At 40.1% G+C, this 144,179-nt stretch overlaps 4 protein-coding genes and 1 pseudogene across 5 annotated transcripts in view; 2 read left to right on the plus strand and 3 right to left on the minus strand.

Annotated features, from left to right (window-relative positions):
- Positions 1-45,533: 45,533 nt before the first annotated feature.
- Positions 45,534-55,878, plus strand: rspo3 (R-spondin 3). Its single transcript, XM_030782417.1, has 6 exons — positions 45,534-45,627; positions 50,333-50,524; positions 50,702-50,845; positions 51,034-51,177; positions 51,269-51,454; positions 55,669-55,878. Exons 1-6 carry the CDS (start codon positions 45,534-45,536, stop codon positions 55,866-55,868), a joined length of 960 nt encoding a protein of 319 aa, XP_030638277.1. The 3' UTR covers positions 55,869-55,878.
- Positions 55,879-58,382: 2,504 nt separating this feature from the next.
- pik3r4 (phosphoinositide-3-kinase, regulatory subunit 4) lies at positions 58,383-69,997 on the plus strand. Of its 2 annotated transcripts, none has more exons than XM_030782281.1 (20): positions 58,383-58,482; positions 58,910-59,706; positions 59,824-59,957; positions 60,195-60,804; positions 61,395-61,529; positions 61,803-62,024; positions 62,538-62,711; positions 62,950-63,095; positions 63,783-63,986; positions 64,212-64,413; positions 65,360-65,583; positions 65,994-66,216; positions 66,497-66,662; positions 67,083-67,247; positions 67,416-67,627; positions 68,218-68,349; positions 68,491-68,591; positions 68,741-68,829; positions 68,969-69,089; positions 69,506-69,997. In XM_030782281.1, exons 2-20 carry the CDS (start codon positions 58,989-58,991, stop codon positions 69,674-69,676), a joined length of 4,149 nt encoding a protein of 1,382 aa, XP_030638141.1. In that variant the 5' UTR covers positions 58,383-58,482; positions 58,910-58,988; the 3' UTR covers positions 69,677-69,997. The 2 variants fall into 2 exon arrangements, with proteins under 2 accessions (XP_030638141.1, XP_030638142.1); XM_030782282.1 differs by having other exon boundaries at positions 65,360-65,457.
- A 3,314-nt stretch (positions 69,998-73,311) lies between these two features.
- On the minus strand, positions 73,312-94,802 carry LOC115819634 (collagen alpha-6(VI) chain-like). The gene is made up of 40 exons (XM_030783137.1): positions 94,727-94,802; positions 93,913-94,521; positions 93,143-93,730; positions 92,201-92,770; positions 91,392-91,997; positions 90,725-91,285; positions 89,951-90,508; positions 89,098-89,673; positions 88,284-88,868; positions 86,899-87,242; positions 86,669-86,747; positions 85,371-85,516; positions 84,837-84,929; positions 84,684-84,737; positions 84,437-84,508; positions 84,276-84,302; positions 84,001-84,045; positions 83,786-83,839; positions 83,535-83,597; positions 83,326-83,391; positions 82,459-82,512; positions 82,316-82,351; positions 82,026-82,088; positions 81,314-81,376; positions 81,125-81,187; positions 80,930-80,992; positions 80,551-80,601; positions 80,348-80,383; positions 80,151-80,213; positions 79,991-80,053; positions 79,851-79,886; positions 79,722-79,758; positions 79,467-79,478; positions 78,769-79,262; positions 78,533-78,635; positions 77,673-78,341; positions 77,394-77,478; positions 77,003-77,117; positions 74,772-74,898; positions 73,312-73,475 (listed from the first exon to the last, which is right to left on the minus strand). Exons 1-40 carry the CDS (start codon positions 94,800-94,802, stop codon positions 73,312-73,314), a joined length of 8,169 nt encoding a protein of 2,722 aa, XP_030638997.1.
- A 1,550-nt stretch (positions 94,803-96,352) lies between these two features.
- Positions 96,353-107,297, minus strand: LOC115819635 (uncharacterized; annotated as a pseudogene).
- A 27,928-nt stretch (positions 107,298-135,225) lies between these two features.
- Positions 135,226-144,179, minus strand: part of LOC115819636 (collagen alpha-6(VI) chain-like) — a 20,566-nt gene continuing 11,612 nt past the window's right edge. The window contains exons 21-40 of the mRNA XM_030783138.1: positions 143,038-143,091; positions 142,895-142,930; positions 142,608-142,670; positions 141,828-141,890; positions 141,639-141,701; positions 141,435-141,497; positions 141,064-141,114; positions 140,862-140,897; positions 140,665-140,727; positions 140,505-140,567; positions 140,364-140,399; positions 140,235-140,271; positions 139,980-139,991; positions 139,282-139,775; positions 139,046-139,148; positions 138,186-138,854; positions 137,907-137,991; positions 137,516-137,655; positions 136,644-136,814; positions 135,226-135,389 (exon numbers count right to left, since the gene is read on the minus strand). Coding sequence (XP_030638998.1) covers positions 135,226-135,389; positions 136,644-136,814; positions 137,516-137,655; positions 137,907-137,991; positions 138,186-138,854; positions 139,046-139,148; positions 139,282-139,775; positions 139,980-139,991; positions 140,235-140,271; positions 140,364-140,399; positions 140,505-140,567; positions 140,665-140,727; positions 140,862-140,897; positions 141,064-141,114; positions 141,435-141,497; positions 141,639-141,701; positions 141,828-141,890; positions 142,608-142,670; positions 142,895-142,930; positions 143,038-143,091 — 2,466 coding nt within the window. The remainder of the gene's footprint in view (positions 135,390-136,643; positions 136,815-137,515; positions 137,656-137,906; positions 137,992-138,185; positions 138,855-139,045; positions 139,149-139,281; positions 139,776-139,979; positions 139,992-140,234; positions 140,272-140,363; positions 140,400-140,504; positions 140,568-140,664; positions 140,728-140,861; positions 140,898-141,063; positions 141,115-141,434; positions 141,498-141,638; positions 141,702-141,827; positions 141,891-142,607; positions 142,671-142,894; positions 142,931-143,037; positions 143,092-144,179) is intronic.

Consider the following 144,179-nt stretch of genomic DNA (forward strand, 5'->3'; position numbering starts at 1 on the left):
TTGACTGTATCCAACATGTTTCAACAGACCAGGGTAAAAAAAAAAAAAAACAGACACAGCTGCTTGAAATGCACTGAAATATTTTACTTTTATATAAAACACTCAATCCAAATACATAAGAATGATCAGTTTGCCCTTTTAACCAGACTCTAATGTATCTTTAACACCTACCCCAAGAGGAGAGGAACAACAGCCTGAAGCACGACATGGAGATGATATGAGTTCTGACACAGCTGTCGGGCCATTGCATTTTAATGTTTTCATGACTGGTGTAGGGCAGAGTGGAAAAGGAGAGAAAAGGCTTTCTTTGTAGGACAGATGGGAAACTGACTTGGGAACATTTATCTATCGCTTCAACCCTAGAGGCAGGCTGGTCCTGTACAACAACACCAGCACTTTTGACCCTTCTTGACCTGACCACCACCCCCTTCCTCTGAGGTCCTTGAACCTTGGGCCACTTCAGGAGGCCTGCAGGTCGCTTGGCTCTTTCCACTGGGCATAAGAGGGTGAGTGCGAAAGGAAGACCCTAGGCTTGCTGTCTGAGAATGAAAAGCAGCCACAGACTCCCTCCTCTGGCTCCCATCTGGAGGCTCTGAGGCAACCACTCCAGTGACACTAAGCATGGAGTGAGCTTTACTAATCTCCTCCACCACTCATAGCCTTGTGCCCCACACACACTATCTGTTCTGTTGTTTTCTCTGGTGTGTTTGTGTGTGTGTGTGTATATGTATGTGTGTAAGTGTGTCTTTATATGTTTCTCCATTATAACGGAGATTTCTTGTATTACAGGACTCAGCAGGGTTACTGAGCTTGTGGCCACACTGGCAGACACATTTCAGCAAACTTGCCTGTTGAGGAAAACGTTTCATTGTAGCAACAAGATGCAATAGCCTAAATTATCCACATGCCGATAATATCTGGACAATGGTGAAATTCATCTACGGTGGATACCACGGGCGTGTGAAATATGAGGTTTATGGATCGCATTTTAAAATGTGAAACAGTTTTTAAACCTGTGTCATAAATCAGTGGATGCAAAGACATCATAGACGTCTTTCATAGAGTAGGCAAAATTTTCTATTGTTATTCATTTCAGAAAAATATATTTCAGAAAAAGACTGCAAAAATGAACTGAGTATTTTGAAGTTCTATCCTATCTGCTTTATTAGAGGTCGAGTTTGCATTTTTTAGAAAAATCCCAAAATGTCGCATCTTTTCACCGGTCTCATCTACCGAGCCACTGGCCGACCCTGACGTGAAATATGAAAACACATTACAGACATTAATTAAGTATAGCAGAAAACTCAGTTCATGAGACACGTTTTTTTCTCAGTTGTAGTACTTGCAAAAGGAAGCACTCTTTATGTTATTCAGCACCGGACTGTACCGGTTTTATGTGATCAAACCGAATCCTGTGCTTGTGACTGTGCTGTGTAAGCTCAAAGTTCTCCTGCCAAAAGTGTATTTATTTTACAAGAGCTATTCTTGTGGTGATCTGGGACTCTGTTTCACATTTTTTCTGGTCTAGGAGAGGGTCATGTTTTTGGCTCCTTAATGTGAGTCTGACTATGCTGAGCTCTTCAAGTTGAATTTGTTGCATTTTCTGCGAAGGAGAAAGCAAGAGAGAGAGAGAGAGAGAGAGAGAAGAAAAAGACCATGCCATCTCTTGATTTACGTTCTGGATATAAATTATGTCCGTAAATCAGTTTTCCATTTTTGTCACCCATGATTTACGAGCAGTTAACACACACCCTAAACAGTCAGTGGTTCACCCCCTCAATTCCAGTCCTCCTGCTCTGCCCTCTCCCCGGCAGGGTGAGCTCACATCAGCATCTCTAAAACACATCAGGAGGCCAAAGGTCATATCAGCGATGTGAAGAGTGGCGAGGGAAATGCCTCATTGTTGAAGAATCCTTGTGATAACGATGTTATTGGGAAGAAGCTGAACGGACAGCCTGGGTGTCCGCTTACCAGCTGCTGACAGTGAGGCACAAGGGGCAGGCATTGATAAATGGTATTAGTGCTTGGAATTAGCGCTCCTCTCCACCTCCACATACCAGCTGCTGATTGCCAGAAGAAAGGCTTGACTGAATGCATTGATAGTATCTTCATACACAAATAACAAAGCTAAGAACTCAGATTTCAGATTAAATTTATTTCACATCATTGGTATTATTAAATAAAATACAGTGTGTAGAGCTGAAACTGAACTCTCTATGAGTCTCAATATGTTAATACACAAAGGTAAACTGCATTTTAAAATAATCATAAAGCGACCTTGTTAATTGCATCGTTTTTTGGAAGTTGGAGTAATTTTTATGTTTATCTGGTGCTGGATCCAGAGGGCAGGCTTGTGACCTCATTCAGAACTTACATAACACTCTGACATTTCCTCAACATCTGCAGGGGAGTCACTCTGTAAAATGCAGAGAAAAATAGTGAGTGATTGGGGATCTGAGCCAGAGTGAGAAAATTCCCACACTCCATGCATTTTCGGCATAAAAGTGCATTTACAGTTTGCATGTAACATGTGGCTGCCATTATCACTGCTATCCCCCGTGGTCACTGCTAAGGACCAAGCATGTGTGTGGGCCCCATGGAGTCCAATGCCCCAACATGCCTGCAGTGAATACTACTGCAACCTCCTGGTCAACATTCTGGAGAAGTTCACGTTCGCCTTCCGGATGGCAGTGGCTCACTCGGTTAGGACTCAACACCAGGGGCATGAGGGTTATGGGTCCAAATTCTTGGTGAAATGCCCAGGGATGTTGATTTAGCGCTGGAGCGGTGCTGGTTCTAATGTTTCTACCCTGCCTTTGACTGCTGTTATGGTGCCCTTGAGCAAGGCAAAGTTGCTTGTACCCTGTCTCCCTTACCCTTTAGTCTTGAAAAAGAGCAAGTCTCCTCAGCGGCCCTGCTGTGCTTAAATGAAGGGTTTAAAGGACAAGAAGAATGATTAGTCATGCTAGTGAAACATTTTTTTTTTCCTCTAGACTTTGGTCTTTGCAGACATTACTCTGTTATGTGATGTGGTACCAAGGGAATGACTACCATTCCTAGTATCATGAACTAATATTAAGTGATGCCCATGACAAATTGAGATGTATTGAGGGATTTCTTTCTTTAAAAAAATATATATATATATCAGAAATTTTCATCTACAGATGACATCACCTGACACAGTGCCCCAGTTATGTGTTGAAACTGGAGGAGAGACATGAAACAGATATCAGCTCTCTTCCCACATTCTTGTACATGATTTACTCTTGAGATCAGTCAAAATATGAGACTACACTGGACATAGGTATACTGAACACGCCGTTATACCAAAACTTTGATTCAGGCTTGGTAGATGGAACAAACAGATATACTACCTTATGAAGGATAAAGCTAAAAAGCCTCTTTTCTCCATTATTTATTCTCTGCTTTATTTGTTCAGGGAATAAAGTGCTAAATTTACAGCTCTATTTGGCTCCATAATGCTTGGAGGAATTTTGCAAGGCTGTAAAAATGTTTCAGTGCTCCAGTTATTTCTCCTTCTTCTCATCCTCCCACAAATGGAAGCACAGTTTTTTTGAGAGCGCAATGGAAGGAGGTTGTCATGGTTACAGTGACAACTTAATTTGGTCAATTGTACAACAAGGAGCAGGAGAACCTACAGGCTGCAACAGGCCTGACGTGTTTACGAGAGAGGGAGAGATGGGAGATTCAGGGTAGCGCTGCTATACTTCACCCTCCTCGCTACAGGGAGGAGAATAAAATGACTCAAGGCAAGTCAGACCTTTTAATTGGCAGATAATTCAAACTATAAACCATGACTGTTCATGACAAAAAAGAAGAAAAAAAAAACAGTTGGAGGTGACCTTATTCGACTGGCAGTGGTAATTTCTCACAGAGAACAGCACAGTAAATAGTAGAATCCAAAGGCTGGAGAGCATTATGCTGTGCGCTTTAGAGCAGCATGGAAATCCCACCCCACTAACCTGTATTCCTGGCATATTGATGAACATCTGTCTCTGTGTATATTGTGTTTCTACTTTATTTACCCTTTGACTAATTGTTCCCATATCCAACACCAGATTGACTGTCTTCATGCGGACTATGTGTGATTTAGCTGTTACGTGCGGCTCTTGTTTCTTGTTAAGATACAGTGACAGGAGAACGGCTGCCCCGGAATAAGATCGATGAGTGTCTGATTGTGACATCTTAAACCTGTTACCTCCGAGTGCTTGTTTATTTGAATTCTTCTTGTGTCGTTATATCATGTTCGGGGGAATTCTCTCAGGCTGCAGCAGGAGAAGCATTTGTGGAAAGAGCTACTGAGACATGAAATGCAGTTTTAATTATACCATTGATATATTGTGGTTGAACTTGTGCATGTGCATGTAACATGACACTCTTCCTGTTCTTTTTTTTTTTTCTTGATAACCCTTTGTTTGGATTGATGTCTTTCGACACGTGTATGGACTTGGTGCAGTGTTTGAGTGTAAGAACTATGTTAAATGTCCACATTTTGGAAGACGTGTGCTTCCTATTGCTCTTACCTCTCAAGACCTAACAGGGTGTATGACATCCTCTACCTTTATGAGGAAAGACATAAGTTTCTCTGTGACACTCACATAACTGTCAGTAAGCCATTTTGCTGAATATTTGTCTCAGGTATAGACAGTCACCACTCATAGTGTTTTGACTTTTTGCACTGAGTACTTTTAGATGACAGTTCTTTATATTCACAACTACCTCACTTGAAGAACTACTTAAAAGCTTGTTCTATTTTGTATTTACACATAACCCCAGATAGTTTCTTTCCATATATTTTAGTCAAACAAATTTCAAAGCAATGAGAAGAACTTGAGAACAATAATAATAAAAGAAAGGTTTCTTTTTTTTCTTTCTTTCTTTTTTTTTCCCTTTTTTTTTGTCCTCAGGGAAAATAACACATGAATGCTACACTTAGTGAAAACTATTCCACCCATGTATTTCAGATGAAAACAATATAAATTTGAGTTGGGTGTATGTGATTGGGGGCGTGGGGGTGGGTGTGGGGGGTGTGGGGGGGTATGTCTGACATACCTGTTATTACTCCGCCTGGTCCATAATTTAATAAGACATAAACCAAATGGATGAGCTGCAATAAAGCGGGTATTTACTTTCCCCACTACGAGGCCGTAATCCAATACTGCTGAGCACTGGAATTTAAGAGTTGGTCTGAGCCAGTCTCAGGATATACTACCCTGTGGCTCAGTCTAATGACTTACAACACACACACACACGCACACAGAGTTTTCCGTTATGCTCAAGCTTGGGGCCACAGTTTGATCTTTTTACACTGGAAGATGTATGAACGTCTCAAAAATCTGCACTTGATTGCGTATTCATATTAGGAATGGCTGCCCCCCCACCCCACCCCCCAGGGTACATGTGAGTGTATTTGTTAGAAATCCACCTCTCACATGCAATGATTCAGTGAACTCTCCATAAGTCTGATGCTATTAATAAACAAACAAAGATTGAAGTTGTCTGAGGAGGATATTACCACCCGGAGAACAACAAATACAAGGAATTAACCCATATATAATAACGTTGTTGTCTCAAACAGCAAATCCTGAGAAAATGCGGTGACATCATCATTCGTACCATAGACCAGGCCGGTGTATGCAGGGCTTTTCTTTACCACAAGGGAACGCATTGAATCAAACTTACACAAGGCAGAAACATGTCTGAGTTACTCCCTTTGACCTTTGCAACAAAGCATGAGGTCTTTTGGTGAAATGTTTATGATAAAGAACTAGGCTTGATTAAAACTCATTGGGTACGTGAAATATCTTTAAATAGCCCTCAACCACAGTTTGTATAACCAGCTTGAAGAGAACATGCAACATGTGTGGTAAAGCTGTGATGTGGCATATATTCTCTTAAGTGGACCATTCCTACACATATTAATTAAACAAATTGTTCTATGCTGTAAATGAAAAATATCCTCAGCTATGATTTTCCAGAACTGAAGGCGACCATGTCTTGCAGTCCCAGTGATTTTTTCTGTTCTACCCTCATAGCATTTCTGAGAGAGAGAAAGAGAGTGAGTGAGAGAGAGAGAGAGAGAGAGAGAGAGAGAGGTGTTGTTTCCATGCACGGTCTGGCTGGGAGAGAAGACAGCACGGCAAAAGATCAATCGTACCCCATGGTGTATTCAGACTTGCATGGTCACTGCACACGTAAAGACTCTCACAGGTAAGCTTGGCCTTTCTGATAGGTAGTTCTTTGCAGAACCGGTGAACAGACAGCCATGCAGATTTGGTTACAGTCACCAGGACACTTCAAGGGCAGCACCATGTCAGAAAACTGAACCCCCTTTAACCCCACCCTCACCTCTCATAACATCCAAGGCAAGAGGACATGAGTAAGCATGCCTACGGTTCTGTCCTCATTTCCTCCAGAATAGATGATATCTGCTTGCAATTAACAGAGCTTGTCATCACCACCAAAATCAAAGTGGACAAGTTGGATATTCAGTTGGATATTTCACTTCTTGTATTTCTTTTCTTGGTCTGTTGTTTTGCAATTGCTGACATATGATGTGAAAGTGTATTTTCCACTGAGTTTTGTGTTGTACAATAACTGTGGCAGTGCTATAAACTTCAATGACGTCAGAAAAAAAAAAAGGACAGAATAGTTTTGGTTACTGTCATTGAGACATGTTAGAAGCTCCAAGTGAAATACCACTACTGTTCAACAAACAAACTAAAGAAGAAAGACGTGAGCACTCTGTATTTTTCCTCTTTCGGTGGCCTGGCTATTTTGCACATTTGACATTTAAACGTTTCTAATTGCACAGTCATGACGTTGTGCAAGCAGCTTGAATCATATTTACAACTCAGTACACAATACAAATGGCATAGATCCGTAAATAAATCAATAAACAGGACCAAAATATAAATTTACATCAAAATGATCTCAACAATGGGCAGCCTAAAAATTGTAGATATGTATATACACATGAATGACTTCCTTATGTTTGCTACAATATCAAAATGAAATGGATGCTACAGAAGAAAAAAAAATGATTAAAAAAAAACACACACATGGCAGCATTTTTCCAAAACTTCAATGTGACCTAAAGATTTTAAAATAAAATATCTCCCACTGGCAGGAGTTCTTTAACAGTAATACTGTGTCTTTGCATTAAAGTTGGTGTTCGTCAAGGACAAGCCGTGCGAATCAAGATCAAACATCAAGCACTATAAATCATATTGTGTTCGTGTTTGTATTTGCATGGGTGTGTGTATGTGTGTGTGTGTGATCATTAAGTGCACGATCATTAATACTGGGACATGGTCCATATCTGTTAGAAAAGTTGTTTTTGAGTCATCATCAAGTATTGGACCTCGTTTAGCTTGATTTTCATTTTAAGTTATATTTTTAATATGCTGCTTTTAGAAAAATTGCACTATAGCCAGACATGCACTTGATTAATTATTTGGCTGACATCCACAAACTTTTAAGCAACAACTTTGCTCCTTACTGCTATTATCAACTCTTTGATTTGCTTATATTAAAAAAAAGAAAAGAAAAAAAAAGAAAGAAAAAGAAAAAAAGAAAAGGTTTATAGAAGTCTATTGCATTTTCAAAGGTAGGTTCCAAGACCTTTAATACTTTCATCACATATCAATCCCAAAAATAATCCAACTCAACTCAAGATCACTGCACCACGAACGTTGTTTCAAGGTACATTTTCTGACAGATAGCTATTGTTTACTACCATCTTTCTTTTTTTCTTTTTCATGCTGCCACTGTTTTTTTTTTCTCCTTCTTAGCTCCAGGAAACTCAATCTGGGTGAATCAGTGGGTGATAAATGACAATTTTTACTCCCAAGAGCCAAGGTGGCTTTTGAGACCTTGCTTCATGACCCTGCTCAGACAGAACAACAAACCACCAGTGTATTTTATACCCCCATTCTCCTGCAGTCCCCCCCCCCCCCCCCCCAACACCAGAAAACTGCCGACTGATCCATGACTCCTGGGATTCCCAGAGCTCTCACTTGCAGAGACTCTCATATTTTAGAAATAAGTTACAACTAAATTTGCTCATGGGACGGATCATTGGAATGTGTTTGGTGCATGCTTAAAGACAGGAATTTGTTCACCATTATTTTACAACCATTGCCCTTGGAGAGGGAGGTGGAATGGATTGGTCTGTTTCAGGGTAATTGTACTTCTTTGAGCTTTTTCTTTTTTTTTTTCTTTTAATTTTTTTTTTTCATTTTTCTCATGCTTCTTTACCTTATATGGACTATACATGTCTTTGATCATAGTCCTTCTGTGCTGTAAATGTTTCTCATCACCAGTCGTTCTATGTTTGTGTGACCCCACGTAGCACAGAGAGTTGCAGAACAATAAATGCTGGCACACACTGACCTAAGCAAATTACATTCATCAAAGTCATTTGTGAGAACCTGAGTACATGTCTGTTATTGATTTGAATCTTCGTTCCTTTCTTTATCTTCCTTCCCATGTACCACAGCACATGAAGCAAGTCGTACAAGGAATCAAGATAATTCCATCAGACACACATTCTGACCTCTCCAGTGACATCTGTGCAATGCAATATCAGAGCCAATATCTGCAGAGTGTTTAAAACTTAGGAGCAAAGAGGGGAGTACTGAGCCACTTAGAACTGAAAGTTTTCATAAATGAAATTTTGCCCACAATCAGTCTAAATGCTTACAAAGTACTTGGTCTGCAGATGTTTTAAGACATTTTGTGAGGAGGTTCACTGAAAATAACTAAAATATGTAACAGTTGTAGTATTCATTACCACATTAGTGTTTCTTTCTTAAAATTAAGAAGAGGTTGTGCATTCTCCTATGTACCCTTTCTTTCTGTACAAAGAAGGTCTCTTTTAGGTCTCTGACAAAGAAGTTTATCTTCATTGTATCAGGGTGTGTATCTGAAGCATTGAGAAAAGCATCCACTATACACTTAGTGCCTGTGTGAAGTGATGAACAATTTTGTATAGTTTAGGAGAGTAGACAGTGGTATTAGCAGGTCCTGTAAGACTGATAAAATCCAACGTTATTGCTGAACTGTATGGGCGTGGGAAGCAATGGTACTTGCTTCATCACACATTCCTCCCCCCGCCCACCTGGATTAGATGACCTCCTAAATGGCTCCAATTACCTAGCCACTGACAGACAGACAGATGACTTGCTGCTTTGGAGGTCTGCAGACTAGACGAATAGAGAGAGCTGCACAAGGAACAGCTTTAATGGGAAGAAAAAAGGGGAATGATGGAGAAAGCAAGGCTGATGGAGGGCAAGGAATAAGCTAGTGAAGGAAAGCACTGATTGAAGTGAGATAAATCTCTCAGCAGCAAAGGTGGAGCTGAACCTTTGTTAAGCCATTAGTGTGGGTGTCATCAGGTGTTTTCTCCACCCTGTCACTACACATGCCTTCAGCAAACTCAAGGTCGCTCTCACACGGTTGCACTTAATGTTACTCCATGACGGAGAGTTCCACTGTATATATGTTATTGTTATCACCTCGTTACTCACCTCTCCTCCCTAACAATTAGGTGAGGGGCGATTAGCCGAGTGCAGCCTTCACACACGGCAATGGTACTGCTTTAGGTTTGTTCCAAATCACACTCTTGAGAGGAATACGGTGCATGTGCCGTCAAAGCCTGAGTCATAATCAAGAGTCACGGTGCAGAACTTTTAACTCTCTCCCACTGTGCTCTCACTGACACTCACTACAGTTGAGCTGTGGGAAATCTGGCTTCATCACAACAAGCCAGCCAGACAGACAGAGTTTCAGAACAATAAAATGCTCTTATTTATGCAAGAGAAGCCTCAGAAAACAGATAGAGGGGGAACAACAAATTCATGCGGTTTTCCTCAGAGGCCTCAGGGCACTGTTACAGAATTTGTAGATTTTAAGTCAAGAGCGACTAGCGAATTGAGTCTTGACCGCAACACCGCAAAAGAGAAGTGTAGCCCTGTAACACGATTTATCATTCTCAAATTTATGACTTTTTTCTTGTTTTCTGGCAAAATACTCAGACTGTTTCCAGAAAAAGTAAGCTTCTGCTGGAATTTATTTCAATTAAGGCAGTGTTTCAGTGGTCCGTGGATAAGGTGATGACAGATGGGACCATGTGTTGCGACGTGAGGGAAAAAAGTGAGGTATCGTAAGTCTGTGAGAAGATTAAAACAGTAACCCTATTGTCCAGCGTCTATATGTGATTCTTCAAGCACACCCCCGACCTCTCTTAGATCCCATATAGAATGTCCGTTGCAAGCCATCCGGTGGATTCTGATCTTCTGAGGATCAATCCTAAAGAAACTAGCACAGCCAATCACAATCAGCAAGCTTCACCACTGGTGAGCCAGAATGACCAAACATAAGTTTGTTGAGTACAAAATGATTTACGTATGCGTTTATACATCAGTTACCTTGCAAGTGTGTTTTCAGAAGTATTTTTTTTTCATAGGAGACACACTTCTATAAATTTTGCTATCTGGATTACTCTGTATTCCTTAACTGCGTGTTTTTGACTTCAGTCATTTGAGCCTTACGATCCCTAATTAATCAAAGACAGCCATGGTGAAGGACAAGCAATAGTCACCTTCTCAAGTTCATTACACGTTCTACCATCTTCAGCCCCCTTTTTACTACGGCCAGAGCAACTTCATTCCAGCTGTATTGGAGGAAGTGATGGAGCAGTGGAGTGAGAAGTGTGCTCAAAGCCCTGCCACCACAACTCAGCTCTGTTAAGCGTCTGGTTACAAGGCTAGCTTTCCTGTTTATTTAGTCAGGGAGAGAATGAAAGAGAGAGAAAAAGAGAGAGCTCTGCTGGACTACTCTTCAACAAGTTCAACAATCAGAGAGCCTCCTCATTGGAAACAGATGACAGTTTCACTACACAGCACCACAACTTGGAAAAGAGAGTCACAGCATGTGGAACCAAGCAGCCTGGGGGTACATCAACTTCATTTAAACTCGTTTTTGTATTTAATTTTATTTTTGTCTGATTCAGTGCTGTGGTTGGTTAAAAATGTCCTAATGTTTGACCAAAAAAATATCACTGGAAGCTTCTTGAGTTTTGAGTTTTGATAAACAGTGTTTGTGTACTGAGTGTGGTTATTTGAAGTCTGTGGGACACACTAATTCATTTTTGTAAACATTTTACACTCTCAAACCAGTGACATTAGTTTATAGAAAGAAGTTCAGACAACGTGATCCAGAATGTGATGCAATTAGCTATTAACTGTCATTGTAATTTCTGTAAGTCAGCAAACCCAGGCAATCTGCATGCCTTTTGTTTCAAACATAAAATCGTTGCCCAGCTATTTTAATATATTTTCTTTTTAATCCTTTTGTTGTTTGTTGAGAAAATACCACATCCACATTCCTTACTTCTCTTTCCTTAGGCCTATAGTTTTTTATTTTTTAAAATTGCAAATATCTGTGGTTAGACACATCTCCTTCTCTTCAAATGACCATTATAAAGTCAGCTCTACAGTTCTGTTGTTCTATAGTCACTTAACTACAGTTTTAGGCGTGGAATTGGAAGATATATGTTTGGACGATCATTTTTATCACTTAAATATCACCACTCTACTGAAAATAAAATGTGATGTACAGAATTGCTCTGTGTACTTAAATAAGTCCATATGTAATTGAACTCATCTGGTTTTCTGGGAATAGCACTGACAATGTTTTTGCACATGCTGAACGGATGAATAGGCCTGTATTCAGAGACTGGTATTAACCGTCAGGGAGATCCGTTCCCGAACCACTGTAACTGTATGCGTCTGTACCTGATGACTGCGCTGACAAGCTTGTAAACCCTTCTGGTGGTCTCCTTTCAAGAGCAGGATGCCTGCCCATGCCCACAAACTCAATGGCTCAGTTTCAGCTTGGCATCCATTACCGGCCTAAATTACATTAAAGCCCTCAGCTGGTACATTTTTTTTCCTGGTGCAAAACCAGTAATATGACCAGTGTTTACTCAAGGTTTTTAAAATGTATCAAGCACTGCTTGTAAAATACATTTTTCATAGGTTAGATCTATTAATATATACAAATGTTGTTCCTAAATCTGTCCTCTAAACCTTAAAGGCCAATTCAAAATGAAGCTACAGAGACCTGTGTCTCCTTCTCTTCCACTGCGTGAAAAGTGGTGTATTCGGAAATATCCGGACGAAGTAAACTTCCGCTAAACCTGCTGTTTTCCGGAGGTATTCGGATGCCCGCAGAACTTTGTCATGCGGACCTGAAAACTCCCGCAAATGTCCGAATACAGCTGTCAGACGGCAGTTTTCAGGCAACCGCGTGACCACAGTCGTTAGCTGACGGCTTGGCCTTTCAAATGCTAATAACAGTCAGTGGTCTAGGTGGGACTGGGTATAGAAGCCTGCCCCCCTTCCTCACTGTAACTTTCTATCAGTTAGCCTATATGTAATATTTAGCCGATATTTTGATAACCACACAAACTTCTTAGGTGTTGCATGGTGTATAATACAGCAGTGGTAGGCCCATGTAGCCTTTAATATCATTGCTCTGTCGTGCAGCTAAATTACAATGGACACTTCAAATGGAGCATACAAAAACACACTGAAAACATAATTTAAAAAAAGTCTAAATGAGAGGTTCATTAATTACATATTTGATGGTTATGCAACTGTCCTTTACTTGGGGTCAAAGGTACAGGGTGACCAGATACAAACAGACCAAATGGGGGACAAGTAGTAAGTTTGTGTGGGACAATGTGGGACATGTTACTAATGCTGAGAGATGATGTAAAACTTAGATGTAATGTCAGTCTAACTGTATAAGAAACACTTGTATACACTTGTATTGATAGACATCCAACATGCATTGGCCATTACAGGCCCATCAAAGGCAACTGTACTTAAGCAAAGCAGCAGGCATCATACAGCTCAAGTCTTTCAAGTTAAACCCCTGACCAAATTCAACTATAAGAATAAATAAGGCTCAAAATAAAATATTACATAAAATAAAACAATTTCAATGCAAATCTTTATATCAAGCCAAAATCTCTATTGGATGAGAAGCATGGTCAGAAGGGATAAAAGAACTTTTTGACCATGACGTCGGCTGACAGCGTTTATCTTCATATCTGTAAAGTTTCACTAAGTTTGGTTTCTGTGACGTAGCAAAGAAATTCGTCGGCCCCACAGCTGCACAGTTTGATTGACGGTCGCCACAGACTCTTGATGACCGCCCTCAACGCTCTCCTCTCAGCCATTTGGTGAAAGCAAGGCTTTTAAAAAAACTCGCCTATGTTGCATTTTCACTGCTTTTGACATAGCGCTATTAAATAGATTAGAAACTATGCTCATGTGCGGGCGGGTAAAATAATGGATCCCTATATTTTTTATTTCTGACAGTTAAAAAACCAAACGACCAGCGAAAATGCGGGACATTATCTCAGTATGAGGGATGCGGGACAAAGGATACAGGACTTTAAAAAAAAAAAAAAGTTTACAGGGCATAGGAGTTTTTGTTGTTGATTCTCGCTTGTTTGTTCGGAATGTTTCTCCTCAGTACGAGGACGCGCCCCGTTTTCAAACCACCCACTTAGAATCTAAGGTTGAGTCCTGTCCAATCAGTTTTCTGTGCGTGCATGGCGTAGGGTGACAGGAACCAATAGCATTGTGTGCAACTGCAGCGCGAAATTTGCTTTGGAGAAGGGGTTACCTGTAGTAAGGTAAGGAGAAGCGAGTCACTGAAGGATTACAGAAGTTTTACTCCGTATTCTGTCGATAGTGTGCATTTTGGAGATGGCTTGCAAAAGAACACTTAAGTTTTCGAACGAACAGCGGAGTGGAGAGGCTACTCGTGCGCCGGGAATATCCAATTTTTCCAACGGCGAGTCCGAACGAAAACAAACAACTGGTGTCCCCGTTAAATGCATTTTTAAGAAGATGTCTGAACAGCAGTAAACGTTCATGGAGAATGTTATTCGGCGGTTGGACAGGATGGAGTCCCATCAAAGAGGCGCAAGAGGAGTCTGCCCGAGAAAAGAAGACGAGCGGGAAATAACTCTGTTTCCGTAAGTTTATTTCTGTAGCCTTCTTGCTTTCGTCTTTGACTGCCGCGCATTCTGATACGTTCACATTTCTTTATCTGCTTTATCCCTTAATGTGGTTGAATTTAACTCTTGTATTAATTTTGCTTCTACAGGAAGCTGTGCGGATCATGCATAATGCTGAAAACAACACGCACAGATATGATCCACGGACAAGGTAGGACAGCGTGTTTTGTTGGTAGACTATATCGTCGCGATTGTTTCATAGCAGTGCTTGGAATTCTAAACGAACTTTTAATCAATCTTCCTTTCTCCTCCGCTTTTTTTTCTCTCTAGCATCCTGAAAGACCGATTGAGACTATTCGAAAGAGTTACCGGGTGAATCCAGAGAACAAAGAGGGGGGCAGGATCGCCACTCGAACGAGGCAAAGGAGGAGAAGAGTAAGTCAAAAGATCATTTCCCTAGTAGTTCTTAGACTTTTTCTCCATTTGCTATTTTCAGTGATCTAATTTCTCTTTTCACTGTGTTTTGCATCTGCTCAAGGCCAGAGCTAGTGTTCTTTAAACTGAGGAAGAGGCTGCCATATGGAGGACCGCATCAGTAGATATAATTTCTGAAGGGGACGCCGCCATCTTGGATGGAAGGCCAGCGTGGGTCCTCCCGCCTAGCACAGAGTTGTCTGCACTGTGTGGGGTGCTACAGAATAGAGACCACGGAAGCTGGGTTGTTCTTGGGAATGCTCAACATTTAGAGTTTCATTTATGCTCCCAAAAGCATTTGTATTATATACTATGATATTACAGTATATTCTGTTCTAATGTATTCTATTCTGTTATATATTGTACATTGAGATATATATATATATAGATAGATAGATAGATATATATATATATATATATATATATATATATATATATATAGATATATAAAATTGTCAATTTATATGCCTTATATTATACTGTATTTGCTTTATTTATAATAAAATTTGTGTAATTCATTTTTGTTTGCCAGACTATCTATACAATCTACCTATGAACATAAAACAACACCACCACCAATAATAATAATATTAATAATAATTATTATTATTATTATATAAACCATATGAATTCATGTTTGGGGACCCACAATGGACCAATGGGGAAGGGTTTTAGAGGAGGGGCAAGACATTGCTCCACCAATCCAAAGAAAGACTTTTGACCAATTGCAGGATACCTGGTGGCCCAAGGTGTGAAGTGCAAATGTTCCCTTCCAAGCACCCCAAGGGATTATTCACCATGGCAACTAAGGGCTCTAGGCAGACCCCAAAACACGGTACATATTCAGGAGTATTCCATGCCGCGTAACAGAGCTGCAAACTGCCGGATACAGCCGATAATCTGCGGAGTATCCGGGAATATACAGATGTATTCCAGGCCGAATACACCTCTTTTCACGCAGTGTTCTGCAAGGAAAAAGCCACTCTGAACAGTAAAAATGTACATGAGAGACTCATAGATGGAGTTTTGGCGTCAACGTGATTCCAACACATTGGCCATATGAACTGACTGGCTGCTCTTTGTTGTATTGTAAGATGGAAGGTGAGTGCCGGCATCCCAGACCAGCCGGAGGAATGCTGAGATCTCAGGACAAAGGAATCATCACAACCACAGTGTCTATAGTTTATCCAGCTGTTTTGCATATTTAAAATAAAGCGAGCATCTGCTTTTAATTTATGTTTTACTCTCGATAAAGAAAAAAGAAAAGAAATGAAATGAAAAGAAAATATCAAGAGAAAATAATTACACTGGTCTCTCCTAAATCGCATGGGCAGTTTCTGAGGCTTTAGTTTAAGCAGAGAGGAGAGGAAGACACCGGGATTGGGTTTCTCCCTGACTGGAAACATCCTCGCCTCTGTGCCTTGTCCTCCGCCACTGGAGTGCACTGAGGTTGAAAGCTCTGGAAGACAAAGAAAAAATGCAGAATCTTTTTTCTTTTTTTTTTTGCCTCTCTCTATTCTTTCATCTTGTAAGTCATACCTAATGACAATTGCCTTCTCCAAAATGAAACTCCCCCCCGCAATGCTGACCTTTCTTTTGACCAAACCCACTGACAAATTACCGCTGTGTTTTACAGGTTGCCAGGAAAAGATGAATGAGTTGTTTTTTTACCATCCTCCTCAGGCCTACTCCCCACTAATTAGTCACTCATCTCTCAAGACTCTACATTTGTTCACAGGTCCGTTAGCAGTCTCTTAACACTTTTTTTTTCCTCCAGCCATTCTTTTGTTTTATCCTCTTTCAGGAGAAGCTGACGGTTCACGTTGCTGAACTTTCCACCTTTCTCAAATTCAGCAAGGACTGTGGGTTCCTTGCCCCAGCTGTTGCTGTTTGCATGGTGCAGTAGACTTTAATTACGTGAATGGCACTCTGACAGGCCCTAAAAATAGGAATAATAATATTTGCAGCGATGAGGTGTTGATGCTCAGCCTGACACAAAATGAAGAAATGCCCCACTGTTTATGGGTTGTGCAGCAACTGTAGCTATGGTAACGGCGTGACCTGCTCCCCGCTGGAGTAATGCCCTGTGTGCTCAAGACACAGGTGTGGAGAGAAGGTGTTTGTTTTGAAAGGGTTCGAATAGTACCTCAGACTCCCTCCCTCACTAACTCTCTCTCATTTCACCTCCTCTGTATCTCACTCAGCTTCTCAGGAATGTCTGGCATCCACTGGTCCTTGCGGCATCATGTTTTCCTTCTGCACTTATGACTGCAATCACAGAATCTGTGTGATGAAAAGCTGCAGCACTTGCAGGGGATGGCAAAGTGTGAGGAGAAGGGGGAGGCGGAGGGGGAGGTGATTGTGCGGGATTCTAAACAAAATGCCCATTGTTGTGCAATTAGACAAATTCCAAATCCAGACACGCAGATGTAATATGGATGACTGCTACTGATGGAGATAACCTCCATAATCTGGCTCTGGCCTACTGAGGATGGACCTGTACTTAGAGCAGATACATACACACACACACACACACACACACACATACACACACACACACACACACACACACACACACACACACACACACACAAACAAACATATTCAAGTTCTGGCGCTGACTGTCATAATGTAAAGCATGGTTGCTTTCTCACTCAAGCGGTGCTGAGTAGTGAGAGGGAGCTGATGCTTCCAACAGACAGATTCACATTTTTACTCCAGCTCCTGTAAATAGGTGCAGATTGTTTAAGTCTTGTTAGACATTACTTACTGTTTACCACTGGTGTGAGCACAAGGGTGCACGTTCAGCACGTACTTCAGTTTTGGCGGGGGGGGGGGGTCACGGTTCGGCATGTTTTCAGGTACGATGGAAAAAAGAAAAAGAAATGCCAGATGTAATGTGCTGGCAGACAGACGAGCACTGCCTGCACTTTGCCAAAATGAAAATTTCTAATGGGATAAATAATGCTTGGCACATGTATTGCATTCGCCTATTTAATAAGCAAGAACGCATAACTGTTTTCAACCCCAGGATTGGAATAATACAAGATTCTTTGTCATAATAAACAAATACTTTGCCCTATACAATTATCAATAGAGGAATTATTTCATAATCAGAACATAGTTTTATATGTCGCATTAACCTTCTCCCAGTGAAAAATTGTTCAGTTCATATTGCATACCAAAATCCTTTCAAATTTGATATGAATACATCTGCCATTATTCTCCTTTTATTTCATCAGCCTTTAGGTTAAAGGATTATCATGGTCACAGATAGTTCAGAGTTCACACAGTGAGTGCCTTTGTATGTCAGAACGAGAGAGAGACTAAAGAGAAATGCAAAACAATGAGCTCCTGTTCGTCTCATTTCATACAACTGGATGACCTGCCTGAGACCTGAAACTGAATTATGGATGTGTGTGCTAATGATTATTTATCTGCTGACTTATTATGTAACTACTTTATGGATCCCAAGGGGGTCATTGGTTTGTTTCTAAATGTGTGCCTTCTGTCTCTTCTCTCTCATCAGCACTGTATTATGAATAAGAACTTGACAGAGGTTTTCCACCATGCTTACATCACTGCATCTACTGCATTGATATAATTAACTCGCCTCTGCCTCTCCAGTTTTCAAATTTAAATCATATGTCTTTTAGTGATACATCTACTTCCTGATGATGTAATTAATGTGCTTGTGGTTCAAAATACTTACAGACTCTCCGAAATACTCAAACTGTTATGCGCTTGTCGCTGTTGTGTGTATGTGTGTGTTTGTGATAGCACACCGGTGTGTGTTACATGCTTGCATGTGCGTACCTGTTTGTTTGTGTGTGTGCATGTGCATGTGTGTGTGTGTCTTGACCCGGCCTCTTTTGTTGTATGGCCTTTCAATAATACAGTGAGCAGGCGTTAATCAGTACATTTAAATCACCTCGCTCTACATTCAGACCAGGACAGAGTTGGTTTTGAGAAATCTAAAACAGTGAACAAAAATGAAATACATTGCAAATGCATCCCAACTGTGCGAGTCATTGTTGTTTATTTATGTTGAGAGTGACTTCTACTGACAAGCTGAAACCAACAAGTCAATTAAATAAGGCCACACAAATCAAAGAAATTAAAGGGCAGGAAGAGATCTAAAGGTTTTTATTTATTTATTTTTGGATCTGCATCTGCAATCTGTTTGTGATTTTGGCAAATGAAATGAATGAAAATAAACTTTTATACCTGGATATTAAGTAAAAATCAAAGAGTAATACCTGGTGATATACGTGTCATGCAGGTCTCTAAGACAACAACAAAAGCAGGGGTCCTTTCTGTTGATTAAGGACAAAGACAACATCCTCACTGATACATGCAGCTGCACCTCTTTCATAAGGACAATAATGAACTGCTTGAGGATAAGACATTAAACATAAATGTTAAATCACTCACTCAAAAGAGTATTTTAGCTGAAGTGCAGATGGTTGGAAATGCTGAATCCAGTCATCAAGTTCAATATATAACCCATACCCTTACACCACAGAGGCAGTCCTATAGAGAACCTCTTTTTAAAGGACAAGCTCATCAGAAAATGAGGTAGCACGACATTAGACAAAACAGTCTTTTCAGGCTCTTGTTCAAGTCCTCTTGACTGGAGTTTGATTTCTGACAAATATTCACCTTCTGACCAGAGTGCCTCAGATAGTAATGCTTAAACAATGCTTTGTATGAGGCTGTGTGTATGAGCATGGTATTATGTGCTATTATCTGTCTGTCGTGGGTTGGTCTCTTGGATTTTCTCATCATGCCTTGCATTTACACTTTTACCTGATCTTTGCATCACATTTTGTGCTCGAATGAAGTTAAGCACATATAATAATATGTTGCTAATTTTGCAAATGAAAGTGTGTGCATTATTAGCAATGTACGTAACGAAAAGCTGAAGACTCCTCTTCTCTCCTGTGGATTTTGTGACCATGGCTGTAACAACTATTAGTAAATTTCCTTTTAATTAACCTCATTTTACAACACACAGTGGCAAGACTTCATACATTACTAAATGTGCAATCGAACCATTGTCCTTTTTCTACATAACTTATGTATTAATAGGACATTGATAAATGTACACTTCTCAGTCAGCATGGAGTTAAGTGATTTTTGTACATTTTTGCTACAAACAATTTTTGACCTTATCTATCTCATTTTGCTTTATTGAAGAAATAAATTCACATGCTAAGAGTTGCTTTTGCTTGGTGATTATATTTTAATAAATGGATGATGGCGATTATTTCTTACCTGATTATATGCATTGTAATGTATTGATTGTAAGTTTTTATATGGTCTCTGCTCCATATGGATCTGTGAACAACACTTCTGTTCTGCAGTGTCTCAGCAAAGGAAAGCATCATTCAACATATTTGGCCCTATGCAAGACAGAAATAGTTCTTATAAAAACAATCTGCCAAGTTGAATTTCTTTAATGGCACGGATACATAAATATTGAAAGAAAACAAAGTGGTAAGACTTTCAAGAAAAAAAATCCAAAAAACAGTCACTTTGCTCTAGGGTTATGAAAACCAGGGAAAGCCTCAGGAATTTCAAAACAGGGGACTGATTATGCCCCCTTGTTACCGTTGCCTTCTGGCCAACATGAAGCGTAATACTACCTGATCCCTAAGAATGAATTAGCCATCAATGTGATGAAAAGTTATGTTTACCTGTTCTCCACTATGTCTGCGTTCGAACAATTAGCTTAGGCAATTGAGGCAGCTACAGGTTGTAAACCGCTCTTAACATTATCGGAGTATTATCAGAACTATTTTGAATTTCTTTGTACAAAAAATAAAGAACTGACCCACCCACTGAAACCTTAAAACCGAAGTGTCTTTTCTGAGCTATGGCACAGAGAGGAAGAATGCAGTGTTTGCGACTAAGCTAACTAGAGACTTTAGCAACCATTTATTACTCACCTTGCCCTTTTGCATGCTCTTGCTCCTGGCTGAAGTTCTGATTTCTGCTGATCTGAGACCAGCTCCACCTACACAAATCCTCGCTTTAACCACAATGCGGGAAATGCCAGGATGTACTGTCACAGGCAGCATCACTCACCAAACAAGTGTGATGACTGATGAGTCATCTACATCGCTATTAACCCATTAAGAGTGCTTTCTCCCCACAGTCTCTCAGAATGAGAAGAACATGAACATACTGATAAATCATGTATATGTGTAAGATAAAGGTTTATTAGTTCAAATGGGTAAACATTTACAGATAGCTAGCTAACTATGATAGCGAAAAAAAAACCCCACTAATGAGCCAGCTTTCGCTAGGCTAAACAATTGCAGCATACCAACATTTTCAAGAGACAGAGTGTTTTTACCTACATAGCAGGTCTGTATGCCATGCAGTTATGTGGAGTGAGCCAAGACTCATGTTCACAGAATACTTCACAAAATACAACTGATGGCTTTTATTGTTGTGGGTGTGTTTAGTCTTCACAAATTAGAGTTTATCAAGCTTTCATTAGAGATTAATCAAGTAACAGGACAGTCAAAGCACTTAGATTTAATAGATAATCTTGAAGATTGTTTTTGACTCTGAGAAGGAAAGTATGTGCTGAAATGCACATACATCAGTCTACAACTTTGTCTATTAAATGTGTTTTAAACCTGACAGCTCTGGCTCTCCTGTACTTGAGTTAGTCTCCAGAGTTTAAAAGTTTCGTGAGCTAGAAACAGTTTTGTGCACAACTGATCCTTTCATACACCTTTCTGCCTGTTTGAGATCATAGACTTAAATGCACTCTGAGCACCCATTTTTCACGAGTTCGTCAAGACTCGTGACCCAAACCCCCGTATATTTTGTAGATTCATGTGGAAAGGACATGGAAATTTATGGAGTAAATTATCTAAATAAGATATACTTTCTGAGGAAGTGTAGAGAGATAAAAGTGTAAAAAATGTTTATCATTAATCGTTATTCATTTTCTCTAACCAAAGTTTCCTCTTGATTTCCAGTTTGGATTTGTTTCAATAAAACTAAAATACTTAATGGTTTCTCCTATTGTTAAGATCCACTTTGTTCACCTAAAGCGGCTCCAACACATCAATTTTAACAGGGTATTGACCACATTATCTACTGTGCAACTTTAGAGAATTCTCTTTTTATCCAAGTTGTCACAAAAATATATGAAGGATAAACACATGTTTATGATTCAGCAAAGAATGATTTCATATGTACTGGCTCCAAAACCTCAATAACAGTTAGTACAGAGACAATAATTTGTCTGAATATCTTGTGGCAAACAAACATTTTAGAGAAATGTTTGTATAACAAATGTCATCTTATACTGAATTCCTCTTGTATTTTTTTTTTGGTTAATTAAAAGTAAAATACAATTTACAATGAAAAAGAAATGTTTAAACATGAGCTTATTGATTTAGTTGCATTCATTTGTTTAATTTTCATTTCTTCATGAAAGATTTAAACAGCTACAAAGCCATTTCCCAAAATTCAGTTATTGTGGTTTCTTCATTAGAGCCAACGGGGTGTCAAGAAACAGGACATGAAGCCTCTGCGGTGGTCACACTGTTTGCCCAAAGGTTCAAACTATGATCTCTATAATCAGTTACAGCCCACTGGGTCTTCCAGATATCCCTCAGTCAGAAAGCGTGCAATGAGTAGAGGGCGTTTTTGTGGAAGTGGTTTCCAGTGTTGCTTTCTGAGGTTAATGCCTTTAAAGCAATACATATGTCACTGATTGTGGTTTGCCTGAGAAAGGATTGTTAGAAAGGTGCAGTGCTACTGCTTTTTTTTTAACTAAGACCAGTGGAAATGTACAGGCTCTTGAAAGCATGATAGGTAATTCGGTTTGATTTATACATGTAAACAATCAGTTAATATTTGTGTGTCGGGTTATTTGTGTTTACTGTTTCCTGTTGCCAAATGTCAGTTAAAAGGCTCAAAAAGCAATAGGTATTGTTAAGCTTTGGACCACTATCCTGTAGTGTGCAGTGGCATTAAGGAATTTAGGTTGCTTAAATATAATCCCTTGTTTTAGATTAAAGCTGTTTGGCCTGTTTCTCATTTACTTTATTGTTCCTCTTTTTAAAAGGGATTATCAGATTACTGTCCTAAGGTGTAGCTTCTACAGTGGACAAAAGTCAGGATACTCCAAGTCCATGAAACCAGTGGGTTGAATTGTCTTTTAGGGTCCAAAAAAACATCCCATGAAAAATAAAAATCAAGAAAAGATAAATATAGTTTGAATGGCAGGAAATGTAAAACAAGCACAAAATTTATAATGAGCGAACAAGGACATAACTTCAAAAGTTAAGATTAAAGGACTCTACAGTACAATGACATTAATAATGGAATAATCACTAGCATATGCCCCAAATGGAACAGGCAAAGGTATCATGTTAGATGAATGAATAAAAAATGAATTTAACACTATAGAATGAACAAATGCTCTTTACTGGCACCATACGTGATTACAATGATTATTAAAAAGGGTAAAACATTCTCACATTGCCAGAAACAGCTACAAACACTGAGAAAGGTTGGTGGCCAAGGAGGACAGCGTAGACTTAGCTGCTTATAGTACTTATGGTCAGCAGCCATTTTGTCTAAAAGTAATTTTTGATTTACTGAGGGAGTGCATCTAGATTGATAGTAGATAGTAACTTGGAATTGTGAGAAAGGCGGGGAAAATCCACTGGGTGAGTAAGTACTTCTATTCTGATGATTTTTAACGACTCGAGTATTAGGCAATCATTTTGTATCCTTACCCAGTGAATCCTTCTTCCAGTACTTGTACTTACTGGCCTCTACTACCCAGACAGCTCATTGACTCTAAGCATTGACTGCTGCACCTGCCATCGTTGGGTTGTTCTCTCTGGGCAGAAATGCTTTGTGTGTCAGAGTGACGTCAGTGAGTGGATCAAAGTTACTCTGTCTGTGTTATCATTGAGGAGGTGAGCAGGAGGGCCACCTGTGTATCACAGAGTTCAAAGGCTTTATGTAATGGTCTGCTGAAAACTACAGTCTTCCTGCTGAACATATAAACAGCTGTCAACGACAAAAGCTCCCCCAGGACATGGGTCTACATTCACATTACACCATATAACCAAAAATTCACAGACTGGACTCTAGCCCAAATGTGAGTGAGCCAGAGTTGATATTCTTCTATCAGAGTTGATAGTCCACTCACATCTAAACCAAGTCAAATTTTGTAGATATCCAGTATTTCCTCCACAGTTTGTGTACATTCTGAAATAAGAGCCACTCTTCATTTGAGTCAAAAAGTAATGTGCAGGCATCTTTTGCAGTATGTGAGTAGTGTAGAAACATACTAAATGTGTGTCGTGAGACAGAGGACTTGGCTGATCAGCAAACTAAAGGCTCTTCAGAAGAAAATCAAAAATAAATTCCATCAATTAAAATCATATTAGAGTTCATGGATCTCACACATAACATTCATAACCGCAGTCTTTATCTCTGTCCTTACATGACACTGTCGCGTATGAAAACAGATGGCAAGGACAATTAACTGAGATATCCAAAACGAGTAAATGAGAGAAGCCACCACCATTGCAAGAGTGATTAAACCTTCAATGTTCCAGGTTTTCTGTATGAAAGAGACAGAGAGTCAGCAGACAAACCTCAGGGGCCGTTATCTCTAGTTTTTCCAAGCTCTCTCCTTCTGTCATGAGGCTTGTATGTCTGCCTAGCGTGTCCCTCCTCCTGTATCACTGATGCCTTTATGAGCTTGAACAGGACTGAAGGACAAACAAAGCTCCTCTGCTGTCAAAGTACTTGGGAAAGAGAGACAGTGAGAGAGCAAAAGAGTAAGTTATGGTTGTGGAGAATTTTACTTCAATTACTGTTTCAAGAAGACTCTTGGAGAGGCAGCCCAGTTAGAGTTCAAGAGAAACTGTTAAAACATGTGGTAATCAAAAACAAGACAAATCTGGTATATTTTCCAAAGTATGAAAAGCAGACATTCCTGCTGGCAGTAGTTGGAAGGGTCACGTCCGGCTGAATTTCCTGATTGGAACATGGAGGCAGTAGATATCATTACCCAATGTGTTGCTGAGGGCCCACACATCAATTAGACTGGTGCTGCTGGCTACACCATCCATGAATAAGAGGGACAGATGGAACTAATACCTCTCTCTCACTCCATGTGTGTGTGTGTGTGTGTGTGCACGCGTGAACAAACTTGATCTGGGACATTTGCCACAGTGCACAGTTTCTCAACAGTGCCAAGGGCATACATCTTGAGAGATTTAATAAAATCCATAAACTGTGCTACAGGAATGCTGGGGAATGTATAGCAAAGCGGCAGTGGATAGAAAATGAAAACCACTCACTCATTCTGCAATCGCTAAATAGCAGCATAAGGGTCAGAGGTCACTTATTAATATCACACTCCAATCTGAAGTCATGTTTCTTCCTTCCAGGCTTACTCTCGTGCAAAAAGACAAGGAGATTTCCCTCATCAGAATGATAGGAAGCTTAGCTGCCTAACACCTGAGTAATCCAATGACTCCACAATCCAATGATTCACAAAAAGCTACAAATATTTATAACAACTTCCCTTAAACGCAGCGCAGTTTATTCAGTTTTGATATATCGTTACAGTTTTGTTTATTTAATTTCTCAGACTAAAATTGCAACTGACGGAAACGCTTCTGTCGTAATAATTCAAGAATAATCAGGCTGACTGTAATCATTGCTTAATCTCATTCAGCCTGCCACTGAAAAGCTCTCTTCTCAGAGATCTTTATTACAGTTTGGGTGCCGCACAACAAAATGATGTAACAGCAGCAAATTTGGACTGTGTTAAAACACACAAACAGTCTGATTGGCCTTCCCTGAAGAATGTAAATAATGAGAGGTCGGGACCACGGGCAAATGAAGGAGACGCTTGCCCCTCTTAAATGCTATGTAATCACACAAAAACAGCAGCTCCAGCACTTAAGCTCCCCCTTTTTTCCCCCCTATCTCTTCGTAATAATTGAGAGGCTTGTGATGAATGTGTTTAATAAGTTCAGGAAACGAGAGCACTTATGCGGGCCATCCATCTCACCAGAGGTGAAAAAAGAAGCGAGGTTTCTGAATCCAGGGGATTTGGCTGTGGTTTTTCAAGAACCTTTTCCCTGATATGTAGAGACAAATTGAGGAGCGGATGGGTGGGAGGTATCTGTAGCACAGAGGAGACTTGCTTATCTCAGAGCAAAGGGTCATTTCAGTCCTTCAAGGGCATTGTAGGATAACAGGCAGAAGAGGAAGATGAGGAAAACTGATGGCTGTCTTCTCACCTCCTCCCTTTTTTTCTTTTTTTTTTTTTGCTGATTATTTCTCGGAGAGAGAGGAATAATGAAGACATACTTGTAATAATAGTGCACGTACACATACATGGCTACTTTTTCTAATATTTGAGGCAAAATATGTCCTTCTGCACAGAGAGTTATTTTAAAATATCTATTTAACAGCATGCCATGGCTGCAAGACCACATATAATCAATTTGAAATCAGTTTTATAACATACTTGCATCGGCCATATGACTCAAACAGAGTTGCAATGGTTTCTTTTTTCAATACCGGTATATACACTTTTTCTCCATTTTGTCGCCCTGGAAAAAAGACATTGTTTTTTTTTTTTTTTTTTTACAATATCGATACAGGCAGGTTTAGGGTTTGTAACAGGAGACTCAAAATAAATACCTGAATACAAGCTTGAAAAAACATTTAATCTACTTTAGATTTTACTTCTGTTGCCAGTGGCTACACATTTACGGGTAATTTTTTTCATGTGGCCTTTCACACATTCGGCCATAAACTCTGTCTTTTCTTGACTAAGCTGGAGATGTATGTCAGCTAAAGTGCAGTGTTCAAGCTTGTATCCTCAGCATGACGATGAAATAGTATACCATGTTTTCAGATAGCTCAGCCAAGAGGGAACATGTACAGAGAAAAATGCAAAGCACTGAGAATCAAGCTTTGCTGGACCCCACATGTGATGTTTTCCCTCTAAGATTCATAGTTACCAAAGACAGCAAGGAATCTTGTATCTGATGAATGAGCCTGAAATCACTTCAATACTGTGCCATAGAGAACAACCTGGTTTTGAACTCAAATCTAATTTAATGATCCAATGGATCAAAGCTGTATTTTCAGCGTTAGCGTCAGTGCTAAAAGTGTAGGACAGCATTTTAGAGTGTATTTATGGCAGAAATCATGCAGTTGTTTTTTTTTTTTTTATCTTAGTATAGTTTGTCATTTAGGAAGTTGTTTTGCTGTTTTGTTTAAAAAAATCACCATTTCACCCATCTTTTAAGAAAGAAAAGTTTGAAAACACAGATTCAAATTAGTTTTCTTTGCATGAGGATTAGTGATGAACACAATGTGCATGTTGAGACAGTCATTCAAGAACAGTTTGCAGTGGCAAGGACTTTGTTAGAGAACAATTTAAATTAAACAACAAAAATAGTCATCTCCTCTGTTCTGTCTTTTTCTCATGATGATGTAATATGAACTGAGGGTGGGAAGTTGTAGACATTTGATGGTTTTCTAAGCCAATGCTGACTACCAGAGATGAAGTGCATGTCATTTGGCTTCGTCTTACTGTGTACACATTTGTGCTTGCTTTGATCCCCAGTGTTTTCAGTGTAACGCCCACACATAGCACTGTAACCCATCAGCCCCAGGGTTAGTAGCTGGGAACTCTCAGAGATGGACAAACCCTAATACCAGCTGCAGCTGTACAAAGTTCTGGTGTGAAAAGGTGCACCTCATATAAATCTCCCCAGGGGTGCCCAACCCTTTCTGCGAACCTTGCTATTCTGTCTTTAACATGATACAGTCTTCTGGCCTCTCAGCATGCCATGCCCTCCCTTACAATTGTATATTAGCCTTTCCAAAATAGAGAATACTACTATGATGGTTATCTGGCAAAGGTGGGCACTTTACAGGGACCAACTCCAGATCTGGTCTAGTGCCTTGGTCCGAGGCAAAGATAGGAGGATCTGTTGCCTAAAGCCTAGCTCATACTCGCTTTTGCCCTTACACGCGGCAGCGCGCACCAAAAGTGACGTCAAGGCGGTGCGCTTTGGTGTCGCCTCGGCTGGTCGTGCACCTCTCAATTTTTGTAACCTGGTGCGCGCAGCGCATATCCAAAATGGACGAGCTGGAGGCAAGAGTCTGTGAGCAGGTCCGGCCTTACAGACATCTCTACGATCAGTGGCATAGCCAGAAATTTATTTTCAGACGGACCTCGGTAAAAGTGAGTGGGCACGACTTTCATGGTCCATCACTAGCCGACATATAAACTACTTCTGAACTGAATGACAGGTCAGACCCCTTATATCGCAACTGTAGCGTGCTCAAAAACAAGCCTGTCCAATTTTCCGTTCTTTGTTTGCAGTGAAACGGAATATGAAGTAAATCACAAAATACAGTCGCATTTTTATTCATCAAGCACACTCTAACCAGAAGTAGCGTAAAACAAATGCACTGTCGAAACAAACGCACAATATAATGCTTTCGACACCAGCTAGGTTACCATGCAGCTATTTAAAAGCAAATTAACGCTTATATGTACATCAAATCTTTTAAGTCGCATAAGAGGTTTATTTGCTGGAAACAGGTGATTAGCATAGGGTAAAATGATACAACTAAAACCTGTTTCCATCAATCAGTATCAACAAGGGGTTTGTTGCGATTTTATCACAAACTACCCTCTTTTGCGTTCTTTTACCTCTTATTGCTATTGCAGCGGTGCAGATTGTATTTTTCTCAGCAGCGACACCTATCGTTTAGGAGAAGTCTGCAGCGAGTTAAGCGCGCCTCAAGTGCGAGTTTAAACGGTTATGGCACTGTGTTGATGTCACAGCTCGCGTGCGCAAAGACCAGTATGTCAAGTGTAACAGAGCCTGAATGGGTTAATGTCTTTGGCTATAGGAGGAGACTAGACTACCTAAAGGAAACCCACACAAACACAGAGAAAACATACAAACTTCACGCATAGAACATCTCAAACCCAGAAAATCTTTCTCGTGAGGCAACAGTGGTAACCACAACACTACTGTGTCAACACTTTGTAATGCTGTGAAGCTTGAGTTGTCAGTTAATGTTTGATTGTTGATATTTCTGTGTTAAGGTGTCTTTGATAAACACATGACAACATGAAAATAAACATGAAGTGATTACATCTGCCAGCCTGCTAATTGTCTCTAACTGTCCTCCCCCATCTCTCTTTCTCTGTGTCTCTTCCCTTTATTAGTCTTTACAGCCAGTTTAAATGGAGGATAAAGTTGCTCTAAGCTCAGAATGCTCTAAGCCCCCACCTTCTCTTGCCTCCACTTCGATGTTCCTTCTATGACTGGCTTGGTCTATGAGACCCTCCATCCAGCTGCTTACAACAATCACAGTACGGGCAAGATTAGCACCACTCGGATACAGACTCCAAAGCCATAAACTCCCCCATCCACTGCTCTGCCCTGCTTACAATAACAATAGAGCTGTGGATGTCTTGTGTGTGTATGAGAAAAAGAGAAAGTGAATGATTATGCATGGAGAATTGTTCGCTGTGCACAGACAAAAAAACCCCCCAAAAAACATTGGAATGCTCGGCTCATGTGATGGACGTGTTTGGGTTAGGTCACCCCTTGAAATTTGTTCTGGCATTTTCTTGAGCTGAAATTAGAGATTCTGACATGGGAAAAATGAAGAAAAAATATATTGATTCAATATATTTTTTTGTGTTAGTTTCAAGTGGATGGCAGCCTGAATACTTTTTGTTTAAGATCAGCAATGCTGAATGAAAACTAGTCTCATCTGGTACAGACTGAACCTCTGCTCTGCAATTATGGGGTGGGGGGGGTGGGGGGGGCACACACAGCAAAGGAGAGGGGAAAGATGGATGAACACCTGCTTGCAATTTCAGAAACAGAAACTCAAGAGTCTCTGCCTGACTGGCACACTAACTCAGCATTTTTTTTTTTTAGATAAATCCCATATAAACCCAAAATTGAAATGCAGGCCCAGTCAATGCTGGCAGCACAAGAACATTCTTGACACAATGCCTGTGGATCAGAGGCTGGCTACAGTAAAGAAAATGCGACCAATTATCGTTCAATCTTTTCCCTACTTGAGTGTGACCCATATGGACCCTGTATTGAAGTGGTTAAGCAGAGTGTACTTTCATAGGATATATTTACAGGATCTAGTTGACAGACCATGTGTACTTTGTGAAGATTTTGTACCTTTTATTCGTTCATACTTTGTGATAGCTGCAACCTGTTTGGAAGGAAATATTAGAGGAAAGATTTGTTTTGAATTTCAGTTATTGTTAATAATGATGGGTGTTGAAAGTGGTAGATGTGGTCAAAATCAAATGTTGGTCCTGCCATGAACACCGTTAGAGATATTACAATAAAGAAAAGAGAGGAAGAAGCAATGAAAGTGAGTGAGTCATGCATTCTCAGACCATCCCTTGTCTTACGGTTACGTGTAAATGAAAGCCACCTGATTTGAAGACAAGGACTCGTATGTACTCTAAGCCTCAGACTGAATGTTTTGCTCTTTCTGTCTTGATCTAAATATGTTACATTTTAGGGATCCACTCTGATTTCCTGAATGTTCATGCTGATTCACTCACATTTTACAGATGCTTATTAGTTTGGTATGTATGACTGTCGCTCTCATTCTGCTGTACCTGCTTTGGATTTAATGCAGATATCCGCTTACCAAACCGTACAGGCATCAGTCGTGGCTGTCTTTAGCTCTAAGCTGACCCTGTGATCAATTCAAAGGAATATCAGAGGACATCAGCCTGTTTACTTCTCACCCCCCCCCCCCCCCCAACACACACACACACACACACACACACTTATGCTAGAGATCATACTGTATCTATAGGATGAGTCTTATGTTTATTCCTATGGAGATGCTCTCCTCTGTGACATAAGGTGTTTTCCGTATCAAGTTCTCATTTTCAGTCTAACACACCTGATTCAGCTTAACAGTGGTTTAGTTCAAGCTGAATCAAGCTGGATTGCATTCACCAAAAAATATCCAAGCAGGTTGCCAGAACTGGAATATGGAGCTGTTTGGGTTGAGGTAATGTTCAACAGCATGTTGCAAGACAATAAAATATCAAATAGCTAATTAGTAAAATCAAAGTCCTTGAACTAACATAAATGGTGAAGTCATAGATAATGATGCTGGTAATATTTCTGACAATGCAAAAAGTAAAAAAAAATAATGTCAGAAGCGATGCCCCATAATGTGGCGTAATGTATTGTGCCACCTGAGTGAGAGTTGGTGACAACTCTTTTAGGAGGTTGGTGCAGGCGGAGGCCCCGGGTGTGGTGGCTGCCTGCGCTGGCATGGCCGACATGCTGGGTGAACATAGTGTACATTTACTGCTGGTGGAGAGGAGCTGAGACAGGGCCACTGCTCTCCACAGGCTCTGTGCCGCATCCTTCCCAGATAAGAATGATGGAACAGTGAATCTGATTGTGTACTTAAAGCTGCACGGCTGAGTGACAAGCCGTGCAGGAATGCACACAGCCGTCAAAACTATGAAAACAAAACACTTTTTTTTTTGGATGTGGTTTCTTCAGGGTCTCTTTCACATTCTGAGTGCTTTCCTAAAGATTCTGCAGGTCTTCTTTTAACCTCGTTGACTCCTTGTCCTTCTCCTTTTTTCACACGACTGTCTCGCTATTTGCACTTTTCTAATTCATGTCAGGTCACCGCAGGACGGATGGTATTGACAAAGCGTAAAACCATACTTGTGAGAACGGTCCCTCAGAGAATGTGTACGGTATGTTCAAGAAAAAGAAAGAAAGACACGTAATGTTCAAGAAAAAGAAAGAAAGACATGGCTCACCATTTCCTGGCATCTTTTTAGCCTGGTGGGAAAGTGCAGGTTTTGATCTGTTCAGAGCATAAGGCATCCCACTGTCTCTGTGGAAGTGAGGCTTACATGTACCAGAGAAAGAGAGAGATATCAGTCTTCTTATCAGTCTTACCACTTAGCACAGAGGGCTGGTGTGTAAGTCTCTGAATGTCTCTTTGTAAATCTTTGACAGATCATGCTCAGCTTCCCCTATTGGGCAGTGCCCAAAAGAGATGAAAGATTTCCCTTTCAACACAAAAGTGGAAACAAAAACATCTTCAAGCTCCATATTGTACGTGCTTTCTCCACTGTACTCTAATGGAGATCTCCGTAGACTTGGTCAACTGTATGAAACTTTGTGAAAGACATTTGTACCTGAAATCATAGAAGACTGTGCCTACATGTGTGTGTGTGTGTGTGTGTGTGTATCTGTGTGTGTGTGTGTGTGTGTGTGAGTGCGAAAAACTTACAAAGTGATATATTTGCCAGTTAGTTTCAGAAATATTTGGTCCAAATACATCAACGCGATGTACTGTATGTAATAGAAGAAGAGTACATGCACTGTGGTTCTTTAGGAGATTGTTATTTACCGACTGAAGAAGGAAGTAAAATGGAGTGAGAGAGGAAGATAAGATGAGAGAAGAACTACTGAGATACTGGGGCTATCAGGTCAGCCAATCAGAGGCCTTTATCTGACCTGAAGTAAGTGTGGGAAATGTGGGAATATGGGCAAACAGTCAGCATCTTATCTCTCTGCTAAAGTAACGCATTGATTTTACACATACTACATAAACTAACCCTAACCCAGTATACGTTGATGTTTAGCTCTCATACTTAAAGCTCACAACTATACCTAGTTTGTGAGTTCCACATACCAGTGAAGGAAAAAAAAAAAAAAACCATCGGTCTATACAGGCCAAAGTCTGACACGGCTTAGAGCGCTGGCTTAGAGTGTTTCACAGAGTTCCTCTGATAACAGTGAGTGGTGAGACTCAGCCCTCAGACACTTACACTATAACTACTTAGGTTCAAAGCAGCTATGGCAGTGGGCCTCTTCATACCTGTAGATACATCCAGTCCATGCCAAGGCAAAACAGGATAGCACGGTTCATAACAGGCACAAAAGAATTCTGGATCTGTTGCAACTTTACGAGAGATGTTTGGAGGAGGGAATGCAAAAGAGCGTGTCAGGATAAAGACAGTCAGAGGTTTGATGAGGGTGTCATAATCCGCTTTTTTATCTATATGGGTGCTAGAGAGGTCCCCCTGTTCCCCTTTAATCCCTCCCCACAGCTGCACCAGCTCTTGTCCAGTGTACTGTACTTTCCCTGTACTTGTGAATAAAACTATGCTGTGTGTCAAATTCATGTCTGTTATGCTGAGCATCAAGTCAATGTCTGTTATATAAATGTAAATATAAAAATATCATTGTTGTTCTATACTAAAGTTCTATGTAATTTTACTAATTATTAAATAGTATTTAAGTATTTCAAACTCTTTCTTCAGTGATAAGGAAAAGCGTTCATGTGAAAAAAGGATTATGTTGTTGTTGTTGTTGTTTTTGTTGTTGTTTTTGTTTTTCTTGTTGTTGTTGTTGTTGTATACATTTTCCTCTTTGGAGAGCAGGTCTTTTGAAATGTGATGAGTAGTTCTATTATTGATGGGTTGTTCCTCAAAGGTATTTTTAAGTTCAGACTGGTTTCTTCCGCTGCCTGTGACTCACACTGATTACACACAGGCTAAAAAAAAGGGTAAAGTAGCAATGAATGTGACACAGCACTGAAAAACTCTCTTCAGTGAACGAGCGCACAGTTCTGTCATCAGTAAAAGGAGTCACTTCAAACAGAACACCAAATGTAGCTCTTCGAAAAGACTTTGATCCCTGAGAAATCATCCCCACCTGTGTCAATCCAAAATTTTCAAGATTACCATTTTAGGAAATTTAGGCATGATAGTAACTAGCTGCATAAACCATGATGTTTTTTTATTTGTTTTAAAGCTGCGATCAAACAAAAATCATTTGTACAGTTAGTAGAGGTGCTTTTACTTTTACTTGCTTTTTCTGCATTTTGAAGAAGTTACATAATGATGGCTACAGTGATTCGCAGAGAGAATAAAGTCCCACAATTCTCCACCAAACTGTCGTGGATATCCTTTATCCTAGCATGTGCTGGAACAGTGGAGAGAAAGGAGGAAAAAGACTGACACGTCCGCTTTCACCAACATCTTCTTCTTATCCGTACTTGCCCTGACTGACACTTTTCCATTGGCTGCAGACAGTACCTATCAGATGTGTCAGCTGGCGTGTAATCGCTGTTCATTCAAGGTAGAAAATTGGAACTGATTCCGGAAATAAGCTGCACGGAGGGTGCTGGTGGCGTCTGTGTTCTGAAACAATCTGATGTGTGTGTCTGCTGACCCCTGACCATGCCTGGCATCTAATTCAACTCAAATAACCCTCCACAACATATATTACAGAGCAAGAGACCTCAAAGCCCTTTCCTCAGATGTCTTCCCATGGGGGGAGAATTCATTGGTTTGTAATGAGTGCCCTAGTGTGAGCATATAAGTAGATGTTAATTGCTGATGTTCTTCCAGTGTGGCCTGTCACAGCCCCTTAATTTCATATAATGTGGGTGTTTTTTTTTTTTTCTTCCATCCTGCGAACTTGTCTTAATGGCTGACGTTGATGAATGCCTGTAAGGTATACACTGCAGGTAGGATATGGTTACGGAGTGCTCTGGTGTAGAAGAAGAGGGGGGAGCAGATTAAAAGTTGTGTGCGGGGGGGGTGGGGTGGGCAGGATGTTTGTCTTCCAATGAGGCATGACCCTGGGAGACTGGGGCAAGGCGCAACAGCCCCCAGAGCAAAGGCTTTGAACACAGGTGAGTAAAAAACACAGTTCTCTCTTTCCCTCTCTCTCACACACACACACACACTCACTCTCTCCCTTGCTCCCTGTTCGTCTCTTTTAATTCCTCTGCCTTTGACTGTGTCCCTCTTTCAACCTTGTTCTAAATCTTGTTCGCTCTCTCGTTCACTGCCCTTCCCATCCCTCTTGTCTTCCCTCCTCACTCCACATCTTTCTTACTTTCACTGCCTCTCTCTCTATCATCTTTCTCGGGGGAACAGTGCGTTTCTCTATGGGTTATGCGCTTGTCATCGCCAGAGCCTCGGTACGCTGACAGGACTCAATGGGTTCTCTGAGACAGTCCTATCAGCCTCTGTACAGGGTGTAAGTGAACAGCTGCTCTGTTGGAGTGTGTGAGGGAAAGTGCAGCATTACTCAGTTGAGCTGCAGTGTTTGTTTATTTGCTTTCATTGAAAAGGTCTTAAATGGGGTGTGAAATGTTGGTTGCCTCGAGGGGAGACTCAAGAGAGGGGATGTCCCGCTTGATAATTGCAGCCAAATTCATAGACACAACATGCATGATCAGTCACAGACTGCTTAAAAGACACTCCTCAGTGCACCCCAAGTGTACTCTCCTACTACACTCCCGGTCAATGGGATTTGCATAACATTGATTTGTTTCTTTCCCCTTTAATCATGTGCTAGTACTGCCCATGTTGCCATAGTAATAGACTAACATAACAATGATCCACACTGCAGTAACATTCATCTACAGTGTTTAAGTGTCAGGAGAGACTGTGGCACTGTGGTGATGAGTTTACGAGACCAGTTAGAGCCCCAGTCCATTGTGTGAGGGAGTAAAGGAGATGTGTAGAGAGACACCAGACACACAAGCCTGTCTGTGTTTGTTTATTCTGTTGCTGATATAAACACTTCAGACCATGTCATGACATAAGTGTTTTAAGAGATATTTACAACCAAGCCATGTTTTTTTTTTTTCTTCCAGGAGATCTTGATTCATTTTTGTGATTCATAGCTCCCTGGGGAGTGGTGGATGAATGAATGAATGAATGAGTGAATGGATGGATGAACGAGTGAATGAATGAATGAATGAACGAATGAATGAATGAATGAATGAATGAATGAATGAATGAATGTAGACATTGGATGGGTTTTCTTCTGTGGTAAAAGGAAAAGAAGAAAACTGCTGTGCAGCCAGGTTCAGGTAGGCCATTTTTATTCTGCTCTCATGTGACTACTGAAATCAGCAGTTATAAATCTCTGTTTCTAACAACCAGCATTAAAATATCCACAGTTAAATAGCTCAAGTGAGACTATATGAGTAGTGTTTGGCTGGTCAAGGGATAGGTAAGTTAATCTCACTGTTTTATAAAAGAAACATTTGCTTATAGGGCTGTTCTCTCAAGAAAGAAAATGGATAATTTGTTCTATGTCTAGGCCTATTTATATAGTTTTATCTTTTTCTGCTTTATAACAAGGAAAGTATTTAAGAGGCTAGCAAGGTGAGTGTGTAAATGTGGATGTGTGATTATGGGTTAAAGTCTTGGGAGAGCTCCAGCTTCATGGTCATGTAATATCACAATTTAAAGCATTCAATGCAATGTGTCTAATTTCAAAACAATGCTTCAAAGTCAGCCAGTGTCTGGAGTCATATCAAACCCTCTGAAGAGCCAATCTAAAGATATTCATCATAAGACCAAAGAATCATTTTGTCACAGTGTATCAAACACACCAGATGCTCTGGCACAGAACTCCTGCTGTGACCAGTGCAAAGAAAGTATTAGGAGTTTTTGTAGTGGTCTAAGAGAAGAACATTGTGTGATTACATTGTCTTATACTCTCAAATGCTTAATGATGGGTAAAAGGGTGAAAAACAGAGAAAGAATTTTCATCTTCTCCTGTTCAGCAATCAGACAGTTATATGACCTAGCCAGTCTTGACTTGTAAAATGATTATAGTGTAATAACTTTCCTCTAATAACAAACATATAAATCTGCTAATAAGCTTTTCTTAACTTTATGTATCACTGCTTTTTGTTCTTGTCATGTGATAAATAACTCTCTTAGAAAGATTCACACACCAAAGACTGCATTTATTGTCCCAGAGGGGGACAGATCAGCAAAACACTGAATCACCTGTTTCCACAACACTATTCACTAACTACAACATCCATATATCTCAGGGAAAGACGGAAATTGTTGTTGGCCAGGTTGCAACTGTGATTGCTAAGCAATAAAACCAGCTACGTCTCTGAATGCACCGGTCACGCACTTACCTGTGCAAATGAGTTTGTTGCATGCAAAAGCTTGAATGAGAGTAATATTTTTTTATCTACAGACTCTCTCACTTGTTCTAATCCAAGCAAATTCCAAAGGGATTATGTAAAACATTACAGTTCTGGCTGAGTGATAAGCGTGTGGTTTGCAGCAGAGATTGCATATGTGGCGAATGTGATCTCTTTTTGGAGGTCAAGAAGTTTGAGAGTGTTTCCCATCATGATGGATTTAAGAAGGCTCATCCACTCCACACAGCAATTACCCTGGAAGTAGACTCTCTCACTTCACTGATCTCTCACACACGCAAACATATACACACAGTCTCTATTTGCCACGTGTTGGTGTTAGACCATTACATTCAGTCCCAGAACAGTGTAAAAATGTATGTCCAGGAAATGATAATTGCTAATCTCTTGTCTGAATATCAGGAAGGGCCCAGTCTCTGAGATTATGATGGCAGACCATGTGAGCTTCTTCTCTGTTAGCCTTTCTAGATAGCTGGCTCTGATTCCACAGAGCTGTCTGCCAAAGCGTCTCCTTCCCTACAATGTGTTCTCATGAACCTGATAACACATTGAGAATAAATGTATGTATATATACATTTTTTGGTTTAATTGTTTGGGTAACAGTAGTTTGCTTCAGTTGATTTTCCTCGACCTGTATTTATTAACAGAAGATTGTGAAGCTTAAAAATGCTGCTTGGAATTCAGCTGGGAGATTCCAGTTTAATCAGTTAAACTCCAGGGTATCACAACAGGCCGTGAAGATTAGCTGAGAGATATATGAATGAGACAACAAGATGGAAATATGGAGGAAGAGAATGTTTACAGTTTGAAAGGAAATAGTTGATGACATTCTTGGGACTTTTCAGAAAATGACTGCATTTGAATCTTTGTTCAGAGCTGTATATGTTTGTAATCAAAATCAAATTGAGAGGACTCTGGACTTGTGTTATTTTTATGTGCAGCTCTGAGCTTATGGGTGCTTATGAGTGGTTTGGATGTGCTTGGAAAGGCTTTTTGAGAAAAGGCTCAGTTACACAAAGCCTCAGTCTAGTTTTTAAAAAATCTTTATTTCCATTCATGCGGTCTGGATGCAGTAAGCAAGCACCGAAAATTACCAGGAATGAATGAGATGGAATTTGACAATCTGAATTACACTGTGTTATCTATGCTTTTAGAGAGTAAGATTTGAACACTGTGGGCCCAAGCTGAATGGCTAACTCCTGTCAAAGATCTTTACTAATACACAAGGTCAGAAGATCAGAGAGTATCTCTGAGGGACGCTATGGGACACGCTATATAGTCCGGTTCTGTTTTGGCATCCTACTACAACCACAAAGCAGACACAGGGGTTTTTTTTTTTGTTTTTTGTTTTTTATTTTCCCTAGAGCTACTGATTCAGTTGTTATGATTTATCTGGCTTTATTTATTTATTTATTTATTCTTACCGTTTCCAGCATTTAAGATTTTAAATTTTTACCCTTATCAGCCAACATTAGATTAATACAGTGTTAACCACTAAGCTCCGATTTCACTGACTGATGAGTAACTATGACAGTTTGGCAAAACAGCACTTCAATTTAATCTTAATCTGTTTCTTTGCACAGGAACCCTGTAGCAGAAGTGCTCTGACCTGGTCTCCCTCATTCACCTTCACATAGCAAGCCCAGCCCTGTGCAGGTATGAATGTCCCTAGTGTCTGAGGATTACATAACTGCGGGGCTTTAGAAACAAGTAATAATTCTGTCTGCATTGAATTTGGAGCTAAAACAGTAGTGTCACACAACCACTAGCATAATTAGCGTAGGGTTGGTTTATAGACGGGCCGTTATCACTGGCCATAAACAGCCGAGAGTCGGCCCTCTCCACTCCAGCATTGACACATGTATTTTTACTGGCCTCATATGCTCAACACACGGCTCACACATGTTCTACTCCACAATCAGGTCTGGTCCTGGCCCAGGCAGGCCTATCAGAGAGCTGGCCCATGTGACTGGGGCCACTACTGTGGCCATTAGTCTGAACAAAGATTGGTTTTAATTATTCATTAGGTTTTGTTAATAAAAACGGATGCCTTGAATCATACTGTTTTATAGGTCCTCTGTATTTTTTATACGATGGGTTTTGAAATCTTGCAGTGGACGTGTGTCAAGTCTAATTAACACCAGTCAATTTTAATAACACCAACTTTTATTTTCCTTTGATTTTTTTTTTTTTTTTGGAGATACAATTAGAGGCCAGACAAGTTGGCAGAAAACACAACTTTCATTCCATTTTATATTAAGACTTTTTAACATGAAGTTCACACTTATATAGAACTACACTTAATATTACTCATTTACAATTCCTTTGTATATACTGTGTATGATTCTTTGTTATGGTAAATTCCGCATAAGTAAACACGGTTTTTAAGTAAACTTCTACTTCCACTTCTACTTTCAACAAGTGTTATTGCCAGTATGTCATTGCCATAGAGGAAAATGTAACATTACATCCCACATCACATTTATGGACATGGTATTTTACAGCATTTAGCTGTGTAGTTAATAAACATATATGGGAATACAGAACGCAGTTAGAATAAAGTAGGCCCATTTCATGCAAAAGTGTGAAAATGTGAAATTCACAAGACATGATACCTTTGAACGAGTTTCATTGCAGTGACAGGACATGAATACTTAACAGCAGAGTTCAAATGTAAGTCATATATATGCAGCAGAAAAGCATTGTTGAGCGTGCAGGAACAAATGTGCCCATCACACCCTCGCCAAAAAGGTGAGAGTGACTAGTTTTATTGAAATGGAAAAAATGTCAGTATGATTTTTCTGCTATTAAATACAATTTCTATTTCATCCTACAGACTTAAAGGTGGTTCTGCCTAAGTTGCTTTTGGAAAGGCCAGAGTACTTTGTCCCATGTGTTTCACCTCACAGTTTTCCATTTAAATTGAAAAGAACCTTTTCATTTGAAAATAATGCACCTCCTGTTGCTCAGTCTGTGGACAACGTTGTTATGGCTTAACCATAATATTATCCATTACACCAAGGAATGGGCTTAGGCCTTAGACAATTCCAGCAATTTGCAGAAGGGGACAAAATGTATCCTCTGTTATGAAGATTTCTAATCAGGGTTGAATCTAAACTGAATTATGACAACAAACTATGCAAGCTGCTTCTCCTCTAACAGCTCTCTGGAAAGTCAGATCCATAGTGCTGCCCAATGAAGTTTGCCTCATTCTCTCTCTAGAGGACTGCACTCTGCAATATTTTCATGAAAGTAAAATTATATATGTTTGTTTACATTTTCAGTACGGTTGTGTAACAGCAGTTTGTTTCAGATGATTTTCTGCATCTGCTTATGGGTGAATGTCAGAGAGACAGTAGAGTTTTACAGCTTAACAAATCTGCCAAAAAGGAGCAGGGTTGTGAAAAGAGGGACATTATGAGAACAGAAAACAAGGCGGCTGGCTGCAATAAAGAGAGAAAGATGAAAATAATAGCAATAAGAGCTGAAGTAATGACAAAAATGTAAGAATTTAAATATAAACGGGGTATGATTAATGAGAGGAAATGTTAAACGCTTCTCGGTGTAGTTGTGAGTTATGTTTTTATATACATTGCCTAAATTCCCTGGTTGTGATGCCGTATGCTTGTAACCCAAGTATACCCAGATGAACTGGAATACTCATTTATACCATGTCATTAAAAAAGACAAAACTGCAAGACAGTCTCTCTCTCTCTCTCTCTCTCTCTCTCTCTCTCCTTTGTCATGGAAATGAATGTAAACATTCTGACAACCAGAGGTGTCACTCCCAGTGTACAACACCAACAGGCTAAATTATGGTAAGATCATGATAGTGAAAAGATGACATAAGTCCAAGTCCTCAAGTAAAGTAACAAGTGCAAATAAGGATGGGAGAAGATAGTCACAACACCTGAGCTTCCCACAGAGGGAACCATTTCACCCTTTAATAATCATTTTTCACTACTCACCACCTTACCCTGCCCTCTGTTACAGTGTCTTTAAACACCGCGTTGACTGGAATACAAAAGCACAGAACACTGTATAATGCATATAGCATTACAGTTTTAGGGCATTCCATGTTTTGTCCATAGTAAATTTGTTACACATATTACACAAGCTTTTTTGTTGTTGTTGTTGTTATTTGCTTTTAATCTCACTAACATGATTCACAAAGTTCTCTACATTTCTCTATGTTATAATTCCATCCTTTCTTATAATGCTGCAGTGATCATTTCCTCTGATAAAATGTAGGTTTACTACACATAAGTTGTAAAGCAGATGTTTTCTCATGTAACTAACAATACGAGTTTGTTTACTTCTTTAGCCGAAAGCTTGCTGCAGTTCATTTTTTCTCTTACTCCATCTCTTTAAGAGCAAGGTAGAAATTGTGGGTGGCTTCATAAACCCCCCCACTGTTATTAGTGGTTAAGTGTAAATAAACAAACCAAAAGAGGTCAAAGGCGACTGTAATACAACACCCATGGTGCCCTCCTTTTGCTGGGCTAGCTGTGAAGCAGAAGACTAGAGCACACGGGGGAGGCCTTTCCCTATACTGTCTGGCCATGTGGAGGGCAGAGACTGATTGCTATGGGACAATAGTCTGACCTGGAACAGACAGACCACCTGTTATGAGAGAAAAGAGCCTTAATCAAAGTGAAAGAATCTCCTGGCCTCATGCAGATTAATTTAAACCCACAGCTCTCTATAGACTCCAATCCCTGTGTTCGGAATGCCCTGGGTTGGCTCACAGGTTGCTCAGCAACAAAAAGATTAAAAGAGGTGTTAGAACTCTTATGATTAAATTTCTGGGGTGTTGGGCTTGACCCCACTGTACTGATATGCTGTCACACTCGCCTCCAAGATCCCGCAGGTCTCTAATCCCACAAAAGGCAGCTTTGATGACAAGCTTTGCTCATGGTGTTTTTTCAGATTATATCAATTTCAGAGGGAGCTTTTTTATGTTTTTTGTGACATGTGTTTCTCTGATGGTCACATACTGCTCATGCTAGAAGAGGAAGCCCATAACTTGATGTCCTTCCAGTGAGAAGTTCAGGCTTCTTTTAATCTTAGGTTCTGTTTGTTTAATATTTCAGCTCGAGGACGAGAAACACACCTCGGAAGAAATATATAGTTAAAACCACAAGCACGCTCAAATTAGTCAGGGTTTCCTGGGGATTCCATTGGGGTTGTTTTAGTGCTGAAGGACGAAGAGCGGTCTTCTCATAAAACTGCCTGTAAAATGCCTTAGAAACGTCTGCCAAACAATTTAAAAGCTTCAGAGGTGTTGAGGGTGCAGGTGACAGTCAATCCAGAGCATGCTTACACACACACACACAAACACACACACACACACACACACACACACACACACACACCTTTGCATGTGAGTTCCCATCCACTGATGTTCACACTTTGCTTATGCAGCTGACAGCTCCATGCTCTTGATTATATGGGCTTAACACACCATAGAATCCCTACTGCCAAACATGATCCCCCTCAGCCCCAATAAGCATAACAAATTCATGCAGTGTGGTTGAGTTGAACCCCCGTGACTCTAGATAAGACAATTTAATGATGCTACAGCCATTTATTAGGGGCTCTGTTCCAAAATAAATGTCCCGGCACGTGATACTATTGCTGGGACTCTTCTCTTTCTCTTTGTTCACCTCCTTTTGTTTGTTTCATGTATGGAGAATGCATGTGGAGGGATTAGAGTGGATGAGATTTAGTTTGACCTGGGGAACTGATGCCACAGAGGGATGCTAGGATCATTCTCACTGAAGGTCTCTGAAATCATTGTGTAGGATTGAAGAGCCTCTCACTAGTTTGTGTAACTACTAAAAAAAGCACTGCTTGACTCTTCTTGATGAGATGACATTAAGTTTCCTCTGATGTGACCAGACGTTAGGTCTGGGAATGTCTGTAGATTCATGCATAGCTATACCATCCTGTCTTTGATTTGTCATCCTGTCTCAGCCCATAGTTCATTCACTCACGTTTGATTTGCTCAATACATTTCCAGGTACCTTGCTTAGTATCTGACTCACGCACCTGCCCGGCTTCATTTCAGGGTGTTGATGGATTCTCTCATCAGTAGTGGCATGGAGTGACCAAATGACCTCACCTCCTCTCCTACACTGCCTGCTTGTGATATTCCATGGGACTAATTTATCAAGATGGCGGGGGGGGGGGGGGGGGGCACAAAGGGGGGCTTTATTCTATCCTTCCACCTTTTAAGATCAACGTCCTGGAATTTTCACCTCCCACATTGCAGACCATGGACTTAAAAAGCATATTTTTCCTGTTGCAGAATGAACCCTTGCTTATTGGATGGGAGAGAAGGGGGGGGGGGGGGGTTATAAGATTCAACAGTTTGCCAAGTTATCTCTCTTTCATGGAACACTAACAGCTTTGGCTTTCAAATGTTGCCCCACAAAATGCTGGCATACTCTGTATCTCCATGACTGATGGCGCAGCCACAACAGGGGAAACATTGGCCTGATTCTTATTCCTATAAACATCAACATGCTGGTTAGGAAAAACATTAAGAAAATCAGGAAAACCGCTGCACTGTGCTGTGCTCTAACGTTTACCCGTAACCATTTCCATTGTCTGCGCTCTAGAGTGCACAAAAAAAAACAAAAAACAAAAAAAACATAGCTTTGTCTTTATGTGGCCATCCCTGCCTATCTAATGAAAATCGGTCTCAGACGTTTTGGAAAAACAACGTCCCGCAATTGGCTGCAGCATGCTCAATACAAAAGGCCCTCATAGCACTGACACCCTCTAGAGTCCCTGAACGGAACTGTTTACCGCTTACAATTAATAACTGTGCTTTCAAAAAGCGAGTATACGAAACTACAACGTTCATCATTTTCACACAATTTCATGGGCTGAAGAATAACTGAATGCTGTCATCTGTGGTAATTAAAATATGGTTGTTTTAAAATAAATGTTCTTAACAGTGGTCCATTTAAATATGTCTCACATATTTTATCAATTGTATAAGAAAGACAAGACCTTGACCCTGAAGTGTCATTTAACTACGTTATAATGATCTGCTGAGCCATAGTAGTGCTCTTGTCAAACAACAGAGCTTAAACCAGCGACGCATTTGTTCACGCTGACAGGTTTTGTTTTGTTACGTTTTGTTTTGCTTTGCTTTGGTTTTTTTTGTTTTTTGTTTTTTTTTTTCTTTTTCTTTTGTTTAACGAACATGCGCGCGCGTGCACACACACACACACACACACACATACATACTGGCTGGCCTGAAAGTTCTGTTAATGTAGTATTGCTGCACTGCTAGTAAAGAGTGAGAGTAAAACCTGAGGTCTCTCCAGGGGAAAGTACACCTCTCTATGATACTGATTTCAGCGTGCTCTTTATCCTGACTATATTCACTGAAATAGTCATATATTGTGTCGAACAGTCGCGCTCACCACAAGTTTTCCACCATCAGCTCGTGGAATCTATGAATTACTTTTGTATTGTCTAAGAAAACTACCATGAAGCATGCACATCTCCTAAGTTCGTATTGGATTTTGCTTAGTCGTTATCTCGCTTCTCCATTATCTGTCACTCACTTGGCTTCATACCTTACACCACAACTCCACAATTTCAATATGCTCCGTGAGCTGATACTATAGAGAGGAGCTTCCAGGGGTTTAGGGCACCCTCACAGGTAATCCAAGATTGAGTTGAGCATGTTGACAAATAGGTTTACTTGAAAGTTTAGTCAACTCAGCTAGGACTCCACCGTAAGCGTAAACACGGATGCAAATAATTTAATTAATCAAAGTCATTTTCTCTCCACAATCGTCACTTTTGCCGTTACTTATAGATTTTATTTATTTATTTATTTATTTATTTAATGTTTGTTGTGTTGAATGGGGACAGAGACTACATTCGGAGCTACAGAACTATGACGGAATAAATAGTGCTGTCTGTGGCATAGAATGGTGTTTTGTAAATGTTCTGTATGTAACATTCATACACAACTTCTGAACCTTGGCAGCTATATATGCAACGTTCGTGAAATGTAGCTTTATACAGTGGTTGCCTCACTGTGCCTCTAAAATATATAAAATATTGTAATATAATTATGATTATGTACATGCGATAGCCAGACACACTGTGCTCTCGCTTCCAATGCCAGTGCTTATGCTTTTCGAAATAGGAAGTTTTGCAAGTGTCGGTAGCATGCACGGTGTCTGACGTGGGGGGCTCGCCCTCTAAATAAACTTTGGAGTTCAGAGAGGGGGAGAGAGACTGCAGAGAGCTGAAGTCATCAGTTAGTTTGTTAGCGAGTGTTGGTCGGTTAGGCTGTCACGAAGTGAGAGCTAATTGCTCAGCCCTGAAATCAGAGTGAAACCGTTGGCTACCGGGGTGCGCTAGTTATAAAGATTCTTACATCCCTGTGTTGCGAAGAACCACTCAAACTTGTACCACATTCAACGAGATGCTGCGATGACGCGACGACCTCCTACGTGCCGGGCACAATAAAGTAGCCTTCACACCTGGACGTGCAGTGTTGTTCAAAAGTGGATCAGTTAGGAATACGAGACAGGATATTCCAACTTTATCACTATGCCAACCTCACTTTGACTTCCCCCTTCGTTCGTGCGTTTTACCTACCTTTGCATTGGATGGAGGACTAACGCTTTGATTCCATGGAATGAGTACCCCTCTTCGGATACCGCCCTGATTCTGTCTCACTTTGTGGCACATATGTGGATTGCTTCCAGGATGTTACTGCCGAAACGGCCCAGGTGTTTTTGGGCCATTGTAAATTCTACTTCTCTCGCGTCTGTACAGAGTTGGGGGCTCTGTTCGGTTTAGGAATAATATATTTAGCATTACACAAACAGTGTAACGACAGTCGCGGGTTGGTCGAGGATATTGATATTGGCTGAACAAGCATCACCTCCTGGTTACTATGCAATTACAACTGATCTCATTTGTTTTGATTTTGCACTGTATGGAATACGCTAACTGTCAGCAACACGCCTCACGGCACCGGCAACACAAACGTGAGTAGAGCGCCTATGGTGAGATGCTTTACGCACACCTGCACCTCATTTTACACAGCGCGGGATGTTAAGGGATCCTCTGAAACCTTGTTATATGAAAACATGTATTTCATAGTTCTGAATATAGAACGCTATTATTGATCTGTTGACAGGTGATTGTTGATGAATTAGGTACCAAATGCATTGTTAAAAAAAAAATAATAATAATTAAAACGGAACGGTATAGATGCCTGTAAACTTTTAACTTAACTCGTTTGATAAGACCGACAAAAATGTGATGTTGAAGCTATAGTTTCACAGTAACAACCTATTACTAACACTTTCAGTCTGGTGACATACGTAATTCGCATAGAAATGCAGGTATAGCTACGGCAGGGAATGGGTCTCATATGTAGTGTCACTGTTACGTGATTAATCCTTAAGCAATAATTAAAGGCTGGATAGAAAACGTCAACTTTTACTTTTGTGACACTGATCATGAAATAAGTCCGCAACGTAATTTTCCGTCAGCCATGTAGTTTAGAGTACAGTTTTTTTCTAGCCAGCACGGTTTTCTGGTACAAACCAACACAACAGTTCTCATCGTTCCGAAACTATATGCGCAGTTTAAACACAATATCAGTCTCGTCTCTCCACTTTGCTCCACAACTACCTCCATTCCATCTCCTTGTTGGGGTCGCTCTCTAGTGGTCGCTGCGTAACGCAGAATATTCCCAATACATTACATTCTACGTGTGTGTGTGCGCGCGCGTGTGCGTGTGTGTTTAGTGCTGCAGTCAATGTGATGGAACTTAAAGTATCTGCAGACACTGTTTTTCTGAATAATCATGTGCTTTTGTTGTGCAAGGATTCCACTGTACAGTACAGGCATCTCTCATTTAAACTGGACAGTAAAGCCAAAAGGAACTGAGAATAAATGTGACTGCGATTTGAACTTTATACCAGTGGCTAGTTAAGGAGTGGACGGGACAGTTTAAGTGTCAGAAAATCTTAGAGTTTATCTGCATGTTCAGTTAGAAGGTAATGTGCCTAGAAGTATGCGAATAACAATACCATGTGTACATGAAAGGGCGCAACAGGTTCACATTAAAGAGTAACTGTGAGTAGATTAATCTAAACTCTGCTTGGTACGGCTCATTTAAAACAGAAAAAGGCTGGAATGTGGAACTTGTTGAATGCAGTTACAATGAAATTCAGCACTGGGGGCAGCTAGTAAAAGTCAGTGGTATGTTAATATTTTCATTGTGTTTTTGCGTAGTGCTTACATGGCATACATTTTATTTAAATACCAGTCATCAGTCCTCTCTTATAATTATCTTTCATCAGTTTCACTAATAAACTGAAAAACCATTTCTATCCATCGTCACCCATGCTTTTGCACAATGCTGATGGTTTAAATTGTGGTCAGAGCATGGCAGTTGTATGAGAGGTTTGGGGTTTTAAATTGCCCAATGTTAAAATATTTTGGCTCTGATTGGTTAAACAGACATAATTAGTTTTTATTTTGAATTTAGTTTTTGTTTTCCCTTTGTGTGGATCATTTAAAAGTAATTATAAGAGTACTTCCATGGCTATTTTTGCAAGAATATTTGGAAAGTTTGCCAGTTGTGTTTTGAACCTAGAGTAAGCATGTAATTTACAGATGTGAAAAGGTCGGCATTATCAGGGCTTGTGGATTTATATATTGAGAATACTGCAGTGGTAATTCATTGGATGAATATGTTGGGGACAGAAGTGAAGCGTCATAGTTATCTGCCATTTTACATGTATCAGGCCTGATCAGAGTCTCTTAAATGAGGGAGTTTATAACAACTGTGATAGACAAAGCATGGGTCAATGACCATAATGAAAATTTACAGAAATTTGACCCAACGGTCAAGTGACTTCAAATGCTTCCTGCCTCTTCACTGATTCATCCACATCTCCATGAACAAACATGAAAATAAGAAGTTAAAGCAGAGGCCATTGCACTGGACCAGAATAATAGTCTGATACTAATGGATATCAGCCTTGACGCAATGACGTAATCAATGATATAACTACCATTCCAAAATATGATTTTCCGGACAAGAGTCAGAATTTTCAGCATAGGTACTTATCTACTCTGAATATTCCCAGTGTGTCTTCCCATCTGGAGGATAACCTGTAAATCAGTGGACACTTGAGACGCCGCATTGTAAACCCAGTGAGAAGATTCTGAGGGAAATCAAACCTTTTCTTGAAAAGAAAGCTGAGAGCGGTAGAAAAACAGTGAGGTAGAAAACCACCGACCAACCAGAAATGAGTTTTGACAGCTCTGCTTACTGTTAAGTATACCCAGCCTTCATATGCAGAACTATTACCTTCCATAGGTGTCCAGTTAACACCTACAGGAGCATGACCAGAAACACACTGGAAACCAGGTATGCTCTGGTTCCTTATTAGCTAAGTTTACCAAAACTGCCATTACTGCCTATTTCCTCCATAAACTATACCATTCATAGTTTGGTATTTCTTGCAAATGATATTAGTTGTGGTCCACTGGTTTTTATGAAGATTTCTAGAAATTAATTGTGTGTTACAATGGCTCATGCCACAAAAACTGTTTAATTATTGTTATTTAAGTCTTATTTAATCTTGTTTAATGGTTCTGGCTTTGGGAGGGTTCTGGGATTGCTCATTTTTGTGGGTTTGAATGACGAATAAGTTATTTCGAACATACAGATCCCAGGAGTGCTCGTGATGTTATGCAAGCGGCTCAGAGGTTGTGGCGGTGCGAGGGCAGGCAGAATTCCTCCGTGTTAAGGGTTCTGTGAATTAGAGGGCCTTGGCTGGAACGCATGTGGGCAAATGGACAGCAGTTGTAAAGATTGCTCAGATATGTCAAACAGAATATCCATGATCTATGGCAATCTGGCAGCCAACACTGAACTGGAGGCAGAAAGGAGGGGGAAAAAAGGCACTATAGCACAATTTGCCAGTGTCATGGAATGCTAAAGCAGACAGAAAACACCTTCAAAGTTATGTGACTAAAAAGCGATTAACTCTGTGATGAGCTGGCTCTCACCTTTTTTCCATTTACGGAACACTGAACCCTTATCACATGCTCTATTTCCGAGTTCGTTTTTACGACCCCCATGCAGCCTCTCTGTGCTTAAAGTTAGACTGTTGACCTACTTTAGGACTGAATCTGAATTAGGTTTACGGAAATATTTCAATTACCATTGTATCTCAGTGACACCACTCAATGGTTTGATCTCAGTGAGAACAGCTGTCTCTCTCATATATGCTTAGTTTACCCTAACATGTGGTCTTCCTTACCTGACCCCACATCTCAGACTGGACTCTTCAGAATTCAGACATTTTGGCCATTAGAAGTTCTGCTCTGTAAGGACACATGGAATCAATAATTTTCAATCAGTGGTTTCTCAAATACAGCCAAGGGCTAGCTCTTTTTTTCAATCCCTGGAATCAGGTATCAATGTAAATCATTCAAAAAATTTATGCTGGTTTGCACCCTTACACACACCTTCCTCTTGCCCTTACTTTCTTCAACGAAAAATGTTTTCCGCTAACTTGAGTGCTGGATTTAACATTTTGACTGCAGGTTCTAGACTGAGTTTGACTTATGCAGGGGAACAAATGGGTGATAAAACTACAATGTAGGGTACAAATTGGCTCTTCAAGAATGTCCAGACTTTAAGCCAGTCCCTGCAAGTAACGGTTCTAAATATTCATTCTAAATCACTTCTGAAAAAAAAAGGACTGTACAAATGTAAAACTAACAACTAGTAATTCATACCGTACGATGATATAGGACTTGATGGAGTGAAAGTGTTTTACAAACATACCCTCTAGACGTCAGGAAAGCTCTTAGTCATGCGTTTGTGACTAGGCACTCATGCACGATCTGCTAGCAGGAGGTCTCCCACTGTGATGAGTTTATTTTGTCCACGTCTTTGTCCCAGACTGTTATTGCACTTATGGGCACAACTGCTACTGTGCTGGCATTGCGTGCAAACCCCGGTATGCGCAGGGTCTCTGTTGATTATTTTCTCTGGCAGGACAATCCACAGATGAGTGTGCTTCCTTCCATGTTTATTATTACACTACATTATGGTCATTGTCGCAGCCTTAATTGATGGCTTTGCTCTTCTTTGTTGATCCTGGAATAGTTTAGGTTGTTGTGCCCACACACTATTGAAAATGTTTAAATGTTCTACCAGCAAACTTATTATGCTTCTTTTCTCTGACTGTATATGTTATGTTACTGTTGATACACATATTAACAGTACTGCAGTACTCCAGTCTCTCCATGCGTTTGCTCTGATACTGTGCTAATGCTCATGTTATAAAAAAAAAGAGTTTTGCTTGATGAGGGGAAAAAAGCTAAAATGGACAAAATAAAAATGGTGAATACACCTTTAAATCTTCATTATCCAAAGAAATTGACAGGTACATTCACAGGTCAACAAAAATCAATAGAATAGCCCGGGTCTTGTTTGCAAAAACATTTGAAAAAAGGATCTGATATCTTGTGATTACCTGTGACATAGTTATAACAAAAAAGTGTGACAACATGATGTGAAATATAAATACAATGCATGTAAGAGCATAAAGTCAGATATAGCACAATATAAAAGAGATACATAGAACAAAAAAAAAAAACATACAAAAACACATATGTTCTTATTGTACTAATTTGTGAAATTGGTTTCTGTCACAGAGAATGTTGGGGTGAGCACGGGGTGCCAGAGTGGGTGTCAGACCTGCTCCGTTTACAACGGCTGCCTGACCTGCAAGCCCAAGCTCTTTATTCATTTGGAGAGGGATGGCATGAGGCAGATAGGTGTTTGCCTGGCGTCCTGCCCCAATGGTTTTTACGGCATGCGTTCACCTGACAGAAACGACTGCATCAGTAAGTTGTGTAAAGCGCATTGATCCTTACTGTGGAAATGCGCACTGTTTCAAAACCCACATACACAAGTCTCTGACTGTGCTTGGTCTTCCCGACTTAGTGCGACGCTCTCTATGATTTTCGTTCTGTTAAATCACGGACTTATACATGTGAGTGTCTGTCGTGTTTGTCTTTTAGAGTGCGGCTCAGAGTGTGACACCTGCTTTAATAAGAACTTCTGCTTACGCTGTCGAGCGGGCTCTTACTTACACAAGGGAAAATGCCAAGAGAGCTGCCCAGAAGGACTGGTGCCCAGTGACACAAAGAGAGAGTGTGTCCCTGGTGAGTGGGCTTCTCCTTTATCATATTACTGAAGAGACTTGGAGAAAATGAAAATGGAGTTGACATGATTGGTCATGTCTTGAAAGAACTGATTTTGTTAGTCATACATGAAAGCAGGTGGCTAGTGTTTTTGATGGGCTGCTGCCCTGGTGGGTTATGGTAATTCTTATTTTTTGGTTATTTTTCAGAGTGCCCAGCGAACTGTGACTCATGTCTGAACAGTGACACCTGTAAGAAATGTTTACCGGGTCACTACCTCCTACATGGAAAGTGTCATCATGTCTGTCCAGAGGACTACGAAATGAGTGAACTCATGGAGTGCATTCCAACAGGTAAGTATCAGGGTCCTAGTTCTCTAAATGCCTTTCTGTGTTTCTTTGACAATTCTTCTGATCGTTTCCTCTTCTCATCCTTCTTTCTCAGTGCACTGTGAAGTGGGAGAATGGGGAGAGTGGAGCGCTTGTTCAAAGTCTGGAAAAACCTGCGGCTTTAAATGGGGACAGCAGACAAGAACCCGAGAGGTGCTGCAGAATCCTAGCCCTAATGGCAACCCATGCCCCTCCACCTCTGAGGAGAGGGAGTGCTTTGTCAAGAGGAGGAGATGTCAAGGTAATTTCAAAAAATGGTCTTCCTTATTCATACAGGACACTTTGAGACTGAATGCAAAAATACAGTTTGTACAGCATCCTTAGGTTTTAATCATAAGCTGATGACCGAGCCAGAATATGAGAGGTGGGAATACCATCCTTTTATTGATGGATGGTATCAATAGCCATTATCTAATCTGGAATTATTGTTCAATTGACAGGTCGTGTTCCCTCAGAATGAAAAGATGGACCATTTTATTTTATGAAACTGTAAATGTAATTTCCTTGCTCCTCAGGGAATAGTGAAACCTTTTTTTTTTTCAGTTCAGATCTTACACAAATAAGCAAACACAAAAACAGACAATGGAGGGATAGTCAAAAAAACATGTAAAAGCAAATTTACTTATTTATTTATTTTGGTATTTCTGTGTGTGTGTGTGTGTGTGTGTGTGTGTGTGTTTGTGTTTGTATTTGTTTGTTTGTTTGTTTGTTTATGTTATGCTTTATGACCAGCACTGTGGTGCTACAGAATGGAGAGCAGACTGTTTTAATGAGCTTATGGTGTTGTGTGATGACCATGTCACTCTGCTCTCCAAATCATAAACAGAGATTGGGCAAGTGAAGTAAGAGGAAGGAGTAAGTGAATCCAAAACTATGAGCATATTACTCCCTATGCTGGAAATTGGAGACGGAAAAATGTTTCTCACAGGTTGCATAAATGAGCCGGTCTCCCAGCTTGCAACCACATACATCCACTCACACAACACTTTAAAGCACTTAAAACCACACATTGTGTCCTAAGCATTACATTTATGCAGACAGCCAACAGAATCATCTTTATCTACACTCTAGGATGTCTGCCTCTGCTTTACCCCCCTTCTCTCGCCCCTCAATGCCTCTTGCACACTGAAGAAGAACTCTCTTGACCAGAGGGGCTTCTGAGGCGCATTTAAGTCTAGTGAGGATTCGGTATGATGTTGATTTGCCAAGCCGTGGCTTAGGGTGCGTGTTACACACTGCAGGCTCGGTTATCGACCTTGCTCCTGCGTGTGATTACCCAGCTGCCCCAGCCGCCGGAACATCGACTGAGCACTAATTATCTGCTCCATCCTGTCCCGTCCGTGTTTATGTTCTGCATACACCAGGGGGTCAGTGGTCTGACCTCCGCCAGCTCAAAGTAATCTCAAGTAGCCCTTTGACACTGATACATCCTCCCCCTATCCTTCCATCCCTACCATGGGCCTCAGACCAGGTTTATTTGTTGTTTCTTCTGCCACATCTCTCTCTTTTCTCTAGCCTAAATCAAAATTTGTTTTCCCTTATTTTTTTTCTCTGAGGCTGATTTTTTTGCAGAATGGTTCAAAAGTGGGTTGTGGCCTTATACCCTTCTCCTTTTCTCATCTCAGCTAGAGATAAAAACTACTGCATACTCTACTGGTTAAGCTTTATGCTTTTTGGTTGGAGAATATGTAATAGTTTTCTATTAGCTGATCTGTGTTTCTGTAGGCTTATTTGCCCTCTAAAATGCTGTTTCTCTGTCAGCTCTCACTGGCCTCTGCCCCCTCCACCTTTACCAGCCTGCCCCGAGGGAGGGCAGCCGCTCTCTGCCTTCAAAGCTCCGGGCATTCCTCCTGTGGGACAGGCCAGAGCCCTTAATCCCTGCCTGGCTCCTGCCAAAAGCCCCCGGATGACAGCGTGCCTACTGGGGAGGATGTAACCCCCCCAGGTTCATTAATGTGATTGTGTCCCTGTGTCCCATGTTCATTCCAGAGTGAAACATCTCATTCTCACAAGCCCCTCTCCTATTGTGAATACCATTGCATGTTTTTTTTTTTCTTTCATTTTTCTACTACTTTGCATATTGTTGTCTATTCTGCAGTAACGACAGCAATCATTCCATCTGGTTTCAGACATGACTCTCCCTCTATTTGCTTTCTCTCTCTTTCTCGCTCACTCTACTCTCCCCTTTCAGTCAGTCTTTTGTAAATTATAAGTAATCAATGCCAGATGACTCCTCATTTTCCTATGTTGAAATATCTGCATTGAAGTGAGAAATAGGAGCAACTCTGAGGCCAAACACTAACAGCTACTCTGTTTTTTAGGGTTGCAACACATTAAAGAGGAGTGTGCGATTAATGGGCAGTACTTTGGTTAGTTTGTTTATGTTGCCTAAATAAATAGGTGTATTGGCCTGGGGTATATTTTTAGTGTGAAGCACTCTGCGTGTAATTCTTATGCTCTCATGCATTCTTACACAAGTTGCTCTTTCTACTCTCAAAAAAGTAAGCTGAGGAAGCTGTTCTTTCATTGCCTTTAGCAGTGGCGACCAGTTGCTATCTAATGTGTCATATTTCCGGGATAATATATCATTCAGGGGAAGAATGCGTTACTTAACAGTTTATAGAAATTATAGACTCACTTTCAACATTGACAGATTCCCTGTAAACACATCCATAATCATCTCAACACAACCTTGATCATGTTATGCCCTTGGTTTTGTTGGAAACGCAGAGATTATGACTAATCCACTGATCTCTCAATCGTTACAGCAAAGAAAACAATGTGTGCCGAGGGGACTTCCTGTGTTTAAAGAGTAGAGATGTGAGGTGGGGGGTAGGGGGAGGGGGGGGGATGCGATTGGCTGTACACCCCCAAATGAGTCAGCCTCTCAGAACACGCACAATTATCACAACAGTCTCTGGACCTCGGGAGGTGTGGAGGGCTTTGGTTGTTCTTCTGGAGCGAGTTCAGCGACAGAAAGAGCGAGCACCAGTTGTATCTCTTCAGTGCTAACACCGTAGTTATTTCTCCGTGAAGACTAAACAGCCATAGTTTGGTAGGGCCCCGTATCACTCTGGCTGGACCCCAGGAATGCGTGGGTCAGCGTGGGCTGGTGCAGGCGGAGAGCCCTTCTCTCCCATCACAAGTGAGAGCATTACTGATTAATAGAAACAGAGAAGGGGGGGGTGACAGGGGGTTCTGTCTACCTCAGCACTTTTTACAATCCTCCATACAACAGAACTCAACCTCTCTTTAGTTACTGAGTGATAAGCTTGCTGCAATAATTGTAATTGGCTTGTTTTGAAGGTTTAGAAAGAGCAGATAAACTAATATCAACAGAATTTATTTTAAGCCTCTCTATTTTTGACGACTCTTATCAGTGAAGGGAGTTATTTTATTTTGTTTTGTTTTGTTTTGCCCCATCTGGCTGGGGCGTAGTTTAAGTAAACTGGCAAGCAAATAACGTGTGTAGTGTTAGACTGACATCTTGTGGTGTGGCAGAAAAAAATCTATACAACCCCAAACCCAGATCTGATTAAAATACTCTGAGATTCTTTGCGATTATAAAAATCAATAATTACTACTACTCACTAGTTATATCACTTTTGAGTAGATTACTTTCTTCATTTTGTAATGGTGAGGAAAAATGTAATTTTACAGCAACTATTACTGATAATGAAGAATTCCAAAGTACTCTTCTCTATCAGGTCATAATTTAATTGCAAAATTTACAGCTTCCATTGATGAGGAGGGACAAGAGATAGAACTGAAGTCAAAAAAGGGCTAATAATTCCTATTCAAGGAATATCTGCTCCTAGAATTAAATTTTATTTGGTGATGAAATATTAATTTGGTCTCATATGTTTGAATAATGAGGCATACCCATGCTCTTCATCACCCAAGACATTAAAAGGGGAGGTCTGCATTTTTGTTATATGGGTTCAATTTTTAAAACTCCCTCCTTATAATTAAATTGTCTATATGATTTATTAAATACATTATTTTAGTGAATCAGTATTCAGTGGTGTCTTTTGTTGTTTTATAAGTGCATCACTGCTTGACGTTTGCAGGTTCATGTCAATACCTTTATAGATGAAAAGTCACTGTTTCATTCTGCCTCTTGAGAGAAGGAATGAGAACCAGATCAATATGTTTTTTGTGCATTTATTTTGCCCATTTAACATTTGGCAGATTGATTAGTAAACCATTTCACAGATTGATTTCAATTCACTGTTGAAACAAACATTAATGTTAATGGTATGGTAAATCAGGGTAGTTTTGATTTTGACTGAGTTACAGATTGTTAAGGAAAATGAGCAAAATGAATGAACAATACAAAAAAAGTATATTTAAAAAAAGGTTTATTGTTCTTTAGAAATACTAAGGAACAGAATTTAATGAGCCCAAATGTCCAAAGGGTGAACTTTCTCTTTAAGTATGCATTTTATCTTACAGGCAAGCGAAAAGAAGATCGAAAAGGAGATAAGAGAAATCGTAATAATCGGCGACCCAAGGCAAATCGCGAGAGAAAGAAAGATCACGAGAGGGAGATGGGTGATCGTGAGGATTCGGAGAATAAGAATAAAACAGAACAGCGACACCAAAGGGGCCAGAAAAGAAATCCTGCAACAGAGGAGGGAGCAGCTGCACAATAACGCCCTGGATCCTGTTAAATTCCCCTTGCCCCTCATCCCCTTTGCTTTGGGGGTGCTGCTGCTACCTGTATAATTTAAATGTATACTGTATATGCACAAGAGGGAAAGGGTTCATGTCATGCACACTATTGCAAATGGTGAGGAAAACTTAACCCTCTGCCCACAGACCCAAAAGGGCACCTTCAGTCCCTTACCTGCTCTCTTATATGCAAGCCTGAGGCCAAAGAAAGCCCAGAGTTATCTTGCAGAGGGACAGAACTGTGCGGAGAGGAGTGGAACATAAGAACGATGACAGAATGATATTCTGCTTTTTGACTATGTAATTTAAAGGGGCCCAGGTACAGCATTGCATCATGGTTTGAATGTAGGTTTTGTTTTATTATCTAGAACTGTTGTATAAACGTAATATTTTTCCCCTGGATGAGTAAATTAAGTGAGCATGCTTGTTGGCACCATGGACATTGGCTACAGGCAAACGGACTGGCTATCTTGATTGTGGAAAATGACACAAGAAGTTCTTTGTGACATTTTATTCATCTTTGTTCAGTGTTTTCGGAATGTGTATTTTTTCCTGGCCGTATTAACAGGATCTGCGCTTTTCATAAGACCATCTGATGAGAAATCCAAAGCACCTGTATGTAAAATAAACTATACTGAATTTGTATGAGCTTGCCAATATTTTTCTCTCCTGAAATTGCAAGAAAAACAAATGCATGCGCATGTACACACACACACACACACACACACACACACACACACACGCACACACACACACAAGATATGCAGAAAAAAGTTATCATCATATATATATATGAAAAAGATAAAATTGCATTGAAAGTCAAACATTTTAGCTTTGCAAAACAATGACTGGTTGACTGGTGAAATAAATAATGATTTCCGGTGATATTTGACATCTCCTGCTGAGATCCAAACCCTGAGTGAGACATACCTACAAGTATCTCTCTCAAAGTGTTGGGCGTTCTCAAAGGTTTGAGTCTGTTTATCTGATATGATAGAATATGAATGTAAGGACTTGTTACAGGCAACCAAGTAACAGATATGAGAGCGTCACACTATAAATATTTGTAAAACAAGGAATCTATATGAATAAACCAGGTTTCATCTACTTATTATCAGGGTCCGTATTCTTCAGCTCCTTGGTTGAAAATAAGGATTCTGTGAAGCTAATTAGGCTTTGATGATCTTGTGGTGGTTCAAAATTTTATCATCTATTTAAACAGAGTTAAAAAAAAAATGTAAGGTGTACAGAACTATATATCACACACACATTTCAGCCATAAAATGTTTTTTTCATTTCAGGATTACCATCAGAACACTGTAACAATTAGGAAGAAGAAAAAGCATTAGTAGTCTGATGTTCAAGGTGGAATTTCCTGATATAAATGTCAAACAATATGTGTTATGTAGGCCATGGAAAATCATCCTGATAGCATCACCCCTGCAGTCAGCATGGTGCTGGAATCCTTGTGTTTTTATGGATCATTTACAGCTGCAAAGACAGGTAGGTTTGCAAAGGTAAGGATATGGAGGTATGACATAGTATTCAGTGCCTGGCAAGAACCTGTTGTAGTTTATCTATTAATCTGTCTATTCTAGATAACCCAGTAGAGATAATTATCAAAAGCACAAAACAAAAGCAGCGGACTGAGTCATCAAGAAAAGAATGAATATCGTCCAGTGACCTAATTAAACCCCAGACCTGTATTATAAAGAAAATCTGTAGCAGGACTCAAACTCAAAGAGTTCTAGCCAATTTACCTGAAGTGAGAAAAAAGACGCTGTATGCGGGTGGTGGACATAATTTATGTCTACCCTTGATGCAGAAGGGACCTCCATATAGTATCTACTCTAATGGTGAATATTTCTCATTATTTATCAATTATAAACCAAGTGTGTAAAACATGATAGAGATATAAGTGAAATAAATTCCTAGTTCTATATTTCTCATTATTTATTAATTATAAACCAAATGTGTAAAACATGACAGATATATAAGTGAAATAAACTCCTAGTTCTACGTTTTGGGGTGTTCAATGAGTTTTGTTTGTTAATTATTTGTTTAGAAACATTTCAGAAACATGAAAATAAGCCTCTCTTTTACACACACACACACACACACACACACACAAACACGCACGCACGCGCGCCAACACACGCACAGGCACGCGCACACACACACTCACACTTTTATTTTGAAAGGATCTCTCATGCCGGAAGTGACTACTGTCTGTGCTTTGGGTGTTTTTGCAGATCCAGGATCAGCTCACTTAGCTTTTCAAAGTTAAGGTCAGCTTGATAGCTATATGTCAAAACTGTTCCCAAAACACCAGCGTTGCAGCATCATGCGACTTTGCGCTTTGATGTTGGTAAATAATACCAAGGAACCTACCTAAAGCTAGTTATGTAGCTGTAACGTTTTTAAGTACTGACAGCAGTTTTATGTACGAACTGTTGTTTTGTCACGTTAAGTATTTTGTGTTTTCAGACGTAGGTAATAAGTAAGAAGAGGACGCACATCTCACAGAGGCGAATTAGCTAGCTGTGTAGAAGGCTAGCACTAGCTAGCTTCTTTTAGCTCTGGCTTAACAACCAGGTAAACATTACGTTTTAAAAACCATTTTCGTACGAGATGCATGACATAAAAGTGGCATATGCCTACATTAGTACCTTGCTGATATATTAACTATCGCCTCATAATAATAGTTGTGTAATTGTTTAGGTAGACGAATTTCGTATTATTGTACTGACGTAGCAGCTGTGTTGAAAATAGAGTGGCTTACACTGTACGTCAGTACAGAGTTTAGTTAGTAGGAAAGTCTTTTACAGATATTAATTCAGGATTGCTGTCAAACACTCCTTCACATTTTACACGACGCGTTTTATCTCGGCATCGCTGTTAATTTACATTAATCTCAGACTATGTACCAACAGTTAAGGCTGTTATATTTGGGGAAAATCACTGTACTTGTGTGAATTTTGTGCAAATTGAATTTACTCGTCTCGTTCATTCATCTCTGCAGAAATTTACACCATCTTCTACTGTCATATTAAGATCAGACGCCAAGAAGTTTCAAATCTCTTGGGTTCTGACTCAGCAAAATGGGGAATCAACTGGCTGGAATCGCACCCTCTCAGATATTATCTGTGGACAGTTATTTCTCAGACATTCATGACTATGAGTATGACAAAAGCCTGGGCAGCACTAGGTTTTTCAAAGTTGCCAGAGCAAAGCACAGGGAGGGCCTGGTTGTGGTGAAGGTCTTTGCCATTCAGGACCCTTCATTACCTCTGACTAGCTACAAGCAAGAACTGGAAGAGCTGAAGATCAGGTTGCATTCTTGCCAGAACTGTCTGCCCTTTCAGAAGACTTCACTCACTGAAAAAGCAGCCATCCTCTTCCGCCAGTATGTTCGGGACAACTTGTATGACCGCATTAGCACACGTCCATTTCTAAACAATGTAGAAAAGAGATGGATTGCTTTTCAGATCCTGAATGCTGTGGACCAGGCACACAAATCAGGAGTGCGCCATGGTGATATCAAGACAGAAAACGTCATGGTGACCAGCTGGAACTGGGTGCTGTTGACAGACTTTGCTAGTTTCAAGCCCACTTACCTGCCTGAGGACAACCCAGCAGATTTCAATTACTTCTTTGACACATCTAGGAGGAGGACCTGTTACATAGCCCCAGAAAGATTTGTTGATGGTAGCATGTTCACTACAGAAAGTGACCAGACAACCCCCCTGGTGGACCTCAATAGCAGTAGCCAGAGAACTAGAGGCGAGCTGAAACAACCCATGGATATTTTCTCTGCTGGTACATTTCTCTTCTGTCTCATGCATTTATAATAAGTAAGAGAATCTGTTCATAGCATATCAGCAATGTTATGTTATCTTTTGGTCTTTTAACGGCACTGTTCTTCTGTGTTTTTAGGCTGTGTGATTGCAGAGCTCTTCACAGAAGGAATACCACTGTTTGACCTCTCTCAGTTGTTAGCTTATCGTAAAGGACACTTCCAGACTGAACAAGTTCTTATGAAAATTGAAGATAGGAGTATTCGAGACCTGGTATTGTCTAATATTTGTGATATTAGCAGTAAATAGTTGTTAACTTTTAGGCATATCATGGCTGAAAGCTATATCTTTAGATTTACACATTTTCACATTAGAAATATATGTACTAGTAAGTATATTTTAACTTTTAGGCATCCAGCTTCATTTGATGTAGCAAAGTCTAGTTCTTTTGTATTTGTGTGACGATTTATCCTATATTTTACAAAAAAAAAAAAAAAAAATCACAAACAGGTTGCTCAGATGGTGCAGCGTGAACCAGAGAAGCGCCTGACAGCAGAGGAGTATCTGAAGCAGCAGCGAGGCAAAGCCTTCCCAGATATCTTCTACACTTTCCTACAGCCTTATATGGCCCAGTTTGCCAAGGAGACCTTCCAGTCAGCTGACGAACGTGTTTTGGTGATCCGCAAAGACTTGGAGAACATCCTTCACAATTTGTGCAGCGGCGGGCAATCAGGGAAGGGAGAGAAACAGGAGAAGGCATCCCAAGAGATGGGCTCCACCAAGGAGCATGGGCTTGTTATACTAGTGTCAGTTATTACATCTTGCCTACAGACTCTGCGTTCTTGTGACTCCAAACTGGCTGCTCTGGAGTTGGTGCTTCACTTGGCAGGTCGACTGAGTGTGGAGATCTTGCTGGACAGGATCACGCCCTACTTACTGCATTTCTGCAATGACTCTGTGCCCCGGGTCAGGGCAGAAGCAGTTCGCACTCTTACCAAGGTATTAGCCTTGGTCAAAGAGGTACCCCGCAATGATGTTAATATTTACCCAGAGTACATCCTGCCTGGTATTGCTCACCTGGCACAAGATGAAGCAACTATTGTCAGACTGGCTTATGCAGGTAAGGAAATGCTTATTTCAGCTGGGAATGAAACGGAGACAAGAGTCCTGTGTTAAATGTGCTAGGGCATATTGTATGTCTGGGTTGTTGAGTGAACTCGACAAATTTGTTCTTTATGAACCATTAGGGCTTTGGGGTATATGGATATTGATTTTGACATGACGCTGTGTTCTCAAAATGTAATGCCAGCACATATCGCAAAATTTCCATGTCTGCATATTATATTTTCCCCCATCTAAATATATTATCAAATGCACTTAAAGATAAACACCTCAGGATGTCCTAAACATAGCTGATATATCTGAGAAGTCATTAAGTAATTTGCTTACAAATGAGGACTAGATCATATGATTGAATTGTATGAGAGCAGGAGCAAAAAGTAAGAGAATACGGAGAAGGTGAGAGTGCAGTCGACGCTTATGAAGGATTTAAATTGTTGCGTCATGTAGGCCTATCATTACGAAGTGTTTCATACTCAAAACATCTGACGTGGGATGAAAGACTTTATCGATACTCCTGTCAATACTGTGACTATATCACCCGTGATCCATGTATGGGCACTAATACAACTGTTCTTAATATGTCTCTAGAGAACATTGCCCACCTGGCTGAGACAGCCTTACGATTCCTGGAGCTGGTGCAGGAAAATAATCTTAATACTGAACATGACTTGAATGGGGAGGATGCTGAGGAAGCTCTTCATCCTAATGAGAACTATGACTCAGGTAAATGACTGTTCAGATCTGTCTCTGTGATCTGTGGAAGTATCAGTATCCAGTCATAAAATGTATTAACCTTTCCATTTATTTCCTTCTTTCCGTTTGCAAAATTCATTCTAAGTGATCTACTTTTATCCTGGGTGTCCAGTGATATTTTGTACAACTGGAACAACGGCATCATCATGATTATATGTCAGTGGGATCATTTGAAGTGTTGTTGTATTTATTGTGAGTAAGACTGTTGGGATTGACTGCTACATTGAAATTGACTCTCTCCAGAGCTGCAGGCGCTTCATGAGATGGTGCAGCAGAAGGTGGTGACTTTGCTCAGCGATCCGGAGAACATTGTCAAGCAGACACTGATGGAGAACGGCATCACCCGTTTATGCGTGTTCTTTGGCAGACAGAAGGCCAACGACGTCCTCCTATCCCACATGATCACATTCCTTAACGACAAGAATGACTGGCATCTCAGAGGGGCTTTCTTTGATAGTATCGTGGGTATGTCCTTTGCATTGTCCTTCAGACAATGTTAGTCTTTGTATTGCGTCTCTGCTTGATATACACATTCACTGTTGAAAGAGAATAGATGTGTGTTAAACTGACACAACAGGGTAGTATCTGCTTCAGTTAGATACAGACATGTTGACTGTGGTTATGTACAGTCAACAAGTCTTCAATTAAAAATCAGTATTGATGGTCAGACTTGAAATGTGATTCATCTCAAAGTCTGAAATTGCCTGAGCATAACCATGATGTTGAGAACTCAAAAATATCATAACTAGTTCAGAGGTATAAAGCTTTTTTTTATTCAGTTCATTAAGTCAGTTATTAAATATTTTTCATTTTACTTCCATGACTAGATAACTAAAACATTTTGACAACACAAATGAACTTAATATACCAAATATGGGTTTAAATTGAAGTGGCCAAAACTCAGAAACGTCTGTGGTGCCAGTTCATGTTCTCTTGCATCCTCTCTTGTCTAGTGTCATGACACTGTCTGTCTTATAGGTGTGGCAGCCTATGTGGGCTGGCAGAGCTCCTCCATCCTGAAACCACTGCTACAGCAGGGCCTTAGTGATGCTGAGGAATTTGTCATCTACAAGGCCCTCAATGCCCTCACTTGCATGTGCCAGCTAGGCCTTCTCCAGAAACCGCACATCTATGAGTTTGTCAGTGACATTGGTGAGAAAGACAGCTGTTCATTTTTGCATGTCACAAACCAACCTTAGTGAAGATGTCGCTCTCTCCCTGTGTAATAATAGCAGGAGGAAAACTATTGAAAGTAGTATATTGCATTTTTGTGTTCAGATTTTGATAGATGAAAGTGCTGCAAATGAGCCAAAAATGTAAGCTTTGGATAAATGCACAAGAAGCTCACCGTTTTCCTAGCACATCACTGTATCACCATGTGTATCTTCAGCTCCCTTTCTGTGTCACCCCAACCTGTGGATTCGCTATGGGGCAGTGGGCTTCATTACCGTGGTGGCCCAGCACCTAAATATTGCTGATGTTTACTGCAAACTGATGCCCCATCTTAACCCCTTCATCACCCAGCCTATCATACAGGTGAGCTTACAACCTTTTTATTATTATTATTATTATTATTATTATTATTATTTTACACCCGAGTACCGACTAGCTGCTCTAACTACTGTTATGTTGAAATGAATAGTTATGGTCATGCATGCTGATCAGCTGAAATGTATTCTGGGATTTCTGGAATATTGAAAACTATGACCCATTTACTTTGTTAACCTTGTTAAAATATCACTGCACTAACCAGCACCAAGACCAGGGTTAAGTGTGGCAAGTGGCAAGTAAACTTCCTCTTGCCGAGCCATGTTATATTTACTCCTTAGCACAGGAATAACCCTAAATAATTAAAGAAGTACAAATAATTTGCTCATTTAAAATAACTTTGTTGTCACTGTTGTCTTTAATATGTGATTTATCTAGAGGTTTCATTTAAGTGAAAAGTCAGCTGAATGTGTGTTGTTTTATAAATGTAGTCGAAGTTAATTTTGCCAGGTTTCCAGCTATCTGATTTGTGTTAGGTCTAACAGCACATAATAACTGTGTATTCTATAACTCTGTATTCACAGTGAAACACAGTATAACCAAAATTTACCACATATATGATAACCTGCAATGCACAGCCAATTTTGAGCAATAAGCTCCAACTCTTTTCCCTTCTGCCTGAAATATGAGTCTGCGATTCTAGACTTGGTAACTGTGTAACTTGTCCTCTGACAGATTGATAAAGAGATTGTCTTGCTGAGTGTGTTGAAAGAGCCGGTGAGTCGTTCCATCTTCGACTACGCTCTGCGTTCCAAAGACATTAGCAGCCTCTTCAGACACCTGCTGCTCCGCCAGAAAAAACGAAATGGCTCCATCCCAGAATGCCCCATTCCTGAGGACCCAGCCATCGCACAGCTGCTCAAGAAACTGCTGTCCCAGGTTAAGGGAAAAATGGTTTCCCATTTAAACAAATACTTTCCGACCTAATTTAATCATGTTTGTGACATTAGTGGTTTTGAGCGAATAGACTAAAAGTACCTTAAAACAGAAATGTAGACTGAACAGAGAAAAGGGTGTCTGAAGCCATTCCTTTTGTATATTTCAGTACTGTCCATCAGAGAGCACAGTGTCTCCAAAAACCTCTGCTTTGCTGTTCTGTTTTAGGGAATGACAGAGGAAGAAGAGGATAAACTTCTGGCACTGAAAGATTTCATGCTCAAGTCCAACAAGGCCAAAGCCAACATCGTGGACCAGAGCCACATGAGTGACGGTGCCCAGAATGGGGTCATAGACCTGGGTATGCTGGGAATCACTGGTCGGCAAGTGGACCTGATCAAGCCCAAACAGGAATCTGAGGACAAGCGAGGTGAGCAAGTAGACATCCTCTCATCTCCGTGGCTAAATCATATAGCTTCTATGTAATCTTTAACAATGACTTTCATCCTTCACCTTTTTTTGTTTCCTTTAAATTCATGTATTTTGTCTTTTGGTTTATTTACAGACTTCATCACCACCACTTCTGGTACATTGCTTGAATGCATTAGTCACATGCATGAGTCTTTTGAAATGACATGTTCATTTTAATAGTTGTCACATTTTTTTTATATGCTCCTGGATTTAATTAAATGTTTATCAGAATGCTATCATAAAATGATCAGAGCCATAATTTATTACTTGTAGCTTGTTTGTTACTTCTGCATGGGAGTGTTCTTTTGGACTGTCAGACTGCTGATCCAAATTATGCAATGTAGTGTGCTGAGAAGTTGTCTCTCTGGTTTCTAATAGCACACAGTGCACCGGCCAACAAGTTTCATTGCCCTCTGAAAATGTTGTTTTAATTTAACACTAGAAAAAATATTCTAGTGTTTAACACAAGAAAAAGATTTTTTTTCTTTCATCATTTGATGTCAATTTTTACTACTTGACACCCTCTTATCTCTCTTGTCATTCGCCTATTTTTTTTTTTTTTTACTTCTCTTTACTTTAAATTGTGGAAAATGGTTTTTGTGTGGCTGGTATGCTGTGAATATTCACTATATTCACTATATTCACTGTCAGTATTCTTACTATTCAACCACGAAAAAACAGTCAGGTTTTTGTCAGAGGAGGTGAAATGATAGATCACAGCACAGTGTTACATATTGTCACATTCCTGTTGTTTTAATATTGTTTACAGGAAGATGATCAGTCAAGTGCTCTTAGCTTCTGTCCTTTTTATTTAACACTTGACTAAACAGAGTCTTTCTTGACTCAGCTGAGAAGAACACTGCAAATGATTCATGTTTCTCTTTCCTCTCTTTTTTTCTCACCAGCTCGGAAACACACGAAGCAGGACTCCAACTTGAACGAAGAGTGGAAGAGCATGTTTGGTTCCTTGGACCCTCCCAGTACAGCGCAGACTCCGTCGACGGTACCTAATGTTCTAGTTCCAACCTCTGGTGGTGGTGAACCCAGCGGAACTCTGGCCGGAGAGTGCCTGCGATCCGAGAGTTCCTCACCGATTCTTAACCTCCCTCATGTTCCATCCTCAGCCCAGGTCGACTGCAGAGCCGACAGCGTGCACCCCTCCCTCTGTCTTCATGCCCTTTGTCTTCTCTGCTCTCCTTCGCTTCCACCTGTGTTCATCTCTCATTGAAAACAGTTTCAAGCTTGCACACATCTCTCACTGCTAACCCTTCATTTGTGTGAGCTGTACTGGCTTTCATGTTTTTTTTCTTAAATACTCCTAATACCCGGTATAGGTTAATAAGTATGACTTAGATTCTCAATTTGAATGTCATGTCTACATGTTTGCTGCCTGTTTAGATTTTTCATGCAACCATTTTGAGCCTCACGTTTGAGCTTCGGTATATTTCTTTGTGTGTACATCACATTACTGTTTAGTGTTCTTGTCTGGACCTCTCTTGCCCCTGAACTTTGTCCCCCTCTGTGTTACACCCCTTATAGGTGACTGAGAATGCAGGCACCCAGCCAAGGAAAGTTGCAGCACCCCCCACTGTTCAGGTAGTGCAGTCTGTGAGTGGAGCATCCACGTACCAGCGACGTATGACCACGTGCAAAGCAGAGCTACAGCAGCTGGTGCAACAGAAGAGGGAGCAGTGCAATGCAGAGCGCATGGCCAAGCAGATGATGGAAAGTGCTGAGTGGGAAAGCAGGCCTCCACTACCAGGTTAACTTATCCCTCTCACTCTGTCTCTGTCACACATACACCACCATAGACAGCAGTGCTTCTCATCAGTACGGGGGACACGTGGCGGTGCACTCTCCCTACCATTTATGTCCCTGTAACTTACTGTTGATTTTACCTTTGAGTCCTGGTGGTGCAGTTCAGTTATCACGGTTTTTATTATTTGTGTTTACTCTTCAATAAGACCATATGATTATTATATTTTAAGTGTCCCTCAGCATAGTATCCTCTACTGTACTGATATGTATCTGCTTTGCTATAGGCTGGCATCCCAAAGGCTTACTGGTAGCCCATCTTCATGAACACAAGTCGGCAGTGAACAGAATCCGAGTCTCCGATGAGCATTCAATCTTCGCCACATGCTCTAATGATGGAACTGTGAAAATATGGGATAGTCAGAAAATGGAGGGCAAGACAACCACCACCAGGTAACTTGATGCTGTTGTTGGCAGTGGGTCATAAAATACTTTAATATGGTTATAGAAGGGAAGAAAAAGAAAGGAGGCTTTCTTTTACTAGGCCTGTTCAAGTTGTATTCGTAACACATATCATGCCTTACGCTGGTTGAGAAGAAACTGTGACTGGGTGAAATAGCACACATGATAATGTCTCTCTCTCTCTCTCTCTCTCTCTCTCTCTCTCTCTCTCTCTCTCTCTCTCCAGCTAATTTCTTTACTTTGGCTTTATAAGCTGTAATAGTGCATCTGCTGCGGCAGGCAGGTTATATTGACGGCCTAGAATCAAGTACTGGGCTGTTGTATCTTTGGAGTCCAGTAAGGAGGATCAGTTTTATGAATAAATATGTTTAGAGAGAAATCAGATGGCTCTGTTATTGTGATGCGTTCCAGGTCAGTGCTGACATATACACGCATAGGAGGCCATGTGAAAACCTTGACCTTTTGTCAGGGGTCACATTACTTAGCAGCTGCATCGGACAATGGATCCATCCAGCTACTGGGGATTGAAGCCAACAAGCCTCCCAAATCGCCTAAAGTTCATCCTGTTCAGACCAGGTATGCACTGTAAATGAATCCTTTGATGAATCACAGGAATTTATCAATCTTTTGGGCTTTTTTTGTAGAAGAGGTAATAATTGCAAAGTTTAAGGAAGTGTGTGTGTGTGTGACTTGTGAAAAAAACAAAACAAAACAAAAAAAAACCTGATTTATTTTTCCTCGAAGGTTTCTGGATCTAAAGGATGATGGGTGTGTGGTGGATGTCCATCACTTTAATTCTGGAGCCCAGTCAGTATTGGCTTATGCCACTGTTAATGGTTCACTGGTAGGCTGGGACCTACGCTGTAACACCAACGCCTGGACGCTACGTCATGACCTGCGCCTGGGTCTCATTACCTCCTTTGCTGTGGACATGCATCAGTGCTGGTTGTGTTTAGGTAAGTGTGATCCTTTAATTGCTTTATGTGGACGTATGCAGTTCTCAGTAGCCTTAGTGAATGCGTTTCAGTTAGAGGTTGAGGTCTCAGCATTTCCGGTTTTAACTGTAATAACTGTGGTTTTTAACAACCTGCTTTGCTGCTATGGGCAGTGGCACAAATCTTTGGCTTTCTGCCTTGGGAAGGAACTGTCTGCTTTCCCTCAAACACAATATAAGTCATGAATATTCATAGCTCAGTTTTAACACAGTGACAGCACATTGGCAGGACCTGAGCGAAAGGTTGGAAACACAGACGCGCTCTACATAGAATTTTTACGCATATAAGAAGGTTCTACAAAAATAGTATAGTTACACATTTTTCTTTTGATAGAATGGATGTATCTGATATTCTCACAAAATATTGTACAGAATAGTTCAAAGCTCAGAATGTTTTTTTTTTCCTGTTTGTGTTGAAGGCCTCACTGATACACTGCAGTTTTCAGTGTCAGAATTCACCTTTTCTCCTTGGGTGTTAATCACTGCAATAGTGGCACCTCTGCTGATGTGTTTTTTCTGAATCTCATTCTTTTGCAATGGCTGCTGTGACAGGCACAAGCAACGGCACCATGGCATGCTGGGACATGAGATTTCAGCTGCCTATTTCCAACCACTCTCACCCAGCTCGAGCACGAATAAGGCGTCTGCTCATGCACCCGTTGTACCAGTCCTCTGTCATTGCAGGTGAGTTTCTGCACCCAGTGTCTTTCTCTCAGAAACAGCCTTGTGCCATTGCTGAGTTTCCTGTTTGGAAGTTTAAGAACTTTTCTGAAGAGCAGTATTTCAAGTATGTCTGTGTAAATAAGTGTGCCTTTGGCTTCACAGCTGTACAAGGAAACAACGAAGTTTCCATGTGGGACATGGAAACAGGGGACAGGAAGTTCACTCTCTGGGCTAGCTCTGCCCCACCTCTTTCAGAGATGCAGGTCTGTCATAAATGGCCCCAATATTGACTGTATTCGCTGCTTGACATTTGTAATATTTGTAATATTCCTTTTCTTTTAATCATTTTCTCTCTTCCTTGTCATGGTGTTCCTCTGCATTGATATCTTACTGGGGCAACGCGTCTTCATAGCCATCTCCTCACAGTGTGCATGGGATATACTGCAGTCCTGCAGATGGCAACCCCCTCTTGCTGACTGCTGGTTCTGACATGAGAATTAGGTACAGTTGCAGTGCCAAATGTTTAGATAGCTCTGTAATTAAGGTTGCTCTAACCTGCTGATTACTAAATGGATCATTAACATTGTTAGCTGTAAATTGTTTGTGTATAGTGATATGACGATTAAAAACATATTTACAGATTCTGGGACCTTGCCTACCCTGAGCGGTCTTATATAGTCGCAGGTGGTGCCAATGACTCTCTTCATTGCCCCTCTGTCTTTTACAACCGCAAAATCATCGAGGGAACAGAAGTAGTCCAGGTTTGTGCTCAAGCTCATTTTCTTTAACATTTGCAGTTTCCTTCCTGTCTCTTTATGGCTTAGCATCTGGTAGCTGCTGACAGCCCAGTGGTTCATGAACAGGCCTTACTGAATGTCTCTCCAAGGGATGGAAATAACAAATAATTTAGCACTCTGTGCTTCATGACTGGTACTATCATTAATCTGGCTCACTTTTGATTTAGGGAAAAAAAGCACTTTGAAATAATACCCTTGTGCATCTAGGAGATATAGTTATTTTAGAGGCAGCACAAAGACATTTTATGAGAATATCGTTTACTAACAGTTTAAGTAACAGTCGGTGCACTCGCTATTTGTTTGCTGTGTCCATATATGACATTCCAAATGAGTTTCTCAGGAATTGTTTTTTTAAATCCCTACATTTATACCTTCACTAGGAGATCCACAGTAAACAGAGGAGTGGGTCCACTGAAGACACTCCCCGTCGGGGGCCAGAATCACTTCCTGTGGGTCACCATGACATCATCACAGATATTGCCACCTTTCAGACCACTCAGGGTTTCATAGTGACTTCCTCCAGAGATGGAATTGTCAAAGTCTGGAAATGAGAGATGATTTTGACCTGCCATTGAGAACACTCATTCTGTAGAGGTCTCATAATCTAACATGTAGTGCACATCTTAGTATAAAGTCAGTTAATATAAAAGAAGGACAGAAAGTGTCATTAAGTAAACAAGAATTTGAGTGTGACTATGATATAAACTTTTGACTCATTCTTGCAAATTCTGTAACCGATGTTGTGCCACCAAACATAACTGTACAATGTTGCTTGTTTTTAATGGGTAGCTGCTATGAATGAGTGTAAAGAAAATCCAGTCAGTCCAGGCTGATCCATTCACAGTTTTATCAGTTTAAAAAAAGGATTTAATGTCATAGAAATCAACAAATAAAGGTGATCATTCGAGGTATACAGAAATGTCATTATCTGTATCTGTATCTGTTAAACCAACAAAATTATCTGTCTCTGTATTGGGGTTGCAGACCGGAAGCGGGTGTGGAGGTCACATTAAATCGGGCAAATGTTGTATTTTATAACCTAATATTCATTGGCAATGCATTTGTGCCTTCAAAGCATCAAACTGATTTAATATTGGCATATAATTAATTGATTATTTTTTAAATTTATTTCCACATCCTCATCCTCATATAAATATTAGGGGTATAACGATTCACCGATACGAATCGGAAACCGGTTTTAATATTAAAGATGCGACTACATCTATACGCGGACCCCTGGTTCGGTTTAAATTTACCATGAACCGGTCGATGGCCGATTCTTAAGTTACAAATCGTTTGACTGTAGTTTTGCTGCTAACTCTACTTTAGTATTTAGCTGCTGCCGAAGACTCACTGATGTACCGTTACAAGTCATGTTTCTTTCAAAATAATAATGACCACCTCTCATTAGCTAATAAATCTGCATAGCGTGTCGCGTTGATCTTGTACCTTATACTAGAGTTATACTTGCGCGCGGAGCAAAAACAAGAATAACACGTCCTACATCTCCGACACGGTTTATCGTGCACCATCAGATCTAAATTTTAGAATGCATTTGGATTTTATAAGGGAGAAGGAAAATTGGACAAAAGTCTGGCCGTGAGGTATGTAGAACAACGATTAAGTACAGTGGTAGCGCGACAAATCTCACCCGTTGAGACGGCCTGGTGGAATCGACGCGGGCGACGAGGGATCTGTGGATGACAGTGCAGCGAGCACAAGCAAGACACGGATATTAAACGCTTTGTCCAGCCACAACTTGGCGAGGTCTAAGGTAACCACGGCATCTATAGCCCGTTTTATTGCTAAGGACTTAAAATGTTTTTTCATACAGTAAGTGTTTGTCTGTGTCCATTGGAAAAGTTGTAAACACAATGACATGAAATTCTGAAATGATTCTTCCATTTTTTTCCTGTGCCATAAAGTAACAAAAATACTTTGGATTCCCCTCGTCTTTTATGAAATATGTATTTGAAGGTAAGCAGTGCCACTCATAGCATTAGCTCATTTTAATTTATAATGGAAAATGAATGTCTACATTAAACAAATGTAAAGAACTGAATCAGATTGCATCGTATAGCGTTGAATGGCACCGAAACATTCCATATTAAAATGTATCATCCTTGAATCGTATCGTAGCCCATGTATCTTGATACATATCGAATTGTTTCATAAGGGAGAGATGCACACCCCTAATGTGTGTGTTTATATATATATATATATATATATATATATATATATATACACATTAGAGGTGTGCATTTATATATAGGGGCCTATGGGTCATTCCGTGTCAAATCAGACAGAATCCAGGAAAGCGGTTGCAGCACCATCTCAGATTTTGTTCAAAGTTTGTCTATCTAATGTTTGGATTCCAAAACTAAGGCCTGTAAAATATTTTTGTTCAATTCCAATATTTTTATATTCTGTCAGCCCTTGACATTTTTTCATTTACACTCTCAAAAACGCCTTATTTGGGAGGCCATGTTTGGGCATTAATATCTTGAAAAGCATTATTCCTTGCCTCACCAAACTTTGTAGGATGGAAGACAGACATGTTCTCAGTATGACTGAACCATTAAAAGTTTGTACTGCATGCATACTGATTTTCTGTAATGCCCTAGATTGAGAAAAAAGTGTAAACTTCCTAAATGAGGGTGATATTGAGGGTATTATAAACCCATTATATACATATGAATTGAAAGATTCTGTTTTGCATTGGAAATATCTACAGTAGGCCTAAATATAGAGAAATATCCTTCAGTTGAAGGGAATAATCTTAAGTTCCAGTGATGCTGCGTTCGCGTTTTTCTCGATGTGTTAACATCTCTGCAGTTTGCTAGGGAATGTGAATTACTACTTAAAACAGTAATTACATAACAGTCATGGGCCTACATGACACCTCCTCGATGCAGATTCTCCCTGAGTGACGGCCGGGAACGGTCAGCTCTCAGCCCGCTGCCTACTTTACGCTGACTCGGTGGGGGGACTACAGAATATTGCCATCACTTTTCAATAATGTGTGGTAAATGAAACTTCTTTCGACTGTTTTTTTCCTTAAATGCAGGAATTTAACACATAGGGTTAAAACTACATGTTCTAAGGTTCATTGTGATGTATGCTTACGGGGGGGATCCAACTGCCACACCATGCTTTTGTCTCGCTAGCTCCCACACCTGGCTCGACGGGTGCGACGGCAGAATATAGCGATCACTTTTCTATGATGTGTAGTAAATGAAACAACTAGTTAGTGAAATCAAAGTCCTATGCTGCAAATAGAATGGGCATGTTTATCTTGTGGCCATCTAAAATGATTTGAAAAACATAATGGGTGACGCACAGGCATGTCAATCATCCTTTTTTCCCCGAATAATAAAGAGCAGCTTCGGGTAGAATAAATATCTGTTTCCGTCACATTGTTTGTGTTTTCCCGATTAACGTATTCGGCTTGGGTACATCTGATCGTTATCTTTTAAGGACGTCAGCTCCTCTCACAAACTCATTCATGCACACAAATCGAAGTGTATCTGTTTCATAGAAAGAGATGTTGTAATCCACACACATTGCTCCTCTCAGTTACAAAAAAAGACAGAGCAAACTCTGATTTGTATTAGATTTATGCAATATCCAACAACCTGAATAGAGTTTAATGCAAAAGTGGAGTGTGCAGCTAAACAGTGTGAAATAAATACCAGTTTTTGTCAGTGCATTGTGACCTATTTGTTTACGTTATAGACCTTATACTTTACAAGCCCATTTCAAATTGTCTTTTTTGTACATTAAACCATCTGGATGCATAAGAACATTACTAATATATCATAATAGCTCCAAAGATGATTTAAATTACCCATGAAGTCAACAGAAAAAAAAACAATACAGTCAATGCAGTGAGGTAAATTTTGAACACTGTTGACTGACATCTTCTCATATGTTTTTCTGATGAAATATGTTTTGTTTCTCTAATGATAAACAATTCATTTTCTGCACTTTACTTGGAATTATTGAATTTTTGCTACTGACTTTTTTTTTTTTAATTTATTTGTTAGCACCAACGGTCAAGTGTTGTATGATATGTTTCATGTTGCTGACATTGTGTCTATATCACAAATGGCTTAATGGCTTAACATAGTCCAGACAGTGATATGGTAATAATGAGGTCTATGACCTCAGAATACTGAAGACATTCTCAAACACAAAGAGCTTCACATGCCTCTTTGGTGTCAAACCTATTTCCATTTCCACCACAGCCACCATACCAGAACTGGCTGCATTCATTCTGTAGAGTGTCATAGTACCATTTCAGGATGTAGTCCCGGCAGGATCCCTGATCTTGTACCATAGAGCACACACCTTTGTAGGAGCAGGACAAAAGAAGGTTACTGCTTATGGTCCATCATTTTCTACCACATTGTATGTATCCATACCTTATAACAGCCTAGAAGCCTCTGATCCACTTGCAGCAGATAACAATCTATTGTGATTCAGTTGACTGATAAACTGAATCAGAGGAGTATAGATAATATGTATCATGTAATATTTCCAAAAACTAAAAAATAGCCTTCCTGAAACACCTACTATATATGCAAAGTAGTCCTACAGTGCCAGGAGGCACTGTTGGGAGGCAAGGTAAACAGAAAATACAAAGAGAAAATGGTGAAGAAATGCAAGCAGTATTTTGTACCCTTGTCTACGAATGTTGTGCCCACTTACTGTAGTTCAAATATAAGACTTGCAAACAAATGTCTGGCATCATTAAAGAGTCTCTAATAAATGGATGGAAAGCAGTGTCAAAAATTACAGTGTGAGAATGGATAGAACAGACCAATGTAAATAACTATGCTCTTCATAAACTGCATCAAAAGAGATGTTTACACTGCTTGTCTAAGTGTTTGTCCATAACTCAGAAACAATCACCTGGATTTTTTTCTTCATCAAAATGCTCTTTTTGACAATGACCCAAAAAACACACTTAAAAGTACAAAGGGGTACTATTCCATTAAAGATGGAATGATACATGTATCAACATACCCATATTCTTTTAAATGAAATAGGTTTTTAAAAAATACCTATGTCAAGCGACTGCATGGACTTGCATACATCTGATACTGTTCTCATTCATTCTCACAGGACATGGGAGAAAGCAGCATCTTTTACTTCTGGTCTTTGTTAATGAACAGTGATTTTTTTTTTTTTGGACTTCAAAATGTAAACAATAACAGTGTTTGCGTACTGAAATAACATATTCAAAATATCTCATTTACAGTTTCATTACATGGAGGTCAGCATCATAATGAGCCCAATTATGAGAAGGGATGAACCTCTCTTACAGTATCATACTGATTACATGCTAAGCAGTCAAGCACGTTTCTTTTGTAGAAGCAGTAAGGTATGTGACCACCTGTACACCACTACTGACAAAATATCTGATGAAACAATTATTACACAGGATGGGTTTTCGGGCCTTCACTTGTAAAATGTGACCAAACTTTCCTTTTATTTTGAGTTGTTTATTTTATTTCATTGTGTTTGCCTTTAAAATAAACAGCTTTGATTCTACGTGATCATTAAGACCAAATAAGGTATTTCACAGGCTCTCGTAGGAATGTCGATTGGTCGCAGCATTGAAGTGGAAGACAGATAACTTACTTTTTCTGCCACATGTCTGGAAGCATTCTCTTTCCGTGCTAAACCTGTTGCTGTTACCGTCGCAACTGCCGTACCAGAAGACTGTGCATGCACCAATCGTATTATTATAGTACCATCTTTGCACATACTCTTCACAAAAGGAAAATAAGGGCTGAAAGCAAAATAAGCTCACTTACTACTGAACCAGTCACATGCAGGGAACAAGCAGAGTGCTGCAGTCACACAAATCATGCTGCTGCACCCCCTACCCCCTCACCTCATGCCTACCGCACACAGATGTAGACATACACATAAACAAACAAAAAAACAAAACAAAACATGCAAAACTGCCATGCGTGTATTTAGAGTAATGCGTACTCACATATTGTTAAGTTGGTAACGCTTTACAGTAAGACAACCCTTATAAAAGGGTTATGAATGGTTCATAATTAGGTTATTAATTAGTTTGTGAACACTTTATAAATCATTGATAATCTGTTATAACACATTAGATAAAAAGGGAAACAGTAACCTGTTGCTTGCCAAATAGTGAGCCCATATCTATCTGTACTGTTAAGCTTCTGAACTCATTGGCTACTTAGCTTACTTTGTCTTCTCCATCAGCTAGCATTTATACCTGTCAGTTTCATCAGATATTTGTTAATATGTTGCTTACATTTAACCACCGTCAGCATATCCTAATAGTCGAAAACATTAATTTGGCATACCAAATTATGGCATATCAAATTACTAGATTCATACACCAAAGCTTTGGCAATATTATTTACTTTGATATCTTCAGCATGCTATCAGCAGCCGTCCTCATTATTATCACAGGTGTTGATATGACATATGCTATCAGGTTGTTATGCACACTGGATATTAAAGTGGTATATTGTGATGCGTGTCGGGGGGTAGATGGGCGGAGCTTCTCGGCATGCCTTGGGGCGATGGACTGTTGTTGAACCCAGTTCTTTATTGTTCAGTTTATGTTTCCCATTGTGTCTAGTAGACGTGTATGTGTATTGTTCATCATGTAGTCTTTGTGTTGTGTTGTTAATTCTTGTGATTGTGAATGTTATCTGTGTACTGTAAATGTGGGAATGACGTAGTTCCCTCCTACTGTGTCTGCAAGTTAAGTGTGTTACTTCCTGGTTTGCACTGTTGCAAAATAAAAGGTGTGTTGCCAAAAGAGCAGAGACAGTATTATCACTCTAGAGAAAACCCAGCAACTGTAAACGGTGATGTATTTTACGCTTTACAATAAAGCTCGCTTTTGCCAGTTATAAATGTTAGTAACTCATTAGTAAATGGTGATGTGTTTACGCTTTACAATAAGGCTCCCCTTTGCCAGTTATAAATGTTAGTAACTCATTAGTAAATGGTGATGTGTTTTACACTTTACAATAAAGCTCCCTTTTGCTAGTTATAAATGTTTGTAACTCATTAATAAATGGTTGTAAAAATGAGATGATGAAGATAACAGTTTAACATGCTGACTGATAAAGGGACAAGATGAAGTAAGCTAAGCAACTAGCAAGATCTGAGATTTAACAGAATCAATAGATGGGAAGTGCAGCAGTAACTTGGTCTTGCCAAATAGTGAGCCCACATCGCTTAAACTGTGATATAACTTATTTATAATTGTTTATGAATGATTTATAAAGTGTTTACGACCTAATTAATTACCTAATTATAAACCATTCATAAATCCTTTATTAGGATAGTCTTATTGTAAAGTGGTACCGTTGAGTTTAAGTTTAAGCTACACATAGGTGTAGCTGTTCATATTTTGCATACTTATTGTCTTTTAATTTGTATTTTAAGAATGATTTTATTTCTTCAAATAAAATTATTTATCTATTAATCAGGTTTTTGATGTGTCCAATATCAGTCGGATGGATTTTAATACAAATTTTTATTTTTCCGTGGCAAATTTTAAGTTTTAAATGACAACTGCATAGCCTGTTTTTGTATTCTTTTATTTTTTTTCCTCTTTTGGTTTTAGGTGGGTTGAATTTTGATCCAAATTTGGCAGGAAGGTTTTCCAATATGAAACATTTCACATCCTTTTAGCTGAAACAAACAAAGAGATAACGTTCTTCACTTTTTAAGCTTTTGTTTAACAAACACAACTGCTTCCACCTGGCCCCATAAGAGCTGTCCACAGTTAGTACAAATAGGCACTAGAGGTCACCATGGGAATGACTGTTAGCAGAGAGACGCAATTTAGAGAAAATTCATCTGTTCACCATCTGAGTCTCCACGCCCAAAGCTCTCCTGCTCCCCAAATCCTGAATCAAGTGTTGTTTGACCACCTCCTTGTGGGCTTTCAGTGTATTCCTCTTGCCCTGTGTATTCCTCTTCCTCAGGAGGTGTGGGCACAGGGACCCTATTTAAAAAAACAACCTTTCTTTTTTTCCATTTTTTTTCAGTAATGTTGTCATTGCATGCATCTCTAATGCTCTGCAGATACAGTATATTTATGAACCTTATTACTGTGCCAAACAGGAAGTACTTTGTAAGTCTTACTTTTGCTTAAATGGACAAAAAAAGCCCCATTTCAGTGGATACAACTCATTAATACCAAGACATGGCTTAGACTTAAAATGATTTATAGGTAGATCATTATTTATACGTTACCTCTCAATGGGCCTTTCTGCAGCTAATAGAACCTGGCTATCACACTGTTCTTTGATAGTTGGAGGAGGGTAGCTGTTAAGCTTGACTGTATCCAGAGAGGGGAACAAAACAGTTAAAATGGAAAATTTTCAGTGATCAGTAAGAAATAAGGAAGCATTCACCCACTGCTAGTTAGCTATATCTGGTTGACAAAGAATCATTTTTAGTATAATTGCGTTCCCCTTTGGTTTAGTATGATATCAGCATCCTTTGAACAAGAAGATCCTAATTTTTTCTTACTGTTTAGAATTTGGAAGAAGGTCCTCAGGAAGCGCATAGCGTACACCTGTTCTCCGTTCTTCAGCTGACCCAGGTGAACCATGTGATGCTCTACAGGCAGGCTGGCCAGGTCTTCCACCTGTGTGCTGTTAAAGCTGTTCCCAACTGTCAGGGTGAACAGTATTATGCCCTGACAACGAGCCACTCTGGAAATGAGGTCCAACTTGGCTCTATCATAGTAGGAGGTCTCCTCGCCAACAATAGTCAACACCATCTTGTTCCTACGAGCCCTGGCAACTCTGAAAAGGACATTTTCTATGACATGCTCTACAGCATTACCAAGTGTGGAGTAGCCACCTGTTTGCTGCAGTTCCTGGAGAATAATTTTCTTCATCTGGTCACGATCCCGGTACTGCTGTAGGTTGAATATCTCTTTAACTGAAGCCTGTGCATCCACATAGGATGAGCTCTGCTGATAGAGTGCTACCCGGGCTTGCCCACCAGCCTGGTTTGGTTGTCTGCTAATAACTATCTGATCGAGCAAAGAGCCCAAGACCTCCTTCACTCCACTGTACTGGTCTGCTGCAAGGCTGCGTGATCCATCCATTAGTACAACTAGGTCCAGATCCACCTCTTTGGGAACCTGTTCTAGAACTATGCCAGCACATTCACTTGCTGGGCGGCAGTAATCTGAGTAGAGAGCAGATAATTAAACATGACCAAAACCCAACACTGTCTACTTGGATGTCCACCAATGGCTTTAGATATGACATGATCTAAAGGCTCATCTGATATTGACATAAAAAGAATATATGTATTTATACCACCATATTATGACATTTGTGAAAAGCAAATAGTGTCTAAGTTTTATCTGGTCTTACCAAAACATATGACACACTGCTGGATCCGCCTCAGCTCAGGACTATTGCTTAGGTCAGCTGATCTTCCCAGTACAGACAATATGAAGCTCCCTGTCTCATCAGCCTGTATTACAGAAAAAGCAGATCTTAAGCCCTCCTCCATCTTCACCCTCTAACTTTTATTCAATAAAAGCCTCTTGAAAGGGATGTAGCCTTATATGATTTAGAAACACCACTGCATTCATTTAGCCAATTACCTCAAAAGCTCGGCGAACATCGGGAGCATTCCTGAAAGCAATCACACCGAGGGAGATGTCTAGAGCCTTGAACTCAAGCACTGCAGTGATGATGGGTCTGGTGTCCTGGGATGGCCCGTTGGAGAAAAAAATTGCCACCTTCCTCATCAGCATTCCTCGACGGACACGCTTAAAGACATTTCTGGCCACAAAGAGCATGGCGGCACCAATGTCACGGCGACTTGATGTGCGCTCCAGAGCAATGTTTTGCACAGCCTCTAAAAGAGTCTTCTTGCGTTGGTAGTCCGAGAAGCGGATCAAATATTTGGTGTTGGCACTGTAAGAGACCACAGCAATACGTGCCCCTGTAGGACAGTTGCTTTCAGCGATGTTGATATTCTCCAGAAGAAACAGGAGTGTGGAACGCATTCTCTCAAACACCTGTGGAGTCACATCTTCAGACATGTCCAGACCAAACACTAGCTCCGTAGGGTAAGCAGGGCATGATGTTTGGGCTAGAGGTATGACAGAGAGAATGACAGATTTCATTACCCTCTTAGTTAAGTTACTTCAGTTTGCCTTTCTTCTCTACAGTAGGTGTTCCCCATTCTTTTGATGAAGTTCCAGAGCACTAATTAAGAGGTACATTCATTTGCACTACAAATAACCAGTTCTTGATCTGCTTAAAATTCTGGAAAAAGTTGAAATACAACACTTACCTTTGCAGCAAGCTGGTGGAGAGGAAAGACAACATTGCGTGTAAGAGATAGTTTAAGTCATAAGGTCTGTTAAGCCACATGTAATGACCAATTTACTGAATTCCAACACCTGAACCTAATGAAATAAAACAGTCTACTACAAAAAAGTTTTGAGATGCCTTGGTAAATACAGTAAATATCAAAGGCAGAATATTGACAAATGACTCATGAAACAAAAATATCTGCTGTTTGATATATTGACAAAGATATACTTACCACATTTGTCACGAACATACGTGATAAGTTGACAAGGCTGAAAGAACAGAAGGAACAATTCTTTAAGTACCTGTTGGAGCATACTACAAAAGTAAACTTGAAATAATGAAGAACAGGACAAAAACTTACAGACATATCAGTGGTTCCTGGTGGTCCCCTGGGGCCCTAACAAAAAAAAAAGAAAAGAAAAGAAATACTACAAAGACATACTGGCAATAGTGGATTAATTATGAACCAAGTATGTAGGCCTCAAAAATATAATTACAGACCCTATGTCCTGGTGGTCCTGATGTCCCAGGATCACCTGTTGGGCCACGCCCACCAGCATTACCCTGTTTCATAACAAATCAATGATGAATTAACAAAAATTAACCAATCATTCAATAACAACGTATCTCTTAAAATATACTTTTATCTAATCTCTCTAACCGCTCTTCCACGATTGCCTTTAGTTCCTTTTGCTCCAGGCCTTCCTGGGTCACCATTCTCACCCTGAGGACCAGAGAAAAACATGTTAAAAATTTAAAAATAAAAATGTTTAGCTTATGTTTCTTTCAAAAATTGTCTGAGAGGGCAGTTAACTGAGGTTTAATTATCTGAAAGGATGGCTAACTGAGATGACTCACCTGTAATCCAGGATATCCAGGAAAACCTCTATCCCCCTTTAAGATGAAAAGAAAGATCAAAAATTGTTTTCACGCTCCATCCAAGAGTTTCCTCAGCCCTATAATATGTCATCTATTCAATAAATGAACAAAAACATTTAATTCCACCTACTAACAATCACTTGTGTTGTTGCAGGGTAAAATCAAAAGTAACTAAACTCTACCTTCTGCCCCTCAGGTCCAGGGATTCCATACCCATCTAAACCATCCATACCCTGTTGGAGACAGATAAGGACATACGGAGTACTTTATCATTATTTTATTACGTTATTTTATTACGCATATTACTACACCAGTCTCTGATGCATTAAGCACTTATGTTACATAGAAAAGCCCTTGATTATGGCTAAAGCATGTTAGCATGCTAGACAAACACAACTTCAACATCTGCATATTTCACACCCATATTACTGGGTGTGAGATATACTAACTTGCAGCATGGTGTCCACACTTGACACTTGAAGTGTCTATGATACATGGGGAAGCATCCATGCTCTACGTCCTCTCTGATTAATACTGTATTAACACAGGCTGACTGCTTACCGGTAGTCCTCTTGGGCCTGCTGGTCCATCAGCTCCCTTAACCCCAGGGTCACCCGTCTGGCCCTGCACACACAAATAGATAAAAGAAGGACATTTGACACAAGAGGGACACTTGGGAACACTGTACAGCAAGTGGTGTGAACAAAATGTCTTAGAAAAAAATGTCTTAGTGTGAAGTTAGTGTGATTCACATACCTTTGGTCCTCTTTGGCCAAAACTCCCCTTAGACCCAGAGCCTCCTGGCAACCCTGGCGAGCCCTAACAGAAAGCCAGATGTGTTCTCTATTATTGTTTTTTTCTGACTGAATGTGAGTAGCCTCACTGACTGATCAGTGAAATTAAATGATTTCTGGAAAATGAGCTACAATTTATGTACAGACTCACCTGAGGTCCAGGCAATCCAGGCATCCCTTTCTGTCCTTTAACACCAGTAAGACCCCTTTCCCCCTAACGAAATGAATTAGAGATATAATTAAATCTTTGACAAAAATAGAAACACAGTGCTACAAAAGATCAGGAAGATAGGATGACTCATAAGATTCAAGCTCAAAGATATTGTTAGGATAAAAAATGTGAAGGGTGTGTTAATTTTAAAATGAGATGAAATGTTATTTCTCGCACAGGTTCATTCCCTCATTTTATGTTATGCCTTTTGCACCTCAGTGAGGTTGTTCTTGACCTTGTATAGAAATGACAGAGAAGAGTTTCTGAGTAGATAACGTTCTAGAATCTGAAGATGTGTTTAGTGTTTCAATGCTCTACTTTCAGTTCACTGGAAATAATAAAGGGGAAAGTTACTGGCTGCTTACTGCATAGCAAGCAGATCTTGATTGTCATTTTATGAGATGACTGGAGAGGCTTTAAAGGTTTTGATTAAACAGGATGACACAACATACTCTGTTGTGCTGATTCTAATTCCTTACTGTTTGTACTTGGAAATTATTATGCCAACATTGTAAAATACAAGTGAAGCATGATACACAAAGAAAAATATTCAAGAGACATAGAATACATCTGTGATGCCAAGGATCGAAATAACATGGTTTATTAAAGGGATAGAGAGAGGCAGACCACATTGACTAAATCAGATAATTACCATTGGGCCTGCAGAACCAGGGGGCCCCCCCAATCCTTCTTCACCTGGTGGTCCTCTCTGACCCTATCATCACACAAGAAAACACAGACAAACCAACTAAAACAATTTATACTACACAGCTTGCTTCAACCTAAACTCTGCTTTAAAAAAAAAATACTATGGAGTTAGAGCAGTAAATGCATCATGGCAAAGATATAGATGTTAGGAATGAGTTCTGGTAACAAACACGATGGCGGTTGTGCTGATCTGAACAAACAATGTGGTGAATATTATGTACACTGATATTTTACCGGAAGGCCTGGTGGACCTCTTCTGCCTCTCTGGCCCTTTAAAACAGAAAGTGGAACATCTTTAACAGAGGGTAAGAAGGCATCAGTGCTGACATGTGAAACCATTATATCACACATCTTGATCTAGCTGGAAGAGAACTCACTGGTTTTCCATTGTCTCCTGCTTGTCCAGGTTTACCATCTGGTCCTGCATCTCCCTATTATCAGTAGCAAAACAAGATAGAATTTAATGCAAAGAAAAATGTCATTGCTGACTGTGCTTCTGACTGGCAGTAAGCACTTATTCTCTGATCTCAGACATTGTGAGGGAGCCCAGCATCAAGGATGTGTAAATCCCCTATTTTAATTGCCCTGCTTATCAGAGGGCTGCCTGAGCAGGTCACTTAACCTTCCTTAATGAATTGCAGAACATTGCACCCTCCCTCCAACCCCGTGTGCTCATTTGCTCTTTCTTAAACACACAAATCTGCCTTTAACACAAATCAGCAACAACACAAAAATTTATTTAAAAAACGAAGAAAAAGAAAAAGAAATAACCAAACAAAGAGTTGCCTGGACTGCACACATTCTGTTTGCAACCTGTGGCTTAGCCCTTGCTGCATGGCACTATATTTGTACTCAGTGTCTCTCTTATTAGAAATCAATCAGCCATTTATTTAATAAACGCTAACCACACTACACTGATGGGTATAAAACTGTGTGTGTGTGTGTGTGTGTGTGTGTGTGTGTGTGTGTGTTTATAGTGAAAATAATTTAATGCAATACTGACTCTTGGGCTGGATAGTCATTTAATGAGGCAAAACGAACAGCAAAAACTTTGTGAAAGAGTGTTTGCAAAGTGAATGCAAATAAAATCAACACCTGGCCATACAAGACTAAATAAAAACTCACATTTGGTTGAAATGCCTTTATGAGAGCTGTGTGACCCAAATATACATAAATTAGAGCAATATCCATATGAGAACAAATGAAGTTAAGAAATTAGGAACACTTGATGTTTATTGACGCACCTGTATTCCTGGGTTGCCATTCTCACCCTTTGGACCTTGGATGTTGTTGTCATAACCTGGCTCCCCCTTTCACATCAAAAAATTATACAAGCAAAAAGTCACACTGCAGTCAATATTTGTTTATATTTTTGATTTCAGTCTCTTTGGGGATCATCCCCTATAGGATGTAATATCCTATTGAAAAGGCTGAACATGAAAATTCTACTTACAGGATCTCCTCTCAGACCATGTTCCCCACGGACACCTGGCTCTCCCCTGATGCCTCTCGGACCCTGTGGCAGGACCACAGAGTAGAAGCTCAATGTTTTTCATACTATTTATTTATGTTTTGAAGAAAAGTGCACTGGTTTTTTAGTGGAAGTATACAGCATTGCATAAATGGACAAGAAGTACAGCACAGCTGCTGTTTTGAATGAAATGAATGGGGAATTGAAGGAAAGTAAAGTTGGAGTTGAATTACTGGACTGCCCGGGTCTCCTCTCTGTCCAGATCCCCCTGGTGTTCCAGTGACACCCTGAGGAGAACAGATTTACTCTAATTAATAAATCAGACAACTGAAAAAAGGAATGTATTAATTCATCCAAATGAACCTTTGTATGATCATTTTTCCAATAAAAGGCTTAGAGCAGGGCCAAATACAACGTTCTCTGCAGAAAGAGTGTGAACTATAATTACCTGTTCACCAGAAATTCCATCCAATCCATCTTCTCCATCATCTCCCTATCAAACAGCAAATTTATCTCAAGCTGTATTACATCATAATTCAGTTAAAAGAGACTGAATACACATTATTATGGCCCATCACAACAAGAATAGTCTTAATAGGCTTTACTGTTGGCTGCAAAAGTTATGTTATGTTACATAAACATTAAGTTATGTAAACCTTGTGTTACATAATTGAAGTTATGGTAGGTTGAGCTTGGGTAAGGTTGAACACTGCAGATACACACCTGATCACCCCTATAGCCTCTGCCACCCTGCAAAAACAATGAAGGAAAGATGGATGAGATATTTCCATTCTGAGACTTAGACTGGCTATGGTAGGTGTATACTGGAACAGGTGATGAGTCAGTTATGGTAGGTGTGTACCAGGGCAAGTGCTAGGCTTTACCTTGAAACCTCTTCTCCCAGGACAGCCTTGATGGCCTTGTGTTCCATTTAAGCCGCGTGGCCCTCGTTCTCCCTTTATCAAAGAAGCATACACACAAACAATGTGTTCTCCATGCAAATTTTTTATTTTCACTCTGTTAGATTAGACTGCCATGAACATCTAGCTCTCTTTTGCAAGCAGAATAAATTGCCTGTGTCATAAATAGCCAGTATGCTGGCGTAACTCAGTGACACATTATCACACTTACAGGTCCTCCTTCATCACCTGGGAATCCAGGGAAGCCCCTCTGTCCAGGTGAGCCCTGTTCCATGCCAGATAAAGATAGCTAGTAAATTGTCCAAAAGATTTCACATGGTAATTTTAGAGACAAATTACTTTTACTTGAGATCAGATACATCACCTTTTGTCCTGGAGGTCCATAGGGGCCCCGTGGTCCCTCCTGGCCAGAGCATTTGCACATGACGTTACAACACTCCCTTAAAGCCACCGTATCCTACACAGAGAGAGAGAGAGAGAGAGAGAGAGAGAGAGAGATGTTTGGGAGGGTGGTGCAGAGCAGTGATCAAGCAAGTGGGATGGAAAAATTGTGGTAACGTTATCAAAACATTAAGATTAAATATAGCCCCAGGTGTTCTTATCTACTGCACCTTTGATTTAAGCTTTTTTCCAGAGACATCACAGTTCCCTAGCTCTAGAGTGCCAGGCCACACTGAACTCTTAACACAAGCAGTTTCTGAAGACTAACACGATCTTGTTCCTCCTGCTTTAAAATGACTTTACTCTGAAACTCTGTAGCGCAAGACTAATTTAAATTTTTGTCTGGATAATTTCCCCCTCCTTTTCCTTCTTTACTTTCAGGAAGGCCTTGTTCACTGGTACTTTTACACTGATTAGCTCTCTAAAGAATTCACAAAAAGGAATTTGCATGACTTACAATCTGCTGTAACATGGTACTGGGCAAGCTTTGCATGCCTATGATTAGAGGCTGCTTGTAGCCAAAGCCACGGCCAAACTCCACTTGCTGAAGATCATTGATGTTTTGGACTCCCTCCAGGGCCACTGTCAGCAGTGCGTGAACTCCTAGTTCATAAAATACGATATGTCACATTACAGTTCACATTAAGGTATCTTAAAACCATCCCAGTATTGGGATAATATTTGTTTTATGGTTTATTAATATTGAGCTACACACTTCTGTCAGTACTTCTGCCAGGGCTGTGGAACTTGGCCGCCCTGCTGGCCATTCTGTGAATTTCATGCCTTGTGCTTTTGTTTGTGTTTTGGTATTGCCATGTGCTTGTTCCATGTTTGTTCCTGTGTACTCCTGTCCCTGCCCCCCACCTGATCCCTATTATTACCTGGTTTGTTTCATCCAATAGTCTGTCTTTGCTATTAATTGTTCTGTGCATTTAAGTCCTGTATTTGTACCTCTTCAGAACCCACCTATCCCTCAATGCCTAACCTCCCTTCCATAAAAGAAAAAAAAAACAAAACAAAACAAAAAACACACACCACAAACACACAACCCCTTGTCTTGTATTTATGTTTGTCAAAGAATTCCAGGGGTGCAATACGAAGGAGTAAATTGACGCTCAGTCTTATTGCGATTTCTGTTTATGAGGTATTAGGAATCCGACTGATGTACTGATTGTAAGTCGCTTTGGCTAAAAGCGTCTGCCAAATGCTAAATTGTAATTGTACCTGTTCTTTGTTAGATTGTGACCATTATTTCCTGTGCCTGTCTTTGTGTGTTCTTGCCATGGTGAGTTGATTTTTTTTTTTTTTTACTTTGACCTGTTTTTGCCTGCCAATTTGGATTTGTCGCATTGTGGATTACTGGCTTTGACCTTGATTGAATTAGTTCTGACTTACCTTTTGCCTTATGTATTGGATTTGTTTGCTCTGCAGATCTTTTGGTTTTGACCCTGGACTGGACTTAGTTTCTGAGATCACTTGATTTTTCTAATAAACCTGTGGGGTTTTTTCCCCCTTCATCCTACTGTGTCTGCAATTGGGTCTTGGCCTGTCAACCCTTACACACTTAGACTGCCATAAGCTTTATTTCTACTTATCTAATCCAGTTAAAATTACTTTCAATAGTCTGCTCTGAACTGGCTCATGAACTTGACTTTGATTTCAGTAAGGGAGCTATTCAATCTGGATGTAGTGTTACCACATCTGTCATCTGAGGAAATAATCTTTATATGATCATGTTTTGTAGTGTCACCATACCACTCTCCCTTAGGCCCTTTGAAGCAAGCATAAGGTTCTCAACAGATTCATCCAGTCCATCTGTGAAGATGACTAGCACCTGCAGGGGACCAGTAAGATAGATGAACATGCAAAGGACAGATCAGGCAAGGAGGAAAACATACGTTAGTGAAGACAAATGGTGCAGACTGTATTGTCAGTAAATGGCATGATTTGCCTGAGGGTGACAATGAGAATGAAATGTAACTCACTTTAACACCAGCCTTGGACAACCTGAACTTCTCTTCAAACGAGGACAGAAGCTGGGCATTAAAAGATAGATCTTCAGGTGATAAGTCCATCACCTTTTTAATCACATCTTCACTGTATTTCTCAAAGTTTGTATCATATATCAGTTTCCCACCAGCAGACACAACACGGAAGCCAATTCGCTCCTCAACACCATCTTTTGTGATACAGTACAAGTCATTCAGATTGGACATGTGGCGGACAATCTGAGGCAGGTAGGTCTTTAATTTCGCTTGGTCATTGAAAAGTTTCTGTGAGCCTATGCGACGGGTGATATCGAATCCCAGCCCAATGTCTATAATGCAGCCTGTAAATCAAAAAAGAAAATTTGGGAAAAATCAGAGAAATTTGGGACCAATATTGGGTCTCATGCAAGAGAGGAAAATAAACAGACTACCAAGCAAGAATTTTAAATAGATCCATATTTCACTACCTTGTGTGCCATTCATAAAGTGTCTCAGAGCAGCAAACCCCAGTAGCTTTCTGATTTAAAAGCACGTCTGACTGAAATTTAGAGCATCTTTGTGTCTTAAGTACATAGGAATCAACATAGTGATTGACAATGAGAGAGTCATGTTTGAGGACTATTCTAGAAAGCAGTGATGTCCTTCAGATAGCCTATAAAACAATACCACATTACTGCAAGTATGTGGTATTGTTTAACTTTGACAGAGAAAAGCTTCTCAGAGAAGACATGTTGAGAGATTCAGTAATCACGGAAATAGGTTTCAAACTCTCTGCAAAGATAAGTCACTCTCATGTTGTTATTCCAAGCAACAGGACAAAAAATGCTGACCAAATATTAAATCATTCCAGATATCTCACATTTTCACTGACACCTTGACATTGAGGTGAAAGGGATGCACATTTAAGCCCAAACATCTGTTTTACTGCTTCAAAAGCTGTGAACAGTGAGGGACGCTCTTAAAAGCGATTTTTGCTCCTCATTGAAAGCAGGAATAAATGCTTTATCAATAACTCTTGCTCTGAGGCAGAAGTGATTTCACATGGAAATTTGCTTTTAGTACAATTCCTGAGGGTAACTCTGAGAAACTTTATAAATACTGGCCCCTCTTTTAATAAAATTGTGATTATACTGTTTACCCATCATTGATTTTCCATGATCTCGCTTGTTAATCTCACAAACAACTATAAAGTGATACAACTATACAAATAACAGAATTGACAGTGTGACAGAAAATTGACTGTTAATGTGTTTGAGCTATGAGAGGGTGCTCCCTAAATAAGTCAAAATCACTAAATCATGCTGCCAATCAGGGTTTTCTTGTATAGAGGTGATTTTGAGGTGATTAATGAAAATTGTCACAGTGAAGTTATGTTAGCTCACCTTTTGGTTGTTGTTGGTCTGGTTTGCAAATGGCATCATGCACTTCAGATATTGTCTTGTTCACTAGCAGAGCAGAGAAACTGTCCTTGTTAAAAACTTTCTGCACGGAGCCAGCAAAATCAATCAATGGTCTTAATTTAATCTGCCCAATTCCAATAACGTACACCTCAATGTTCATATCTCTGATCTCTTTTGCAGCCTCTGTTACACTGTCTGCTGAGTCACCACCAGTGATCAGGAGCAGGTTTTGAGATATGCCTTGGTTTATTCGACCTCCGTTGTTCGCATGGAAGAACTCCTTGATGTGCCGCAGTTCATTCCCAATGCCTGTGTCACCTTTCATCTGTTTGATGACGTCAATGGCACTCTTCACATCCGCTGCGTTGTCAAATTTATTCAAATGGAACTCTGCTCTGTATTTGGTGTGGCGGAATTGGGCCACACCAACTTGAAAATAGTTTGGTCTTATACGGAACTCATCCACAAGTCGCCTCATGAATTCTTTCATTTGCTTCCATGAGCTCTCTGTAATTCTCTCTGACCCATCTATCAACAGAACTAGGTCTGCAGCTTCTTTCGTGCACTCTGAAAGACATTACCACCAAATGACAAAGGAATGTGAACTCCCTCAATCAATTTATCACTTAATCTATAGAAATAATATTTAAGCTGATGTGCAGCATGTTTGTTTGTCAGTCAGTCATAATACATGTGTAATACATGGCTTGTGTGTACATATGGAATAAAACAAGATATATAATTCATAACCTGTTGACTGTAGGTTGTACGATTGTTTAAGAATCTTTGTGTTTACCTGGCATGGAACTGTTACAGACCACTTTGGAAATGTTTACATGCAGGGCCTCAAGCTCTGCATAGTTGTCAACATAGAAGACTTTCTTTTCATCCCCTGTGATGATCTCCAGCTCACTTCTTTTAGCCCCTTTCACCCCAATTCCATATACACTTATCTCATTTTTCCGCAGTTCACTGGACCGGGTGGGCAAATTGTGTGGGTCTGTGGCTTCACCATCTGTGATCACAAATAACATCTGAGGAATATGCGCGGCACCCCGTCCACCGTGCTCAGGTCCGAAATAAGCCAAGGAGTACTGCATAGCCTGAGCTGTGTAGGTATCTCCACGAGGTGCTGTCAGAGCGTTGATGGCATCCCGCACCTGCCTTCGACTGTAGTACTGGTTCAAGGAGAAACTGGACTGTGCTGTGTTAGAGAAGAGAATGGTGCCAAAGCGTACACGATTCTCTCCAACCTGGGTGTTGTTCACCACGGAGGTCATAAAGCGCTTCATACTCTCAAAATCTTCTGGTAAAATGCTAGATGAACCATCCACAAGGAAGATTACATCTGCTATCTGTGTTTTTTGACAATCTAAAGAGACCCAGAGAACAGAGGATTACTTTGAGATGCTGTCATACATTTTTGCTCATGCTGAGGATTTATTTCTTTAAAAAGGGAATGGTGAGGAAATCATCTTCGTGTCTACACAACTCACCGGTCCTAATTTCTGGTTAGACTGATATTTTACCTCTTTAAGTATTTTATTTCAGCATATTTATACTTGATCATGTGCATAAAACAAGGAAGAATCTCTACAGAATTTGTTACGTCTCCAAGTTTACTGAAACATGAAACAATCTCAACTCACCATCTTCAGCGGTACATATCTCTAGCAGGATGTCCTTCTGCAACTTCTCCAGTGCATCAAAATCCCTTTCCACATAAACGTGGTCTGTAGTGCCACTAATTTCCAGCAACTGTGTGCTGTTAGCCTGGGCCACACCAATGGAGTAAATGATAACACCTTTGTTTCTAAGGTCCTTAGCAGGTTCAGCAACTTTATCTTGGGCCTCACCATCTGTTATCACAATGAGGTATTTTTGGACACCGGGCCGTCCACCTTTGCCCGATTCAAAAAATGGTGGGAGGAATTTAAGCGCTGCCCCAGTCAGAGTGCCACCATCCAGTTGCTGTATGGCAGTGAGAGCCTGCTGCATTTGCATTTTGTCATAGAAACGATTGAGAGCAAATGCCTCTTGTTGTGAAGTGCTGAACTGTACCACACCAAGCCGCACGTTATTCGGCCCAATAACTGCTCTCTGCATTGTGCTGTTTATAAAGGCTTTCATCTTAGAGAAATCATCTGTGCTGATGCTTCTAGAGCCGTCAATCAGAAAGAGAATATCTGCCACCATACTCTTACAAACTGTGAAGAGGAATAAAAAAATGAATGGTGTCTTTGTTGCTCTGCAGTCAGGGTCTGCAAATATCACTGTCTGAGACACAATTCAACAGCATCACAGACACATTTTTATGTTACTTCATGCTGTTGAAAGAATAAATAGCCATTTAACTTGAGTGTTATTTATGTTTTATGTCTTAAAAAAAATATTAATAAAATAAAATCCCTAAGCTCTCTTACCATCATCAGAACAAATATCAGTGACAATTTCATCCTTGATAGATGTCAGAGAATCAAAGTTTGTGACAAAGAATTTCCTCTTTTTGTCCCCAGCAATGTCAAGCAGCTCAGTCTCATTGGCATCCTTCACACCGATCGCATAGACGGTAATGCCCCGGTTCCTCAGTTTCTGTGCTGGCACAGCCACATCATCTGTGGATTTACCATCAGTGATGACGACAAGAATCTCCTGTACCCTGGCACCACGGCTGTTTTCAGCTTCTTCAAACTTTGAGGTCATGAATTCCAGTGCTTTGCCTGTTTTTGTGCTACCTCGCTTCTGCTGCATATTATTCACAGCTGTCTTCAGGGTGACATTGTTTGTGTGTTGAGAAAGGCTGAACTCCAGTGTTGCTTCATCTGCAAACTTCACCACACCAACGCGCACTTGCTGTGGCCCAATAGGGAACGTTTCCAAAAATTTCAAAATGAACTGTTTCATGTCATTGAAGTCTGAATTGCTAATGCTCCCAGACTGGTCAATAAGGAAGTAAATGTCTGATTCGTCTGTCCTCACGCATCCTGGAACAAACAAATGTCTGTTGTGAAATAATACAAACAATATTTGTGAAATAGTTAAAGCAACAGCATCGTGACTCATAACACTGATTTTTATTGAAACTCTAACCTCTTTTGACAGTTTGCGTTTTGGGTGGTTTGCTGATGGTCTGGCACAAAGTTCTCTTCAGACTTCTATCTAGTGTCTGGAGCTTCGTAAAACTTTCAACATTGAACACAAACTTTTTAGACGGGTTGGAAGCAATCTGCTGCAGCTCCGTCATGTCAGCATCTTTCACCCCGATGGCATAAACCGTCACTCCGTGACGACGTAATTCAACAGCAGCCATGGTAACATTATCTGAGGATTTTCCATCAGTGATGACAACGGCTATCTGTTGAACACCAAGGTGTTTTCTGCTGCCCCCCTCCTTGGTGAAAACGTTTGTCCTGGCAAACCTCAGGGCTTTGCCTGTTTCTGTTCCTCCTCCCCTGTATGGCAGGCTGTTAATGTATGGTAGAATATCAGCCTTGTCTTGTCTTGAACCCAGGTCCAATCCACATGTAGGCTCTGTATTATATAACACCACTCCAACATTGATGCCTTCTTCACTCACGTCCAGAGCATTAATCACTCGATAGAGAAATTTGCGCACTATCCTGAAATTTTCTGTTTGAATGCTACCTGACTCATCCACAATAAACACAATATCTGCCATTTTGACTGTTAGGCACTCTGTTCAAAGAAACAAAAAGAGATGTGAATGAAATTAAACAGTTCTGCTACAATCTCTTTAAATATACTCAAAGCAACTCTCTGCAAAATAATGAAAAAACACAAAAACAAAACATGGTTTGAATATATCCATTGGTACACTTAAAAGACCACAGAGTGTACATCCAGAGGAAGAAGAGTACATCTCTTAAAGAAACACTGACCTTCAATAACTGTAACATCCTCAGTAGTGTCTATCAGTGTCTTGATATCCACAGCTATCTGTTGAGAATTTTTTGCTGAGATCTTGAAGTTATGAAGTGGAGAGGCAAGGACTTTAAGCTCATCTTCATCTGCTCTGCTCAGTCCTATTGAGATCACAGTCACACCCTGATTCTTGATTGTCCTTGCGTTTCTGAAAATGTTGTCATCTGAACTCCCTGCTGTAATTACGATCAGATATTGTCTGTGGAGAAGGTCAACGCGGCTGCCCATTTCACTTGTAAAGAGATGAGTACTGGCGTATTCCACTGCCTGTCCAATATTCCGCTGTCGGCTGGGCTTCAGCTGGATGTTGCGAATGAGTGACAAAACTTTCCCTTTGGTTTCATAGTCGTTCAGTTTAAAGATCACAGAAACGTCATCACCAAACTCAGCAACGCCGAGGCGATGAGATGAGCTATTCACGTTGAGCTGATTGGCCAGCCGAGACAAGAAACTCTTGATCACGCTTTGTTCTCTCTGGGCTGAACTATCCACCAGGACAAACACGTCGGCATACCTTGGAATGATAGCTATATCATAAAATTCAACAGCCATTAATTCTCACTTCACATCAGAGGAAAATACTTTCTAAAAGTGTATGAGAAAAGAAAGAAATATGACGCTGAGTTAATCAAAATCTTCAATAGACAACTACACAAAGTTTTCACATGTCTAAATAATGAAGATGATGCAAACATATGACTTTTTTTAACACACAAAAACTTTTTTGGATGACCATTACTGTGTGCATAATATGTGTTACCGACCACTGTGAATGACCCATATAGGTTGAGGTATTTCAAGTTTACCATGCAGAATAGTGGGACTGCACTTTGAAATATGGACAATTAAATTTCATCTAAAATAGGAGGAACTTACAAGCCACAACAGACACGATTTACCTCGATTTTGGTCCACCACAAATGTACATGCTGTCCTCATAATATCTGCTGTTCGTCCTTGCAACTCTTCATAGCTTTTGAGGCTTACTACAAAATGTTTAGATGGGGAATTTGCAATGGCCTCTAGCTCATCCTTCTTGGCTTTCCCTACACCAATTGCAAAGACGATGACACCATGCCTTCGCAGGTCCTTAGCGGATTCTATCACCTTATCATTAGATTCACCATCGGTGATCACCATGGCGATCCGGGGCACATTTTGACGATTTTGACTACCCTCTGTTGAGTTGAAGTACTCATCCTTGATAAAGGTGATGGCCAGACCAGTATATGTTCCTCCATGTAGGTGAGTGAGCCTGTCAATGTTCTCCAGCAGCTCTCTTTTGTTGGCATAACCTCCTAACAGGATCTCTTTCTGTGGCTTATCGCTGTATTGTACAACCCCCACCCTAACCATGCTGGGCCCCACATCCAGACCCTCTACAAAAGTGCGGAGGAATTGCTTCACCCTCTGAAAGTCAGCATCTACAATGCTGCTGGATCCATCCACAAGGAACACGATATCAGCCGAACCGGCCCCCTGACATCCTAAGGGAGAGAAAAATATCATACTGAGCTGAATTCAACTTATACCATATAGGACAACAGGTCAAATGACCCAATAAAGCACAATTTCTTAAGAAACATAAGAAAATAATATCTTCCTTTTCAGTGGAATTTATTCACCTGCTCATCAGTGTTATTCCTGCTATCCTAAGTAAGTTCTTTACCTGCAGGGACAGATGTAACCTGTCTCTTGACCTCCTCCATTGTGGTACACAGCAACTGCACAAAAGTCTGAGAGATACTCTGCAAAGCAGAGAAGTCAGACACACTATAGATGTGCCAGTCATGTGGTTCACTGGCAATCTCCCTCAGCTGGTTCTCATCAGCATCTTTAATTCCGATGGCATAAAGCCTGATCCCCTGACGCTTGAGGTTCTGTGCATGAGGCTCCACCTCATCCTGTGATTTGCCATCAGTGATGACAACAGCAATCTGAGGAACTCCCGCTTTAGAGCGACTTCCGGCTATTTCAACAAAGTGGTTCTTCAACATGAAATCCAATCCCAGGCCAGTCTTGGTACCTCCACGCTTGTATTTCAAATTCACAATATAATTGAGGATGTCCTTCTTGTTCTCAAATGTGTTGAGCAGGAACTCTGTTTGCGGTGTGGTGCTGTACTGAACCATGCCTATTCGGACTTTATCGGGGCCAACATCAAGACCATTCACCAGCGTGAAGAGGAATTCTCGCATCTTCTGGAAGTTCTCATCCCCAATGCTCAAGGAGCCATCCACCAAAAAGACAATGTCAGCAACAGTTTCCTGTGTGCAGACTGAGAAAGGAAGTGAGTCTCAGCAGACAATAAGCTTTTTCTCATTCACACATATATAAGCTGCCATCCTCCAGCTGCCTACCACAGTGAGACCACAGCTATATTTAAAAACAATATACAAACATGACTTTCAAAGTAAACTGAACAAAATAGGCAGTATTTTTGCTTTATGTAACCAGCATTCAAATTGTAAATATATGTGTACCTGTTTTCTGTGCAGCACTTGTGAGAAAACATGATGCTATGATGAAGGCTTTCAGAAACCCCCCAGGCAGCTCCATGGATGAAGTGTTTCAGAATCTGAGACAATAATCAATCAGATTTAACTTTATTATACATGACACCAGTCAATAATGATACATCACGCATGGCATGTGAATTTAGTTTCTGAACAGAATTAACAAGTACCAAGCAACTGGGACACGTGACAGTAATTAAAACCAGAGAAAAAAATCAGTAAGGTTGTAATGTTCTTAACATGCAGTAAACTTGGACATGTAAATATTTACATCAACTGTGGTACCAGCTCTGGGCTTTTCAACAGATTGTGTTCTATCTAGAGTGCCTCTTGCATAAACAGTGCATGTTTTTCGTTCGCACCCCACCCCCCTCTGAGCACACACTCACTTTATTATTTATTATTATTGATGTGTATCTTCTTACTAAGGGCACTTTTTAGTATGTCTTGTTGAGAAAACATCCAACTATTCTCCAAGGGTAATAGAATAATAGAGAAAATGCTGCAACAATGATACTTTCTTGGGGTGAATAATAAATAGACCCCAGTGACCTGGTTTGAGTGGTTATATTGAGTTATGCAATAGTATAGCATAGTATAGTAATAGCATACTATTATGTAAGGATAATTATTCAACTGTGGTCCATTTTGGTCAGGAAAATTTTAGCATTTAACATCTAACATTTTCTTTTTAATAAAAACGCATTGTTATGGGTTATTTCTCCATTCTGTAGTGTCAGACCTGCTTCCAGCCAATCTTCTGTTCAGCCACGCCCATGTTCTGAGTCTCCTGAGTTTTAACACACCTGCACCTGATACTTAATGTGGGTGGAACTAATCACCCAAAATCTTAGCATTTCCAGTAGAGAGATTTAAGTTCTGAAGCCATAATACCTCAGCTCCTTCCTCATATCAGTTTTAGAAATCAGGCCTTTGCCCTTAACTGCTAACTATTGCACTTAGGATTGTATGTGTGACAGGGGGGCTCCTTTGTTTCTGCCCAATTTACTACTCCCCCTTTGTCCTATCACACGGCCTTAGTTTGGAGGGGTGTGGCTTCACCCTTACATAGCTCATCAGCCAATTACCAGCTTGTATAAAAAGAGCGTCTAGCTGTGCGGTTCTCTCTCTCTGCTTTGCTCCCTCTCTTACCCTCCCGTAAGTTGCTCCAGTGTGATTCAGGTATATACCAGACCGTTACAGCTTCTGAGATAACTTCATTTTTATTTTATTACACTGTTTATGTATTTTCTAACTGCATGTTTTGTATTCTTTTAGACTTCGCACTGTCAGCTGCTGTTTTGCCCCACTATCAGAAGCCATTACTGTTTAGAAATTACTGTTTTACCTGTTGTTTTGCCTGTGGTTCATTGTTTTGTCTTGTTTGTTTTGCTTGTAGTTTACTGTTTTGCCTTATTTGTTGTTTCACTAATAGCCTACTGTTTTTCCTAACTGTCAACTGCTTGGAAATTACTGTTTTGCCTTGTTTATTGTTCTTACTGTGTGTGCAAGATACATCTCCTGGATGCACTGGGGCGCATCGTCAGTGAGGTGACCTGGGGTCCTTGGGTGTTTTGAGTCCCTCAACATCAGTCACCCTCGTCCAGGCAACTCAGCCGGGGTTGATAAGGCCCTGACTAGCATCCCAGCAGCAACCACCCACGGATCAGCCGTCTTAGTCCAAAGCCACCTGGTGGCTTTCTCTGCGGCTTTGCTCATGGATTGAATGGCCCTCTTCTTTGCCACCCCTGTAAAGCCCAGTTGTTTGAGGACTTTGCAGAGCGAGCATCCTGCAAAGCCTCTGCTGCCCACCTCTATGGATTCATAGTATGTCTTCCAGCCTCCGTGCTGACACTTCTCCACCAGCTCCTGGTACTTTACACATTTCTTCTTATTGGCTTCTTCAATATGCTCTTCCCTGCACGCTGTGAGTTCCAGCATGATCAGTTGTTTTGTCCCTTCAGAGGTGATGATCATGTGTGGGCGGAGTGATGTTTCTATGATGTGCAGTGGAAATGTAAGCTGCTTGCCCAGATCGACATGCAGCTGCCAGTCAGAGGCTGTGTAGAGGAGGCCTGTCCTTTTAGCTGTGGGCAGGGTTTCTCTCCAGCTTTGACAAAGGAGATCGACTTCTTTGGGACGTGATGGTGTTTGCTTGAGCTAATGGCAGTGGCTATGCTCTCAGCAACTGCCTTGAGCACCTGGTCATGGTGCCAACGGTAGCGGCATTCCCCAAGGGCCTATGGGCAGCTACTGAGGAGATGCTCTAAGGATCGTCTTTCAGAGCACAGCTAGAATGAGGAACCGGATGAGATGGAAGTTTAGCTGCATGATGTTTGACCCAGTAATCCTGCACTGCAGTATACCCTCCCACCTTGGCCATGCTGCCTGAGCCCCACGTCCTGCTCATTCGCTCTTCCTCCATGCCTGCTCAGACCTCTTCCTGGATCAGGTGCTGTCTGTCCTTGCCCTGGGCCTTGCCAACCTGGGTCTTTGGGAAGTATCCCACACCCACTCTGCCAGTTGCCATGGTACCTACCAGTGCTCTTTGCCACCTCCACTGCTCTCTATGCCCTCTGCCAGGCAGGCCCAACTTGTTGACCTTGGTAAGCCAGGCATCAAGGTCTTTGTGGGACTTCTGAATGGCAGCAGTCTTTCAGCGTTGAGTCAAAGAGCTTCCCCAGACTCTTGACTGGTGGCTTAGTAATGGAGGGGATGGCAGTTCCACAAAGAGAGAAGCAGACTTTGTGGACCACCTTCCCCTTCTGCAGCACCATGGACCTTGACTTGGTGGGCTTGAAACTCATCCTCACCCAGGTGATGAGTTTTTCAAGTCCTTGTAGGATTCACCCACTCCCTGGGACAGATGTTGTCACGACGGTAAGGTTGTTCATAAATGCTCTTATCGGGGGCTGTCTTACGCCAGACTTGGCTAGGGGGCCTCTGCATTCTACCTCAGTTGACATGGCTACCATGTTCATGGCAAGGGCATAAAGAATGACAGAGATGGTACAACCTGTTATTCCTTTTTCAAGCCGATGCCAGTCCGATGTTTCTGACCCAGAAGTGGTCCTCAACCTGATTGTTGTAATAATCCAGGGTAACATCCTTGATTTTGCTGGGAACAAGGTGGTGGTGTAGTGCAAGCTCAATCAGTCTGTGCGGTATGGAGCCGTAGGCATTGGCCAGGTCCAACCACAGAATGACTAGGTTGTCCCTGTTTTGTGCTACAAGCAATCGGGAATCCCACCCTTCTGCACTGAGGGGTCGATGTAGCTGATTTTGAGGAGAAATTTCAGGAAACAATACTGAAAAACACCTTCCCTTTGACGTTCAGCAGCGAGATTGACCAAAACTGATTGTTCTTTGACTTTTCCTCTTTGGGGATACAAATTCCCTAAGCGCACCTCCACTGGTCAGCGACTCTCCCCCTTCGCTATATCACCTTCAAGATCCTCCATAGGTGTCGGAGGAGCTCTGGGCATCGTTTGTAAACTAACGATGGTGTGCTTAATAAACTGGGATTTAACTATAATCTTCCTTTGCTTTACTGAAATTCAATGAAAGCTTCATTTCTGACTCAGAAAATCCTGTCCCTGCATTCAATCACTGAAAGAACCAAAGGCAAGCCCTTTTCATTTTAACCAGTGTATAGAGACTTGCTGTGTTAAAGAATATCTTTGGGTGAGAGGCCCAAAGTGGCATACTCCTAATGTATAAATTAAGTAACATGGATCCTTCCTGACTTTCTGGGGTTACACATGCAAGGGCCATATCTGAGGGAAATTCCTTATTATGTAAATTACAAGGACATTGGCTACTTCTTTTGCAGCTTAGAAAGCCAGAGGGGATTATGAGTGAATCATTCAGTCTCTGCATGTATTGAAAGTAACCAGCAGTTTGAATGAAGTAGGCCCATGTTCTCTTACTGTAACATAACCTGTTGCATATCAACCCTGGTTCCAAAGCTTATAAAGACACAATGACACTATTCCCATGTATGAAATGCAGCTATAATATTTTTAGCCATATTTATTAAGTGGTGCTATCCTCAAACTCAAGGGCATTTGTTTTATTATCAAAATAGAAATATGTTTGTATAATATGAATGTATTGTGTTTGTTTGTTACATGATTCATTCTTGTCCGTTTAATGTCAAGCAGCAACAATTCTGATGAACCAGACCAGTATATATTGACTCAAGGAAGATGAGTTCTTTCGATTAGTGTCTCAAGTATTGCTAGCTACTGTGCATGGTCCATGCTCTCAGAAGATGGGCAGAGCTTCCCAGCATGCCTTGGGGCAATGGACTGTTGTCTAGACCCAGTTCATTATTGTTCAGTTTACGTATCCCTTTTGTGTCCAGTAGAAGTTCATGTGATTGTTTATCATTTATTCTTTGTGTTGTGTTAATTAGCACTTGTGATAGTTTTAACATTAGGTGTGTACCGTGAATGTAATTGTCTTCGGGAAAGATGTACTCCCCTCCCACCAGTTAGGTTAAATACATGTGTTACATGTGTTTTTTTCTAAATCTCTTCTAGCTAATTAAAAGAAATGTTATGAAAGTAACTGCTAATAATATTAATATTCCTAAAGGAACTCTTTCTACCTCACTAGAGTAAATAAAAGAATGAGTAACTGAACAACAAAAACAAGTGAAACCGTAAATAGGTTGTGTTTTTGCATATGTACGTAAGATTAATACACCTTTTGGTGAAACTAAAACTAACAAATGTCATATTAAGTCATTAAACAAGACTGATACTAGTAAGACAGACAAACAAGCTCATTTGACTACAAACATTTGGATTCAGTGCAAGGTGAATAAATTTAACTTAAATGATTACCTTACATCAACAAATGTATGTTGTATTCACAGAATGTAATACAGACAGACTCGTCTCACTTGATTCGTTTAGATGGACATGTGTGGCGTGGTTCAATTGTGTTCATTCAACAATTTTTTTTTTTTTTTTTTATTGGGTGTACTTTATGGATGAGTCAAATATATCCAAGAGACATGCTAAATGGTTGTAGGTTTGATAAAATTGGTTTTAGACAACCCTCATTAAGTCTTGTTTGGTTGTACTCATACGGTCAGGACTCAGATGTGATCCCTCAGCTCTGTTTTATTTACATGACTAAATGAAGTGAAAACATTTTTCCACCGTTTACTTTACAGCCCAGTCTGCAAGCATCCTTTCTGAATGTCTGAGCACAGTCTCAGTGCTTTGGTGTAAATTATTTAACCAGAAAACATAGCATTTCATTTCTTGATTTTTCAAATCACCACATTTTTGGAGTTGCTTTACAATATAGATCACTGGTTTACAACATGACAAATCTCTCTAACGGGGCTGACATGCTGCTCTTTCTTATGTCTCAGTTGTGTGGTCCTGTGCAGACTTTGGAATTCAAGAGGGAGAAAAGTTATAGATAATACAGCATGACTATCAAGACATGCCCCTCATAGGTCTTACCGAAAAGAAGTTAATCCTACCTAGTAATGCTGAGATCTCCAGCACTGCCCTGTGGAAGGAAATATGAAAGAAAATTATAACAGTTATTTCCATGAATGTGGTGATGTAAATACCTCCAGTGCTGCAGGCTGCTTGTTAGAGAAAACTTCCTAAATCAAATCTCTAAAATATTTGATTTATTTTTAGCATTCTCTTTAACAACAAAATTAGACCGAAAATGCTGTGTGCCAAATAGCATCTGTATATGGTTTTCACATTATAATACGACTATCCTGCATTCTACATCAAAACATTCCAACACTGCAACAATTTTAGTAAATTAAACAACGTAAAATAAACAATTGTGCATTTATGCAGTTTAATTGTCCAAATAACCATATTTACACTGCTAGCCAATAAAAACAGCGCAAAGTGTTTCATGCGTCTAATTTGGGTTATTAACATTCATTAATTGGTGGGCAAAGAGCAGCTTTGTCCACTTCATGTATAGCTTCATGCAATGTCTTTCACGAGACAATGCCGTAATTCCTCCTTCATATGCACTTCTCCAGAATGCCCCAAAGACCTCGGAACTCCAGTTTAAAATACTGCCGTAGCAAATTTCATTCTGATTCTGAAACACTAAAAATTCTTATGACTATGTTCACGGCACATCCCACCACAACAAAGCGCAAACAGGTGCGCCTCGCACGAATGGATGGTAATAACACACAGCGTTGGGTTTAACAATACATAGAACACGTAGAGTTTCAACATTTATCGTATAATTAGTTATTTTTGGAGACTTTTTTTTAATAATGCGACTTTATGGGTTTTGCGATACATGTAGCTGGGACAGAACAAAGAGCGTGCGTAAATCAGTTTACTTACGTGGGACTGGTGTGTAGCTGGACCGACCCAGGAAACCAAAACCCTTTTAGACAGACCCAGACTTTCGATGCATTAATACTCGTGGCCAGTCCTGACACCCCGCCCCAATCACAGTTTGTCCCGGTGGGCTTCTGAGATCAACGCCTATATTACATCCAGCCTGAATTTCCTCGTAATCGTAAACGATAATGAGATCTCAAAATTACCGCCCACGGATGTGCGCCTGGTATTGTTAAAGTCAAATGTCAGTAAATTTATCTTGCAAAATATCAAATTCAGTGTGGGGAATTCTAAATTAGCCAGCACAACACAAATACCCAAACCTTTCAATAGCTGTTCTTTAGGCAGTAATCCACTGCCGAACATAAGCTAATTAAAACAAAACAACAGAACAACAGAATGAGACAATAATAATTACTGTTAGTTGTTGTTGCTGTTTATAGTAATGATTTAAAGTTTTAAAATTTGTAATAAAAACAATGTATTATTGGACTGGTCTGTATTCTCTCCATCAGTTGTAAAACATATATAATTTGTCTACACAGAAAGAATTCTTGTTACAGAAAGATTTTACATGTTGTTTCACATAAAACACAAAAATATTTTGATAAATATTCAGCCAACACCTTTCAAATCCATAATAACTAGTCTACTTCTATTCATAGTCTTAATTAGGATATTAGAGCATTTCAAGTTGAGACACAGTTGTTTACCCTCTTGACAGATTATGTGTTTTGTCTTTGCCTTGAATGATAGGCAGAAACAAATTCTTCATAATATTGCCAAGCAGCTGTCATTTATCTGTGTGGAGGAAAACTTCAGCCAAATATAAACTTGCCAAATGGTGGTAACCAAGTATCACCTGAAGCATCCCCTCCTGTGTAAAGGAGTGATCTTCATTTAGCCAGAGTGAGAATTATACAATGACGATTGGGGGTGGCGGTCAACTTTTTTTCCAGGGCTATATAGCATCGGATATATAAACATTTCGACCTCCCCCTGAACCGTTGTTTTTACCTCTTTTGGGGGGTCCAAGTCTTAATTAGGGGGAACAGACCCCCCCAAACCCTGCATTTAGTCAGACATGCAAAAAGTACATGCTGATACACATTTATCAATAGAAACTGACACATTCTTGATTGGATATGCCACTGGAAAACATCCTACTTCACCAGTAGTAGAGAAGCACTAATATTTAAATGTAATCCAATGGAGCCATGAAAGAAAGCCACGCCAAGAAATAAATGTTAGAACACCTTGAGCACTACTGAGTTTGGCCAAATGAAGATTCACAGATGTAATTTGACAATTAATATGTGTTAAGCCTTGGAAGTGAGGAAATTGCTAACACATCTGTTTGCTCAGTTTCGAATGGGCAGTTAGTCCATTACAACATGCATTGGGATAAAGATAAGGACATATTACGTCCACTGCTAAGGTTTTGCCCCCTCTCCCCTCTCCTTACCATAAATTCTGGGGCTCTGCCTAAACACATGACACTTTCACAATCCTCTGTGTCTGTGCTGCTTTCACTCAGTTCCTTCACTCCCTCAGTGTACTTGCCATTACACTGATTGCAAAAGGTATGACTCAGTAGCGTGCAAAGAAGAGCATGAAGTTCTGTACAAAGTATTTGCATAGGTTTGATAAAATAACAAGAAGAACAGAGTACTGAGCTGTGTTGCTTGCCTGTAGGCAGGCATTTTGAGAGACATGATGCTTATATGGTTGATCTGTTGAAAGTGAGAGCATCTACCACTCAGAGCAAATTTGAATGTGCAAGAGGCAATGGAGAAGAATCCTTTTGCGCTCCAAGACAAGACTGGACTGAGTATTCAAGAGGAAATGAATTTGCACGCTTGAATTTTAGTGTACAGCTAGACAGAGAACTTGCTTCAACCAGAAAATCCATCAGAGCAGAAAATATGCCCAAAGGTGCTCCCAATGAACAAGTCACAAAAAAAAACAAGTAACCAATCCCCCACATCATCCCCTTCACACCTCCCTTCACTCCCTCACACCCTTGCATTAGATCCGATTTTGGTGATCCGATCACAAGTCGACAGCTCTTAAGTATGTCCGTTTACACCTGGCTTTAGTATCCATCTCCACATGTGTCTTGAATGATCACTTATGATCCGATCTCTCTTTCCCGCTCTATATGCAAATAAACACGTACATAATTTTTGTTTGCAAAAACCAAATGTGTTGTTGTTTTTGACAGGTGTCATATGAAATATGTAACAGCATGAAATCTTGAACATTTTCAAAGGAAATTTGTCAAATTGTGTCGACAGTTACTATTGTAAACTATCACATTTGGAGCCACAAAACTGTGAAATGGCTGTTAAAGATACTACATACTTTAAAAAGTAAGTTATGAAAGAATGAAATTCCTGTTTTGTGGTGTACCTAATCCCTTTACAATATGTTTGGCTAACTGAGCCCAATAATAGAGATAAGCGTATACCTCAGCTCAGTAAATTTGTAGTGTCATGTACTAGCAATTTGGTATGTGTTGTGCAGGGGTCAAATATTCATTTCAGAAGTGTTTTGTTTAACCCCTGGACAAGATTTATTTACCTCAATGTCAGTTGAATAGGCGGTTGTTCAATGTAGTCGAGTTCACATTCGCGTTTACACTGCTAAAAGAATGTGGTCATATGCGGTCCCCCAGAGTAGAAGATATAAAAGGTACAAAACACATGTACCTGACTTCAAGACATCTACTTGTTCCCTAAGTACAGAGATGTACTAATCATCAGACATTTTATCAAATAGAAATCCCCATTCCCATCCCTACCATCCTATCCACTAACCCACTCTTCCATAGGATTACAGGTTGTGGGATACGTAGGTGAGAAAGGGGGAGAAAAAAAAAAAGAGGAGGGCGGGAGGAGAACGAAAAAGGGGGGGGGGGGGGGGGTTGCTCACTGTTATAATAGAACCCTTACGGGAACCACTCTACTCTCTATCAAGGGATTCCTCTAGAGCAGGGGTGGGCGAATCCGGTCCTGGAGGGCCATGGTCCCACTGTTTTTCTTGTCAGCTAACTAAATACAATCTGTGATTGGTTGAAGAGCATGCACACCTGTTTTCAAGGTGAAAATCAGCAGGTAACTAAGAGGTGAAAACAAAAGCCGGCAGGACACTGGGCCTCCAGGACCGGATTTGCCCACCCCTGCTTTAGAGAGTCATTAAAATCCAGAAAGGGCCTCCGAGTCCTAACAAAAGTTTGAGAGGACCCTACGAGTGTATCTTTAATTTTTTCTAGGAAAAGGATGGAGGGGCCCGTCTCGCAAGGAGTGTAGTGAAGGCTATGACCTGTGACAGAGGGCTCTGTCTCAGGCCGCGAGTGGTATCATTTCCCCCCAAACTAACCACTTTTCCTTAGTTGTACAGTGTTCGTTTGTGTTTGTGTCCTGTTACGTGTACGTCATTCATACATATCAATAATGCATATATTCCAATAAAAAAAAAAGGGTGCACACTCGAAGCACGCAGCAGGTTACTCGGTTTCATACACACAAACATTTCCAATTCACATTCACAATCTTACAGTTTAAAGCACCCTACAAACACACCCAATTACACCCAAATGTTTGTTAGCATCTTTACTGTTGTTGGTTTACCGTTACTGTCTCTATCAGTTTACAATTATGCACAATGTTTGTCCCGTCTTTATTATACATGTCGCTTGGTTTGAATGTTCTTATTGCGTTGTAATGTTTGTTGGTTGTCGTGTCTCCCTCTGATTTCTCTGTTTGTCTGTCTGTTTGGTTGCGGTAGCACAGGACTACCGGTGCAGGGGAGGACCAAACAGAACCGTAGGAACGCGATTTCATTTATTTGGTTTAGCCGGAGTGGCGCATGCGCGAGGCACACGGGGAAGGGGCCACTCCAGGGAAAAGGGGTTTTTACGTTAAAATGTAACGATCGGCTGTTACTAGCCAGAAATGGTAAAAGATACAACATTACTGTAGAGTGTGAATTTGTGTTTGTGATTGTGTATATGCACTGGAGTGGATAATTAATTGCCATTTTATTTTAAGTCAACAAAAGGAAGCTGGTATGTTCCGGGGGGAGGGGCTTACAGTACAAAAGGGTTTTTTTTTTTTTTTTCATTGTAGGTTGAGGGAGTCAAGAGAATAACAGAGTGTAGCTGTGGTGTGCTGAATTGAAGGTGAAAATTGAGAGTAGCAATTTGTTTGTTTATTTATTTATTTGTTTATCAATATATTTTTGTTTATTTGGGTTTGTTTTTTTCTTGTAAATATATATATACTTTTTTTTCCACTGTACATATTTGCCTTTTTGGACATTTTTTTCACTTTTCTTCACTTTGGTTGGGACTGTTTTGGTTTTTTTTTGCACTGTAAATAAAACTTCTTGCACTTATGTGCTATTTGCGGCGGAGCCATTTTTTTGTTTGTTTTTGGTGCGTTTTGGGCAACCCGAACCCCTGTTCAGCTTCACCCTGTGTCACGAAGTCACCAGGAAACCGCAAGTGAAGAAAAGTAAATTTTAATGCGAATCGGGTAAACACACACTAAGTAGAAAACAAACAAAAGCAAACTAGACAGGAATGTAAACCAGAACCAAGACTTAGAAAAACACTAGGAATGAACGAATAATGTTTCAGAGCGCTCAGAGTACACATTGGGAAAGTGTAGACTTCGCGACGATGGAGAGAAACAGTGAAGTTAATAAAGAGGGGGGAATCAAGGAAAACCAAGTGGATACAGGTGTGAGTGACTGAAGGGACAGGCCGATGATTAGTAAACCGGCGACGCCGATCACTGAATGGCTGGAGTTGGGAGGAGACGAGGTCGTTACACCCTGCCACACTGGGTAACCGGGTAACCTGCTGCGTGCTTCGAGTGTGCACCCTCGAAGCTAGCGCAATATGTTATTGGAATATGTGCATTATTGATATGTATGACGTACATGTAACAGGACACAAACACGAACGAACACTGTACAACTAAGGAAAATGGTTAGTTTGGGGGGGGAAAGATGACGCTCACGGCCTGAGACAGAGCCCTCTGTCACAACCTCACAGGTCTTGTTTGGTAAGAGAGCACGGGTTTCCTTCGATATTAAACTGAAGAGGGCACAGACTGGGTCAGGGTCAAATCAGATTCCATACATCTCACTGAAGGCTTTGAAGTTACCTGTCTAGAGGGTGGAGAAATTCGAGTATAGCCAGAACATGTGCGTGTGTGTGTGTGTGCGCGTGTGCGCATGTTTGTGTGTTTGTGCGTGTTTGAGAAAATGATAATTTGATTGTTTTGTACATATATGTGTAAAACATTGTATATGCACATACATGATATATAAAGATACAAAGAGAGGAAGAGAGAGAATAAACAAAAATGGGTGTTTAAATTAACATTATAGCTGATGATTTGTAAGACTTCAGATTACAATAGACGGAAGAAATTCCCTCAGCTCTCTGCCAGATTCTGGCAGCAAAAAACCTCTAACTAAAACCAGAAACTGACAATTAGTTTAATTCAAATCAGGGCCTGATTCAACAGAGTTAACAATTCAATCACTCATCACGAAGGATTTTTTAGTAGACAGTATGCCTAATACCCACCATGAAATAAAGATATCTGCATGCCTGAAAGTGATTTAAAGCTTGCAGTACAGCTAACTGCCAGTGCAAAGGAAATACTCAAGTGAATGAAGAACACAAAGCATATCAAAAGCAAGTGTTTCTGTACAGACATGGATGCGGGATCAATTAACCAATTACTATCCTGTCATGTTCAGCAGTGGTATAGAAAATAATGAGCAGTCTAAATTGTTTCTTACAGTACAGTGGAGATGAAACAATCACACTTAACCAGCGTCCAGCCAAAAAGGAGTGTGAGGCAGAGTCAGTGTCAAAAAAAAGTCAAAAAGTTAAACCATTTATTGTCATATGTACAGTTAAAACAACAAGGTAAAAAATCCCACATGGGTAGAATCACAGATATATGTATATCTGTGGGTAGAATGGATCAGGCAGTTTCGTAAAAGAGATTAAATTCTGCGCATGCGCTGACTTTAGTGCATGTGCAAAATGGATCGTGCTTCCGGATACGGATCGGGGACTTACACGCCCATCCCTGGCATTTCATAAAGACCTAATAAACTACATTACCTGGGGGCACTATGCGATGCTCACCTGTTCCCATTCTCTCGACAACGTTAATGCTAGTCTTGAAAAGGTCATTTGTAGCACACTAGGCTGGGCGGTGTTAATAGCAGGTGAGCCCCACTTTCTTCAGCACTATGGAAGTAGAACAGCACAGCGAAAAGCTCACCTGATTCCAATGGTTAAATGAGGGATTAATGTCATCTCACTTTACTTTTCATTATTATCATATCAATAAACAAGTTTCAATTATATCATCGAAGTGGTACTATCGTAAATGACTCGTTGCAGAAACATGGAATAATACAAACAAATAAATAAATAAATACATGAAATCGAGGACACTTGCTTTACACCAAGAGGAACCTCGAAAAAAAAAGAAAAAAAGCTCAGTCATTAATTTTACTATATAACAAGAGGCCTTTTATGTATGGGTTTCACTATATTGCCTTTGTCCCTAAGCCAGACTTTGCACCTTCAGCCCTGCTTTATTCAGGATTTAATATTGAAATAATGTTGATTTCAAATACAAATTAGACATTAATGTTTTTTTTAATAAAATATATTATCTGTTGTAATATTTCTTCATATTTTCTTGTATTTTTTATAAAAAAGAACCCCTGCCCCTTGGGTTCACTGTCATTTCCACCACACTGTAGAAAACAGAATGCTGGGATGATGTTTTAGGGTTTCTATACTTGGTAACAATGCAACAACCACTTAGCAGGGGAACACGTGGCTGGAGAAAAGAGTGACCTCTGTAGCGGGTAATAAAAAGAGGAAACTCAAGGTAAATATGAGTTAAATTGAGAGTATGTTTACTGGTTGTCATTTCCAAACAGCTCTTATTTCATATGAATGTAAAAACAACTGGACCAGTTTCATTTAATATTGTTTATTCTGTGTATATTAAATGCTAAATCTAAAACTGACAGTAACAAAATCATTACAGCCGCTATCAGGATGTGTTTCTACAGAATGGAGACCTCAATCATAGCAATGCATTTTTATATATATAAAAAATGTTAGGTGCTAAATGCTAAAAATTTTCTAGACCAAAATGGACGATAGTTGAACTACCCATGTATAGAATATAGAGGCCTGCACGCATGTGCGTGCGTGCATGCGTGTGTGTGTGTATGTGTAAAACAGAAATGTGGTTACACTTCATTTCACGTGATTCTATGTGTTGATGTATGTTTATGTATGATGGGAAGTGCTATACATTTCTTAGACCTGCACTGACCCGGTTATTGGTGTAAAACAAATGTATTATGAAATCAGCTACTTTGGGCTGGGCAGTCAATTCTAAATCAATCCAACCTTGTCATCCATCTGAAAATTTCGGACGTGTAAAAATGAGTTATTACGTCCCATATTTCTACATAAAATCTGGTGAAATTTGTTCTTTTTTCTTTTTTAACATGTTCTGCACGTAACACGGACCATCAAAAAAAATTCAGTTTTTCCTCACTTAGATGTTGTTACATTCTACTGGTTCCTTCTTCAAATTCACAATTACCGTTGTTCCCAAAGCCTACCTTTTTCCTGTTGGCCACATCTCTTCTTATATACCACATGTGAGAACTTGCATCATTGTTTTAAAAGGTTTCAGTTGATCTTATCTTTGATTTCCCTCAAAACTAATGATGAAGCCAAAAATGTTGAGGGAGATCAGATTTCAGAATTTTTTTCTAGTTCACAGTTCTTTGGAAGTTCTCTGAGGCTGTGAATACATCATTACCATGCACAAGTCAAAACATCAGTGCTAAAAACAGCACAGAGCAAAAACCTGTTTTAACATTCAAAGAACTGGATGGTTTTTTTTCATGAGAGGCCTTTGGTATCCTGAGATCTAAGTCTCTGCCTTGTTTGTCATGCAAAGTGTTAGTTCAGCCTCATACATAGGATCTATACTGTCAGCCAAGATCAATATTTCTGTTGTCCATTTTTTGTAATGCTCAGAAGTGTTTTGGTTCGCACCTTAATGATTTAATACTTTCATCTGTTCTGCTGCTCCCGTTGAATTTCCTCAGATTGCCCAGTTGATATATATGTCGTTTTGGACACGTCTGAGAGTCTGGCCTTGAGAGCTCAGCCCTATGGATATTTAGTAGATATGATCAAGCAGTTTGCCTTGACCTTTGTGGACCAACTCAATCAGAGGTTTGTAACTTACCCATCACTACTAGCTCTTTTACTTCACAGAACACAAAATGTGTTTTTCTCAAATTTGTGATAAATTCTTATGTCATCAGAATTCCTGATACTGAAAAGAAGTCTTGTTTACTCTCTTAAAAAACACAGCATGGTGGAAACAGGAGTCTAAGGGAGTCCTTTTATCTGATAAATGAAAACATTTCCTTGTCAAAATTGGTCCATTAGTGTTTACAGGCTGCTCATTGCAGGATTTGTTGTTTACTCTATTAGTTCCACCATGTTCATTGAGGATTAAAATGATAACAGAAGGCTAAAAAGCTGCCACATAGCTGTTAAAACATGAAATCCAAAAGTCAGCCTTTCAAAAACAGACAAGGCAAAAATTTACTTCCCGTCCCAGTCAAACAGGCTTAATTACAAGCACTGCATGCACAATGTATGATTCACTGTGCATCCACTGTGGATCTCTGTGTAAAAATGTATCCACTCTTTAAATAGAGACCAAAACACTGATGCAACATATCTCTGACTGAACCTCAGTATTTGCTATGTTACAAAATCTTACTGCTTACATCGCTTTTACATTGTACAAATATATGAAGCTGATGTTCTATAATCAAGTAGTGGAATAACAGTGACATTTCAAATCTTAAAAAGGAGAGAATGTTACAGGAGAAGAGATTGGTGTGGCTGTTAATAGGATTAAAATATATTCTCTTGTAGTGGTCTCAAGATAATATAGTGCAGGTGGGGCTGAAAGAATGCAGTTCCACAGCAGTTCAGTCAGTACTATGCTAAACGATTGATATTTAAACAAATATTTAGATTTAACATTGAAATATTTAAAGGCAAGGGGTTGAGATAAAGGTAATGTGTGAGTAGCAGTCTCTGTGAGAGCTTATTTGAATCTGGATCTGAATCTGAAAATGTCTGTGCTGTGTCATACATCAGGACATGACCTTGGTTTTAGTGCTCTGCATGCTGTCTGGCTGTTGTTTACCCTGCTCTTATTTTTAGAAAGACATGGGTTCAGTAAGCTGTCTAAACAAAGCCTTATGTGATCAACCATCAGTACCTTCAGTTTTTATGTATGGTCACTGACATGGCATCTTTTTAGTCATATTTTAGATGCCCTTATCAAGGAAAGAGACAAGGGAAGAGGAATGAGTCTCAGAGCATTTGATGCCAAAGCCCTGCTCTTTTCTAATGCTGTTGCACCAATGTAGATTGAGGGGTAGGGGGTGTTAGTTTTGTTTTGTTTTGTTTTTTTAATGATATGAATGTAAAGGGTTCATGTAGTATAAAATCATTGCAAATGCAATGAGCAGATTCTTCTTAACCTAAAAAAATGCATGTATAAATCCCATTTTCTTGCTTTTTTTTTTTAAAACTTCCCGTCTAAATGGCTTGTGTATATTTTGTGTTTGCATGGATCATATGTGTGTTTCTGTGAGTATGGGTGTGAGCTCTAGTGAATGTATACATATACCACATTTTTTTGTTGAAAGTAGCTTTGGTTTATTCTCGTTCATGTCCAGGCATGCAGACATGAAGTGAATATACGATACTGTAAGTCTGAAATCACTCAGTCAGGGCTTTGGATGCTCTTTTCAGTACATTCCTAAGCACACTGTGAATCACAAAGAGACAGGTCATCTCAGAGATATTTTCTCTTTAAAAATAAAAAATCATGATGAGTTTTAAATGGGAAACTGACAAAAGTTCATTTTTCGAAGAGGTTTGAAAGACTCTTAGAACATCCATTGCTTACATATCAGAATAGAACTAGTAGTTTTTATGAAAAAGAGATAGCACCAAGTCTATGTCAATGTCATGTTTGATCCTGTATTTGAAACATAATGTCTTTAAGATGATAATGACAGCATATATAACTCTGTACATTTATGTAACTGGTTCTGGTGCTACATTCAATTTGTTGTAGTGAATTGTTAGAAGCACTTGACTTTGATGGGACAGTTATAGTCATAAACTTAAAACATAAAAATGTGAAGTTTTGTTACATGTGGTATTTCTTAAGTGCTCTAGTATTTAAAGGGAGTAGAGCCAGTAAATAATACTGTGAGCCATTAAACCAAAGACATGTGTTTCTCATTATGAGTCCTCTGAAATTCACTGGAAGAGTGTGGTCTATTTGTTGAGTGTAATCCAGTTTTTCTTATCTTTATTTTGGCCTCTTTCCTGTCCTCATACTGAAACTGTGGAGTGTGTTTTCATGGAATTATTTTGGATTATAGTGACGGACTTGTTTCACTATTTTTGATTTTTGGTGTATGTGTGGATTTACATTACAGGTTTCAGGCATTGATATGAGCCTGAACAGGATGTGGAAAGGCATAAGCATGAAAATAGATTGATAAAGTGATTGATGCACTTCTCATTCAGTGTGTTATACACATGTAGATTCTTGATTATTCCTTGATGAAAGAGCGTTCTACATTGAACCTAGGTTGACGCGCAACAGCGCGTATCTTGAAATGATGCACGGCCGAGTTTATTGGTGTTTGGTCTGGTTTATTGTTTTTGATGAAGTGATAATTAATCCGATTATGATAACATTCCTACCGTACAAGATGGAGGTGCATGTGTTGTTTGAGGCTTTTGTTGTTTGTGAAATTCCAAAATGGTTGCGCTTGCTGCGGTCAAAAACCGTATGGCTGCATCCTACCCAGACACGAGTTCTATTCTAAATTAAAAAGCTTAACAGAGCAGGTGCTGCAGTCACCTGTCTGAACGCATGGGCGTGTCATTTTGCACCTCCATATTGGTTAGGTAGATAAAACATCCAAAATCGAAATAAATGTCTTTAATAATGCAAAACAAATGAAACATCCAATTTATCAAAATAAATAACATCAAATTGGCTCCAACATTCCAGCCCCTAATTGTTCTGTGGGCAAGCAGTACAATTATAAACAAAATCATAGGAGCCAATCAAGTTCATATTACATTCAATATCATGTAATTCATTAAATCAACATTAATATTTTGAAGCATCCGTATTCAAGATCATATTCCAGTCCATAAAGTCCTTCAAAAAAGGAATCCAAATCCCAGTGCAAAAAAAAGGGCGAGAAAAACAAAACTTCCATGACTAATTAGGTGTGTAAATGCAATTCAGTATACATGTACAAGGGTGTGTGTGTGTGTGTGTGTGTGTGTGTGTCACGAGAGAGAGAGAGAGAGAGAGTCATCCTGTGGCCTCAAGGAGCAGAGCAAGCTTTGTGATGGGCCTTATTAGGGTGCTGGTCTTGGTCTGTACTTCCACTTGTCTCACAAATCCTCTCTTGTCTGGCAGGGTTTGTGTGATTTGTCCCATGATCCATGAGTTTCTGGGGGCAGAGTCGTCTACGATTAGGACAATATCACCTGCAACAAAGTTTCTTCTTTTCTTTGTCCACTTTTGTCTTTCTTGCAGCTCCGGTAAGTATTCCCTCGTCCACCTCTTCCAAAATAAGTCCGCCATGTATTGTACTTGACGCCATCTTCTTTTGGCATAACAATCATTTAGGCTGAACACTCCAGGTGGTAAGGATGGCTTTTCTTTGAGGAGAGGAAGATGGTTGGGTGTGAGAGGCTCTAAGTCCAAAGGGTCATTGGAAGCTTTAGTGATGGGCCTATCATTAATAATGGCTTCGACCTCACATAGAATTGTAGCCAATCCTTCCTCATCCAAAGCTTGTTCCTGTACTAAAGCTCCAAGAATGCATCTGACTGTTCGTATTTGTCTCTCCCATATCCCACCATGATGTGATCCAGCAGGTGGGTTGAATATCCACGTTATGCCTTTCTCAAGCAAGGTGGAATAAATCTTGAAGTTGTCTAAATCTTTAATAGACTCCCGCAATTCCCGCAATGTTCTGCTCTGATAAGGTTTGTTCCATTATCTGATCTCATCACCTTGACTGTGCCTCGTCTTGCTACAAACCTCCTAATTGCATTGATGCACGAGTCTGTATTCAGTGTATGCGCAACCTCCAAGTGTACTGCTCTAATGTTCAAGCATGTGAAGATCACACCGTAACGCTTCAAAGTTGTTCTCCCTCTCTTGATTTCAAACGGACCAAAAAAGTCCATACCCACATTTGTGAAGGGTGGTTCATCTGGCAACAGTCTTTCCTCAGGCAAGTCAGACATGAATTGCATACCTCTGACACCACTCAGTCTCCTACAGTGAACACACTTTGCGATCACTTTCCTGATTGCCGAGTTGGCCCTTGGTATCCAATATTTCTGCCTCAGCCATGAGAGTGTATGGTTTCTGCCACTGTGACCAATGGTCTCATGGATGTGCCTGATGATGAGTGTTGTCACATGATGATTTCTTGGAAGAATGGATGGATGTTTAGCCTCAGATGGCAATGCAGACTTAACTAACCTTCCACCAACTCTTATTACATCATCCTGGAGAACTGGAATAAGTTTATGAATATGACTGCTCTTCCTTACTGCCATTCCTTTCCTTATAGATGCCAGCTCATCTTTGTATTCTGTTGACTGACAAAATTGAATGATGGCCATTTCAGCTTCCTGTAAGTCATTCACTGATAGTAGGGTTTTGTGGTCTCTTTTTCCAATCCAACCTCTCTTTCCTTTGCATGCCTCTTTCAGCGCTGCTTTAATCCTTAATATCCACGCCACAGCCTTTCAGAGACGATGCCATTCTGAATAGTGGGTGATCAATTTGGTGATTGTATTCTCAGATTCATCCACAGCAGTAATGCTCGCAGTGAAAACCTTCACTTCAGGATCATCCTGTGTCAATGAAAATTCTGGAGATCCAGGCCACTCTACCTTTGGATGTTGTAGGAACTCTGGCCCTTGGATCCACATGGCTTTCAAAAAATGTGTGGCTGTTACACCTCTTGATGCACAATCAGCCGGGTTCAGAGAGCTGCTAATGTACCTCCACTGTGTAACATCTGATGCGGCACGGATGATGGACACTCTGTTGGCCACAAAGGTGTGAAATCTAGAGGTTTCGTTTCTCAGATATTTAAGTACAGATGTGCTGTCTGTCCAATAGACTGATGGCTTTAAAGGGAGTTCAAGCTCTGCCTTCAGAGTTTTATCCATTCGCACAGCCACCATGGATGCTGTGAGCTCAAGCCTTGGGATAGTGATGGGTTTTAATGGCATAACCCTTGCTTTGCCCATAACAAATGCATAATGAACTTTGTGTTCTTTATTTAGCAATCTTAAGTAAGAGACTGTACCATAGCCACTTTCACTCGCATCAGAGAAGCGATGGAGCTGAGCTGAGATGGGGTTGCCGAAATCCTCAGGTAGGAAACATCTTCTAACCTTGTAGTCCTCCATTTGAGACAAGTCAGCCAACCAGGTCAACCATCTCTTCTCCAAATGTTCAGGAATTCTATCATCCCATGCAAGCTTTAAGCCACAAAGCTCCTGTAATATCTGCTTTGCAGAGAGGATAAGAGGTGCCAGCATACCCAAAGGATCATAAATGGAGCTCACCATAGATAAGATACCTCGTCTGGTAAGTGGTTTATCCTGAAGCCTGATCTTGAAGGCAAATGAATCGGTCTCAGTACACCACTGTACTCCAAGAGCTCTTTCAATGGGCAGAATGTCCTGATCCAAATCCAGATCCTTCATCTCTTGTGCTCGATTTTGTTCTGGGATGGAGAGAAGCAGTGACCTGCTGTTGCTGACCCACTTGTTCAGCTTGGAACCACCTGTGGCACACAAACTGGTGAGGTCTTTAGCAAGTTTCATAGCCTCTTTGTCAGATCCTATAGACTTCAGACAATCATCGACGTAGAAGTTCCTGAGCACAGTTTTTATGACCTTTGAGTCAAAATGACCTATATTGTCCCTGGCACACTGTTGTAGAGCAAAAGTAGCACAGCTTGGAGAAGACGTAGCTCCAAAGATATGTACCACCATCTTGTACTCCTCAAAACACTTGTCCAGTTCTCCATCAGGCCACCACAGAAATCTCAGGAGATCTGAGTCTTCATCCGGTACCTTGACCTGATGAAACATGGCCTCCACATCTGCCATGAAGGCTACGGGTTTCTGGCGAAATCTTGTAAGGACACCAGTGAGACTGTTGGTAAGGTCCGGGCCTTGTAGAAGCTGAGAATTGAGTGACATGCCTTGATAGGTAGCTCCACAGTCAAATACTACTCTAAGCTTGTGCTTCTTTGGGTGGTAAACCCCATGGTGAGGAATATACCACACCTTTCCCCGCTTGCTCTCCTTGCCTTCCTTGTCTTTAGGTGTTATTTGGATGGCAAATTTTTTCTTCAGAATGTCTGCCATAAATGCTTTGTACTCTTTATGGAATTGTGTGTTTTTTGACAACTTTCGCTTCAAGCTTAATATTCTTTGTTCAGCAAGACAACGACTGTTAGGGAACTCAACCTCGTCATTCCTCAAAGGCAATCCAATCCTGTAGTGCCCCTTATCCAGCTTGATTGACTTTGAGACCCTTTCCATGAACACACGATCCTCTTGTGACATCTCTAGGCGCTCTTCATGCTGGCGCTCTGGGAAGTCATATTTCATCTGCTGCTGCAGCAACTCCTCAAGCCTCACAACAGATATCCTATTTGCCATAATGGCCTTTTCAGTACTTGTTTTCCTGAGGGGTCCATTAACAGTCCATCCCAAAATAGTTTTTACAGCATAGGGACCATTTCCCTGGCTGTTTATAATCATCCATGGTTCCAATGCATTTGGAACATTGTTTCCAATTAACAGTCCAATTTCTGCTTTTATCTAAGGAATTTTCACTTCACAAAGATATGGCCATTGATCCACATCTTCCTGACTAGGAATGTTTTCTGCTTTCACAGGAATCACAGTCTGGGAGTAAACTTCAGGGAGTTCCACGTACTCATCGCTTTCAAGGCCACTTATCTCCAATCCTGACACCATAAATGTTTTAATGACTTGTTCTTGGTTCATGGTTCTTAAAGAAATGCTTGTTCTGCTTCCTGTCGTCTGCAATTGTCTAAGTAGGGACTCTGTGCAAAACGTTGCAGAACTACCTGGATCCATAAAAGCGTAAGTATAAATCACCTTTTCACTCTTCTTCATTTTGACTTTCACAGGAACTATGGCAAGCTTGCATTCTAACTCACCGGCCCCAGTATCACTCCATACATCCGTTTGATCCATGTCCACCAATACACTTGTAACTGCCTTATCTTTTGTGTTTTCACCTTTCCAGGTAATAACCCCTTTTTTGGTAACATGTAGGACTGTGGGATGCTTGAGTGAACATGCTTGACAGGTAAGTCTATTTTTGCAACCTTTGCTCATGTGACCTGTCTCTAGACACCCAAAACACACTCCCTTTTTCCTCATAAACTCCAGCTTTTCCTCATGGGTTTTCCTTTTGAATTGTGAACAAGAATCAAGACCATGGTCTCCCTTGCAATGCAAACACTTCTTGTTAGGTTTCTTTTGAACTTCAGTAGAACATTCAGTGACAGGTATGTTGTTTGTCATTGGTGCCACACTGGTGGCGAATCCACTGAATCCACTCTTGGGCCTTCTGTCCTTGGAGAGAATGGGCCTGCTTGACTGTACTAGGCTGGTTTTTCTTGCATGTGAGGGATTTAATCTACCAAACAATGGATGTGATAAAATTCTAGATTGGTTGTTCACAAATACCACCAAATCTGCAAACCTTGCTTTTGTGCCGTTGTGATCTTGTAATTCACAAGTTTTAACTCTCCACCTTTCTTGCATCTTATAGGGAAGTTTACTGAGAATGGCCTTCATATTGGTTGGATGATCCAGTTCCTCCAAATATTCCACAGAGTTCATGGTGTTAAGACATCCATTGAGAAAGACAGAATACGCTTGTAAGACCTCTGCATCCTCGGCCTTAATAGCTGACCAGCTAATGGCTCTGTCTAAGTAAGAGGTAGCAATTTTGTAATCATCACCAAAATGTTTCTTTAAAAGTTTCTTTGCCTCAGCATAACCTGTATCTGGATGCATGTACTGGCAACTGCGCACCAGCTCTCTAGGTTGTCCCATTGTGAATTGCTCCAAAAAGTACAACCTATCTTGGCTGTTCTCAGTTTTCCTCTCAATGTCGTATTCGAAAGCTCTAATGAAGAACTGATAGTCCAAAGGATCACCTTTAAAGATGGGAATAGTGACTGGTGGTAATGTAAACTGACCTTGCTCCTTGATGAGAGATTCTGTTATTCTGTTTTGATTCTCCATTATGTTGACTAGATTGTGAAGCTCATGCGTTGATGTGTCTACAGCACCATGCACCTCTGCGTCACCGGAAACGAGATCATGATATTTGACTGAAGATGTATTGAAATCAGATGGTTTGATGGTTGGTGATGTCTTCTGATGTGGCATAGTCTGTGCTCTGTGATCTTTAGTGACAATTACAGGAGATTTAATCGTGTGTACATCATGCTTAGTATCCAGTGGAGTGTACTGTATCTGATCCGGTTGTATTGTCCTTTTGCGCACGGATGTAACTGTTGTTTTAAACGCTCCGTCTGTTACAGTTTTCTCAGTTTCCTTTTGAGCAGTCAGCATATGAGAAACAGCGTCCACAGCAATACTGTCCAAAAAAGCCACGGCCTGTGTGTATACCTGTGTCATCTAATTCTCCTCATAGTCATCATGTCTGTCATTCATGTCCTGCTGAAATGACTGCTGAGCCAATTCAGTTTCCAAGTATTCATTCATTTGATCCATTTTTTCAGACACAATCTGTGATATCTCAAATTCCTTTAAAATACTTAGTTTTGCTGTATTTGCAGCTAACTGAGTTTCCAGCTCAAGCTCTTCTCTCTCGGCTCTGATTTGAGCCTCTCTTCTCTCAATTCAGTGTGTTATACACATGTAGATTCTTGATTATTCCTTGATGAAAGAGCGTTCTAAATTGAGCCTAGGTTGACGCGCAACAGCGCGTATCTTGAAATGATGCACGGCCGAGTTTATTGGTGTTTGGTCTGGTTTATTGTTTTTGATGAAGTGATAATTAATCCGATTATGATAACATTCCTACCGTACAAGATGGAGGTGCATGTGTTGTTTGAGGCTTTTGTTGTTTGTGAAATTCCAAAATGGTTGCGCTTGCTGCGGTCAAAAAACGTATGGCTGCATCCTACCCAGACACGAGTTCTATTCTAAATTAAAAAGCTTAACAGACGCATGGGCGTGTCATTTTGCACCTCCATATTGGTTAGGTAGATAAAACATCCAAAATCGAAATAAATGTCTTTAATAATGCAAAACAAATGAAACATCCAATTTATCAAAATAAATAACATCAAATTTTGGCTCCAACACTTGAGATACTAATGTATGTTAGAGGTATAAAGAAAAACAAGTTTGGATAAAATTGAACAGTGATATATTTTAGATATGTTTTGGTATTAAATAGTTTGATTTTGTATTTTGATATTAGATTTTTTGGTTTGTATTTTGCAATTCATAGACTAAAGGTTAGTATTGTGCTTACTAAATGATATACTTTATAAATTGTATTGAATAATAATAATAATAATAATAATAATAATAATAATAATAATAATAATATATTTAAAGAGCGCTTCTGAGGGTATTCAAAGACACTTTACATGCACCAAATAATCATAAAAAACAACACCATAAAAAGCATATAACACACAAAATTAATCACACATTAAAAGCAATTTTGAATAGGTGAGTTTTGAGGAGTGATTTGAACATGGACAGATCAGTGCAGTCTCAGATGTGTTTGGGGAGAGAGTTCCAGAGGGAGGGGGCAACTATGGAGAAAGCTCTGGAGCTTGGTCTGGTATGGTGCAGACAGGAGTTTGGCATTGGAGGAACAGAGGCTGCGGGAAGGAGTGTGGCGATGGAGTAGGTTGGTGGGGTAGATGGGGGCCTGGTTATGGACGGCTCTGTAAGTGAAGAGAAGAATTTTGAAATAAATCTGTTGTGGGACAGGAAGCCAGTGAAGCCTCTGGAGGACAGCGGTGATGTAATCAAGGGAGCGGGAGTGAGCAGGTGTGCAGCAGAGTTCTGGATGTACTGGAGTTTATTTAGGACTTTGGATGATGTATCATAAAGAATGCTTTTGCAGTAGTCAATTCTGGATGTGATAAAAGCCATGGATCAAAGTTTCTGCAGGTGTTCGAGACGGTTTCTGTCGAAAATGACTCTGAGGTTGCGGACGTGCGGGGAGGGAGACAAAGTGGAGTTATCAGTGGTGAGACAGAAGTTGTGAGTGGTTTTTGTGAGGGATTTGGGACAGATGATGATTATGTCTAATTTATCACAATTTAGTTTTAGGAAGCTGGCTTGTATCCATGATTTGATATCAGTGATGCAGTTGATCAAAGTGGAGTGAGTTGCAGTGGTGATGGATTGGTGCAGATGTAGAGTTGGACATTGTCAATGTAGCAGTGGAACTGGAGACCATAACGACACATGATCTTGTCAAGGGGGAGCATGTAGAGGTTGAATAGAAGAGGACCAAGCACCAAACCCTGGGGGACAGAGGAGCAATGGAGGAGGTGCAGTTGTTGATGTTAATGAACTTGTTCATTTGAGACATATGACTTTATCCAGGAGGGGGCAGTGCCAGTGATGTTGAAGGAGGATTCAAGGTGAGAAAAAAGAATGGTGTGGTTGATGGTGTCAAAAGCCGCAGTGAGGTCGAGGAGGATGAGAATACTGAGGTCGCTGAGGAGTCTGCAAAGAGGAGTAGGTCTTTGGTGACTTTGAGAAGGGCTGATTATGTGCTGTACTGTGAGTGGATTGAAATGGTTCAAACATGTCACTGGAGATAAGGTGGGCTTTGAGTTGGAAGGCGACAGCACGTTCCAGTATTTTTGACGGAAAGGGGAGATGGGAGATGGGCCAGAAATTGCCCATGATGTCAGGGTTGAGGCCAGGTTTGTTTGAGGATGGAGATGACAGCAGCCAGTTTGAGTGTTTGGGGGACTTAACCAGAGTCGAAAGAGGAGTAAATGTTTCATGTGATGAGTGAGGAGATAGCTGGGAAACAATCCTTGACAAGATTAGATGGTTCTCATTCCTACCATAAAGTTGGACAGTTCCGTTGGGGACACAGAGGAGAACTGAGACAGGGGTTGAGTGGTAAATTGGGGGGAGACAGGTGGGGAGATGAAGAGGGCAAGGGAGGTGGTCAGACTACTGTAGATGGTATCAACTTTGTTTGAAAAAATGAAAGAGTTGCACTTGTTAAGTGTGAAGGATTTGGGAGTGTTGTCACTCGGTGTGAGTAGATTGCTTATTGTGGAGAAGAGGGCCTTGGGGTTATTGCAGCCAGAGTGTATGAGGTCTGAGTAGCAGGTAGACCAGGCTGTGGTGAGAGCGTCTTTGTATTGTTGAAGGTTTCTGAGTAAGCTTGAAGATGCACTGTTTGACCAGTTTTCTTGCAGAGTCTTTCAAGCTGGTGCTTACAGGATTTCATTTGATGGGGTTCAGGTGTGTATTGGGGAGCTATTTTGGTTTTAATGGGAGCCAGCTGATCAAAACAGGAGGAGAGCGTGTCATTGCAATAGTTCCCATACAGGAAAAAATATATATTTGAAATATATTTTCATGAGCACTTTTGAAATATACGTAAATATTCAAAATTGGCCCATTTACTATTGTTTAACATATATCAGTATATTTGCTATGGCTCAATATATGTCAGTACATTTACTATGGCTAATATATGTCAGTATATTTACTATCCCAGCGTTCTACTACAAAATGCAGGGAAACAACTCGGACAGGTTGTCAGTCCATCGCAGGGCAGACACACACATTCATACTTAAGGGCAATTTAGTGTTGCCAGTTTGCCTAACCTGCATGTCTTTGAGCCAGGAATTGAACCCAGGAGCTTCTTGCTGTGAAATGACAGTGCTACCCACTGCAACACTGTGTTGCCCTATTTATATGTGCATATATTTTTGACTTTGAGACAATTGTTTTTCTGAAATATATTTTGAAATATAAATCTGATTTAGATCTTTCAATATTTTCACAAACAAGCAACACATTTTTCAACTTAATATTAATTTGTATTCTCGTTCATTCTCATTCGTCCTTACTTCATTTTAAATCTAAATTCAGCCGGCTTTGAGTTGATGGCTGTCCCCAGCTGCCCTTTGGAAGTCTGGAGGTATCTCTTCATAGCTGCTTCCTTTTAAGGAAGATGTACATCAAAATATGTCAATAAAATGTAATAATTGAACTGTGCTGTTTTAATGTAGCCTGATGCCCTAGGGAAGCAAATGTAATTTGTCATTTGACATTGCAGTCATTTAAATGTAACTATACAGTATATAGTATGGTAGTATGTAATATAGTATACAGTAGCAAAATCTGTTATTGTTGCGCAGGAAAAGAGGAGGTAGAAGTGATTTCTAAACTGCTAAAAAAAAAGAACACTTTAGCCCTTCTTTAACTGGATAAGCAAGGTGCTTCTGAAAATAAACATGTACAGCTGAAGAAGGACTTTCATCAGTTATAGTCAGTTAAAATTTCATGATCACATTTATTTTGACATATATTTTGCATTTCATGTCATAAATTTGAATATATTTGAATATATTTCACACTTAACATCATGTATTTTGTTATGTTCCAAAATAAATTTCAAAATCACAAATATACATGAACAACAATGCAAATGTATTGCAGTGTATTTACAATATATTTCACATATAGATCGGATGGATTACCAGACACTGGGGAAGGAGGGGGCCGATATTTTACTGGCAAGAGAAGCTAAAATAGCTGTGAGAGATATAGATTTTAGATTTCTGAAGGATATTTCATATTTATCTTTTCGAATGCGTTTAGGGATATTGATGTCCATGGTGATTGTCAGGTGGTCAGAGATATTGGGATGAGGTGAGGTTTATCAGTGTATGTGAATCCTGTGGGTGTGGTCTGATTTAATAAGGCTTTTGTTGATTGAATTAATGTTAAGCAAAGCCATTTTCAGTTGGCATTGCTTTGAAGTTGGTTGTAGCAGCATGAAACTAGTGTCAATAATAGGCACACATACTCCCGTATACTTTAAATTGTCTCTAGATTACTTATAATACCCAATACAGTGTAAATTCTAAATAACTAGTTGTTATACTCTGTTGTTTAGGGAATAATGACAAGAAAAAAGAAGTCTGTACCTGTTCAGTAGACCTACAGACACAACCATCGTAGGCCTAACTACATAGTAAACGTCACCAACAATGTAACATTTTCTTTCTTTTAACACTCACAGATTGCTTTCATTTAATGACCTGAGAGAGAAATACATAGAATAAAACACAGAAGGTTAAAAATACAAGTAGATATAGAAAATATAATGATGAATAGAGAAAGTCTGAATTCATTACACAAACGAATGAGACACGAGGCGAGCAACGCTCAAACAACGAGTGCCGGAGAGAGACTGAGGGTCTGTGAAATGGCCGGAGGCTACAGCAGGGTATGCCTACACATCACTTCATTTACATGGATTCAGCGTAGTGCTCTTCACAGGGCAAATTCAAGTTTTGCTTTTTGGAACTTTCAAGATTTTTTTTGCTCCCGAATATTTTTGATCTGGTGACCTCTTAGGCTGTCTGGTCTATAGCAGACCAAAAAAAGACTCCAAGACATTTACAGCCATGACTCATCATGTTCATGACCTAGGGATGTTTTCTGACTTGTATCAGTCAAGGCACATGGCCTCAGTCCAAATTTTTGTCCTAGTCACAGTTTTGAAACATCCTTGCTAAATATTTTGAGACAGACAAAACACCCCCTGTGAAAATTAAAATTAAGCATGTTGTGTCCCTTGCATGTTGATCTAATCTTGTTTTTATTTCAGGGCTCAGCAGGTGACCAGGGGCCACCAGGACACAGAGGAGAGAAGGTCATTGTTGGCTTTGTCTACATATAAAAAATGCCATCATGCACATGCATCCATATTGTTGCGTAACCTTCATGTCATAAAATGTCTCACCTACAGGGGGATCGCAGTCCACCTGGAGACAGAGTAAGTTTGTTCAGTTTGTGACGAAGATAATCCAAGGTGAATTATTTTAGGATTTGGGTTATGAAAATTTCTGACCAGCTGCTTAATGCTGCATTCAATCTTTCAGCTAATCCTCCCTCAAGGTACCAGTACCAGCTTTAACATCATCTCATCAGTCTTGAACAGCTGTAATCAACACAGGTATATCAGCATTTGTGGCCAATTATCAAATTTTCCAGCAGAGGTTATAGACTTGACTGAGTGAAACAGACAGCTTGTGTGAACACATCATGGCACAATGAAAAGCATATCTTGAAATTATTGTAATGATATCTTGGTTCTGGACGGTAGAATAAGAAAATGTCAGACTCATTGCCTAACAATAATCTTTGTAATGACTGAGTTCTTGTATCTGTAGAACTTGCAGGTTGTGTTCTTAATTAGATTCCTGTTCATCAACTGAATGGAATGTCAACATTTTAAAAATATTGTTATATTACTGGCTTGTTCTACAGGGTCCAAGAGGACAAAAGGTTTGATGCATTCATTCTTTCATTCATTCATTTAGTCAGTCAGTCAGTCAGTGCTGTCAGAAAATCAGTCAATCTGTCAGTTACATACTTCAGCACAATTTAACCATTTGTATCTTAAAACTGTGTTTTTCCATCTTTCCTCATCTTAATAAGATTTTCTGTGTTCTTGTGTATTTCAGGGGGAGAAAGGAAAAGATGGCATCGATGGGAAAGATGGCGTTGTGGTTTGTTTTTCTTTATTATTTTCATTGTGTAAAACATAGGAATATATTATTCCTGAACACATTTTTTGTGTTGACATATTTTTAATGGTTACACATACACTGAGCAGTGAGCAGTGAAATGCAGCCTCTGCATTTAACACATCCTAACACGAATGAGCACACACACACTAGAACAGTGAGAACACAAACACACTATGATCTAGGAGCAATGGGCAGCTGCAGGTGCCCGGGGACCAATTCATGGTCTTTTTGCCAGTGCCCCAGTCAAGGTCACTGATAGAAGTGCTAATCCTAACATACAAGTCTTTGTGGTGGGAGGAAACTTACACAAACCCAGGGAGAACATGCAAGCCCCAAATGAGGTTTGGCAAGTCATTATGTGAAGAACAAACCAGCAAATATGACAATATCATAGTCGTAGAGATATTCACTTAGAATTATGTTTTTTATTTATTCTCTTTTTTTTTATTTCATGAGGAGATCAAATTTGATCATAAATTAAGCACAGTATAATTATAAGGGAAACAAAGACCTAAATCCATTTAATGCATCTAATTTTGGTAAGATTTAACAGTTTATTATGAAGAATGGACCTTTACTCTGGGCACTCCCAAGACAACATTTAGAAAGAGTTTATTGTTTGTTGGAAATGAATTTATGTAATGAAGAACCTCTCACTTACATTATTAATAGCTAACATAAGCCCATGCAAATAATCACCAAATGTTAGTCATCATCACTTAATTTACCATGTATTTTTCCAGTCTTATCAGGGGCAGAGATACTATGTTCTCACTAAAAATGCTTTTTCTTGTTTTCATAAGGAAGTGGCAAAGCGTACAGTGATCATGACTCAGACGCCAACTGTATTTAGGACAATTACACACTCATTTTGCTTGACTCTGTTGGGTTTTTTTGTGCAGGCTTGAAAGGAGCATCAGTTTAAATTACCAGCAAGGGGAAATATGCGCCTGTTTGTTTTTGTATCTGGGTTATAGAAAGTCTCCATATACTGTTACTCTGTCACATCTGTATACATTGACACAGAAATCTTTAAACCAGAAAAAATAACTGGAGTTGTTTGTTTTGTTTTCTATACTCTGTTGATGACCTTAACTATTAGAGGGGTTCAGAGACATCATTATCTGTATCTGTATCTTTTTAGGCCAAAAAAATGATCTGTCTCTGTATCTGTAGTCGGATAGTAGACTGGAAGTGGGTGTGGTTTATACCAGAAGTCACGTAAATCGGGCAAATGTTGTATTTTCTAACCTAATATTAATTGGCAATGCAATTTCTGTGTCTAAAAAGCATCAAATTGATTTAATATCAGCATATAATTAATTCTGAATTTTTTCCACATGATCATGCTGTACTTCTCATCTCTCTTGCTCTCTTTTTTTAAGTTTTATGAACTGTCTGAACAACCCCCCCCCCCCCCCCCCCCCTCCCATCACCACCCCTTTAAGTGGAGGACACTGAACAATCAGAAGCTGAAAAAAAAAGTTATGAATCTGAAGATTCTGTTTTGCACTGGAAATAGAAACTATTTGCAGATATACAGAAAATATCCTTCAGCTGAAGGGAATAATCTTAAATTCCAATAATGCTGCGTTCGTGATTCTTGATGTGTTGACTTTGGGTAGAAGAAATATCTCTTTCCGTCGCATTATTTGTATGGGGCACCATTTGTAAAAAGTTGTACCTTCTGTTTTCCTTCTCAGTTTTTGCACATTTAGCAGTGACAAATGTAAAAACAAGCCAGGGTTCCACAGAACACTGTGACATTTCCAGAAAACACAGAAACATGACACTTGAGTAGCCTATGCTGTGACTTTCCTTGGAAGTACTAAGGAGTACAGCCAGTTGTTCAGCTGGCCTAAAATATCCATCCCATGAGGCATTACAGTACGGAAGCAACTATCTTGACACATTTCAGTGGAACTCATTTGTTCCAAGAAGCACATCTGAACTCTGCCAGAAAAGTGAAAACCTTGTGCTCTTTGTGACTGTGAGCAAAATAGAATAAAATAAAAAACTGCTTACAAAAATCACTTTAATCCATATTAGCAGTGATGCTTTTACTATACTGCATTTTCATAGTTATTTTAGAGTGTACTCTTTCTACTTATAAAAAAATTACTAAAATAGTATGACATGTTATGCCTGTAGCTTAGGAGCAATAGGGAATACCATATAGCTTAGGTGTGTAGTCAGCTATACCATCTAGGTTTGTGTAAGCAAACTCTATGATGTTCGCACAATGACAAAATCGCCTAACGACGCATTTCTCAGAACATATCTTCATTGTTAAGCGACGCATACCTGTATTTTTCATTTTGCTTCAATGGCTAGATAACTAAAACATTTTGACAACACAAATGAACTTAATTTACCAAATACGAGTTCAAATTGAAGTGGCCAAGACTCAGAATGTTCGTGGGGCCAGTTCATGTTGTCTTGCATCATTGCTCTTCTAGTGCCATGACACTGTCTGTCTTATAGGTGTGGCAGCCTATGTGGGCTGGCAGAGCTCCTCCATCCTGAAACCACTGCTACAGCAGGGCCTTAGTGATGCTGAGGAATTTGTCATCTACAAGGTCCTCAACAGCCTTACTTCCATGTGCCAGCTAGGCCTTCTCCACTAACCACACATCTACGAGTTTGTCAGTGACATTGGTGAGAAAGAGAGCTGCTCATTTCCATCATGTCAAAAACCGGCCTTTGTGAAGATGTCGCTCTCTCCCTGTGTAATGATAGGAGGACGAAAACCAATGATAGTAGTATATCACATTTTATGTTCAGATTTTGATAGATGAAAGTGCTGCAAATGAGCCAAAAATGTAAGCTTTGGATAAATGCACAAGAAGCTCACCGTTTTCCTAGCACATCACTGTATCACTATGTGTATCTTCATCTCCCTTTCTGTGTCACCCCAACCTGTGGATTCGCTATGGGGCAGTGGGCTTCATTACCGTGGTGGCCCAGCACCTAAATATTGCTGATGTTTACTGCAAACTGATGCCCCATCTTAACCCCTTCATCACCCAGCCTATCATACAGGTGACCCCACAAACTTTTTGGGGGGGCCAAACAGCAAAGCTGCGTAGGCACCCATTGTTTTTCTACCCTTTCTTATTATTATGCAACATCATCTTCTTTGTCTTCTTCTTCTTCTGGCTAGGATGTCTATGGCACCCCCTAGAACCGTATGGTAAAAAGTTGTGAAATTTGGTACACTTATTGGGGACAGTCCCCTGATTCTACTCCTGTAAAGTTATGTTGAAGTTCAAAGGAATAGTTATAGTCCTGAATACTGATCAGCTGAAATGTATTCTGGGATATCTGAAATATTGAAAACTGTAAGCCGTTTACTGTGTTAACCTTAAAATATCACTGTGCTAGCCAAAACCAAGACCAGGGTTGAGTGTGACAATTGCAAGTTAACTTCTTCTTGCCCAGTGATATTATATTTACTCCCTGGCACAGGAATAACCCCAAATAATTAAAGAATTACAAATAATTTGCTCATTTAATGTAACTTTTATTGAATCTTTGTTCTCACTGTTGTCTTTAATATGTGATCCATCTAGAGGTTTCATTTAAGTGAAACGTCAGCTGAATGTATGTTGTTTTATGAATACAGTAAAAGTTAATTTTGCCAGGTTTCCAGCTATCTGATTTGTGTCAGGTCTAACAGCACATAATAACTGTGTATTCTATAACTCTGTATTCACAGTGAAACACAGTATAACCAAAATTCACCACATATATGATAACCTGCAATGCACAGCCAATTTTGAGCAATAAGCTCCAACTCTTTTCCCTTCTGACTGCAATATGAGTCTGCAATTCAAGAATTGGTAACTGTGTAACTTGTCCTCTGACAGACTGATAAAGAGTGTGAGTGTGTTGAAAGAGATGGTGAGTCGTTCCATCTTCGACTACGCTCTGTGTTCCAAAGACATTAGCAGCCTCTTCAGACACCTGCTGCTCTGCCAGAAACAAATGAAACCGCACCTAATTTAATCATGTTTGTGACATTAGTGGTTTTGAGCGAATAGACTAAAAGTACCTTAAAACAGAAATGTAGACTGAATAGAGAAAAGGGTGACTGACGCCATTCCTTTTGTATATTTCAGTACTGTCCATCAGAGAGCACAGTGTCTCCAAAAACCTCTGCTTTGCTGTTCTGTTTTAGGGAATGACCTGGGTATGCTGGGAATCACTGGTCGGCAAGTGGACCTGATCAAGCCCAAACAGGAATCTGAGGACAAGCGAGGTGAGCAAGTAGACATCCTCTCATCTCTGTGGCTAAATCATATCATAGCTTCTATGTACTCTTTGACAATGACTTCTCAAAGATGACACAATTTTTCATCTTTCACCTTTTTTGGTTTCCTTTTAATTCATGTATTTTGTCTTTTGATTTATTTACAGACTGCATCACCACCACTTCTGTTACATTGCTTGAATGCATTAGTATATGTGCATGGGTCTTTTGAAATGACACATTGTTCATTTTAATTTAATACTTGTAGCTCGTTTGTTACTTTTGCATGGGAGTTTTCCTTTGGACTGTTAGACTGCTGATCCAAATTACGCAATGTAGTGTGTTGGAAAGTTCTCTCTGGTTTCTAATAGCACACAGTGTACTGGCCAACAAGTTTCATTGACCTCTGAAAATGTTTTAATTTAACACTAGAAAAAGATTTTTTTTTTCCCTCTTTATCATTTGTCATTTTGCTACTTGACACCCTCTTATCTCTCTTGTTATTCCCCTAAATTTCTTACTTCTCTTTACTTTAAATTTTGGAAAATGGTTTTGGTGTGACTGGTATGCTGTGTAACTGACATTGTAGCTACTTAGCAGAAGAATCTAACACTGTCAGTATTCACTGTATTCACTGTCTGTATTCTTGCTATTCAACCACGAAAAAACAGTCAGGTTTTTGTCAGAGGAGGTGAAATGATAGATCACAACACAGTGTTACATATTGTCACATTCCTGTTGTTTTAATATTGTTTACAGGAAGATGATCAGTCAAGTGCTCTTACTTTTTGTCCTTTTTATTTAACACTTGACTAAACAGAGTCTTTCTTGACTCAGCTGAGAAGAACACTGCAAATGATTCATGTTTCTCTTTCCTCTCTTTTTTTTCACCAGCTCAGAAACACACGAAGCAGGACTCCAACTTGAACGAAGAGTGGAAGAGCATGTTTGGTTCCTTGGACCCTCCCAGTACAGCGCAGACTCCGTCGACGGTACCTAATGTTTTAGCTCCAACCTCTTGTGGTGGTGAACCCAGTGGAACTCTGACCAGAGATCTGTGAGTGCCTCACTGATTCTTAACCTCCCTCATGTTCCATCCTCAGCCCAGGTCGACTGCAGAGTCGACAGCGTGCACCCCTCCCTCTGTCTTCATGCCCTTTGTCTTCTCTGCTCTCCTTCGCTTCCACCTGTGTTCATCTCTCATTGAAAACAGTTTCAAGCTTGCACACATCTATCACTGCTAACCCTTCATTTGTGTGAGCTGTACTGGCTTTCATGTTTTTTTTTTTCTTAAATACTCCAAATACCTGGTATAGGTTAATAAGTGTCATGTATTTTGGAAGTGTAGTTCTTTTTTTGGCCATGTGGTGTCCTCAGTCTTTGTTTTGTGCCTGTTTAGTTCATTATTGACGCATTGTTTTCGCCTGTGTCCTGTTCCGCCTGTCTATTTAAGCCTCTTGTTTTCTTCAGTTCTTTGCTCAGTCTTGAGTTGTTGCCTAGTGTACGATTCCTGATCAAGCCTTGCAGTAAGCTCTGTGTGTTTTCTTGGATTGTCCCCTGTTGCTGAACCTCTGTTTTTGGGCTAGGATTCTGCCTGCCGTTTTCTCTGGATTTGATACTGGATATCTCTGCTTACTGGTTTTGACCTCTGACTGGAACTGTTTACTGATTTTTTTTATTTTTTTATTTTGCCTGACTCCCTTGGATACCTCTGCCCTGATTCACCCAGTAAAAGAATTACTTTAACTCCATTATCTTTGCCTTGCTTTCTGCCTTTGGGTCTTGCACTTGGCACCAGGGTAAGGCATTGGGCTTTCAAGCCAGAGCCCTGGGTTTGATTCCCGGGTCATACGTCACAAATAAGTATGACTTGCATTCTCAATTTGAATGTCATGTCTACATTTCTGCTGCCTGTTTATATTTTTCATGCAACCATTTTGGGCCTCAAGTTTGAGCTGCATTATATTTCTTTGTGCATAAATCACATTAGTGTTCTTGTCTAGACCTCTCTTGCCCCTGAACTTTGTTCCCCTCTGCATTACACCCCTTATAGGCAGGCACCCAGCCAAGGAAATTTGCAGCACCCCCCACTGTTCAGGTAGTGCAGTCTGTGAGTGGAGCATCCACATACCAGCGACGTATGACCACGTGCAAAGCAGAGCTACAGCAGCTGGTGCAACAGAAGAGGGAGCAGTGCAATGCAGAGCGCATGGCCAAGCAGATGATGGAAAGTGCTGAGTGGGAAAGCAGGCCTCCACTACCAGGTTAACTTATCCCTCTCACTCTGTCTCTGTCACACATACACCACCATAGACAGCAGTGCTTGTCATCAGTACGGGGGACAAATGGTGGTGCACTTACCCTACCATTACAATTTTTCAGTCATTTATGTCCCTGTAACTTACTGTTGATTTTACCTTTGAGTCCTGGTGGTGCAGTTCAGTTATCACAGTTTTTATTATTTGTGTTTACTCTTCAATAAGACCATATGATTATTATATTTTAAGTGTCCCTCAGCATAGTATCCTCTACTGTACTGATATGTATCTGCTTTGCTATAGGCTGGCATCCCAAAGGCTTACTGGTAGCCCATCTTCATGAACACAAGTCGGCAGTGAACAGAATCCAAGTCTCCGATGAGCATTCAATCTTCGCCACATGCTCTAATGATGGAACTGTGGAAATATGGGATAGTCAGAAAATGGAGGGCAAGACAACCACCACCAGGTAACTTGATGCTGTTGTTGGCAGTGGGTCATAAAATACTTTAATATGGTTATAGAAGGGAAGAAAAAGAAAGGATGCTTTCTTTTACTAGGCCTGTTCAAGTTGTATTCGTAACACACATCATGCCTTACGCTGATTGAGAACTGTGACTGAATGAAAAAGCACACCTGATAGTGTGTGTGTGTGTGTGGCTCGCTCGCTCGCTCTCTCTCTCGCTCTCTCTCTCGCTCGCTCGCTAATTTCTTTACTTTGGCTTTATCAGCTGTAATAGTGCATCTGCTGCAGCAGGCAGGTTATATCAGCAGCCTAGAATCAAGTACTGGGCTGTTGTATCTTTGGAGTCCAGTAAGGAGGATCAGTTTTATGAATAAATATGTTTAGAGAGAAATCAGATGGCTCTGTTATTGTGATGCGTTCCAGGTCAGTGCTGACATATACACGCATAGGAGGCCATGTGAAAACCTTGACCTTTTGTCAGGGGTCACATTAATTAGCAGCTGCATCGGACAAATGATCCATCCAGCTACTGGGGATTGAAGCCAACAAGCCTCCCAAATCGCCTAAAGTTCATCCTGTTCAGACCAGGTATGCACTGTAAATGAATCCTTTGATGAATCACAGGAATTTATCAATCTTTTGGGCGCATTTTGTAAAGCTGAAGGAAGTTTGTGTGATTTATATTTCCTTGAAGGTCTCTGGATCCAAAGGATGATTGGTGTGTGTGTGTGGTGGATGTCCACTACTTTAATTCTGGAGCCCAGTCAGTATTGGCTAATACCACTGTTAACGGTGGACGCTACGCCATGACCTGTGCCTGGGACTCCTTACCTCCTTTGCTGTGGACATGCATCAGTGCTCGTTGTGTTTAGGGAAGTGTGATCCTTTAATTGCTTTGTGAGAATGTATGTAATTCTCAGTGGCCCTAGGGAATGTGTTTGAATTCGAGGTAGAGGTGTCAACATTTCTGGTTTTAACTGTAATTGTGGTTTTTAACAACCTGCTTTGCTACTATGGGCAGTGGCAAAAATCTATAGTCTTCTGCTTTGGGAAGGAACTATCTGTTTTCCCACAACACACAATATAAGCAATGAATATTCATAGTACAGTTTTAACACAATGACCGCACATTGGCAGGACCTGAGTGAAACGTTAGACAGACATGCTCTACATGGAGCACAAGCAACAGCACCATGGCATGCTGGGACATGTTCAGCTGCCTATTTCCAACCACTCTCACCCAGCTCGAGCACGAATAAGGCGTCTGCTCATGCACCCGTTGTACCAGTCCTCTGTCATTGCAGGTGAATTTCTGCACCCAGTGTCTTTCTCTCAAACAGCCTTGTGCCATTGCTGAGTTTCCTGTTTGGAAGTTTAAGAACTTTTCTGAAGAGCAGTATGGGGGACATGGAAACAGGGGACAGGAAGTTCACTCTCTGGGCTAGCTCTGCCCCACCTCTTTCAGAGATGCAGGTCTGTCATAAATGGCCCCAATATTGACTGTATTCGCTGCTTGACGTTTGTAATATTTGTAATATTCCTTTTCTTTTAATCATTTTCTCTCTTCCTTGTCATGGTGTTCCTCTGCATTGATATCTTACTGGGGCAACGCGTCTTCATAGCCGTCTCCTCACAGTGTGCATGGGATATACTGCAGATGGCAACCCCTGCTGTTGACTGCTGGTTCTGACACAAGAATTATGTACGGTTGCAATGGCAAATGTTTAGATGGCTCTGTAACTAAGGTTGCTCTAACCTGTTGATTTGCTAATTTGAGCTCATGTCACTCCACTGCTTACTGTGCTCCACTGGCTTCCGGTAGCAGCCCGCATCCAGTTCAAGACACTGGTGCTGGCCTACCAGGCCACAATAGGCTCCGCCCCATCATACCTTCAGTCTCTTATAACTCCGTACACCCCAACTAGGACCCTCCGCTCTCACTCCGGGAACCCGGCAGCCGCTCCTCCCGACCACGCCTCTTCTCCGCCATTGCCCCGAGGTGGTGGAACGACCTCCCCCATGCAGTCAAGACTGTGGAATCTCTTACCATCTTCCGCAGGAAACTGAAAACCCACCTCTTTAGAACACACCTGTCCCCCAATGCCTAACCTCCCTTTCCTAGAGGAAAAAAAAAAAAAAAAAACCTTTGTCTTGTATCTGTGTTTGTCAAAGTATTCCAGGAGCGCAATGCAAAGGGGCAATTTGACGCTCAGTCTTATTGTGATCTCTGCTCACAAGGTATTAGAAATCCGACTGATGCACTGATTGTAAGTCGCTTTGGTAAAATAACTTAATTGTAAATTGAGCGGTATTATATAGTCACAGGTGGTGCCAACGACTCTCTTCATTGCCCCTCTGTCTTTTACAACTGCAAAATCATCGAGGGAACAGAAGTAGTCCAGGTTTGTGCTTAAGTTCATTCTCTAACATTTTGCCTCTTCCCTCCTGTCTCTTCAAGGCTTAGCATCTGGTAGCTGCTGACAGCCCAGTGATTCATGAACAGGCTTTACTGAATGTCTCTCCAAGGGCTGGAAGTAACAAATAATTTAGCACTCTGTGCTTCATGACTGCTATCATTAATTTGGCTCACTTTTTGCTTTAGGAAAAAAAGCACTTTGAAATAATACCCTTGTGCATTTGAGAGAGTTATTTTAGAGGCAGCACAATGACATTTTATGAGAATATCGTTGACTAACAGTTTAAGTAACAGTAGGTGTGCTGACTATTAGTTTGCCATGTCCATATATGACGTTTCTCAGGAATTGGTATGTTTATTTTTGGATTTTTTTTTTTTTTTAAATCCCTACATTTTATACCTTCACTAGGAGAACGACAACAAACAGGAGTGTGTCCACTGAAGACACTCCCTGTCGGGGACCAGAATCACTCCCTGTGGGTCACCATGACATCACGGATATTGCCACCTTTCAGACCACTCAGGGTTTCGTAGTGACTTCCTCCAGAGATGGAATTGTCAAAGTCTGGAAATGAGACTTTGAGCTGCCATTGAGAACACTCATTCTGTAAAGGTCTCATAATTTAACATGTAGTGCACACCTTAGTATAAAGTCAGTTAATATGAAAGAACGAAGTGTCATTAAATAAACAAGAATTTAAGTGTGACTGTGATATCAACTTTTGACTTGTTCTTGCAAATACTGTAACCCATGTTGTGCCTCCAAACAACTGTACAATTGCTTGGTTTTTTGGGGGGGGGGGGGGGGGGGTAGCTGATATGAATGAGTAAAGAGAATCCAGTCAATCCAGGCTGATCCGTTCACAGGTTTATCAATTTTAAAAAAAGGATGTGATGTCATAGAAATCAATACATATGATCATTATCTTTTAAAGACATGAGCTCCTCTCACAACCTCTTTCATGCACACAAATTGAAGTGCATTGGTTTCACAGAAAAAGATGTTATAATCCACACACATTGCTCCTCTCAGTCACAAAAAAGACAGAGCAAACTGATTTGTAAAGTTTAGATTTATGCAATATCCAACAACCTGAATAGAGTTTAATACAAAAGTGGAGTGTGCAGCTAAACAGTATGAAATAAATACCAGTTTTCGTCAGTGCATTGTGACCTATTTGTTTACGTTATAGACCTTATACTTTACAAGCCCATTTCAAATTGTCTTTTTTTGTATATTAAACCATCTGGATGCATAAGAACATTACCAATATATCACAATAGCACCAAAGATGATTTAAATGATCTATGGAGTCAACAGAAAAAAAACAATAGTCAATGCAGTGAGTTAAATTTTGTACACTGTTGACTGACATCTTCTCATATGCTTTTCTGATGAAATATGTTTTGTTTCTCTAATGATAAACAATTCATTTTCTGCACTTTACTTGGAATTATTGAATTTTTGCCACTGACTTTTTTTTAATTTATTTGTTAGCACCAACGGTCAAGTGTTGTATGATATGCTTCACGTTGCTGACATTGTGTCTATATCACAAATGGCTTAATGGCTTAACATAGTCCAGACAGTGATATGGTAATAATGAGGTCTATGACCTCAGAATACTGAAGACATTCTCAAACACAAAGAGCTTCACATGCCTCTTTGGTGTCAAACCTATTTCCATTTCCACCACAGCCGCCATACCAGAACTGGCTGCATTCATTCTGTATAGTGTCATAGTACCATTTCAGGATGTAGTCCTGGCAGGATCCCTGATCTTGCACCATAGAGCACACACCTTTGTAGGAGCAGGACAAAAGAAGGTTACTGCTTAAGGTCCATCATTTTCTACCACATTGTATGTATCCATACCTTATAACAGCCTAGAAGCCTCTGATCCACTTGCAGCAGATAACAATCTATTGTGATTCAGTTGACTGATAAGCTGAATCAGAGGAGTACAGATAATATGTATCATGTAATATTTCCAAAAATTAAAAAATAGCCTTCCTGAAACATCTACTATATGTGCAAAGTAGTCCTACAGTGCCAGGAGGCACTGTTGGGAGGCAAGGTAAACAAACAAAGAGAAAATGGTGAAGAAATGCGAGCAGTATTTCTTACCCTTGTCTACGAATGTTGTGCCCACTTGCTGTTGTTCAAATATAAGACCTGCAAACGAATGTCTGGCATCATTAAAGAGTCTCTAATAAATGGATGGAAAGCAGTGTCTAAAATTACAGTGTGAGAGTGGATAGAACAGACCAATGTAAATAACTATGCTCTTCATAAACTGCATCAAAAGAGATGTTTACACTGCTTGTCTAAGTGTTTGTCCATAACTTGTCTAAGTGTTTGTCCATTGTCCAAACAATCACCTGGATTTTTTTTCTTCATCAAAATGCTCTTTTTGACAATGACCCAAAAAACACACTTAAAAGTACAAAGGGGTACTATTCCATTAAAGATGGAATGATACATGTATCAACATACCCATATTCTTTTAACTGAAATAGGTTTTTAAAAAATACTGCATGGACTTGCATACATCTGATACTGTTCTCATTCATTCTCACAGGACATGGGAGAAAGCAGCATCTTTTACTTTTGGTCTTTGTTAATGAACAGTGATTTTTTTTCTTTTTGGACTTCAAAATTTAAACAATAACAGTGCTTGCGTACTGAAATAACATATTCAAAATATCTTATTTACAGTTTCATTACATGGAGGTCAGCATCATACTGATTACATGCTAAGCAGTCAAGCACGTTTCTTTTGTAGAAGCAGTAAGGTATGTGACCACCTGCACACCACTACTGACAAAATATCTGATGAAACAATTATTACACAGGATGGGTTTTCGGGCCTTCACTTGTAAAATGTGACCAAACTTTCCTTTTATTTTGAGTTGTTTATTTTATTTTATTGTGTTTGCCTTTAAAATGAACAGCTTTGATTCTACGTGATCATTAAGACCAAATAAGGTATTTCATAGGCTCTCGTAGGAATGTCGATTGGTCGCAGCATTGAAGTGGAAGACAGATAACTTACTTTTTCTGCCACATGTCTGGAAGCATTCTCTTTCCGTGCTAAACCTGTTGCTGTTACCGTCGCAACCGCCGTACCAGAAGACTGTGCATGCACCAATCGTATTATTATAGTACCATCTTTGCACATACTCTCCACAAAAGGTGCCGCCGTCCATGTCAAGCAGACACTGGGCTGAAACCAAAATAAGCTCACTTACTACTGAACCAGTCACATGCAGGGAACATGCAGAGTGCTGCAGTCACACAAATCATGCTGCTGCACCCCCACCCCCTCACCTCATGCCAACTGCACACAGATGTAGACACACACATGTAAAAAAACAAAACAACAAAACCAAAACAAAACATGCAAAACTGCCATGCTTGTATTTAGATTAACGCGTACTCACAAGGTGTTAAGTTTAAGTTTAAGTTTAAGCTAAACTTAGGTGTAGCTGTCCATATTTTGCATGCGTATTTTAATTTGTACTATAAAAAATATTTTACTTCTTTAAAGAAAATTATTTACCTATTAATCAGGTTTTAGGTCTTTGCAATATCAGTCAGATGGATTTTAAAACAAATCTTTATTACTCCATATTTTTCCGTGGCAAACTTTAAGTTTCAAATGGGCTGTTTTTTTTCCCTTTTGGTTTTAGGTAGGTTGGTTTTAATCCAAATTGGGCAACAAAGTTTTCCAATATGAAACATTTCACATCCATTTAGCTCAAAGAGATAACGTTCTTCACTTTTTAAGCTTTTGTTTAACAAACACAACTGCTTCCACCTGGCCCCATAAGAGCTGTCCACAGTTAGTACAAATAGGCACTAGAGGTCACCATGGGAATGACTGTTAGCAAAGAGACGCAATTTAGAGAAAATTCATCTGTTCACCATCTGAGTCTCCACGCCCAAAGCTCTCCTGCTCCCCAAATCCTGAATCAAGTGTTGTTTGACCACCTCCTTGTGGGCTTTCAGTGTATTCCTCTTGCCCTGTGTATTCCTCTTCCTCAGGAGGTGTGGGCACAGGGACCCTATTTAAAAAAACAACCTTTCTTTTTTTCCATTTTTTTTCAGTAATGTTGTCATTGCATGCATCTCTAATGCTCTGCAGATGCAGTATATTTATGAACCTTATTACTGTGCCAAACAGGAAGTACTTTGTAAGTCTTACTTTTGCTTAAATGGACAAAAAAAGCCCCATTTCAGTGGATACAACTCATTAATACCAAGATATGGCTTAGACTTAAAATGATTTATAGGTAGATCATTATTTATACGTTACCTCTCAATGGGCCTTTCTGCAGCTAACAGAACCTGGCTATCACACTGTTCTTTGATAGTTGGAGGAGGGTAGCTGTTAAGCTTGACTGTATCCAGAGAGGGGAACAAAACAGTTAAAATGGAAAATTTTCAGTGATCAGTAAGAAATAAGGAAGCATTCACCCACTGCTAGTTAGCTATATCTGGTTGACAAAGAATCATTTTTAGTATAATTGCCTTCCCCTTTGGTTTAGTATGATATCAGCATCATTTGAACAAGAAGATCCTAATTTTTTCTTACTGTTTAGAATTTGGAGGAAGGTCCTCAGGAAGCGCATAGCGTACACCTGTTCTCCATTCTTCAGCTGACCCAGGTGAACCATGTGATGCTCTACAGGCAGGCTGGCCAGGTCTTCCACCTGTGTGCTGTTAAAGCTGTTCCCAACTGTCAGGGTGAACAGTATTATGCCCTGACAACGAGCCACTCTGGAAATGAGGTCCAACTTGGCTCTATCATAGTAGGAGGTCTCCTCGCCAACAATAGTCAACACCATCTTGTTCCTACGAGCCCTCGCAGCTCTGAGAAGGACATTTTCTATGACATGCTCTACAGCAAGACCCAGTGTGGAGTAGCCACCCGTTTGCTGCAAGTTCTGGAGAATAATTCTCTTCATCTGGTCACGATCCCGGTACTGCTGTAGGTTGAATATCTCTTTTACCGAAGCCTGTGCATCCACATAGGATGAGCTCTGCTGATAGAGTGCCACCCGGGCTTGCCCACCAGCCTGGTTTGGTTGGCTGCTAATAACTATCTGATCGAGCAAAGAGCCCAAGACCTCCTTCACTCCACTGTACTGGTCTGCAGCAAGACTGCGTGATCCATCCATTAGTACAACCAGGTCCAGATCCACCTCTTTGGGAACCTGTTCTAGGACTATGCCAGCACATTCACTTGCTGGGCGGCAGTAATCTGAGTAGAGAGCAGATAATTAAACATGACCAAAACCCAACACTGTCTACTTGGATGTCCACCAATGGCTTTAGATATGACATGATCTAAAGGCTCATCTGATATTGACACAAACAGAATATATGTATTTATACCACCATATTATGACATTTGTGAAAAGCAAATAGTGTCTAAGTTTTATCTGGTCTTACCAAAACATATGACACACTGCTGGATCCGCCTCAGCTCAGGACTATTGCTTAGGTCTGCTGATCTTCCCAGTACAGACAATATGAAGCTCCCTGTCTCATCAGCCTGTATTACAGAAAAAGCAGATCTTAAGCCCTCCTCCATCTTCACCCTCTAACTTTTATTTAATAAAAGCCTCTTGAAAGGGATGTAGTCTTATATGATTTAGAAACACTACTGCATTCATTTAGCCAATTACCTCAAAAGCCCTGCGAACATCGGGAGCATTCCTGAAAGCAATCACACCGAGGGAGATGTCTAGAGCCTTGAACTCAAGCACTGCAGTGATGATGGGTCTGATGTCCTGGGATGGCCCGTTGGAGAACAAAATTGCCACCTTCCTCATCAGCATTCCTCGACGGACACGCTTAAAGACATTTCTGGCCACGAAGCGCATGGCGGCACCAATGTCACGGCGACCAGATGTGCGCTCCAGAGCAATGTTTTGCACAGCCTCTAAAAGAGTCTTCTTGCGTTGGTAGTCCGAGAAGCGGATCAAATATTTGGTGTTGGCACTGTAAGAGACCACAGCAACACGTGCCCCGGTAGGACAGTTGCTTTCAGCGATGTTGATATTCTCCAGAAGAAACAGGAGTGTGGAACGCATTCTCTCAAACACCTGTGGAGTCACATCTTCAGACATGTCCAGACCAAACACTAGCTCCGTAGGGTAAGCAGGGCATGATGTTTGGGCTAGAGGTATGACAGAGAGAATGACAGATTTCATTACCCTCTTAGTTAAGTTACTTCAGTTTGCCTTTCTTCTCTACAGTAGGTGTTCCCCATTCTTTTGATGAAGTTCCAGAGCACTAATTAAGAGGTACATTCATTTGCACTACAAATAACCAGTTCTTGATCTGCTTAAAATTCTGGAAAAAGTTGAAATACAACACTTACCTTTGCAGCAAGCTGGTGGAGAGGAAAGACAGCATTGTGTGTAAGAGATAGTTCAAATCATAAGTTGTGCTAAGCCACATGTAATGACCAATTTACTGAATTTCAACACCTGAACCTAATGGAATAAAACAATCTACTGAAAAAAATGTTAAAGGTGCCTTGGTAAATACAGTAAATATCAAAGGCAGAATATTGACAAATGACTCATGAAACAAAAATATCTGCTGTTTGATATATTGACAAAGATATACTTACCACATTTGTCACGAACATACGTGATAAGTTGACAAGGCTGGAAGAACAGAAGGAACAATTCTTTAAGTACCTGTTGGAGCATACTACAAAAGTAAACTTGAAATAATGAAGAACAGGACAAAAACTTACAGACATATCAGTGGTTCCTGGTGGTCCCCTGGGGCCCTAACAAAAAAAAAAAGAAAAGAAAAGAAATAGTACAAAGACATACTGGCAATAGTGGATTAATTATGAACCAAGTATGTAGGCCTCAAAAATATAATTACAGACCCTATGTCCTGGTGGTCCTGATGTCCCAGGATCACCTGTTGGGCCACGCCCACCAGCATTACCCTGTTTCATAACAAATCAATGATGAATTAACAAAAATTAACCAATCATTCAATAACAATGTATCTCTTAAAATATACTTTTATCTAATCTCTCTAACCGCTCTTCCACGATTGCCTTTAGCTCCTTTTGCTCCAGGCCTTCCTGGGTCACCATTCTCACCCTGAGGACCAGAGAAAAACATGTTAAAAATTTAAAAATAAAAATGTTTAGCTTATGTTTCTTTAAATAATTGTCTGAGAGGGCAGTTAACTGAGGTTTAATTATCTGAAAGGATGGCTAACTGAGATGACTCACCTGTAATCCAGGATATCCAGGAAAACCTCTATCTCCCTTTAAGATGAAAAGAAAGATCAAAAAATTGTCTTCAAGCTCCATCCAAGAGTTTCCTTAGCCCTATAATATGTCATCTATTCAATAAATGAACGAAAACATTTAATTCCACCTACAAATAAACACGTGTTGTTGCAGGGTAAAATCAAAAGTAACTAAACTGTACCTTCTGCCCCTTAGGTCCAGGGATTCCATACCCATCTAAACCATCCATACCCTGTTTGAGACAGATAAGGACATACGGAGTACTTTATCATTATTATATTACGTTATTTTATTACGCATATTACTACACCAGTCTCTGATGCATTTGTTACATAGAAAAGCCCTTGATTATGGCTAAAGCATGTTAGCATGCTAGACAAACACAACTTCAACATCTGTATATTTCACACCCATATTACTGGGTGTGAGATATAATAACTTGCAGCATGGTGTCCACACTTGGAACTCTGAACTGTCTATGATACATGGGGAAGCATCCATGCTCTACGTCCTCTCTGATTAATACTGTATTAACACAGGCTGACTGCTTACCGGTAGTCCTCTTGGGCCTGCTGGTCCATTAGCTCCCTTATCCCCGGGGGCACCCGGCTGGCCCTGCGCACACAAATAGATAAAAGAAGGACATTTGACACAAGAGGGACACTTGGGAACACTGGACAGCAAGTGGTAGAGGTAAAACTCTAACTGTGTGAACAAAATGTCTTAGAAAGTGTGAAGTTAGTGTGATTCACATACCTTTGGTCCTCTGTGGCCAAAACTCCCCTTAGACCCAGAGCCTCCTGGCAACCCTGGCGAGCCCTAACAGAAAGCCAAATATGTTCTCTATTATTGTTTTTTTCTGACTTAATGTAAGTAGCCTCACTGACTGATCAGTGAAATTAAATGATTTCTGGAAAATGAGCTACAATTTATCTACAGACTCACCTGAGGTCCAGGCAGTCCAGGCATCCCTTTCTGTCCATTAACACCTCTCAAACCCCTTTGCCCCTAAAGAGATAAAATTAGGAATATAATTAAATCTTCGACAAAAATAGAAACACAATGTTACAAAAGATCAGGAAGATACAGGATGACTCATGAGATTCAAGCTCAAAGATAGTGTTAGGATGAAAAATATGAAGGGTGTGTTGATTTTAAATGTTATGCCTTTTGCACTTCGGTGAGGTTGTTCTTGACCTTGTATAGAAGTGACAGAGAAGCGTTTCTGAGTAGATAACGTTCTAGAATCTGAAGATGTGATTAGTGTTTCAATGCTCTACCTTCAGTTCACTGGAAATAATAAAGGGGAAAGTTATTGGCTGCTTACTGTATAGCAAGCAGATCTTGATTGTCATTTTATGAGCTGACTGGAGAAGCTTTAAAGGTTTTATTAAACAGGATGACACAACATACTCTGTTGTGCTGATTATAATGCTGTTATATTAAACTTTTGTCCTCCCTCCTCATGGTGTTTTGGATTATTATTATTGTATTTTTAATCTTTTTTCTTTTAGTGTGTCAACTTGACATTACAGAGCAAGTAATTCCTTACTGTTTGTACTTGGAAATTATTAGGCCAACATTGTAAAATACAAGTGAACCATGATACACAAAGAAAAATATTCAAGAGACATAGAATACATCTCTGATGCCAAGGATCGCAATAATGTGGTTTATTAAAGGGATAGAGAGAGGCAGACCACATTGACTAAATCAGATAATTACCATTGGGCCTGCGGAACCAGGGGGCCCCCCCAATCCTACTTCACCTGGTGGTCCTCTCTGACCCTATCATCACACAAGAAAACACAGACAAACCAACTAAAACAATTAATACTACACAGCTTGCTTCAACCTAAACTCTGCTTCAAAAAAATACTATGGAGTTAAAGCAGTAAATGCATCATGGCAAAGATATAGATGTTAGGAATGAGTTCTGGTAACAAACATGATGGCGGTTGTGCTGATCTGAACAAACAATGTGGTGAATATTATGTACACTGATATTTTACCGGAAGGCCTGGTGGACCTCTTCTGCCTCTCTGGCCCTTTAAAACAGAAAGTGGAACATCTTTAACAGAGGGTAAGAAGGTATTAGTGCTGACATGTGAGATCATTATATCACACATCTTGATGTAGCTGAGAGAGAACTCACTGGTTTTCCATTGTCTCCTGCTTGCCCAGGTCCACCATCTGGTCCTGCATCTCCCTATTATCAGTAGCAAAACAAGATGGAGTTTAATGCAAAGAAAAATGTCATTGTTGATTGTGCTTCTTACTGGCAGTAACATTGCACCCTATCTACAACCCTATATGCTCCTTTGCTCTTACACATACACACAAACCTGCCTTTGGCACAAATCAGCAACAACACAAAATCTCTTTAAAAAAAAGAAAAAGAAATAAGCAAACAAAGAGTTGCCTGGACTTTGCAACCTGTGGCTTACCCCACACACTACACTGATGAGTATAAAACTGTGTGTGTTTACAGTAGGGATGTGCAGAGAGCCCAGTATTTGTATCTGTATCTGTATTTTATGAGGCAGCAAAATTATTTTTGTATTTGTATTTATGTTCGAATAAAAGTGGAAATAGGCTTAACAATCCTGTTTTTGTTTTTGTTACACTTCTAATTTTAGGGTATTAAAGTGTTAATATAAGTGTTCTTCAATAAATTATTATAATAATTATGAACACTTAAATGTAATATTGGTTTACGGTTTTCATAAACCCAGAAATAAACATCTATAACCATAAACATCACTGAAAAAAAAAAAATCATTTTAAAACTAACATTCAGTTCCAAATCCACGCTCAAGCCAATAAATTAAACTCAAAACTAATAAATGTCTATGTGAACAATGTGAACCCCGCCACCAGCTGCAATAATTGGAGGATTCAACCGTGTAACACACAGGCTGACTGAGCAGTGAGCACAGTGTGTAGGTGATCTAGCGAGCAACTACAGTACACTGCTACGGCTGACGTAGGATAATCTGCTACGTGGAGGATCTTGTTAAGTTATACTTTAATATAGGATTCACAAATAACAAAATACTTAATCATTTGGAACATCAGCACCATATCATTATAAGTATCAGGACTTTGAGAAGATTGTGCAAGAAACTATGTGTATTCCAAAGAAAGAACCACACTAACTTAGAGGAAATTGCCACAAGAATAAAGTCATAATTCTACAGGGAAAAAGTCATAATACTACAAGCGTAAAGTCGTTATTTTAGGCTACGTGTTATTTTAGACGGGAAATATCAGAAGAGCCTGCCGCCTGCATTAAAA

This window comes from Chanos chanos, chromosome 8 (genome assembly GCF_902362185.1).
Source record: "Chanos chanos chromosome 8, fChaCha1.1, whole genome shotgun sequence".
NCBI classification, from domain to species: Eukaryota; Metazoa; Chordata; class Actinopteri; order Gonorynchiformes; family Chanidae; genus Chanos; species Chanos chanos.

Excerpts from the sequence above, each read along its gene's own strand:
- rspo3 (XM_030782417.1), top strand. The coding sequence starts at position 45,534 with ATGCAATTACAACTGATCTCATTTGTTTTGATTTTGCACTGTATGGAA. Across the intron at positions 50,846-51,033 it reads AAAGAGAGAGTGTGTCCCTG|AGTGCCCAGCGAACTGTGAC; the intron begins GTGAGTGGGCTT and ends GTTATTTTTCAG. Across the intron at positions 51,178-51,268 it reads CATGGAGTGCATTCCAACAG|TGCACTGTGAAGTGGGAGAA; the intron begins GTAAGTATCAGG and ends CTTCTTTCTCAG.
- pik3r4 (XM_030782281.1), top strand. The coding sequence starts at position 58,989 with ATGGGGAATCAACTGGCTGGAATCGCACCCTCTCAGATATTATCTGTG. Across the intron at positions 61,530-61,802 it reads TAATGAGAACTATGACTCAG|AGCTGCAGGCGCTTCATGAG; the intron begins GTAAATGACTGT and ends GACTCTCTCCAG. Across the intron at positions 63,987-64,211 it reads TCAAGAAACTGCTGTCCCAG|GGAATGACAGAGGAAGAAGA; the intron begins GTTAAGGGAAAA and ends GTTCTGTTTTAG.
- LOC115819634 (XM_030783137.1), bottom strand. The coding sequence starts at position 94,802 with ATGGAGCTGCCTGGGGGGTTTCTGAAAGCCTTCATCATAGCATCATGT. Across the intron at positions 83,392-83,534 it reads ATGGTCTGAGAGGAGATCCT|GGGGAGCCAGGTTATGACAA; the intron begins GTAAGTAGAATT and ends TTGATGTGAAAG. Across the intron at positions 81,377-82,025 it reads CTGGTTCTGCAGGCCCAATG|GGGGAAAGGGGTCTTACTGG; the intron begins GTAATTATCTGA and ends TCATTTCGTTAG.